Below are 122,500 nucleotides of genomic sequence, written 5' to 3'. Positions count from 1 at the left end.
TTGCTCCTGTAAGTCGCTCTGGATAAGAGCGTCTGCTAAATGACTAAAAATGTAAATGTAAATGTAGTTGGAGGTGTGTGTGTGTGTGTGTGTGTGTATTTACTCTGTTTAGTTGGAGGTGTGTGTGTGTGTGTGTGTGTATTTACTCTGTTTAGTTGGAGTGTGTGTGTGTGTGTGTGTGTGTGTATTTTCTCTGTTTAGTTGGAGGTGTGTGTGTGTGTGTGTGTGTGTGTATTTACTCTGTTTAGTTGGAGGTGTGTGTGTGTGTATTTACTCTGTTTAGTTGGAGTGTGTGTGTGTGTGTGTGTGTGTGTGTGTGTGTTTACTCTGTTTAGTTGGAGGTGTGTGTGTGTGTATTTACTCTGTTTAGTTGGAGGTGTGTGTGTGTGTGTGTGTGTGTGTGTGTATTTACTCTGTTTAGTTGGAGGTGTGTGTGTGTGTGTGTGTGTGTATTTACTCTGTTTAGTTGGTGTGTGTGTGTGTGTTTACTCTGTTTAGTTGGAGTGTGTGTGTGTGTGTGTGTTTAGTTGGGTGTGTGTGTTTACTCTGTTTAGTTGGAGGTGTGTGTGTGTGTGTGTGTTTACTCTGTTTAGTTGGGTGTGTGTGTGTGTGTATTTACTCTGTTTAGTTGGAGGTGTGTGTGTGTGTGTGTGTGTTTAGTTGGGTGTGTGTGTGTATTTACTCTGTTTAGTTGGAGGTGTGTGTGTGTATTTACTCTGTTTAGTTGGCAGGTAGCTTAGTGGGTAAGAGCGTTGTGCCAGTAACCGAAAGGTCGCTGGTTCTAATCCCGAGCCGACTAGGTGAAAAATCTGTCGCTGTGCCCTTAAGCAAGGCACTTAACCCTAATTGCTCCTGTAAGTCGCTCTGGATAAGAGCGTCTGCTAAATGACTAAAATGTAAATGTAAATGTAGTTGGAGGTGTGTGTGTGTGTGTGTGTGTGTATTTACTCTGTTTAGTTGGAGGTGTGTGTGTGTGTGTGTATTTACTCTGTTTAGTTGGAGGTGTGTGTGTGTGTGTGTGTGTGTGTGTGTGTGTGTGTGTGTGTGTGTGTGTGTATTTACTCTGTTTAGTTGGAGGTGTGTGTGTGTGTGTGTGTGTGTATTTACTCTGTTTAGTTGGAGGTGTGTGTGTGTGTGTGTGTGTGTGTGTGTATTTACTCTGTTTAGTTGGAGGTGTGTGTGTGTGTATTTACTCTGTTTAGTTGGAGGTGTGTGTGTGTGTGTATTTACTCTGTTTAGTTGGAGGTGTGTGTGTGTGTGTGTGTGTGTGTATTTACTCTGTTTAGTTGGAGGTGTGTGTGTGTGTGTGTGTGTGTTTACTCTGTTTAGTTGGAGGTGTGTTTGTGTGTGTGTGTGTGTGTTTACTCTGTTTAGTTGGAGGTGTGTGTGTGTGTGTGTGTGTGTGTGTGTGTGTGTATTTACTCTGTTTAGTTGGAGGTGTGTGTGTGTGTGTGTATTTACTCTGTTTAGTTGGAGGTGTGTGTGTGTGTGTATTTACTCTGTTTAGTTGGAGGTGTGTGTGTGTATTTACTCTGTTTAGTTGGAGGTGTGTGTGTGTGTGTGTGTGTGTGTATTTACTCTGTTTAGTTGGAGGTGTGTGTGTGTGTGTGTGTTTACTCTGTTTAGTTGGATGTGTGTGTGTGTGTGTGTATTTACTCTGTTTAGTTGGAGGTGTGTGTGTGTGTGTGTGTGTGTGTGTGTATTTACTCTGTTTAGTTGGAGGTGTGTGTGTGTGTGTGTGTGTGTATTTACTCTGTTTAGTTGGAGGTGTGTGTGTGTGTATTTACTCTGTTTAGTTGGAGGTGTGTGTGTGTGTGTGTATTTACTCTGTTTAGTTGGAGGTGTGTATGTGTGTATTTACTCTGTTTAGTTGGAGGTGTGTGTGTGTGTGTGTGTGTGTGTGTATTTACTCTGTTTAGTTGGAGGTGTGTGTGTGTGTGTGTGTGTGTGTGTGTGTGTGTATTTACTCTGTTTAGTTGGAGGTGTGTGTGTGTATTTACTCTGTTTAGTTGGGTGTGTGTGTGTGTGTATTTACTCTGTTTAGTTGGAGGTGTGTGTGTGTGTGTGTGTATTTACTCTGTTTAGTTGGAGGTGTGTGTGTGTGTGTGTGTGTGTGTATTTACTCTGTTTAGTTGGAGGTGTGTGTGTGTATTTACTCTGTTTAGTTGGAGGTGTGTGTGTGTGTGTGTGTGTGTGTGTATTTACTCTGTTTAGTTGGAGTGTGTGTGTGTGTGTGTGTGTGTGTGTATTTACTCTGTTTAGTTGGAGGTGTGTGTGTGTGTGTGTGTGTGTGTGTGTGTGTGTGTGTATTTACTCTGTTTAGTTGGAGGTGTTCCTGCCAGTAGTTGATAGGAGACGTTCAGTGGCAGGTACCCTCCCTTGTCTACCCACAATGCACTGCTGGAGACAGTCCGGCCCTGCCACACCTGCTCCCCCTGAAACACACACACACACGAGAGTTTCTGAGTTAAATGTGAAAGAGACATAATGCACGGAGCAGCCAGAATAGCAAGACAATTCCTTTCTGTAGTGGGTGTTAGCTAAGACCATGTGTGACAGGGCAGTCAGGTTCAGCAGCATTCAGCCTGGTTTCCCTGTAGGTCTTGGCTTTGAGCCATCACTAAGTCAACTCAGCTTGCCCTGCCATAAACTAGTTGTATTATTATATATACAGAACCTTGAGTTAAGGTCTCTGTATTAACTGTGCTATACAAATACTATTATCCCCCAGCCTTAGTCTGAACACAGACACAAACACGCCCAGCAGCAGACACTGATTCAACCCATTTCAACCTGACCCTCAATGTTTACAGTGTCTTTGCAAATGACTGCCACTGCAAACATGTGAGTGTGAGAGTGTGTGAGAGTGTGTGTGTGTTAGGTGTGTGTGTGTGTGTTAGGTGTGTGTGTGTGAGAGTGTGTGTGTGAGAGAGTGTGTGAGAGGTGTGTGTGTGTGTGTTAGGTGTGTGTGTGTGTGTTAGGTGTGTGTGTGTGTGTGTGTGTTAGGTGTGTGTGTGTACTCACGGTGCTCCTGAACTCCAGCGGGAGCATGAGGTAAAGGATGGTGAGGAGGAGGAACACTGCTGCCATGGTGACACTCCGCTTACAGGACCACCGCATCGCCCCTACCACACAGGCTCCTTTGTTACTCAGTCAGCACATCAGTCAATTATTCAGTAGGTGTTTACAGACAGGTAGGAGAGAGACAGGTAGGCGAGAGAAAGACTGGCAGTCGACAGAAAGGCAGTAAGGAGACAGGCAGTAAAGAGACAGGGAGTAAAGAGACAGGGAGTAAAGAGACAGGCAGTAAGAACACAGGCAGTAAAGAGACAGGCAGTAAGGAGACAGGCAGTAAGGAGACAGGCAGTAAGGAGACAGGCAGTAAGGAGACAGGCAGTAAGGAGACAGGCAGTAAGAACACAGGCAGTAAAGAGACAGGCAGTAGACAGAAAGGCAGTAAGGTGACAGGCAGTAAAGAGACAGGCAGTAGACAGAAAGGCAGTAAGGAGACAGGCAGTAAGAGACAGGCAGTAAAGAGACAGGCAGTACACAGAAAGGCAGTAAGAGACAGGCAGTAAAGAGACAGGCAGTAGACAGAAAGGCAGTAAGGAGACAGGCAGTAAAGAGACAGGCAGTAGACAGAAAGGCAGGCAGTAAGGTGACAGGCAGTAAAGAGACAGGCAGTAAAGAGACAGGCAGTAAAGAGACAGGCAGTAAAGAGACAGGCAGTAGACAGAAAGGCAGGCAGTAAAGAGACAGGCAGTAAAGAGACAGGCAGTAAAGAGGCAGGCAGTAGACAGAAAGGCAGGCAGTAAAGAGACAGGCAGTAAAGAGACAGGCAGTAGACAAAGGCAGGCAGTAAAGAGACAGGCAGTAAAGAGACAGGCAGTAGACAGAAAGGCAGTAAAGAGACAGACAGGCAGTAAAGAGACAGGCAGTTGACAGAAAGGCAGTAAGGAGACAGGCAGTAAGGAGACAGGCAGTAAAGAGACAGGCAGTAGACAGAAAGGCAGGCAGTAAAGAGACAGGCAGTAAAGAGACAGGCAGTAGACAGACAGGCAGTAAAGAGACAGGCAGTAGACAGAAAGGCAGTAAGGAGACAGGCAGTAAGGAGACAGGCAGTAAAGAGACAGGCAGTAGACAGAAAGGCAGGCAGTAAAGAGACAGGCAGTAAAGAGACAGGCAGTAGACAAAGGCAGGCAGTAAAGAGACAGGCAGTAAAGAGACAGGCAGTAGACAGAAAGGCAGTAAAGAGACAGACAGGCAGTAAAGAGACAGGCAGTTGACAGAAAGGCAGTAAGGAGACAGGCAGTAAGGAGACAGGCAGTAAAGAGACAGGCAGTAGACAGAAAGGCAGGCAGTAAAGAGACAGGCAGTAAAGAGACAGGCAGTAGACAGAAAGGCAGGCAGTAAAGAGACAGGCAGTAAAGAGACAGGCAGTAGACAGAAAGGCAGTAAAGAGACAGGCAGTAAAGAGACAGGCAGTAGACAGACAGGCAGTAAAGAGACAGGCAGTAGACAGAAAGGCAGTAAGGAGACAGGCAGTAAGGAGACAGGCAGTAAAGAGACAGGCAGTAGACAGAAAGGCAGGCAGTAAAGAGACAGGCAGTAACGAGACAGGCATTAGACAGAAAGGCATTAAGGAGACAGGCAGTAAAGAGACAGGCAGTAGACAGAAAGGCAGTAGACAGAAAGGCAGTAAAGAGACAGGCAGTAAAGAGACAGGCAGTAAAGAGACAGGCAGTAAAGAGACAGGCAGGCAGTAAGGAGACAGGCAGTAAGGAGACAGGCAGTAAAGAGACAGGCAGTAGACAGAAAGGCAGTAAGGAGACAGGCAGTAAAGAGACAGGCAGTAGACAGAAAGGCAGGCAGTAAGGTGACAGGCAGTAAGGTGACAGGCAGTAAAGAGACAGGCAGTAAAGAGACAGGCAGTAAAGAGACGGGCAGTAGACAGAAAGGCAGGCAGTAAAGAGACAGGCAGTAGACAGAAAGGCAGTAGACAGAAAGGCAGTAAAGAGACAGGCAGTAAAGAGACAGGCAGTAGACAGACAGGCAGTAAAGAGACAGGCAGTTGACAGAAAGGCAGTAAGGAGACAGGCAGTAAGGAGACAGGCAGTAAAGAGACAGGCAGTAGACAGAAAGGCAGGCAGTAAAGAGACAGGCAGTAAAGAGACAGGCAGTAGACAGAAAGGCAGGCAGTAAAGAGACAGGCAGTAAAGAGACAGGCAGTAGACAGAAAGGCAGTAAAGAGACAGGCAGTAAAGAGACAGGCAGTAAAGAGACAGGCAGTAGACAGAAAGGCAGTAACGAGACAGGCATTAGACAGAAAGGCATTAAGGAGACAGGCAGTAAAGAGACAGGCAGTAGACAGAAAGGCAGTAAAGAGTCAGGCAGTAAAGAGTCAGGCAGTAAAGAGTCAGGCAGTAGACAGACAGGCAGTAGACAGAAAGGCAGTAGACAGAAAGGCAGTAAAGAGACAGGCAGTAGACAGAAAGGCAGTAAGGAGACAGGCAGTAAGGAGACAGGCAGTAGACAGAAAGGCAGGCAGTAAAGAGACAGGCAGTAACGAGACAGGCATTAGACAGAAAGGCATTAAGGAGACAGGCAGTAAAGAGACAGGCAGTAGACAGACAGGCAGTAGACAGAAAGGCAGTAAGGAGACAGGCAGTAAGGAGACAGGCAGTAAAGAGACAGGCAGTAGACAGAAAGGCAGGCAGTAAAGAGACAGGCAGTAACGAGACAGGCATTAGACAGAAAGGCATTAAGGAGACAGGCAGTAAAGAGACAGGCAGTAGACAGAAAGGCAGTAGACAGAAAGGCAGTAAAGAGACAGGCAGTAGACAGAAAGGCAGGCAGTAAAGAGACAGGCAGTAAAGAGACAGGCAGTAACGAGACAGGCATTAGACAGAAAGGCAGTAAGGAGACAGGCAGTAAATAGACAGGCAGTAACGAGACAGGCATTAGACAGAAAGGCAGTAAGGAGACAGGCAGTAAAGAGACAGGCAGTAGACAGAAAGGCAGGCAGTAAAGAGAAAGGCAGTAGACAGACAGGCAGTAGACAGACAGGCAGTAAAGAGACAGGCAGTAAAGAGACAGGCAGTAAGGAGACAGGCAGTAAGGAGACAGGCAGTAAAGAGACAGGCAGTAAGGAGACAGGCAGTAAGGAGACAGGCAGTAAGGAGACAGGCAGTAAAGAGACAGGCAGTAAGGAGACAGGCAGTAAAGAGACAGGCAGTAGACAGAAAAGAGACAGGCAGTAGACAGAAAGGCAGTAAGGAGACAGGCAGTAAGGAGCCAGGCAGTAGACCGAAAGGCAGTAAGGAAACAGGCAGTAAGGAAACAGGCAGTAAGGAAACAGGCAGTAAAGAGACAGGCAGTAGACAGAAAGGCAGTAAGGAGACAGGCAGTAAAGAGACAGGCAGTAAGGAGACAGGCAGTAAAGAGACAGGCAGTAAAGAGACAGGCAGTAGACAGAAAGGCAGGCAGTAAAGAGACAGGCAGTAAAGAGACAGGCAGTAAAGAGACAGGCAGTAGACAGAAAGGCAGTAAGGAGACAGGCAGTAAAGAGACAGGCAGTACAGAGACAGGCAGTAAAGAGACAGGCAGTAGACAGAAAGGCAGGCAGTAAAGAGACAGGCAGTAAAGAGACAGGCAGTAAAGAGACAGGCAGTAAAGAGACAGGCAGTAGACAGAAAGGCAGTAAAGAGACAGGCAGTAAAGAGACATGCAGTAAAGAGAAAGGCAGTAGACATAAAAGCAGTAAAGAGACAGGCAGTAAAGAAACAGGCAGTAGACAGAAAGGCAGTAAGGAGACAGGCAGTAAAGAAACAGGCAGTAAAGAGACAGGCAGTAAGGAGACAGGCAGTAAAGAGACAGGCCGTAGACAGAAAGGCAGTAGAGAGACAGGCAGTAAAGAGACAGGCAGTGCTTTGTTTGTGGAAGAATGTGAGATAGCTATATTGTCAACATTGAGTTGTGCTGGTTAATGGTCCGTCCATACAGCTGACATTAACGTTACAGCCTTGTTTGCTTGTAGCTAGCTAATGTTACTGGCTAACATTAGCTAACTGGCAATAGCAGCCAATGAATTACGCTATCTTATTTGTTCTGATTACACACAAGTGTCACATGTCAAGGCCAACAGTTTACAAAGATGACTTCAGCCATGTGAAAAACGTACCATAGCAAACTATAGCTAGCTTCCTTTGCTTGTAGCTTACCTCTCATCTGACTGGTGTTAGCTAGCTACTAGCGCTGTTGCTGTGCAACCCAAGTGCTTTGGTCCGGTTTTAGAACTCTGAGATTCGGCTGAAAAGTTGTTAACCATTATCACAGCTACTACAAAAAAGGTAGCACATCGTTGGTTCTTAAAATGGACAGAAATTAGCACTTGAGAGCGATAGATTATCCATTTTATAAAGACTGTTGCCCCTACAAACGTATTCAGTCTGAAAGGTGGAAAGTCTAATGGTTACTTTTTGGACGCTGTAGCCTCGTTTTAATCAAACGCCTAGAATTTGAGCTAAGTTTGGGGGGGGGGGGAATTGTCCTGCGACCCTAATGCTAACAACCCTGTCAAAATCCGGTATAGTGGTTCTCGGTAACGGCCAGACGGATCATGACGAGAGGTGGGAGTGTGTTGTGTACCTCCAATCAAGTTGATGTGCACATTTCCATCGACATTGGTGTCACATTGGCTTAGATATGATCATAGGGAGATTTAACATTGGGCTTCAATTAATGCATATACTATTGTGGGGAAGATATAGCCTAGCCTAGCGACATGCATGATTACAAACAGGCCTAAAACATATAGCCTAGCCTAGCGACATGCATGATCACAAACAGGCCTATAAGCCTAAAACATATAGCCTAGCCTAGCGACATGCATATAGCCTAGCCCAGAGACATGTATTATTGCCTATAAAATATACCGCAGAAACATGTATTTATTTATTAATTCTTGTCCATTTATTTAAACTCGACCGATAACCCCGTCGCCTGAATACCTACACTGTCAAGCCCTGGCCTTGAGAGCCCGGTTTTCTCTAGTTGGTTTGGTGAGGGTGTGAATATCTATGGATAGATTCTATGTGTAGATCTAGAATGAGTAGATCTATGTTGGCCTGGTGTGGTTCCCAATCAGAGGCAGCGGTCGATCGTTGTCTCTGATTGGGGATCATCCTTAGGCAGCCATTTTGCCTACCTATGTTGTGGGATCTTGTTTCTGTGTGTTTGGCTTGTTTGATGTTTAGCCTTTAGAACTTCACGTTACTTTGTCGGTGTTTATATAATAAACAAACATGTACGCATACCACGCTGCACTTTGGTCCAATCCTGTACTCAACGAACGTGACATACAGTGCCTTCTGAAAGTATTCACACCCCTTGACCTTTTCCACATTTTGTAGTTACAAAGTGGGATTAAAATGGATTTAATTGTCAATGTTGTTGATCCATCCTCAGTTTTCTCCTATCACAGCCATTAAACTCTGTAGTGTTGGTGAAATCCCTGAGCCTTCCTCTCTGGAAACTGAGTTAGGAAGGGTGCCAGTATATGTACAGTGGGGAGAACAAGTATTTGATAACCTGCAAAATCGGCAGTGTTTCCTACTTACAAAGCATGTAGAGGTCTGTAATTTTATCATAGGTACACTTCAACTGTGATAGACGGAATCTAAAACAAAAATCCAGAAAATCACATTGTATGATTTTTAAGTAATTAATTTGCATTTTATTGCATGACATAAGTATTTGATCACCTACCAACTAGTAAGAATTCCGGCTCTCACAGACCTGTTAGTTTTTCTTTAAGAAGCCCTCCTGTTCTCCACTCATTACCTGTATTAACTGCACTTGTTTGAACTTGTTACCTGTATAAAAGACACCTGTCCACACACTCAATTAAACAGACTCCAACCTCTCCACAATGGCCAAGACCAGAGAGCTGTGTAAGGACATCAGGGATACAATTGTAGACCTGCACAAGGCTGGGATGGGCTACAGGACAATAGGCAAGCAGCTTGGTGAGAAGGCAACAACGGTTGGCGCAATTATTAGAAAATGGAAGAAGTTAAAGATGATGGTCAATCACCCTCGGTCTGGGGCTCCATGCAAGATCTCACCTCGTGGGGCATCAATGATCATGAGGAAGGTGTGGGATCAGCCCAGAACTACACAGCAGGACCTGGTCAATGACCTGAAGAGATCTGGGACCACAGTCTCAAAGAAAACCATTAGTAACACACTACGCCGTCATGGATTAAAATCCTGCAGCGCACGCAAGGTCCCCCTGCTCAAGCCAGTGCATGTCCAGGCCCGTCTGAAGTTTGCCAATGACCATCTGGATGATCCAGAGGAGGAATGGGAGAAGGTCATGTGGTCTGATGAGACAAAAATATAGCTTTTTGGTCTAAACTCCACTCGCCGTGTTTGGAGGAAGAAGAAGGATGAGTACAACCCCAAGAACACCATCCCAACCGTGAAGCATGGAGGTGGAAACATGGGGCCATGTATCGCGAAATCTTGGCCAACAACCTCCTCCCTCAGTAAGAGCATTGAAGATGGGTTGTGGCTGGGTCTTCCAGCATGACAACAACCCGAAACACACAGCCAGGGCAACTAAGGAGTGCCTCTGTAAGATGCATCTCAAGGTCCTGGAGTGGCCTAGCCAGTCTCCAGACCTGAGCCCAATAGAAAATCTTTGGAGGGAGCTGAAAGTCCGTATTGCCCAGCGACAGCCCTGAAACCTGAAGGATCTGGAGAAGGTCTGTATGGAGGAGTGGGCCAAAATCCCTGCTGCAGTGTGTGCAAACCTGGTCAAGACCTACAGGAAACGTATGATCTCTGTAATTGCAAACAAAGGTTTCTGTACCAAATATTAAGTTCTGCTTTTCTGATGTATCAAATACTTATGTCATGCAATAAAATGCAAATTAATTACTTAAAAATCATACAATGTGATTTTCTGGATTTTTGTTTTAGATTCCGTCTCTGACAGTTGAAGTGTACCTATGATAAACATTACAGACCTCTACATGCTTTGTAAGTAGGAAAACCTGCAAAATCGTCAGTGGATCAAATACTTGTTCTCCCCACTGTACAGTGACTGGGTGTATTGATACACCATCCAAACTGTAATTAATAACTTCACCATGCTCAAAGGGATATTCAATATCTGTTTTTTTATTTTTACCCATCTGACCGGTCGCTCCTACCAAGTGGCGTGGCGAGAAGCTGTCTCCGCACCACGTGCTCTCACCACTGGTGTCCCCCAGGGCTCAGTTCTAGGCCCTCTCCTATTCTCGCTATACACCAAGTCACTTGGCTCTGTCATATCCTCACATGGCCTCTCCTATCATTGCTACGCTTACGATACACAACTAATCTTCTCCTTTCCCCCTTCTGATAACCAGGTGGCGAATCGCATCTCTGCATGTCTGGCAGACATATCAGTATGTATGACATTACATTACATTACATTTTAGTCATTTAGCAGACGCTCTTATCCAGAGCGACTTACAGTTAGTGCATACATTATTATTTTTCATACCCCCTGTGGGATGACGGATCACCACCTCAAGCTGAACCTTGGCAAGACGGAGCTGCTCTTCCTCCCGGGGAAGGACTGCCCGTTCCATGATCTCGCCATCACGGTTGACAACTCCGTTGTGTCCTCCTCCCAGAGTGCGAAGAGCCTTGGCGTGACCCTGGACAACACCCTGTCGTTCTCCGCTAACATCAAGGCGGTGACCCGATCCTGCAGGTTCATGCTCTACAACATTCGGAGAGTACGACCCTGCCTTACACAGGAAGCGGCACAGGTCCTAATCCAGGCACTTGTCATCTCCCGTCTGGATTACTGCAACTCGCTGTTGGCTGGGCTCCCTGCCTGTGCCATTAAACCCCTACAACTCATCCAGAATGCCGCAGCCCGTCTGGTGTTCAACCTTCCCAAGTTCTCTCACGTCACCCCCGCTCCTCCGCACACTCCACTGGCTTCCAGTTGAAGCTCGCATCTGTTACAAGATCATGGTGCTTGCCTATGGAGCTGTGAGGGGATCGGCACCTCTGTACCTTCAGGCTCTGATCAGTCCCTACACCCAAACGAGGGCATTGCGTTCATCCACCTCTGGCCTGCTGGCTCCCCTTCCTCTGCGGAAGCATAGTTCCCGCTCAGCCCAGTCAAAACTGTTCGCTGCTCTGGCACCCCAATGGTGGAACAAGCTCCCTCACGACGCCAGGACAGCGGAGTCACTCACCACCTTCCGGAGACATTTGAAACCCCACCTCTTTAAGGAATACCTGGGATAGGATAAAAGTAATCCTTCTACCCTCCCCCTACCCCACCCCCACAAAAAATAATAATAAAAAAATATATATATATATATATATTGTAAAGTGGTTATCCCACTGGCTATAGGGTGAATGCACCTATTTGTAAGTCGCTCTGGATAAGAGCGTCTGCTAAATGACGTAAACGTAAATGTAAATGTACCAATATGTGCCCTTCTCTGCGAGGCATTGGAAAACCTCCCTGGTCTTTGTGGTTGAATCTGTGTTTGAAATTCACTGCTCGACTGAGGGACCTTACAGATAATTGTATGTGTGGGGTACAGAGATGGGGTAGTCATTCAAAAATCATGTTAAACACTATTATTGCACACAGAGTCCATGCAACTTATTATGTGACTTGTTAAGCACATTTTTACTCCTGAACTAACAGCATTTAGGCTTGCCATAACAAAGGGGTTGAACACTTATTGACTCAAGACATTTCAGCTTTTCATTTTGAATTAAATTTGTAAACATTTATAAAACATAATTCCACTTTTGACATGGGGTGTGTAAATCAGTGACACAAAATCTAAATTTAATCCATTGTAAAAATTAAGGTTGTAACACAACAAAATGTGGAAAAAGTAAATGGGTGAGAATACCTTCTGAAGGCAACCGAGGAGAAATTAGGAAACAGGTCTGGGGCCAGTGAGTGACACACCTGATTCCAACAGTCCAGACACACTCAGATCTTTACAAATACATGGAGAAATATTCAACATCTCTGGAAGCACCTTAACATGATATAAGGAATAACTGGGATAGGATAAAAGTAATCATTCTACCCTCCCCCTACCCCACCCCCACAAAAAATAATAATAAAAAAAATATATATATATATATATATATTGTAAAGTGGTTATCCCACTGGCTATCATAAGGTGAATGCACCAATTTGTAAGTCACTCTGGATAAGAGCGTCTGCTAAATGACATAAATATAACAACCCCCAACCCCATATCTGAGCATGGAATGTGTATCTGGGACACACACGTAAAACATCTACTGACTAGGCTAGATACGCTCAGCTTTTACTGCGTTCAGACCTGTGAATAAACAGTAGGCCTATAGGTTAGTAGTTTGGCAGTATTCTCCCCAGCCTGGTCCTTCTGGTGTTTTAATAGTCTAGCTAGCCTACACATAAACCGGAGCCTAGACTAGTGTGTAATGTGTGAGTATTATGGGTAAGCTAAGTGTGAGACAGGACGAACTACTTGACAGATGAATAAACTCTATTGATCGGATTGCAACTCACCTGTTGCCTGTGTGACTTGACGTCTTTACTGAACGGAGCTCTGCTGTCACTTCAGACGACCACACCCACACTCACCTGTTAATACACACAGTTGGGAATGGATTCTTTGGAGTTTTTTTAACGTTCGTTTCGTTTTTAATTTGCGTTTTATCACCTGCGTCAATCTGCTCTCTCGTCAGAAGGCGGTATGAGAGCGCGTGCTGCTGTTAGTCAGTCGGTCCCTTCGCCTTCGGTTCATATCTCCCGGTACTTCCTGGTGTTTGTGTGTGGGCGGTTAGTGCTATCTGGTATCCTTGGGACGTCCATACCCTAAACCCTACCCTTACTATTTGAAATATGTAACTTTTTTGGGCCACTCGACCAAATTCACATAGAAATGTGAGTTATAGATCTGTCATTCTCGTTGAACGCAAGTCTAAGAAGCGGTAGATCTGTTCTATGTGCCCTATTTCTGTTACCTGTCTTTCACTTTTGGTTTTGTACACCAGCTTCAAAGAGCTGAAAATACAAGCGGTTTAGGTACAATGATTTTCTACACTATAATTGTTTGTTTTGTCACTTAAACTGAAATTAGGAGGACTATTAGAATTTTAGCAACCAGGAAATGGCGGAGCATTTCTACATAGTGCATTTACCCAGTCCCATATTATTATTATTATTATTATTATTATTACATTTCAACTTCAATGGGGTAGAGACATCCCAACGATACCTGATAGCAAGAACAGTGTGTGTCTCCCAAGTCATTTCTTTTCAGGCAGACCAGTTTAGAGATAGAAGCCTGTATGGGTGAGTGGGTAGGGGACCAGTTTAGAGATAGAAGCCTGTATGGGTGAGTGGGTAGGGGACCAGTTTAGAGATAGAAGCCTGTATGGGTGAGTGGGTAGGGGGCCAGTTTAGAGATAGAAGCCTGTATGGGTGAGTGGGTAGGGGGCCAGTTTAGAGATAGAGGCCTGTATGGGTGAGTGGGTAGGGGGCCAGTTTAGAGATAGAAGCCTGTATGGGTGAGTGGGTAGGGGGCCAGTTTAGAGATAGAAGCCTGTATGGGTGAGTGGGTAGGGGGCCAGTTTAGAGATAGAAGCCTGTATGGGTGAGTGGGTAGGGGCCAGTTTAGAGATAGAAGCCTGTATGGGTGAGTGGGTAGGGGGCCAGTTTAGAGATAGAAGCCTGTATGGGTGAGTGGGTAGGGGGCCAGTTTAGAGATAGAAGCCTGTATGGGTGAGTGGGTAGGGGGCCAGTTTAGAGAGAGAAGCCTGTATGGGTGAGTGGGTAGGGGGCCAGTTTAGAGAGAGAAGCCTGTATGGGTGAGTGGGTAGGGGGCCAGTTTAGAGATAGAGGCCTGTATGGGTGAGTGGGTAGGGGACCAGTTTAGAGATAGAAGCCTGTATGGGTGAGTGGGTAGGGGGCCAGTTTAGAGATAGAGGCCTGTATGGGTGAGTGGGTAGGGGACCAGTTTAGAGATAGAGGCCTGTATGGGTGAGTGGGTAGGGGGCCAGTTTAGAGATAGAAGCCTGTATGGGTGAGTGGGTAGGGGGCCAGTTTAGAGATAGAAGCCTGTATGGGTGAGTGGGTAGGGGGCCAGTTTAGAGATAGAAGCCTGTATGGGTGAGTGGGTAGGGGGCCAGTTTAGAGATAGAGGCCTGTATGGGTGAGTGGGTAGGGGGCCAGTTTAGAGATAGAAGCCTGTATGGGTGAGTGGGTAGGGGGCCAGTTTAGAGATAGAAGCCTGTATGGGTGAGTGGGTAGGGGACCAGTTTAGAGATAGAAGCCTGTATGGGTGAGTGGGTAGGGGACCAGTTTAGAGATAGAAGCCTGTATGGGTGAGTGGGTAGGGGGCCAGTTTAGAGAGAGAAGCCTGTATGGGTGAGTGGGTAGGGGGCCAGTTTAGAGATAGAAGCCTGTATGGGTGAGTGGGTAGGGGGCCAGTTTAGAGATAGAAGCCTGTATGGGTGAGTGGGTAGGGGGCCAGTTTAGAGATAGAAGCCTGTATGGGTGAGTGGGTAGGGGACCAGTTTAGAGATAGAAGCCTGTATGGGTGAGTGGGTAGGGGCCAGTTTAGAGAGAGAAGCCTGTATGGGTGAGTGGGTAGGGGGCCAGTTTAGAGAGAGAAGCCTGTATGGGTGAGTGGGTAGGGGGCCAGTTTAGAGATAGAAGCCTGTATGGGTGAGTGGGTAGGGGGCCAGTTTAGAGATAGAAGCCTGTATGGGTGAGTGGGTAGAGGGCCAGTTTAGAGATAGAGGCCTGTATGGGTGAGTGCATGTGTGACACAGGAGGTTGGTGGCACCTCAATTGGGGAGAACCGGCTCGTGGTAATGACTGGAGCGGAATCAGTGGAATGGTATCAAATACATCAAACACATGGTTTCCAGGTGTTTGATGCCATTCCATTTGCTCCGTGCCAGACATTATTATGAGCCGTCCTCCCCTCAGCATCCTCCACTGATGTGTGCTAAGGTGCAGAGAATCAGAGCTGGTGGTCAATCCAGTTCACGTCTTCAGCAGTTTGCTGGAGCCTGTTGTTATCAGACCTCATGCTCCGATACCGTCTGCCTGGCGCTAAGGGAATGAACAGCTCGTGGCTAGAGTGTCTCCTGGATGGGTGGGAGCACGGTCCCAGTGATGTCCTGGATGGGTGGGAGCACGGTCCCAGTGATGTCCTGGATGGGTGGGAGCACGGTCCCAGTGATCTCCTGGATGGGTGGGAGCACGGTCCCAGTGATGTCCTGGATGGGTGGGAGCACGGTCCCAGTGATGTCCTGGATGGGTGGGAGCACGGTCCCAGTGATGTCCTGGATGGGTGGGAGCACGGTCCCAGTGATGTCCTGGATGGGTGGGAGCACGGTCCCAGTGATGTCCTGGATGGGTGAGAGCACGGTCCCAGTGATGTCCTGGATGGGTGAGAGCACGGTCCCAGTGATGTCCTGGATGGGTGAGAGCACGGTCCCAGTGATGTCCTGGATGGGTGGGAGCACGGTCCCAGTGATGTCCTGGATGGGTGAGAGCACGGTCCCAGTGATGTCCTGGATGGGTGGGAGCACGGTCCCAGTGATGTCCTGGATGGGTGGGAGCGCGGTCCCAGTGATGTCCTGGATGGGTGGGAGCACGGTCCCAGTGATGTCCTGGATGGGTGGGAGCACGGTCCCAGTGATGTACTGGGCCGTCTTCACCACCTACTGAAGGGCCTTGCGGTTGTGGATGGAGCAATTCCCGTACCAGGCCGTGATGCAACCAGTCAGGACGCTCTCGATGGTGCAGCGGTAGTATTTGGAGAGGACACGGGGTGGCATGCCACATTTCTTCAGCCGCCTTAGGAAGTATCTGAGGCCCGCACCCGACCCTAATCTGCTAATATACAGTAGAACATGTGCTGTAGGTCTAAGCTACTGTCAGAGACGGCTACAGTCAGATCCCCATTAGTTCCTGCCAAGGCAGCAGCGACTCTTCCTGGGGTTTATTATGGATCCCCATTAGTTCCTGCCAAGGCAGCAGCTACTCTTCCTGGGGTTTATTATGGATCCCCATTACTTCCTGCCAAAGCAGCAGCTACTCTTCCTGGGGTTTATTAAGAATCCCCATTAGTTCCTGCCAAGGCAGCAGCTACTCTTCCTGGGGTTTATTATGGATCCCCATTTAGTTCCTGCCAAGGCAGCAGCTACTCTTCCTGGGGTTTATTATGGATCCCCATTAGTTCCTGCCAAGGCAGCAGCTACTCTTCCTGGGGTTTATTATGGATCCCCATTAGTTCCTGCCAAGGCAGCAGCTACTCTTCCTGGGGTTTATTATGGATCCCCATTAGTTCCTGCCAAGGCAGCAGCTACTCTTCCTGGGGTTTATTATGGATCCCCATTAGTTCCTGCCAAGGCAGCAGCTACTCTTCCTGGGATCCAAACAAATTGAATCAAACTTTATTTGTCACATGCGCCGAATACAACAGGTGTAGACCTTACCGTAAAATGCTTACTTACAAGCCCTTAACCAACAATGCAGTTCAAGAAAGAGTTAAGAAAATATTTACTAAATAAACTAAAGTAAAAAATAATAAAAAGTAACACAATAAAATAACAATAACGAGGCTATATACAGGGGGTACCGGTACCGAGTCAATGGGCTGGGGTACAGGTTAGTCCAGGTTATAATGAGGCTATATACAGGGGGTACCGGTACCGAGTCAATGGGCTGGGGTACAGGTTAGTCAAGGTAATTTGTACATGTAGGTAGGGGTAAAGTGACTATACATAGATAATACAGTGGGGGGAAAAAGTATTTAGTCAGCCACCAATTGTGCAAGTTCTCCAACTTAAAAAGATGAGAGAGGCCTGTAATTTTCATCATAGGTACACGTCAACTATGACAGACAAAACGAGAAAAGAAAATCCAGAAAATCACATTGTAGGATTTATTATGAATTTATTTGCAAATTATGGTGGAAAATTAGTATTTGGTCAATAACAAAAGTTTCTCAATACTTTGTTATATACCCTTTGTTGCCAACGACACAGGTCAAACATTTTCTGTAAGTCTTCACAAGGTTTTCACACACTGTTGCTGGTATCTTGGCCCATTCCTCCATGCAGATCTCCTCTAGAGCAGTGATGTTTTGGGGCTGTCGCTGGGCAACACGGACTTTCAACTCCCTCCAAAGATGTTCTATGGGGTTGAGATCTGGAGACTGGCTAGGCCACTCCAGGACCTTGAAATGCTTCTTACGAAGCCACTACTTTGTTGCCCGGGCGGTGTGTTTGGGATCATTGTCATGCTGAAAGACCCAGCCACATTTCATCTTCAATGCCCTTGCTGATGGAGGGAGGTTTTCACTCAAAATCTCACGATACATGGCCCCATTCATTCTTTCCTTTACACGGATCAGTCGTCCTGGTCCCTTTGCAGAAAAACAGCCACAAAGCATGATGTTTCCACCCCCATGCTTCACAGTAGGTATGGTGTTCTTTGGATGCAACTCAGCATTCTTTGTCCTCCAAACACGACGAGTTGAGTTTTTACCAAAAAGTTCTATTTTGGTTTCATCTGACCATATGACATTCTCCCAATCCTTTTCTGGATCATCCAAATGCACTCTAGCAAACTTCAGACGGGCCTGGACATGTACTGGCTTAAGCAGGGGGACACGTCTGGCACTGCAGGATTTGAGTCCCTGGCGGCGTAGTGTGTTACTGATGGTAGGCTTTGTTACTTTGGTCCCAACTCTCTGCAGGTCATTCACTAGGTCCCCCCGTGTGGTTCTGGGATTTTTGCTCACCGTTCTTGTGATCATTTTGACCCCACGGGGTGAGATCTTGCGTGGAGCTCCAGATCGAGGGAGATTATCAGTGGTCTTGTATGTCTTCCATTTCCTAATAATTGCTCCCACAGTTGATTTCTTCATACCAAGCTGCTTACCTATTGCAGATTCAGTCTTCCCAGCCTGGTGCAGGTCTACAATTTTGTTTCTGGTGTCCTTTGACAGCTCTTTGGTCTTGGCCATAGTGGAGTTTGGAGTGTGACTGTTTGAGGTTGTGGACAGGTGTCTTTTATACTGATAACAAGTTCAAACAGGTGCCATTAATACAGGTAACGAGTGGAGGACAGAGGAGCCTCTTAAAGAAGAAGTTACAGGTCTGTGAGAGCCAGAAATCTTGCTTGTTTGTAGGTGACCAAATATTTATTTTCCACCGTAATTTGCAAATAAATTCATAAAAAATCCTACAATGTGATTTTCTGGAGAAAAAAATTCTCAATTTGTCTGTCATAGTTGACGTGTACCTATGATGAAAATTACAGGCCTCTCTCATCTTTTTAAGTGGGAGAACTTGCACAATTGGTGGCTGACTAAATACTTTTTCCCCCCACTGTATGTAGCTTAAGAAACAAGGTTCATGAAATTAATAACTTGCTAGTAACAGATGACATTGATATTCTGACTCTCTCTGAAACTCACTTAGATAATACCTTTGATGATACAGTGGTAGCCATACAAGGTTATAACATTTACAGAAAAGACAGACATGACAGTGGTGGAGGTGTTGCTGTTTATATTCAGAACCACATTCCTGTAAAGCTTAGAGAGGATCTCCTGTTAAATACTGTTGAAGTAATATGGCTACAGGTTCATCTGCCTCACCTAAAGCCCATTCTGGTGGGAAGCTGCTATAGACCACCAAGTGCTAACAGTCAGTATCTGGATAACATGGGTGAAATGCTTGATAATGTATGTGATATCAACAGAGAGGTATATTTTCTGGGTGATTGAAATATTGACTGGCTTTCATCAAGCTGCCCACTCAAGAAAAAGCTTCAAACTGTAACCAGTGCCTGCAACCTGGTTCAGGTTATCAGTCAACCTACCAGGGTAGTTACAAACAGCACAGGAATAAAATCATCAACATGTATTGATCACATCTTTACTAATGCTGCAGAAACGTGCTTGAAAGCAGTATCCAAATCCATTGGATGTAGTGATCACAATATAGTAGCCATATCTAGGAAAACCAAAGTTCCAAAGGCTGGGCCTAATATAGTGTATAAGAGGTCATACAATACGTTCTGTAGTGATTCCTATGTTGTTGATGTAAAGAATATTTGTTGGTCCGTGGTGTGTAATGAGGAGCAAACAGACGTTGCACTTGACACATTTATGAAATTGCTTATCCCAGTTACTAATAAGCATGCACCCATTAAGAAAATGACTGTAAAAACTGTTAAATCCCCGTGGATTGATGAGGAATTGAAAAATTGTATGGTTGAGAGGGATGAGGCAAAAGAGATGGCAAATAGGTCTGGCTGATTGGTCAACTGGCAATCGTCACGTCTACTCCTGCTCCTCCCCTCCGGCGTGCGATGGAATACTAACCACCGGTCCTGGGATTCATCATTACGCGCACCTGCAGATCATTATAATTCACACCTGGACTCCATTACCTTCCTCATTACCTCCCCTTTATACAGTGAGGGAAAAGAGTATTTGATCCCCTGCTGATTTTTGTACGTTTGCCCACTGACAAAGTAATGATCAGTCTATAATTTTAATGGTAGGTTTATTTGAACAGTGAGAGACAGAATAACAACAAAAAAATCCAGAAAAATGCATGTCAAAAATGTTATAAATTGATTTGCATTTTAATGAGTGAATGTCCCTCCTTGGTCCTCAGTTGTTTCTGTGTTCATGCTACTCCTTTCATGTTTGTTGTTTTAATAAACGTTGCACCTGCTTCTCGACTCACAGCGTCATTGTTACAGAATACCGACTCAAACCCATGGAAGCAGCAGGAAATGTGAATATCTCTCAGACGGTCCATGACGGACCACCTCTGGCGCCGGAGAAGATGGCTGCCGTTTTACAGCCCTCTAACCAATTGTACTATTATGTGTGTTTTTCCCGCGTTATTTGTAATTTATTCTCTATATAATGTTTCTGCCATCGTCTCTTATAACCAAAAAGAGCTTCTGGATATCAGGACAGCGATTGGACAAATATTTTTTCTTCAACGAGGTGGCCGCGAAGGATATCCTACAGACACCCGACAAGGCCCAAATCCCCGTCATTCGCATGAGGAAGAGACGGAGATATCGTGGACGTAGGTCGGGGTGCCTTGTAAGGATCCGACGGCGAGCGAGTAAACTGCCTCTTCCATCAATCCTATTAGCCAATCTTCAATCATTGGAGAATAAATTGGATCACCTAAGATTACGGTTATCCTACCAACGGGACATTAGAAACTGTAATATCTTATGTTTCACCGAGTCGTGGCTGAACGACTGTTAGATTAATTTGTATTTTAAGAATAATGACTAAAGGATTTCACCCCAAATACAGTATAAATGTTAGAATTATCATGTAGTGTCAACCCACTAACAGAGGGGGCGGTACTAAACATTCAAGGGTGAAGGGGAAGGCGGAAACTGTTTAGAAAAGTCACCTAAAGGTGGGAGGAGTCAAGTTCAGGAGGTATAAAACGGAGTGTGTGTGTTTTTGGCGTGAGAGCTCTCCATGAATAAATATACAGATAATACTTGTGGGTTGTGGACCTTGAATAATTGATGATTAAAACCAGAGCCTTACAACCTCTGGTAATGATTCAAGCTTAGGTTGAATTAGAGATTGGTCCTTCGAGCCGGATCTTAAATACGTCTTTATCGTTCTAAGGACACCGAATCCGTGCACGGCCGGGTGATTGCATCCGTGGAGAATAGTCCTGGCCTTCGACGTTAAGGTTATAAACAGGCCGGTGATTACTCTTTATGAACGATAAAGACGTTAACAAGTTTGAAAAAGCATTTAAATCCAAACTGCAAGGAAAAGGTCAGTAATTTTTATTCATGGATTTTGGTGAAATGATTTGAACTTGTATGAGAATAGTAATTCTTGTGGAGGGCAGAGAATAGTTACCAAAATCTCAAAGGAAGTAATAATTATTACGAAACGGGGAGGGTCCGCAATTGACCCTAGGTAAATAGCTATTACCAGAATAATCTAGTCCGAAATGACAAGGGGTGAAAGGCCATCACCAATGTAAACTAGTTTTTATTGAGACTGTACTGGGTGCAGTGTAACAGTATAAACAGGGAGATAATTATCATCGTGTGAGATGGATGAGTCGGGAGTAGCGTATACGACTGGGGATTTGCTAGAACTTTGCAAATAAGTTTAGCAAATGATTGTATAAGGTCGTATATGTGTGAGACTTAATCCATCGGAATACGTGATAATTGTTTCAAGGAAGGAGCTAAAAATAAGTCGCGTGAGAAAAAATGGTTAACTGACTCTTTTCATGAAACCGGAGTTTTAAATAAAAACTCTGGGTTAGGGGTTAAATAATTTTAAATGGTTAATTACAAAAGCAGATCATACATTGGCTCAAGAGACGCACTAAAATATTAGCTCCTACTAAAATAATTCGGGATTGAATTATTTAAAAAAAGGGGGGGGATTTCTTATTTTTACACCATGGGAAATAAATCTTCTAAAGAGGTCCGAGAATTAACGGGGGATGAAAGATATATGTTAGGAAGAGATCGAAGAAATATGTTTTATGGATCCATTTGGGAGAAGAGGTATAAATTTATTGGGCATCTCGAAGTAAAAAAGTTAGAAGTTATATGATTAGGCAGATGCATGTAAAACAGATTTGAAAAAACAGCGAAAGGAGGGGCTACAGACAGCGAAAGGAGGGGCTACTTTCACGCTTTTTTTTAAGCGTGAAAGTGCTTTAACGGTAACAAAGGAATATTTAACCATCGTGACTGCAGGGGTAAAGAAAAGGAATAGGACAGTCAATTTTTTGGTTCAACGGGTAAAATGTTTGAAAAAATGATTAGTGTCAATTTAGAATTGGCTAAAAACACCACGAAGCGATTATTTGAGAGGTACCTATACAATTCCAACGATGCATATGTATGAACTTTCTCACTCAAACGTAGACGTACGTCATGAGTGAGAAAGTAGAGAATATTTACATTTGCATTTTTGGTCATTTGGCAGACGCTCTGGTCCGGAGCGACTTGCAGAACCAATAGAGGGTTGCATTGAACTATTATGTTGTGTTGGGCATTTGAATGGCATAAGGTGAAATATGTGTGTATGAGGGAATTCAACGGCGGGTATGAATGATAACCGGATACTACTTAGTATTTGGTTGGTTAAATGCTGAATAAAAGATTTGAGGCGTGGTTATGGGGTAACTAGGAAGACGCACTTATTCAATAGGGAATGGGTGGAGAGAGAGAGAGTTTTTACGTGTATTAAAAGTTGCATAAGATAGCTTTAGTAGTATTCTAGATAGGGCTATGAAAATATGTTACAAGTACGAATGACATTATGGAATATCATCCTTAAATGTATGCTTATCAACGATATCAAGTGTTTGTTTTATTGATCAGGGCCGAATCAGAGAGAACAGTTGAAGAAATTGGATGGCGAACTGAAGTAGCGATAGAGCTGTGAGGGTTGAGTTGAGGACAAGGAGAATGATTTGTGGCTCTGGTTGGCGGGAAAAAGTGGAGGTCGGGAGACTTTACTGAGAGGAAGTGCTTTGATGAATTCAAATGGTTATTACTTTATTGTATAGGTTGAGTAACACCAGTGGTGGATGAAAATAAATGGAGAGAAGGCAACTGTTTAGGGTTGAAAAACAAGCAGGAGAAGATGAGACAACGAGCAGTTTTACAGAAGGAAATTACAGAACTCAGGGAGAGTAGAGAGGAAATACACAGTTTAAGGGGATGACCAGTACCCTTTGATAGCCTTGGCTAACCCAAGGGCTGGGGAGGAGCATGCACCAGAGACACTGGATGTATATAGGGCGTGGACACAGCGAGATGTAGTGGGAGCTATAGAGGGTGTAGTGCACCCTAAGACAGGAACAGAGGGGTTCAGGAGGGATTTGGAGAGTCTAGCGGCAAGCTTTAAGCTAAACACAGGGGAAATTGAGAGGGCAGTCAGAACCCTAGTTGGGAAAGATTGGGCAGCTGTTCGGGGGCAGTGGGTTTCAGGGGATGCCAATGGAGCAGTCCTACCATGGGCAAATAATGGGCAATATGTTGGGAAAATAACTGAGTTGTGTAATAATTTAAGGGAACATTACCATCGACATGCTGACTTCTCCAAAGTACATGAATGTAAACAGGAAGACAGTGAGACCATCAGCCAAGTGGCATACCTGAGCCTCCCCAGGGACAGGGAAATGATACTCCGTACCATCAGCAGCTAAAAAATAGCATTCCTTAGTGGAATGAGACCAGAAATAAGCAGGAATATTAAGAGGACTTTAGTGGGATGGGGAACTACTTCGTTAGCCGAGGTCAAGAGATATGCAATCCATCATGAGCGGAATAGTAGACAGGATAGAGTAAGAAAAAATAACATACGGGAGCTGAGTATTTAATGGCCACTAGGGGAAATAGCTGGTAGAGGTAGAACTCCAGAATAGAAGGGGAGAGAGATTTTCTTAGGGGGTGGATCAAATAATTGATAATGGATCATTTGAAATGAGATCACATGTAGCAGATTAAGAGTAATCAATTAAATAATCATTGTATACTCGAGGAATTTTGAGTGATTTTATGGATTAGTTATGAGGAATTAGATTGATACAAACATTATTCATGGTTTAGGACTGGGGATATCTGTATCATGTTTTGTGTGTACTACCATCTTTAGATTACTGATGGTAATTGAAGGTTAACAAAATGTATAACCAGGAGAAAGAGATTAGCTTATCTCATTGGAATGTTGCTAAGGGGAAGCAGTAGTGGAGTTAGGTCATAAAAGGGAGCTACCAAATTAAGTTGAGCCTATGAGGCGATCTTTGATTGGTGTTTTTCAACTGGGTTTTTCAAATAAAAAAACAACACACCCAGCATATTGTTTATAAAGGGTTGTTATGTTGAATTTAGGGGATTTTCAGCAGTTCATGGGTGGTGTTTACTATGCTGTAGGATGGAACGGTTTGTTGGGGGATATTTGAACCTAAATTAATGGAATAAGCTGCAGTAATCAGAGGAATGTACAATCTAAGGCGAGACAACTATTGCCTTGATCATTGATTTAGCAATAGGATCAGGTAGATAGGGACTAGAAAAAAAATATTTAAAAAATTATAATTAGATGAAGAATGATGAGCTTTTTGGTAAGGATAGACTGCTGTAAAGCTTGGGTACTCCATTATGTACTGCATACGGGTAAATTAAGTGATCTTATCTATGGGAAGGCAATGGCGGCCCATGGTAGAATCATTTGGAACTCTAGGGAGGCATACATATATCAGGGATGTTACCCAAATGGTAGAGAGTAAAGAGGGATATGACATTGGTCGTGATTTAAAGATGATGGGTTTTTTTGGTGGGCTATTAGAGATAACTGGGTTAATCACGAACATAGAGGTTTTTATTCTTTGTTGCTAGGCAGAAGACTTAGGTGACCTAAATATGGACTTGTCATGTCCAACAATCAGTCTTCAGGTCAAGCCCAGGAGAGCCGGGGTAGAACAGAAGTTGAACTAAACATAAGTGTTTTTACAAGATAAGAGATTGATTGATTGGATTACTAATTGATTCTGAACTGAATGAAAGTCGAATTTAGCCGCCATAAAAGACAAAGGAAGTGGGAGGAGCAATAAAGAAGCAAAAGACAATCTCAAAAATGAAAGGCATGGCAATTGGTTGATAAATTACCTAAGGGAATGTTAGGTAGGTGGTAAATATTGACACATGAGCAGAACTATGTGTCAAGAGGGGGGAAGAGGCTAATTGTAGGATTAAATAATATACGAAGGAGAGGACAAAATATTTTTTTAGATACAGTCTAAAAAGAGAATGCAGTCAGAAATTGTTAGATTAATCTGAACATGTGTGAAGATAGTTTTATTAACCACACCCGTATGTCAGAGGTTTTGTGCCCCACAGGTGAACTAAAGGAGAAGGCGACCCACTATCTAACCAGGTGACTGGTGAGCATCCAGTCACTAGAAGGAAAACTGGAAGCAGGCCTGTTGGGAAGGGCCCTATCCGGTTATGTTGGTCACCGCCTTGGCCATTAGAATAGCAGAGAGAGGAACCTGGGTCCATGTTACCCACTGCAAGAAGGTAAGACCACATACAAGCACCACTTAGCACACGCAGAGTTGGCGAGCAGAACTGGGCCACAGGGTCCGGGGGTCACCTCTGTCAACGAAGATCTCCTACCCAGACCTATCATCACTGTAGTGTGTTCCTAGGGTGTGAGTATGGGGTGGTACCGAGCAGAAGGACTCAAGACAGGAGAGGGTTGGCGGTTTTTGGGAATATGGGTGACCCTGAGCTGCATCATAGTCTCGGCAATAGTCTTGGTATGTCAAGATCCACCACCACCTCGCACCAATTACGCTATGGCCTTACCATTATTAAGAAATAAAAGGGAAGCAACCCGACATACTGACCGTCAAGGATGAGTGATCTACAAAATAGGGGTCAGAGATGGGTGGGGAGTAAGATTCAAAATTAGGATCAATCAATCAATCAATTTTATTTTATATAGCCCTTCGTACATCAGCTAATATCTCGAAGTGCTGTACAGAAACCCAGCCTAAAACCCCAAACAGCTAGTAATGCAGGTGTAGAAGCACGGTGGCTAGGAAAAACTCCCTAGAAAGGCCAAAACCTAGGAAGAAACCTAGAGAGGAACCAGGCTATGAGGGGTGGCCAGTCCTCTTCTGGCTGTGCCGGGTGGAGATTATAACAGAACCATGCCAAGATGTTCAAAAATGTTCATAAGTGACAAGCATGGTCAAATAATAATCAGGAATAAATCTCAGTTGGCTTTTCATAGCCGATCATTAAGAGTTGAAAACAGCAGGTCTGGGACAGGTAGGGGTTCCATAACCGCAGGCAGAACAGTTGAAACTGGAATAGCAGCAAGGCCAGGCGGACTGGGGACAGCAAGGAGTCACCACGGCCGGTAGTCCCGACGTATGGTCCTAGGGCTCAGGTCTCTCAGTTGGCTTTTCATAGCCGATCATTAAGAGTTGAAAACAGCAGGTCTGGGACAGGTAGGGGTTTCGTAACCGCAGGCAGAACAGTTGAAACTGGAATAGCAGCAAGGCCAGGCGGACTGGGGACAGCAAGGTGTCAGCATGCCCGGTAGTCCTGACGTATGGTCCTAGGGCTCAGGTTCTCAGAGAGAAAGAGAGAACGAGAGAATTAGAGAGAGCATACTTAAATTCACACAGGACACTGGATAAGACAGGAGAAGTACTCCAGGTATAACCAACTAACCCCAGCCCCCCGACACATAAACTACTGCAGCATAAATACTGGAGGCTGAGACAGGAGCGGTCCGGAGACACTGTGGCCCCATCCGAAGAAACCCCGGACAGGGCCAAACAGGAAGGATATAACCCCACCCACTCTGCCAAAGCACAGCCCCCGCACCACTAGAGGGATATCCTCAACCACCAACTTACAATCCTGAGACAAGGCCGAGTATAGCCCACAGAGGTCTCCACCACAGCACAAACCAAGGGGGGGGCGCCAACCCAGACAGGAAGATCACGTCAGTAACTCAACCCACTCAAGTGACGCACCCCTCCTAGGGACGGCATGAAAGAGCACCAGCAAGCCAGTGACTCAGCCCCTGTAACAGGGTTAGAGGCAGAGAACCCCAGTGGAGAGAGGGGAACCGGCCTGGCAGAGACAGGGATCTTATCAGGGCAGATAAGCAAGCAACGTGGGATTATAAAATCCCATTGTATTTATGTTCAGCTCCCTCGGCGGATTGTTCCTGGGCTCAGGTATTTAGACATACTGGGGGACGGAGATATGAGACGGGGGGGGCTGGACGTCCAGATGGAGGATAAGAAGGTATAACGACATCCCCACGGAGATGGTAGTAACGATAGTAAAGGTCACTAAAGAGGACATGAAAAGAACTTACTGGGCTTGCGCGGACAAATACGGATGGGATACTTGTCTAAGATTACATTTGATGGAGTCAAAAGATATGGAAAGCACAGGTACTGTCATTAATCCACTAACAGCAATAGACCGAGTAAATCAGTCAAGGGATGACGGAGTCAATTCGACTAACCCGTCCACTATGAAAGATTTTCTCCTCCAAGAATGGAACCAAGGGGAAGTGGAGGGGGTCCCTGATGAGAATCTGGTTAAAGTGGATGAAGTACACCGCTAGGGCCTTGGGAGAGACCAATTGTTATGCATGCTCCATTGGGCGACCGACAATGTTGACCGCCCCAATGCCAAAAGCAATGTTTCCCTGTGTATTAGACCTGGGGTCCAATCAAAAAGAGCCAAATTGCACAGGGATTGGGCTGGCAAAATTGACATACTCGGCCAGCCCACCTAGATTCACTTTATCTCCTGGCGAATACCAGTGTTACAGACATAGAAATGGCACCCGTAACTTGGGTGATTTTGATGGCTGTAAGGAGATAATTAATGTGACTGATTTAGATAAGGAAGGGAGGGAAAAAATTAGGAGCCTAACCATCCCTCTGACTGATGTGTGGTGGGAATGCACTAACAAAGGGAGCATTCGGCAGACATTACCAGAGGGATGGGTGGGTACATGTGCACCAGTATTGTTGGTCCAACCTGTAAGAATTGGTCATCAAAGACCAGTGACAGGAAGAATAATTAGGAGAAAAAGAAATATAAGTCAGGAAGGAAATAGCCCAATTTGGATAGATGGTATAGGCATCCCCAGGGGTGTTCCAGACGAATACAAAGCTATGAATCAAATATGGGAGAGTTTTACTACAAAATTTTTCTGGTGGGTGACAATAAACAAAAATATGGATTGGATAAATTATATCTATTACAACCAACAACAATTTATTGACCAGACTAGATTATCCGCCATCCCGCTCATAACTTAGTAGAGGTTGGTTCTAGATCAGGCAGAAAGGGCTGGTGTCTATAGAAAGATAAGCCATTGTTGCACATTTATCCCTAACAACACCACACTGGATGGGACAGTCACCAGAGCTCTTACAGAATTAACTGCACTAAGTGAAGGATGAACTGAACTCAGAAGTTAGTACATTGTGGATAGGGTGGTTTGATGAAATATTTGGTAAATGGAAAACCCTAGCAGCCACCATCTTAGGAGCGGTCAGTGTTTGTATGGGTATTCTTGTATTATGTGGTTGTTGTCTTGTTCCCTGTGTCCGAGGATTGGTGAGTCAGACGTTGGTGAAATGCAGTATCTAAACAATGATGAGAGATGGACTGACTCCGGACTCTGACCAGGGGAATGTGAAAAACGATCCTCCAGGCTTGGTGGATGACGAGGATTTGGACCCTGAAAGACCGCAATTGGATGAAATGTTTATTAGTTCTGATGTGATCTCTGAGATTAATCATGCTTGTAAAATACATTTATCCTGAATGTGGGAATATTTAGTCAAAGGGGTGGATTGTTAGATTAATTTGTATTTTAAGAATAATGACTAAAGGATTTCACCCCAAATACAGTATAAATGTTAGAATTATCATGTAGTGTCAACCCACTAACAGAGGGGGCGGTACTAAACATTCAAGGGTGAAGGGGAAGGCGGAAACTGTTTAGAAAAGCCACCTAAAGGTGGGAGGAGTCAAGTTCAGGAGGTATAAAACCGTATGTATGTGTTTTTGGCGTGAGAGCTCTCCATTAATAAAGATACAGATAATACTTGTGGGTTGTGGACCTTGAATCATTGATGATTAAAACCAGAGCCTTACAACCTCTGGTAATGATTCAAGCTTAGGTTGAATTAGAGATAGAAATTCACATGACAACGACGACATGGATTACATGGATAACATACAGCTAGCGGGCTATACGCTACATCGGCAGGATAGAACGGCTGACTCTGGTAAGACAAGTGGTGGCGGTCTGTGTATATTTGTAAACAACAGCTGGTGCACAAAATCAAATACTAAGGAAGTCTCGAGGTTTTGCTCGCCTGAGGTAGAGTATCTTATGATAAGCTGTAGACCACACTATTCACCAAGAGAGTTTTCATCTATATTTTTCATAGCTGTCTATTTACCACCACAAACCAATGCTGGCATTAAGATTGCACTGAATGAGTTGTATAAGGCCATAAATCAACAGGAAAACGCTCATCCAGAGGCAGCGCTCCTAGTGGCCGGGGACTTTAATGCAGGGAAACTTAAATCCGTTCTACCTAATTTCTACCAGCATGTTAAATGTGCAACCAGAGGAAAAAAAACTCTAGACCACCTTTACTCCACACACAGAGACGCATACAAAGCTCTCCCTCGCCCTCCATTTGGCAAATCTGACCATAACTCTATCCTCCTGATTCCTGCTTATAAGCAAAAACTAAAGCAGGAAGCACCATTGACTCGGTTAATAAAAAAGTGGTCAGATGACGCAGATGCTAAGCTACAGGACTGTTTTGCTAGCACAGACTGGAACATGTTCCGGGATTCTTCAGATAGCATTGGGGAGTACACCACATCAGTCACTGGCTTCATCAATAAGTGCATCGATGATGTCGTCCCCACAGTGACCGAACGTACATACCCCAACCAGAAGCCATGGATTACAGGAAACATCCGCACTGAGCTAAAGGGTAGAGCTGCCGCTTTCAAGGAGCGGGACTCTAACCCGGACGCTTATATGAAATCCCGCTACGCCCTCCGACGAACCATCAAACAGGCAAAGAGTCAATACAGGACTAAGATTGAATCGTACTACACCGGCTCTGATGCTCGTTGGATGTGGCAGGGCTTGAAAACTATTACAGACTACAAAGGGAAGCACAGCCGCGAGCTGCCCAGTGACACAAGACGTCCAGACGAGCTAAACCACTTCTATGCTCGCTTCGAGGCAAGCAACACTGAAGCATGCATGAGAGCACAAGCTGTTCCGGATGACTATGTGATCACGCTCTCCGTAGCCGATGTGAGTAAGACTTTTAAGCAGGTCAACATTCACAAGGCCGCAGGGCCAGACGAATTACCAGGATGTGTACTCCGAGCATCTGCTGACCAACTGGCAAGTGTCTTCACTGACATTTTCAACATGTCCCTGACTGAGTCTGTAATACCAATATGTTTCAAGCAGACCACCATAGTCCCCGTGCCCAAGGACTCTAAGATAACCTGGCTAAATGACTACCGACCCGTAGCACTGATGTCTGTAGCCATGAAGTGCTTTGAAAGGCTGGTCATGGCTCACGTCAACACCATTATCCCAGAAACCCTAGACCCACTCCAATTTGCATACAGCCCCAACAGATCCACAGATGATGCAATCTCTATTGCACTCCACACTGCCCTTTCCCACCTGGACAAGATGAACACCTACGTGAGAATGCTATTCATTGACTACAGCTCAGCATTCAACACCATAGTGCCCTCAAAGCTCATCACTAAGCTAAGGATCCTGGGACTAAACACCTCCCTCTGCAACTGGATCCTGGACTTCCTGACGGGCCGCCCCCAGGTGGTAAGGGTAGGTAACAACACATCTGCCACACTGATCCTCAACACGGGGCCCCTCAGGGGTGCGTGCTCAGTCCCCTCCTGTACTCCCTGTTCACCCATGACTGCATGGCCAGGCACGACTCCAACACCATCATTAAGTTTGCCGACGACACAACACTGGTAGGCCTGATCACCGACAACGATGAGACAGCCTATAGGGAGGAGGTCAGAGACCTGGCCGTGTGGTGCCAGGATAACAACCTCTCCCTCAACGTGACCAAGACAAAGGAGATGATTGTGGACTACAGGAAAAAAAAGAGGACTGAGCACGCCCCCATTCTCATCGACGGGGCTGTAGTGGAACAGGTTGAGAGCTTCAAGTTCCTTGGTGTCCACATCACCAACGAACTATCATGGTCCAAACACACCAAGACAGTCGTGAAGAGGGCACGACAAAGCCTATTCCCCCTCAGAAGACTGAAAAGATTTGGCATGGGTCCTCAGATCCTCAAAAAATTCTACAGCTGCACCATCGAGAGCATCCTGACTGGTTGCATCACCGCCTGGTATGGAAACTGCTTGGCCTCCGACCGCAAGGCACTACAGAGGGTAGTGCGTACGGCCCAGTACATCACTGGGGCCAAGCTTCCTGCCATCCAGGACCTCTATACCAGGCGCTATCAGAGGAAGGCCCTCAAAATTGTCAAAGACTCCAGCACGGCAAGCGGTACCGGAGTGCCAAGACTAGGTCCAAAAGACTTCTCAACAGCTTCTACCCCCAAGCCATAAGACTCCTGAACAGCTAATCATGGCTACCCAGACTATTTGCACTGCCCCCCCACCCCATCTTTTTACGCTGCTGCTACTCTGTTAATGATTTATGCATAGTCACTTTAACTCTACCCACATGTACATATTACTTCAACTACCTCAACTAGCCGGTGCCCCCGCACATTGACTCTGCACCGGTACCCTGTATATATAGCCTCCCTACTATTATTTTATTTTACTTCTGCTCTTTTCTTCTCAACACTTTTTTGTTGTGTTTTATTTTACTTTTTTATTAAAAATAAATGCACTGTTGGTTAAGGGCTGTAAGTAAGCATTTCACTGTAATGTCTGCACCTGTTGTATTCGGCGCATGTGGCCAATAAAATTTGATTTGATTTGAACGGGGTTATCTTCTACGTCAACACCATGACCAGCTGGCACAACTGGGATCGGCTATGGAGGAGGTTCTTCACAGTGTGCAACGTCTCGAACACACCCGGGAGGCATTGTCTTCATACTCTACAACCAGTTGAGCCAATGAGCCAGCACATCAGCCCATTCAAAAATCTGCTCAGGTCAGCGATGCCCATTTATCCCTCCCGGGTAAATATGACGGTACACCATCCAAATGCCGTGGCTTCCTACTTCAGTGCTCCCTCTATTTTTCGCATCAGAGGGGAGCTCCCACCACCGAGAGGTCCAAGGTTGCCACAGTGATTTCTCTGCTGACTGAGCGGGCGTTGGAATGGGCTACGGCCGTCTGGGAGAGTGGAGAGGAGGAGCTTGATTCTTATGAGGGGTTCATGGCTCTGTTTAAATGTACCTTTGATCATCCCCCGGAGGGCAGAGAGGGAGGTGAGCGGCTACTGCAATTATGGCAGGGGAACCAGACGGCTGCTGAGTACGCACTCACCTTTCGGACAGTAGAAGCATCCAGTGAATGGAATGAGCCGGCGCTTCGTACGGTATTTAGAAGAGGTTTGTGTGAAGAGATCCAGACGGAACTGGCCTGTCGAGACGACAACCTCACCGTGGACGCACTCATTGCGATTGCCATCCATCTGGATAACCTACTTCAGGAGCGCCGGGACTCTCATCGCTTCTCTCCCTCCCTCAGTGAACACTTGGAATCAGAGTCTGAACCCATGGAGGTAGGGGTCACTCGTCTCCCTGCGGCAGAGTGCAGCAGATGGATACAGCTGGGGCTCTGTCTGTACTGTGGACAAGGAGGGCACAAGCTCCAGAGGTGTCTGGCATGTCCGAATCCAGGATCCACAAGAGCAGAGGGACGGTCACGTGATCTTCCACTCCCTTCATCACTGTCTACTAGGCTCTTTTTGGTGTCCATTACACTATCTGACTGTCCCTCATGTAGTGTGTCTACAGCGTTAGTGGATTCTGGTGCCCTGGGGGTACTTTATTGACCAGACTCTTGCCTCATTTATTAACATCAACTCATACCGTCTCTCCTCTCCTTTTCCGGTTCAAGCCCTGGATAGTCGGCCTTTAGGATCCGGAACAGTCACCCACATCACTCAACCACTCACCCTCACCGTGGAGTCCATTCATCAGGAGAACATTCCCTTCTTCATTACCACAAGATCATCCTCTTCCTCCCTTGGCTTCAACACCACAACCCTACCATCTCATGGTCGAGAATGAGAATTACAGACTCTCACCCGAATGCCGGAGGACCTGCTTCCCTGTCCCCTGTCGTTCCACGTTGGTTGAGAGTCCTGTGGTTGCCCAACATCCCGGAGGTATACCAGGACCTGCAGGAGGTATTCTCCAAGACCCGCGCCACCTGTCTTCCTCCTCATCGCCCCTGGGACTGTGCCATCGACCTGCCTCCGCGCGGACGCATCTACCCTCTGTCGGTGGCTGGGACCCAGGCCCTGGAGGATTCCAACAAGGCTTCATCCGCACGTCCACCTCCCCGGCGTCGGCTGGTTTCTTCTTCGTGGCCAAGAAGGATGGAGGGTTACGTCCCTGCGTTGACTATAGAGGACTCAACGAAATCACCACAAAGTATCGGTACCCTCTCCCATTGGTGCCGTCAGCCATCGAGCAGCTCCACGGGGCCCGGTTCTTTACCAAACTGGACGTGCGGAGTGCATACAATCTCATCCGCATCCGGGAGGGGGATGAGTGGAAGACGGCATTTAGCACAGTGTCTGGTCACTATGAGTACTTGGCTTAGCCAATGCTCCGTCAGTGTTCCAGGCATTCGTTAACGAGGTGTTCAGGGACATGCTCGGCCGTCAGGTGGTCGTGTATATCGATGACATCCTTATCTACTCGGCTACCTTGGACGATCACATCATTCACGTTCGAGCAGTCTTGGAATGCCTCCTCACCAACCACCTGTTCGTCAAGGCTGAGAAGTGCCAATTCCACCAGAGGACTGTCTCCTTCTTAGGCTACCAAATCAGCCCGCAGGGGGTGAGGATGGACGACAAGAAGGTAGATGCAGTCAGTTCATGGCCAGTTCCAACCACCATAAAGGGGTTACAACGGTTTTTAGGGTTTGCCAACTTCTACAGCCGCTTCATCAGGAAATTCAGCTCTGTCGCCTCTCCTCTCACCTCTCTCCTTAAAGGAGGGCCCCGTAGGATGGTGTGGAGCCCAGCAGCCGATGAGGCCTTCTGTCTACTCAAAGGATGTTTCACCTCCGCCCCAGATCCCACAACATCCTTTGTGGTGGAGGTGGACGCGTCAGAGGTAGGTGTGGGGGCAGTTCTGTCTCAACGACAGGGTAACCCACAGAAGTTGTACCTGTCATGTGAATTTCTATCTCTAATTCAACCTAAGCTTGAATCATTACCAGAGGTTGTAAGGCTCTGGTTTTAATCATTAATGATTCAAGGTCCACAACCCACAAGTATTATCTGTATATTTATTCATGGAGAGCTCTGACGCCAAAAACACAAACATACGATTTTATACCTCCTGAACTTGACTCCTCCCACCTTTAGGTGGCTTTTCTAAACAGTTTCCGCCTTCCCCTTCACCCTTGAATGTTTAGTACCGCCCCCTCTGTTAGTGGGTTGACACTACATGATAATTCTAACATTTATACTGTATTTGGGGTGAAATCCTTTAGTCATTATTCTTAAAATCCAAATTAATCTAACAGTACCCATGTGCATTTTACTCTAAGAAAGTGTCCCCTGCAGAGAGTAATTACGACGTCGGTGATCGTGAGCTCCTGGCGGTGAAGTTGTCATTAGAGGAGTGGAGACACTGGCTGGAGGGCGCCAAGGAACCGTTCGTCATTCTCACCGACCATCGGAAACCTGGAGTACATACGGACAGCGAGGAGGCTGAATCCGCACCATGCAAGGTGGGCCCTTTTCTTCACAAGGTTTGACTTCACGCTGACCTATCACCCAGTTTCTAAGAACACCAAGGCTGATGCTCTGTCCCGTCTTTACGGTCACTGTCAGGACCGGCAGGGTGAGTGGGCACGATTCCTTCCATGGGCAGAGTATACCCAGAACTCGCTAAGTCACTCCTCCACTGGGTTGACACCCTTCCAGTGTGTTCTGGGTTCTGGGTTTTCAGCCGGCCCTGGCTCCGTGGACCAAAGCTCCTGCGGTCGATGAGTGGTTCCGGTACGCAGAAGAAGTGTGGAGCAACGCTCACGTGAGACTCCAGCGCGTTGTCCATCGTCAAAAAGCTTTGGAGCGCCTTCAGTTAAGTTTTGGGAAAAAAGCCAAACTCAGCTCCATCATTTATTGAATCAGATGGCTCATTCATTACAAAACCGACTGATATTGCCAACTACTTTAATGATATTTTTTCATTGGCAAAATTACCAAACTTAGACATGACATGCCAGCAACAAACACTGACACTACACATCCAAGTATATCTGACCAAATTATGGAAGACAAGAATTGTAATTCTGAATTCCGTAAAGTGAGTGTGGAAGAGCTGAAAAAATTGTTGTCTATCAACAATGACAAGCCAACGGGGTCTGACAACTTGGATAGAAAATGACTGAGGGTAATAGTGGACGATATTGCCACTCCTATTTGCCATATCTTCAACTTAAGCGTACTAGAAAGTGTGTGCCCTCAGGCCTGAAGGGAAGCAAAAGTCACTCCGCTACTGTGATGAGATAATTTTGAAGGAGTCAGGCGCAGGAGGGTAAATCACAGAATAACAGGATTTATTCTGAACCACAGAGTTACGCAGTAATGCGTAAAAACACTCCAGTGCGCCTGTTTTGCAAGGCACACAGGGAAATATTCCCGGCGATACAAAATACATGGAGCTCCACCGAACTTCTCTCTCCTCCACAATAAACAATCACACACAAAGACAAGGGGGCAGAGGGAACACTTATACAGGTCCTGATGAGGCTGCCCGAACAAGGAGAGGAGGCAGCCTCGGAGGAAGTCGTGACAGTACCCCCCCTTGACCCACAGCTCCAGCAGCGCACAGACACCGGCCTCGGGGACGACCAGGAGACGACCAGGAGGACGCGGAGCAGGGCGAGCCGGATGCTGACGGTGGAAATCCCGCAACAGGGAGGGATCGAGGATATCCTTCACCGGGACCCAGCACCGCTCCTCCGGACCGTACCCCTCCCACTCCACGAGGTACTGAAGGCCCCCCACCCGATGTCTCGATCCAGGATGGAACGGACGGAGTACGCCGGAGCCCCCTCGATGTCCAGAGGGGACGGAGGGACCTCCTGCACCTCAGACTCCTGGAGCGGACCAAATGGCGTTAGGTTAGTGGAGGAGTGACGGAGAGAGTTCTGGGCATATTCGGCTCATGGCAAGAACACCGACTACGGTTTGCAACTGCACGTGGGGACAAAGATCGTACTTTTTGGAGAAATGTCCTCTGGTCTGATGAAACAAAAATAGAACTGTTTGGCCATAATGACCATCGTTTCCTTTTAAGAGGAAAAAGGGGGGAGCTTGCAAGCCGAAGAACACCATCCCAACCGTGAAGCACAGGGGTGGCAGCATCATGCTGTGCGGGTGCTTTGCTACAGGAGGGACTGGTGCACTTCACAAAATAGATGGTATCATGAGGAAGGAAAATTATGTGGATATATTGAAGCAACATCTCAAGACATTAGTCAGGAAGTTAAAGCTTGGTCGCAAATGGGTCTTCCAAATGGACAATGACCCCAAGCATACTTCCAAAGTTGTGGCAAAACGGCTTAAGGACAACAAAGTCAAGGTATTGGAGTGGCCATCACAAAGCCCTGACCTCAATCCTATAATTTGTGAGCAGAACTGAAAAAGCGTGTGCGAGCAAGGAGGCCTACAAACCTAACTCAGTTACACCAGCTCTGTCAGGAGGAATGGGCCAAAATTCACCCAACTTATTGTGGGAAGCTTGTGAAAGGCTACCCGAAACGTTTCACCCAAGTTAAACAATTTAAAGTCAATGCTACCAAATACTAATTTGTGTATGTAAACTTCTGACCCACTGGGAATGTGATGAAAGAAATAAAAGCTGAAATAAATCATTCTCTCTACAATTATTCTGACATTTCACATTCTTAAAATAAAGTGGTGATCCTAGCTGACCTAAGACAGGGAATTTTTACTAGGATTAAATGTCAGGAATTGTGAAAAACTGAGTTTAAATGTATTTGGCTAAGGTGTATGTAAACTTCCGACTTCAACTGTATATTGTCATAGTATATACAGTGAGGGAAAATCATTAAAATGCAAATCAATTTATAACATTTTTGACATCCGTTTTTCTGGATTTTTTGTTGTTATTCTGTCTCTCACTGTTCAAATAAACCTACCATTAAAATTATAGACTGATCATTTCTTTGTCAGTGGGCAAACGTACAAAATCAGCAGGAGATCAAATACTTTTTTCCCTCACTGTAGTTATTTTATATAGTATATAGTTATAGTATATAAATATAGTTACAGTATATAGTTATGGTATATAGTATATAGTATATAGTTATAGTTATCTTTAGTCTGTCATTATGAATCACACACAATGAATCATTAGATGTTTCTCAGTCTTGTAGACATGGTATAGCCCTGTTTGTTTCTGTTTGCCTCTCACAAGGTAAATATCTTAGACTTTCACTGGGTACTGTGTGATTGTAGTGTAATTATTATTCGTTTTTTAAAATTGTAAGTGGTCTTTATGCTTAGTTGTCCCTCTCTCTCTGCTGTCTTTAGGTCATGAAGCCATAGTTCAGTTCCTGGATGAAAATAACCAGTCATATGCAGTAGTTCCACAAGTATGGATCAAAGATGACATCTGTTATTGGCCACCACTCAGCCTCAAGAAAAAGAACAAAATAAACCATGTATCCATGGAGTGTACTACACCAGACAACACCTGGGAAATAAGCTGCTTCATGTTCATGAAGGGAGCAGGTCATCTATGTATCTGATATACTCTCATTTGAACTGTTAGTGTAATTAACTTGCCTGATGTTATGTTAAGGAATACCTGGAATAGTATAAAGTAATCCTTCTACCCCCCCTCCCCCACACCCCCCATAAAATAAATAAAGTGGTTGTCCCACTGGCTATCAGAAGTTGAATGCACCAATTTGTAAGTCGCTCTGGATAAGAGCGTCTGCTAAATGACGAAAATGTAAATGATGTGAATGTTTTGTGGGATAATTCATGCCTATACCTTATTATTCACTGGTCAATTGGGAGACGGTACAGATGTAACGTGCAAACATTGAGGTGCCAGTGGACGGTAGAGTTGTTGTGTTAAAAGCTTCTCTTCCAGACGCACCGCCAGTCCCACCGTATCAGGAGCTTCTGTCGAACCGTGAAAACATTACAGCAGACTTTAGAGCTGGTATGTAAAATAGATTTTTTAAATGCTTGATTATATGCAAAGTTCCATTTCTGAACCATAATCAGCTTTCATGGTCAATTCTCAAACATACATTCACTGAGCCCAGATGAGACTGCGCTTATCTGTCCTGTTTTGCACAGTATGTAATTGTATTAAACAGTAATGTGTAATTTTCCACGAGGGTAACTTTTAATGTCCAGTGCGAGAGATGAAGGTTTAGGTTTCCAGGGTTAGAGTAGTGCAGAAGTTGTCATTTGCTGAGGCAGTGAAGAAAGTAGAAGGAGAGGAGTTGTGGGAGTAGTAGATATGTACCAGTACAGAGGGATAGGACAACAAGTGATATATGTTTTAGTAAGATTGCATTTTTTGGCATTTATAGCAATGGTTATCAACTGTACTGCAGGGATGGAATGTAAATCGCAGAAAATAGATGTTGTGGTGGCAGCTGCAGAGAGGTATTTGGGTGTGCGAGACTTGACGTCAGAAGAGTTACAGGGTGTGTTAAGTGGCGGTGTCCCATCCTGTTGGCCTGAAGTAGGACTAAATAGATTTAAATAGTGGAGTATGGTATTTTAATTTTGTAAAAAAAAAAAAAATGAGTAGTGTTAGACGGCAGGGTCTTTTTTTTTTTTTTTTTTAAAGCAAAGTATAAGGGAGTTATACTCCAGTCTTGTAGGAGGCGGTAATGCAACATTTATTGGACGCCAACCGCCATTAAACCTCATCGAAGAAGATGTCATCTATCTCTCTCTCAGTGCGGAAGTAGGAAGGGGGAATTCCTGGCGCAAACTAGCTCAGTCAGTGTCGCTTTGACAGCAGAAAGATACTTTAGCATAATGTCAAGGGACCTTATCGCTGGAGATTATTTTACAAGATTTGAATAGAAACACAACGTAAGAGTTGGTGTCAGTTACGGAAATACGCTTGGTCTGCGACAATCAAACCAGAGCTAGCTAGGTTAATTAACTGGCTAACTACGTCGAGAGCTATAGAGAAAAGGTAAGCTTTTCTTGACATCAAGTTAGCTAAACATGTCATTGGCTGGCCACTTGTTGTGCTAACTAGCTGACGTGATGGTCATGGCTAGCCCGAATTAGCCATGTTAGCTAGCTAGCTAGTCACAGTCTAGCTAACCTAACCAAATGAACGGTGTTGTTGACGGCTTTCTAGTTATAGGCTTTATATGACTGGTTGACTTGCAAATGGTTGGCAAGCGAGCTGACCGTGTTGAGAATGTCATTAGCTACACGGTCTGTAGTTAGCGGGTAACTTGCTAAGTAAAGATAGGTTAGCTAACTAGATATATAGGGCTCCCGAGTGGCGCAACATCTCAGTGATAGAGGCGTCAAACAGACCCGGGTTCGGTTCCAGGCTGGATCACAATCCGGCCGTGATTGGGAGTCCCATAGGGTGGCGTCCGGGGTAGGCCGTCATTGTAAATAATAATTTGTTCTTAACTGACTTGCCTAGTTAGGTTAAATAAATACAAATAATCACAAACCACCATGATGGAACTAGAAGCGAAAGTGAAAGTAACCTAGCTAGCTCCGAGCGGACTCCGAGCTATGTTTTCCATTAACTATTTTAATTGTTGTCGTCGACATTTATTAAGTTCTTATAGAAAATAGATGCGACAGTTGGCTGCTAGGGCGCGTTTCCATTTAACCAAATGTTGTGTTGATAAAAACCAACTGGACGTAATGACGACACACAACAACGTTTTACCTGCAGTACAGTGTTGAATAAAAATGGAGTGGTTGAAGTGTTTCCATTACACATTTAGACAAATTGACCATAAATACATTGGCGAAAGCCTGTATGCCCTCCTAACTCATGTCTCATGTAGCCAGAAAAAGCCAGCATGGATAGCATTAATTGACTAATATTTGTAGGCTGGACAAATGACATTTTTAACGGTTTTTTTCTGATAACTAGTTAATTCCATTCGAAATGGAGCCCAGTTAAAAAAATATTACTATATGTCCCAGCTGCTTGCAGTAGTTTTGAAGTAATCGCGAAAAAACAGGTCATATTTTAGGGCATTTTTCACCCTGCCAGCTCCTATTAGTTCTATTGAGCACCGTGGAACCAACTCGCCTTCCAAACGCTCTATTCCCAGCCCATTGTCACAATGCCTGCGTTGCTATTACTGGCAATGAGACCTGCCCACGTTAACCCTCTAGGTTTACCTCATGTAACTTATTATTAACAAGGTTACAGCTACTTCGTGAGCAAGCTCACTGTTTGCCTGTTGTGGTGATCCACAGTGCTAGTGATGGCTGGCGCATAGCTATCAAAGTTAAACTTTTTATTTGCATGATTAACTTTTTTTTTTTTTTTTTGAAAGGTGTAAAACCTAAACAAAACGCATGTCCCTGTCCTCTTTTTCAAGATGTGGCCGATTTAAACAGCCAGAAGACATTTTTAAATAAATAAATAACCTTTTCATTCTATTGTCCAGCCTAATATTTGCCAAAATCAAATAATTCTCATGTGTCAATGTATCGCCATGGTGAAACTTGCAATCATGTAGATCTGAAATAATTGGATGGTGAAACTTGCCAGCCAACCAGAAAAGCAAGGCGAAGCAATTCTGGCATTCTTGGAAGTCAGGACAATAATTTTTTTAACTATAAAAATAATGATTTTGCAAGAATTAGGCATTTAGAATTAAATGTGGAGTGGAACTTATAGTTACGTGATGACATCGCGTACCATCAAAAGTATTCGGCAATCATCAGTTATTGTCGCAATAAAGAAAGTTGAGACAAAATAAAAATATCACCCGTCAAACGTATAGAAATGGTGTCTGTCTTTTAGAACATTTCTCCAAATGCCGTTTCCATTAGACATGTTGCAATGATTTTTGTTGTTGCATCATTGCTTTTGTCGACTAAACCATGGGTCAATGGGATAATAAGGATGCATAATGTTCAGCAGCATGGTGCAGCCCCAGGCAGACGTAGCCCTGCAGTGGGAGATGGCGGGGGACGAGGGGGGCGTGGCTCTTCAGGTTCCTGCTGAGCTGGCAGCCAATGAGGTGGTGACTAGACTACTGGGAGACAACCAGCAGCTCCGAGGTAGGACACACAGACACATATTTTATTTGTATCCACAATGATGCACAGATTGTATGTGTGTGTGGTTGTTTTATTAATGCTATTTCTGTGTGTGTGTGTGTAGAGGCGTTGCGGCGCAGCAACCAGGCCCTGCGTGAGCGCTGTGAGGAGATGGAGGGATGGCAGCGGAGGTCTAGAGAAGAGAGGGAGTTCCTCAGCTGTCGTTTCCAGGAGGCCCGGGCTCTAGTGGAGAGACTGGCCAGGGAGAACCACAGCCTCACCAGCCTGGCCAGCCCCTCCAACCCTGGAGCTGACCAAGGCCTGCTGGTCAACGGCCCCAGCCAGGCCTCCAGCTCCAGCTCTAACGGAATTCTTGCTGGGGAGAGGAGGGGAGGGGACCAGGAGAAGAAGAGCTCGGATGAGAGGAGGGGAGGGGACCAGGAGAAGAAGAGCTCGGAGACCAACGGACCGATGGCATCCTCTCTGGTCAGTACAGATAGATTGAGGGATGGATATAGATACAGTTGAAGTCGGAAGTTTACATACACCTTAGCCAAATACATTTAAACTCAGTTTTTCACAATTCCTGACATTTAATCCTAGTAAAAATTCCCTGTCTTAGGTCAGTTAGGATCACCACTTTATTTTAAGAATGTGAAATGTCAGAATAATAGTAGAGAGAATGATTTATTTCAGCTTTTATTTCTTTCATCACATTCCCAGTGGGTCAGAAGTTTACATACACAAATTAGTATTTGGTAACATTGACTTTAAATTGTTTAACTTGGGTGAAACGTTTCGGGTAGCCTTTCACAAGCTTCCCACAATAAGTTGGGTGAATTTTGGCCCATTCCTCCTGACAGAGCTGGTGTAACTGAGTCAGGTTTGTAGGCCTCCTTGCTCACACATGCTTTTTCAGTTCTGCCCACACATTTTCTATAGGATTGAGGTCAGGGCTTTGTGATGGCCACTCCAATACCTTGACTTTGTTGTCCTTAAGCCATTTTGCCACAACTTTGGAAGTATGCTTGGGGTCATTGTCCATTTGGAAGACCCATTTGCGACCAAGCTTTAACTTCCTGACTGATGTCTTGAGATGTTGCTTCAATATATCCACCTAATTTTCCTTCCTCATAATGCCATCTATTTTGTGAAGTGCACCATTCCCTCCTGCAGCAAAGCACCCCCACAGCATGATGCTGCCACCCCCGTGCTTCACGGTTGGGATGGTGTTCTTCGGCTTGCAAGCAACCCCCTTTTTCCTCCAAACATAACGATGGTCATTATGGCCAAACAGTTCTATTTTTGTTTCATCAGACCAGAGGACATTTCTCCAAAAAGTACGATCTTTGTCCCCATGTCCAGTTGCAAACCGTAGTCTGGCTTTTTTATGGCGGTTTTGGAGCAGTGGCTTCTTCCTTGCTGAGCGGCCTTTCAGGTTATGTCGATATAGGACTTGTTTTACTGTGGATATAGATACTTTTGTACCTGTTTCCTCCAGCATCTTCACAAGGTCCTTTGCTGTTGTTCTGGGATTGATTTGCACTTTACGCACCAAAGTACGTTCATCTGTAGGAGACAGAACGCGTCTCCTTCCTGAGCGGTGTGACGGCTGCGTGGTCCCATGGTGTTTATACTTGCGTACTATTGTTTGTACAGATGAACGTGGTACATTCAGGTGTTTGGAAATTGCTCCCAAGGATGAACCAGACTTGTGGAGGTCTGCAATTTATTTTCTGAGGTCTTGGCTGATTTATTTTTCTTTTCCCATGATGTCAAGCAAAGAGGCACTGAGTTTGAAGGTAGGCCTTGAAATACATCCACAGGTACACCTCCAATTGACTCAAATGATGTCAATTAGCCTATCTAAAGCCATGACATCATTTTCTGGAATTTTCCAAGCTGTTTAAAGGCACAGTCAACTTAGTGTATGTAAACTTCTGACCCACTGGAATTGTGATACAGTGAATTATAAGTGAAATAATCTGTCTGTAAACAATTGTTGGAAAAATTACTTGTGTCATGCACAAAGTAGTTGTCCTAACCGACTTGCCAAAACTATAGTTTGTTAACAAGAAATTTGTGGAGTGGTTGAAAAACATGTTTTAATGACTCCAACCTAAATGTATGTAAACTTCCGACTTCAACTGTAGATTAATTTGTTTTTTCCCCTCATCAATCTACACACAATACCCCATAATGACAAAGCAAAAACAGATTTTTAGAAATGTATTGACCTGTTTTGACTTTGTCATTATGGGCTATTGTGTGTAGACTGATGAGGAAAAATATGAATTTAATCAATTTTAGAATAAGTCTGTAACTTAACTAAATGTGGAAAAAGGGAAGGGGTCTGAATACTTTCCTAATGAACTGTATGTTACATGTTGAAATACGTATTTTAATTACTTCTGAGTATTTTGTATGTTGTATTACACTGGGCTGAACTACCCTCCAATGTATTTTGTAACAAGATACTTTAGAAAGCTGTAATTTCTAGTTTAAAAATACAAAAATAAATGTCTATACCATTCCTTCATAGCGGTTCACAAAATGATAAAGGATCTGAATACTTATGTAAATAAGGTATTTTTGTTTTAAAATTGTAATACATTTGCAAAAATTTCTACAAAGCTTTTTTTTCGCTTTGTCATTGAGGTATTGTGTGTAGATTGATGAGGAAAAAAAGTTATTTAATATTTTTTAGAATAAGGCTGTAACGTAACAAAATGTGGAAAAGGTCAAGGGGTCTGAATACTTTCCGAATGCAGTGTATGTATGTGGACACCCCTTCAAATTAGTATACGTTTCCACTTCACAATAACAGCACTTGCATTCGACAGCTCTAGCACTTTACTTGTTGGAAAGGTGGCATCCTATGACGGTGCCACGTTGAAAGTCACTGAGCTCTTCAGTAAGGCCAATCTACTGCCAATGTTTGTCTATAGAGATTGTATGGCTGTGTGCTCGATTTCATACACCTGTCAGCAACGGGTGTGGCTGAAATAATAGCAGAATACACTAATTTCAAGGGGTGTCCACATACTTTTGTAAGAGAGGGAGATATTCCGTGAGTATGCTCGCTTGTTTTTACGTTCTGTGTGTGTGTAAAGGGGAGTGTGTTTGGTCGTTCTGTGTGTGTGTAAAGGGGAGTGTGTTTGGTCGTTCTGTGTGTGTGTAAAGGGGAGTGTGTTTGGTCGTTCTGTGTGTGTGTAAAGGGGAGTGTGTTTGGTCGTTCTGTGTGTGTGTAAAGGGGAGTGTGTTTGGTCGTTCTGTGTGTGTGTAAAGGGGAGTGTGTTTGGTCGTTCTGTGTGTGTGTAAAGGGGAGTGTGTTTGGTCGTTCTGTGTGTGTGTAAAGGGGAGTGTGTTTGGTCGTTCTGTGTGTGTGTAAAGGGGAGTGTGTTTGGTCGTTCTGTGTGTGTGTAAAGGGGAGTGTGTTTGGTCGTTCTGTGTGTGTGTAAAGGGGAGTGTGTTTGGTCGTTCTGTGTGTGTGTAAAGGGGAGTGTGTTTGGTCGTTCTGTGTGTGTGTAAAGTATACTGTAAACGAACAGTATCAGTTTCAGTTAGTTGAGCGTACTAGCGCTTCGCCTGTCTACCGGAAGTTGATGCTGTTGCTATGCAACCTCTTGCTAGCATAACAAATGACTAGCTAGACTTTTTACGATTTCGGGTGGGTTTGTTCAATCTGGAGTGCCAGTGTGCGCTCTGGGCGTTCGTAAATCCAGAGCGTTGTCAGATTGTCAGTTAGTAAATTCTGAGCGTTTCGCTCTCGGAGCGTCAGGGTTGATCCGAGCGTTCAACGACAGTCAAGCACCCAAGCTAACTGGCTAACGTTGGCTTGCTACTTCTAGACACAAATGAGAGAACCTCACTCTGACCATTTTACTCGCCCTAGCAGAGCTGGTTAGGCTGTTTTCATGCTATCCAGAGCGTTGGTGACTAACTGTGCTGCTGGCAATCATTTAATGACGCTTTTTCTTGCCGACGTTCGTAAATTCCTCAGTTATTCTGCTCTCTGGCACACTCAGACGAGAGTGCTCTGAAATCGGAGTAGATAGCCAGAATTAACTATGTCCATTGAAACGCACAATGACTGTACCACTTGGCTAAGAATGATGTGAATAATCAAGTCAATAAACGTTGGATAGTTAGATAGCAGATAGTTAATATGCTGCCCGGCAAGTTCGATGTATTAGTAACCAACTAACGTTAGGTAACTACTAACATAGCGGTACATACTGCTGTAATGCTATGTGGTTCGTAAGGATAGCGTCGCTAACAAATTGTCAGCCAACGTAACGTAACTTATTTGAAAAGTCATTACTATATTACATTGCTCAACATTTTCTTAACATTTGTCATAATTAGTTAAAGCAATGAATTTGTATCCGCTCTCGTCGGACTTCGGCTGCATGTTTTCCGCCATTTTCTTCAAATCTGAAAACGTTGCATTACGGGCCCTAAAAGAATGGAAATAGTGTCCACTGTTTGGATACGTCGTATTTTGGTGAATTTAGTAAGACATCCAGGAACATTTTGGCATACTAACTATATCCATACTATGACCAATAAGCATACTATATACTCAATTCATGTCACAGATAGTACGGTTAGTGCAGTCAGTATGGGTATTCGAACACAGCTAAGGAAAAAGGCTATTTTAGGGGGTTAGGTAAAATAGGATTTTTTTATTGGAATACATTTTTGGTATCCACAAGGATAGTAAAACAAATGTGTGTGCGTGCAGGGTGAAGAGTCCCCTCCATCTCTCCCCTCCATCTCTCTCTGTGTCCCCTCCATCTCTCCCCTCCATCTCTCTCTGTGTCCCCTCCATCTCTCCCCTCCATCTCTCTCTGTGTGTAACAAATGGTTAACCTGAAGCGATATGCTTTACAACCCATCCTTTGTTTTTCCTTCTTTTGCTCCCTCCTTCCTTCTTTCAGTTTAATACGAGCTTGTATTCAGAGAAGCTGTTGCTTCTATAGCAACGTGGGGATATACTATTTCTCTTTCAACCTCCGGTCTCTTTCTCTAGCCCACAGGAGGAGGGAACGACTTTCTCCAGCTGCTGAAGACCCACAAAGAGAAGTTGGAAGAAGGGATGAGAGATCTGAGGAGGAGGAATGAAGAGCTGGAGGGAGAGAGGGAGGAGGGAGAGAGGGAGAGAGACTACCTTCGTCGCTCGGTTGAGCAACTCAGAACCAAACTGGTGTGTGTGTGGTGTGTTAGGGTCTTTCTATGCAAAAATTGAAGAAATTATAGCTTAAAAATGGAAGTTGTATTGAAGGATACAATTGTGTTCCTTAGAGTTGTGGTGTTACCGAGGAAACTGTTCAGCGTTCCGATGCCCCGCCCTCCTCTGACAGGTATGACATAATTTCCTCACAGTCATCATCACTTCCTGCAGTGTGCTGATGTTTCTGCCTCCTGTCTCCTCAGCTCCCACCTGGCCAAACTCACCGAGCAACTACAAGCCACGCAGGGCAGGTCAGTGTGTGTGTGTGTGTGTACACGTGTCTCACTATTTTGCCTTGTAGCTGTTATGAACTGTGATCCTAAATATGTTCCTGTGTGTGTGTGTGTGTGTGTGTACACGTGTCTCACTATTTTGCCTTGTAGCTGTTATGAACTGTGATCCTAAATATGTTCCTGTGTGTGTGTTGTTCCTGTGTGTGTGTGTGTGTGTGTGTGTGTGTGTGTGTAGGTACAGAGAGCTGCAGGAGAAATTAGATTCCCTCCAGAAGAGTTCAGCTCAGAGAGACAGAACTGAAGTGCTGCTTAAACAGAAGGACAAGGACTGTACCCAGGTACACACAAACACTCTGCACTCACTACACAAACACTCTGCACTCACTACACACACACACTGCACTCACTACACACACACACTGCACTCACTACACACACACACTGCACTCACTACACACACACTGCACTCACTACACACACACTGCACTCACTACACACACACTGCACTCACTACACTCACTCACACACTGCACTCACTACACACACACACACACACACACACACACACACACACACACACACTGCACTCATTACACAAGTAACACTGAGTCCTACTGCATGGCCCTTTCAGTACTATCTGTGTGTGTGTAGCTGGCTAAGGATGGCGAGGCGCTGAAGGCCCAGGTGACATCTCTCCTGGGAGAACTGAGAGAGAGACAGAGCTGTTTGGACCGGAGCCAGCAGGACCGCAACATACTGGACGACAAGTACGTCAACGTGTGTTATGGCTGGGCGGTTTACCGTATTTTACTACATACCGGTACTGATGCACGGACCGGGTTGGGTTTTTACTTTACCTTGTGTAACGGTATTTCAGTTCGGTTTGTTAAATGTGATACGCCACTCCGCTGCATGTAATAATGTCAGTTTTTATAGTTCGCTCCGTTTGCTACTTGAGTTCTCTCTCCCTCTTCCTCCCTCTCTCTTTCCACAAACACCAAGCCCCTGGCACTCTCTGTCTCTCTCTCTGTCTCTCTCCCTCTCCCCCTCTCTCTCTCTCTCTCGCTCTCTCTGTCTCTCTCTCTCCCTCTCTCTCTCCCCCTCTCTCTGTCTCTCTCTCTCTCTCTCTCGCTCTCTCTCCCTCTCTCTCTGTCTCTCTCTCTCTCTCTCGCTCTCTCTCTCTCTGTCTCTCTCTGTCCCTCTCCCCCCTCTCTCTCTCTCCCTCTCTCTCTCTCTCTCTCTCTCTCTCTCTCTCTCTCTCTCTCTCTCTCTCTCTCTCTCTCTCTCTCTCTCTCTCTCTCTCTCTCTCTCTCTCTCTCTCTCTCTGTCCCTCTGTCCCTCTGTCCCTCTGTCCCTCTGTCCCTCTGTCCCTCTGTCCCTCTGTCCCTCTGTCCCTCTGTCCCTCTGTCCCTCTGTCCCTCTGTCCCTCTATCTCTCTCTCTCTCTCTCTCTCTCTCTCTCTCTCTCTCTCTCTCTCTCTCCCCCTCCCCCTCTCTCTCTCTCTCTCTCTCTCTCTCTCTCTCTCTCTTTCTCTCTCTCTCTCTCTCTCTCTCTCTCTCTCTCTCCCCCTCTCTCTCTCTCTCTCTCTCTCTCTCTCTGTCTCTGTCTCTGTCTCTCTCCCTCTCCCCCTCTCTCTCCCCCTCTCTCTCTCTCTCTCTCTCTCTCTCTCTCCCTCCCTCTCTCTTTCCACCAAGCCCCTGGCACTAAAGAAGGGCAGTGTTTGAGTCACAACAACCACTCAGTGACAGTCTGCATGGTCAGTGCTGCATGGTCAGTCTGCCTGGTCAGTCTGCCTGGTCAGTGCTGCATGGTCAGTCTGCCTGGTCAGTGCTGTATGGTCAGTGCTGCATGGTCAGTCTGTATGGTCAGTCTGCCTGGTCAGTCTGCATGGTCAGTCTGCCTGGTCAGTGCTGCCTGGTCAGTGCTGCAGATACAGTGCTGTGGTCCTCTGTAGCTCAGCTGGTAGAGCACGGCGCTTGTAACGCCAAGGTAGTGGGTTCAATACCCGGGACCACCCATACACACTTTTGGATAAAAGCGTCTGCTAAATGGCTTATTATTATTATTATTATTATTATTATTATTATGCTACAGATGTTGGTGACAACGATGCGTCTTAATAGAAATCCACAAGTGTTCTATAATTCCACTATTAGTTTGTGTATCTTACCGTCTGCAAACAGCTAGTTGGTATTTTCTCAGCAAGTTGTGGCTAAAATAAATAGTTTTAGCTGCTAATGCTAATCTCTAACTAGCTTGCTAAATGTACTGAGTCAGAGCAAACGTAGCTAGCTAGCTAATACAGCCTGGTGCCAGTGACGGTCTAGGTCAGCCTGTTTGTGTATATCACAGAGGAATCGGCGAAGCATGAATATTTTAGCTACATCCAAAGCTATAGTGAGAGAGAACATTTAATGTAACATGAATTAGGGTCCACTGGGAAACACTGACCAACACTTTGGTTCCTACCCTGTCACAATAACCCCTCCTTGGCTTTTTCATTCGTTGTCATGTCAAACAACACTGTATTCCAAGGGCCCAGTATATTCCAACTTTTGGTTGAGGTTTGATTGAACAGTATAAAACAATCAGTATGGGGGAAGAGCCATTTTTGAAATCATTTAGAATGTATGTGTTGCCACACTAGGGCCACACACTACTCATAAAGCACATTTACAACTTTTATTATTCAAAAACATCAAATACTGTCTCATACTGTAAAAAATTAACAAATACTGTGCTATGATATGTTGGCCATATCACCCAGCCCTAGTATGTGTTAACCAATAGCTTTAGCTATCTCAGTGAGCTCACACAGCACGGGCATGCAGACAACCCGGGTCCCAAACCCATGTTATGTTTGTTTAGAATGTGTACATGTGGTAGGGATGTGACGAATGGAAAGACTTTCTTAACGTTTAAACTGCCATTTTGTCCATTTTTAAAACCAATAAGAAAATTAATAAAATTCCACGTGAATTCACAGTGCAGCTGCTAGCAACAGTTTGGGACTCAATGTACGTCCCCTTTCAGGTGGTCAATGTACGTCCCCTTTTCAGGTGGTCAATGTGCGTCCCCCTTTCAGGTGGTCAATGTGCGTCCCCTTTCAGGTGGTCAATGTGCGTCTCCTTTTCAGGTGGTCAATGTGCGTCCCCTTTCAGGTGGTCAATGTACGTCCCCTTTTCAGGTGGTCAATGTGCGTCTCCTTTCAGGTGGTCAATGTGCGTCCCCTTTCAGGTGGTCAATGTGCGTCTCCTTTTCAGGTGGTCAATGTGCGTCCCCTTTCAGGTGGTCAATGTACGTCCCCTTTTCAGGTGGTCAATGTACGTCCCCTTTCAGGTGGTCAATGTGCGTCTCCTTTCAGGTGGTCAATGTGCGTCCCCTTTTCAGGTGGTCAATGTGCGTCCCCTTTTCAGGTGGTCAATGTGCGTCCCCCTTTCAGGTGGTCAATGTGCGTCTCCTTTCAGGTGGTCAATGTACGTCCCCTTTCAGGTGGTCAATGTGCGTCTCCTTTCAGGTGGTCAATGTACGTCCCCTTTCAGGTGGTCAATGTGCGTCCCCTTTCAGGTGGTCAATGTGCGTCCCCTTTCAGGTGGTCAATGTGCGTCCCCTTTCAGGTGGTCAATGTACGTCCCTTTTCAGGTGGTCAATATACGTCCCCTTTCAGGTGGTCAATGTGCGTCCCCTTTCAGGTGGTCAATGTGCGTCCCCTTTCAGGTGGTCAATGTACGTCCCCTTTTCAGGTGGTCAATGTACGTCCCCTTTCAGGTGGTCAATGTACGTCCCCTTTCAGGTGGTCAATGTGCGTCCCTTTTCAGGTGGTCAATGTGCGTCCCCTTTCAGGTGGTCAATGTACGTCCCCTTTCAGGTGGTCAATGTGCGTCCCCCTTTCAGGTGGTCAATGTGCGTCCCCTTTCAGGTGGTCAACGTGCGTCCCCCTTTTCAGGTGGTCAATGTACGTCCCCTTTTCAGGTGGTCAATGTACGTCCCCTTTCAGGTGGTCAATGTACGTCCCCTTTCAGGTGGTCAATGTGCGTCCCTTTTCAGGTGGTCAATGTGCGTCCCCTTTCAGGTGGTCAATGTATGTCCCCTTTCAGGTGGTCAATGTGCGTCCCTTTTCAGGTGGTCAACGTGCGTCCCCTTTCAGGTGGTCAATGTGCGTCCCCTTTCAGGTGGTCAATGTACGTCCCCTTTTCAGGTGGTCAATGTACGTCCCCTTTCAGGTGGTCAATGTACGTCCCCTTTCAGGTGGTCAATGTGCGTCCCCTTTCAGGTGGTCAACGTGCGTCCCCTTTCAGGTGGTCAATGTGCGTCCCTTTTCAGGTGGTCAACGTGCGTCCCCCTTTTCAGGTGGTCAATGTACGTCCCCTTTTCAGGTGGTCAATGTACGTCCCCTTTCAGGTGGTCAATGTACGTCCCCTTTCAGGTGGTCAATGTGCGTCCCTTTTCAGGTGGTCAACGTGCGTCCCCCTTTTCAGGTGGTCAATGTACGTCCCCTTTTCAGGTGGTCAATGTACGTCCCCTTTCAGGTGGTCAATGTACGTCCCCTTTCAGGTGGTCAATGTACGTCCCCTTTCAGGTGGTCAATGTGCGTCCCCTTTTCAGGTGGTCAATGTGCGTCCCCTTTTCAGGTGGTCAATGTGCGTCCCCTTTCAGGTGGTCAATGTACGTCCCCCTTTCAGGTGGTCAATGTGCGTCCCCTTTTCAGGTGGTCAATGTGCGTCTCCTTTCAGGTGGTCAATGTGCGTCTCCTTTCAGGTGGTCAATGTGCGTCTCCTTTCAGGTGGTCAACGTGCGTCCCCTTTCAGGTGGTCAATGTGCGTCCCTTTTCAGGTGGTCAACGTGCGTCCCCCTTTCAGGTGGTCAATGTGCGTCCCCTTTTCAGGTGGTCAATGTGCGTCCCTTTCAGGTGGTCAATGTGCGTCCCCCTTTCAGGTGGTCAATGTACGTCCCCTTTCAGGTGGTCAATGTACGTCCCCTTTTCAGGTGGTTCATCATTGCACCTGTATTACCAATACTGCACCTCAATTCCACCTCGCAAAGTTTGCATGTCCTTCTCACTTTACAGGACTTTGCTGCTGTCACTGGCCTTTATCTGCCATTTCTCCGAACTTAACCACAACTTAGTAGTGGTGGAGACTCTTCTTGTTGTGATAACTGGGATTTTGATTTTGTCGAGGCAAAACACACAGGCTTTTCGGTCAGTCAGGGATTTCCTCAACTTTGTTTAAACGTTCACACCCCTAGTGTGTGTGTGTGTGTGTGTGTGTGTGTGTGTGTGTGTGCGCGCAGGCTGAGCAGTGCTCTGGAGGCGTTGGCAGCATCAGAGAGAGAGATGGAACAACAGCGGAAGCAGCACTCTGTGACGGTAGACAAGCTACTGCTGCAGACACAGAACCTAGAGACCGCCCTGAAGACTGACCGACTGGTTATTACTGAAGAGAGGTACACACACACACAGAACCTAGAGACCGCCCTGAAGACTGACCAACTGGTTATTACTGAAGAGAGGTACACACACACACAACCTAGAGACCGCCCTGAAGACTGACCGACTGGTTATTACTGAAGAGAGGTACACACACACAGAACCTAGAGACCGCCCTGAAGACTGACCAACTGGTTATTACTGAAGAGAGGTACACACACACACAACCTAGAGACCGCCCTGAAGACTGACCGACTGGTTATTACTGAAGAGAGGTACACACACACAGAACCTAGAGACCGCCCTGAAGACTGACCGACTGGTTATTACTGAAGAGAGGTACACACACACAGAACCTAGAGACCGCCCTGAAGACTGACCAATAATCCACATGTATTGTTCTTCTAATAACACTTGTCCTTCTTACCTCTCTGTCTTCCAGGAGGAAACTGGCTCAGCTGCAGCATGCCTACACCTGTCTGTTTAAGGACTACGACTCCAAACTCAAGACTGAGGTGTGTGTGGCAAGGGGGGTGCAGATGGGGGGAGGGGGTGGCAGAGGGGGAGGGGGCAGAGGCGGGGGGCAGAGGCGGGTGCAGATGGGGGAGGGGGTGCAGATGGGGGGAGGGGTGGCAGAGGGAGGGGGGCAGAGCGGCAGAGGCGGGCAGAGGCGGGTGGCAGAGGCGGGGTGGCAGATGGGGGGGGCTAGCTATGCTTCATACCTTTGAGCTACACACCAATACAAGACATGATGTAACTGCTGTAATGTGTGTCTGTATGACAGGAAGAGACAACAGTAACTAATAACACCATATGTAATGTGTGTCTGTAGGGGGGAGACATGTGTGGTCGTCTGGAGGAGGCAGAGAGAGCGTTGGCTCTGAAGCAGGACTTGATTGACAAGCTGAAGGAAGAAGTGGAAAAACACAGAGGATCTCTAGAGACCGTTCCTGTTCTCACGGCCCAGGTACACACACACACACACACACACACACACACACACACACACACACACATTTTATCCCTCTCCAGATACACACAATGAGTGTAAACTAATGGTTGTAACATTGGTCATTGTCAGCCATGTACACAGGCTAAGACTAAAGCAAAGCAGCTAGATAATGTTTGGAGGAGAAGGTACTGCTCTGTTTCAGCTGTTATGGTTAGTCTAGCTGTATGGAGAAGGTACTGCTCTGTTTCAGCTGTTATGGTTAGTCTAGCTGTATGGAGGAGAAGGTACTGCTCTGTTTCAGCTGTTATGGTCAGTCTAGCTGTATGGAGAAGGTACTGCTCTGTTTCAGCTGTTATGGTCAGTCTAGCTGTATGGAGAAGGTACTGCTCTGTTTCAGCTGTTATGGTCAGTCTAGCTGTATGGAGGAGAAGGTGCTGCTCTGTTTCAGCTGTTATGGTCAGTCTAGCTGTATGGAGAAGGTACTGCTCTGTTTCAGCTGTTATGGTCAGTCTAGCTGTATGGTGGAGAAGGTACTGCTCTGTTTCAGCTGTTATGGTCAGTCTAGCTGTATGGAGGAGAAGGTACTGCTCTGTTTCAGCTGTTATGGTCAGCCTAGCTGTATGGAGAAGGTACTGCTCTGTTTCAGCTGTTATGGTCAGTCTAGCTGTATGGAGGAGAAGGTACTGCTCTGTTTCAGCTGTTATGGTCAGTCTAGCTGTATGGAGGAGAAGGTACTGCTCTGTTTCAGCTGTTATGGTCAGTCTAGCTGTATGGAGGAGAAGGTGCTGCTCTGTTTCAGCTGTTATGGTCAGTCTAGCTGTATGGAGAAGGTACTGCTCTGTTTCAGCTGTTATGGTCAGTCTAGCTGTATGGAGGAGAAGGTACTGCTCTATTTCAGCTGTTATGGTCAGTCTAGCTGTATGGAGGAGAAGGTACTGCTCTGTTTCAGCTGTTATGGTCAGTCTAGCTGTATGGAGGAGAAGGTACTGCTCTGTTTCAGCTGTTATGGTCAGCCTAGCTGTATGGAGAAGGTACTGCTCTGTTTCAGCTGTTATGGTCAGTCTAGCTGTATGGAGGAGAAGGTACTGCTCTGTTTCAGCTGTTATGGTCAGTCTAGCTGTATGGAGGAGAAGGTACTGCTCTGTTTCAGCTGTTATGGTCAGCCTAGCTGTATGGAGAAGGTACTGCTCTGTTTCAGCTGTTATGGTCAGTCTAGCTGTATGGAGGAGAAGGTACTGCTCTGTTTCAGCTGTTATGGTCAGTCTAGCTGTATGGAGGAGAAGGTACTGCTCTGTTTCAGCTGTTATGGTCAGTCTAGCTGTATGGAGGAGAAGGTGCTGCTCTGTTTCAGCTGTTATGGTCAGTCTAGCTGTATGGAGAAGGTACTGCTCTGTTTCAGCTGTTATGGTCAGTCTAGCTGTATGGAGGAGAAGGTACTGCTCTTTCAGCTGTTATGGTCAGTCTAGCTGTATGGAGGAGAAGGTACTGCTCTGTTTCAGCTGTTATGGTCAGTCTAGCTGTATGGAGGAGAAGGTACTGCTCTGTTTCAGCTGTTATGGTCAGCCTAGCTGTATGGAGAAGGTACTGCTCTGTTTCAGCTGTTATGGTCAGTCTAGCTGTATGGAGGAAGGTACTGCTCTGTTTCAGCTGTTATGGTCAGTCTAGCTGTATGGAGGAGAAGGTACTGCTCTGTTTCAGCTGTTATGGTCAGTCTAGCTGTATGGAGGAGAAGGTACTGCTCTGTTTCAGCTGTTATGGTCAGTCTAGCTGTATGGAGAAGGTACTGCTCTGTTTCAGCTGTTATGGTCAGTCTAGCTGTATGGAGAAGGTACTGCTCTGTTTCAGCTGTTATGGTCAGTCTAGCTGTATGGAGGAGAAGGTACTGCTCTGTTTCAGCTGTTATGGTCAGTCTAGCTGTATGGAGGAGAAGGTACTGCTCTGTTTCAGCTGTTATGGTCAGTCTAGCTGTATGGAGGAGAAGGTACTGCTCTGTTTCAGCTGTTATGGTCAGTCTAGCTGTATGGAGAAGGTACTGCTCTGTTTCAGCTGTTATGGTCAGTCTAGCTGTATGGAGGAGAAGGTACTGCTCTATTTCAGCTGTTATGGTCCAGTCTAGCTGTATGGAGGAGAAGGTACTGCTCTGTTTCAGCTGTTATGGTCAGTCTAGCTGTATGGAGAAGAAGGTACTGCTCTGTTTCAGCTGTTATGGTCAGTCTAGCTGTATGGAGGAGAAGGTACTGCTCTGTTTCAGCTGTTATGGTCAGTCTAGCTGTATGGAGGAGAAGGTACTGCTCTGTTTCAGCTGTTATGGTCAGTCTAGCTGTATGGAGGAGAAGGTACTGCTCTGTTTCAGCTGTTATGGTCAGTCTAGCTGTATGGTGGAGAAGGTACTGCTCTGTTTCAGCTGTTATGGTCAGTCTAGCTGTATGGAGAAGGTACTGCTCTGTTTCAGCTGTTATGGTCAGTCTAGCTGTATGGAGAAGGTACTGCTCTGTTTCAGCTGTTATGGTCAGTCTAGCTGTATGGAGGAGAAGGTGCTGCTCTGTTTCAGCTGTTATGGTCAGTCTAGCTGTATGGAGAAGGTACTGCTCTGTTTCAGCTGTTATGGTCAGTCTAGCTGTATGGAGGAGAAGGTACTGCTCTATTTCAGCTGTTATGGTCAGTCTAGCTGTATGGAGGAGAAGGTACTGCTCTGTTTCAGCTGTTATGGTCAGTCTAGCTGTATGGAGAAGAAGGTACTGCTCTGTTTCAGCTGTTATGGTCAGTCTAGCTGTATGGAGGAAGGTACTGCTCTGTTTCAGCTGTTATGGTCAGTCTAGCTGTATGGAGGAGAAGGTACTGCTCTGTTTCAGCTGTTATGGTCAGTCTAGCTGTATGGAGGAGAAGGTACTGCTCTGTTTCAGCTGTTATGGTCAGTCTAGCTGTATGGTGGAGAAGGTACTGCTCTGTTTCAGCTGTTATGGTCAGTCTAGCTGTATGGAGAAGGTACTGCTCTGTTTCAGCTGTTATGGTCAGTCTAGCTGTATGGAGAAGGTACTGCTCTGTTTCAGCTGTTATGGTCAGTCTAGCTGTATGGAGGAGAAGGTACTGCTCTGTTTCAGCTGTTATGGTCAGTCTAGCTGTATGGAGAAGGTACTGCTCTGTTTCAGATGTTATGGGTAGTCTAGCTGTATGGAGAAGGTACTGCTCTGTTTCAGCTGTTATGGTCAGTCTAGCTGTATGGAGAAGGTACTGCTCTGTTTCAGCTGTTATGGTCAGTCTAGCTGTATGGAGAAGGTACTGCTCTGTTTCAGCTGTTATGGTCAGTCTAGCTGTATGGAGGAGAAGGTACTGCTCTGTTTCAGATGTTATGGTCAGTCTAGCTGTATGGAGGAGAAGGTGCTGCTCTGTTTCAGCTGTTATGGTCAGTCTAGCTGTATGGAGAAGGTACTGCTCTGTTTCAGCTGTTATGGTCAGTCTAGCTGTATGGAGGAGAAGGTACTGCTCTATTTCAGCTGTTATGGTCAGTCTAGCTGTATGGAGGAGAAGGTACTGCTCTGTTTCAGCTGTTATGGTCAGTCTAGCTGTATGGAGGAGAAGGTACTGCTCTGTTTCAGCTGTTATGGTCAGCCTAGCTGTATGGAGAAGGTACTGCTCTGTTTCAGCTGTTATGGTCAGTCTAGCTGTATGGAGGAGAAGGTACTGCTCTGTTTCAGATGTTATGGCCAGTCTAGCTGTATGGAGGAGAAGGTACTGCTCTGTTTCAGCTGTTATGGTCAGTCTAGCTGTATGGAGGAGAAGGTGCTGCTCTGTTTCAGCTGTTATGGTCAGTCTAGCTGTATGGAGAAGAAGGTACTGCTCTGTTTCAGCTGTTATGGTCAGTCTAGCTGTATGGAGGAGAAGGTACTGCTCTGTTTCAGCTGTTATGGTCAGTCTAGCTGTATGGAGGAGAAGGTACTGCTCTGTTTCAGCTGTTATGGTCAGTCTAGCTGTATGGAGAAGGTACTGCTCTGTTTCAGCTGTTATGGTCAGTCTAGCTGTATGGTGGAGAAGGTACTGCTCTGTTTCAGCTGTTATGGTCAGTCTAGCTGTATGGAGAAGGTACTGCTCTGTTTCAGCTGTTATGGTCAGTCTAGCTGCATGGAGAAGGTACTGCTCTGTTTCAGCTGTTATGGTCAGTCTAGCTGTATGGAGGAGAAGGTACTGCTCTGTTTCAGCTGTTATGGTCAGTCTAGCTGTATGGAGAAGGTACTGCTCTGTTTCAGCTGTTATGGTCAGTCTAGCTGTATGGAGGAGAAGGTACTGCTCTGTTTCAGCTGTTATGGTCAGTCTAGCTGTATGGAGGAGAAGGTACTGCTCTGTTTCAGCTGTTATGGTCAGTCTAGCTGTATGGAGGAGAAGGTGCTGCTCTGTTTCAGCTGTTATGGTCAGTCTAGCTGTATGGAGAAGAAGGTACTGCTCTGTTTCAGCTGTTATGGTCAGTCTAGCTGTATGGAGGAGAAGGTACTGCTCTGTTTCAGCTGTTATGGTCAGTCTAGCTGTATGGAGGAGAAGGTACTGCTCTGTTTCAGCTGTTATGGTCAGTCTAGCTGTATGGAGAAGGTACTGCTCTGTTTCAGCTGTTATGGTCAGTCTAGCTGTATGGAGAAGGTACTGCTCTGTTTCAGCTGTTATGGTCAGTCTAGCTATATGGAGAAGGTACTGCTCTGTTTCAGCTGTTATGGTCAGTCTAGCTGTATGGAGGAGAAGGTACTGCTCTGTTTCAGCTGTTATGGTTAGTCTAGCTGTATGGAGAAGGTACTGCTCTGTTTCAGCTGTTATGGTCAGTCTAGCTGTATGGAGGAGAAGGTACTGCTCTGTTTCAGCTGTTATGGTCAGTCTAGCTGTATGGAGGAGAAGGTACTGCTCTCTTTCAGCTGTTATGGTCAGTCTAGCTGTATGGAGGAGAAGGTACTGCTCTATTTCAGCTGTTATGGTCAGTCTATCTGTATGGAGGAGAATGTACTGCTCTGTTTCAGCTGTTATGGGCAGTCTAGCTGTATGGAGAAGGTACTGCTCTGTTTCAGATGTTATGGGTAGTCTAGCTGTATGGAGAAGGTACTGCTCTGTTTCAGCTGTTATGGTCAGTCTAGCTGTATGGAGAAGGTACTGCTCTGTTTCAGCTGTTATGGTCAGTCTAGCTGTATGGAGGAGAAGGTACTGCTCTGTTTCAGCTGTTATGGTTAGTCTAGCTGTATGGAGGAGAAGGTACTGCTCTGTTTCAGCTGTTATGGTCAGTCTAGCTGTATGGAGGAGAAGGTACTGCTCTGTTTCAGATGTTATGGTCAGTCTAGCTGTATGGAGAAGGTACTGCTCTGTTTCAGCTGTTATGGTCAGTCTAGCTGTATGGAGGAGAAGGTGCTGCTCTGTTTCAGCTGTTATGGTCAGTCTAGCTGTATGGAGAAGGTACTGCTCTGTTTCAGCTGTTATGGTCAGTCTAGCTGTATGGAGGAGAAGGTACTGCTCTGTTTCAGCTGTTATGGTCAGTCTAGCTGTATGGAGGAGAAGGTACTGCTCTACTTCAGCTGTTATGGTCAGTCTAGCTGTATGGAGAAGGTACTGCTCTGTTTCAGCTGTTATGGTCAGTCTAGCTGTATGGAGGAGAATGTACTGCTCTGTTTCAGCTGTTATGGGCAGTCTAGCTGTATGGAGAAGGTACTGCTCTGTTTCAGATGTTATGGGCAGTCTAGCTGTATGGAGAAGGTACTGCTCTGTTTCAGCTGTTATGGTCAGTCTAGCTGTATGGAGGAGAAGGTACTGCTCTGTTTCAGCTGTTATGGTTAGTCTAGCTGTATGGAGAAGGTACTGCTCTGTTTCAGCTGTTATGGTCAGTCTAGCTGTATGGAGGAGAAGGTACTGCTCTGTTTCAGCTGTTATGGTCAGTCTAGCTGTATGGAGGAGAAGGTACTGCTCTGTTTCAGCTGTTATGGTCAGTCTAGCTGTATGGAGGAGAAGGTGCTGCTCTGTTTCAGCTGTTATGGTCAGTCTAGCTGTATGGAGGAGAAGGTACTGCTCTCTTTCAGCTGTTATGGTCAGTCTAGCTGTATGGAGGAGAAGGTACTGCTCTATTTCAGCTGTTATGGTCAGTCTAGCTGTATGGAGGAGAATGTACTGCTCTGTTTCAGCTGTTATGGGCAGTCTAGCTGTATGGAGAAGGTACTGCTCTGTTTCAGCTGTTATGGGCAGTCTAGCTGTATGGAGAAGGTACTGCTCTGTTTCAGCTGTTATGGTCAGTCTAGCTGTATGGAGAAGGTACTGCTCTGTTTCAGCTGTTATGGTCAGTCTAGCTGTATGGAGGAGAAGGTACTGCTCTGTTTCAGCTGTTATGGTTAGTCTAGCTGTATGGAGGAGAAGGTACTGCTCTGTTTCAGCTGTTATGGTCAGTCTAGCTGTATGGAGGAGAAGGTACTGCTCTGTTTCAGCTGTTATGGCCAGTCTAGCTGTATGGAGAAGGTACTGCTCTGTTTCAGCTGTTATGGTCAGTCTAGCTGTATGGAGGAGAAGGTACTGCTCTGTTTCAGCTGTTATGGTCAGTCTAGCTGTATGGAGAAGGTACTGCTCTGTTTCAGCTGTTATGGTCAGTCTAGCTGTATGGAGGAGAAGGTGCTGCTCTGTTTCAGCTGTTATGGTCAGTCTAGCTGTATGGAGGAGAAGGTACTGCTCTCTTTCAGCTGTTATGGTCAGTCTAGCTGTATGGAGGAGAAGGTACTGCTCTATTTCAGCTGTTATGGTTAGTCTAGCTGTATGGAGGAGAATGTACTGCTCTGTTTCAGCTGTTATGGTTAGTCTAGCTGTATGGAGGAGAAGGTACTGCTCTGTTTCAGCTGTTATGGTCAGTCTAGCTGTATGGTGGAGAAGGTACTGCTCTGTTTCAGCTGTTATGGTCAGTCTAGCTGTATGGAGAAGGTACTGCTCTGTTTCAGCTGTTATGGTCAGTCTAGCTGTATGGAGGAGAAGGTACTGCTCTGTTTCAGCTGTTATGGTCAGTCTAGCTGTATGGAGGAGAAGGTACTGCTCTGTTTCAGCTGTTATGGTCAGTCTAGCTGTATGGAGGAGAAGGTACTGCTCTGTTTCAGCTGTTATGGTCAGTCTAGCTGTATGGAGGAGAAGGTACTGCTCTGTTTCAGATGTTATGGTCAGTCTAGCTGTATGGAGGAGAAGGTACTGCTCTGTTTCAGCTGTTATGGTCAGTCTAGCTGTATGGAGGAGAAGGTACTGCTCTGTTTCAGCTGTTATGGTTAGTCTAGCTGTATGGAGAAGGTACTGCTCTGTTTCAGCTGTTATGGTTAGTCTAGCTGTATGGAGGAGAAGGTACTGCTCTGTTTCAGCTGTTATGGTCAGTCTAGCTGTATGGTGGAGAAGGTACTGCTCTTTTTCAGCTGTTATGGTCAGTCTAGCTGTATGGTGGAGAAGGTACTGCTCTGTTTCAGCTGTTATGGTCAGTCTAGCTGTATGGAGAAGGTACTGCTCTGTTTCAGCTGTTATGGTCAGTCTAGCTGTATGGAGGAGAAGGTACTGCTCTGTTTCAGCTGTTATGGTCAGTCTAGCTGTATGGAGGAGAAGGTACTGCTCTGTTTCAGCTGTTATGGTCAGTCTAGCTGTATGGAGGAGAAGGTACTGCTCTGTTTCAGCTGTTATGGTCACTCTAGCTGTATTGAGGAGAAGGTACTGCTCTGTTTCAGCTGTTATGGTCAGTCTAGCTGTATGGAGGAGAAGGTACTGCTCTGTTTCAGCTGTTATGGTCAGTCTAGCTGTATGGAGAAGGTACTGCTCTGTTTCAGCTGTTATGGTCAGTCTAGCTGTATGGAGGAGAAGGTACTGCTCTGTTTCAGCTGTTATGGTCAGTCTAGCTGTATGGAGAAGGTACTGCTCTGTTTCAGCTGTTATGGTCAGTCTAGCTGTATGGAGGAGAAGGTACTGGTCTGTTTCAGCTGTTATGGTCAGTCTAGCTGTATGGAGAAGGTACTGCTTTGTTTCAGCTGTTATGGTCAGTCTAGCTGTATGGAGGAGAAGGTACTGCTCTGTTTCAGCTGTTATGGTCAGTCTAGCTGTATGGAGGAGAAGGTACTGCTCTGTTTCAGCTGTTATGGTCCAGTCTAGCTGTATGGAGGAGAAGGTACTGCTCTGTTTCAGCTGTTATGGTCAGTCTAGCTGTATGGAGGAGAAGGTACTGCTCTGTTTCAGCTGTTATGGTCAGTCTAGCTGTATGGAGAAGGTACTGCTCTGTTTCAGATGTTATGGTCAGTCTAGCTGTATGGAGGAGAAGGTACTGCTCTGTTTCAGCTGTTATGGTCAGTCTAGCTGTATGGAGGAGAACGTACTGCTCTGTTTCAGCTGTTATGGTCAGTCTAGCTGTATGGAGGAGAAGGTACTGCTCTGTTTCAGCTGTTATGGTCAGTCTAGCTGTATGGAGGAGAAGGTGCTGCTCTGTTTCAGCTGTTATGGTCAGTCTAGCTGTATGGAGAAGTTACTGCTCTGTTTCAGCTGTTATGGTCAGTCTAGCTGTATGGAGGAGAAGGTACTGCTCTATTTCAGCTGTTATGGTCAGGTCTAGCTGTATGGAGGAGAAGGTACTGCTCTGTTTCAGCTGTTATGGTCAGTCTAGCTGTATGGAGGAGAAGGTACTGCTCTGTTTCAGCTGTTATGGTCAGTCTAGCTGTATGGAGAAGGTACTGCTCTGTTTCAGCTGTTATGGTCAGTCTAGCTGTATGGAGGAGAAGGTACTGCTCTGTTTCAGCTGTTATGGTCAGTCTAGCTGTATGGAGGAGAAGGTGCTGCTCTGTTTCAGCTGTTATGGTCAGTCTAGCTGTATGGAGAAGGTACTGCTCTGTTTCAGCTGTTATGGTCAGTCTAGCTGTATGGAGGAGAAGGTACTGCTCTATTTCAGCTGTTATGGTCAGTCTAGCTGTATGGAGGAGAAGGTACTGCTCTGTTTCAGCTGTTATGGTCAGTCTAGCTGTATGGAGGAGAAGGTACTGCTCTGTTTCAGCTGTTATGGTCAGCCTAGCTGTATGGAGAAGGTACTGCTCTGTTTTAGCTGTTATGGTCAGTCTAGCTGTATGGAGGAGAAGGTACTGCTCTGTTTCAGCTGTTATGGTCAGTCTAGCTGTATGGAGGAGAAGGTACTGCGCTGTTTCAGCTGTTATGGTCAGTCTAGCTGTATGGAGGAGAAGGTGCTGCTCTGTTTCAGCTGTTATGGTCAGTCTAGCTGTATGGAGAAGGTACTGCTCTGTTTCAGCTGTTATGGTCAGTCTAGCTGTATGGAGGAGAAGGTACTGCTCTATTTCAGCTGTTATGGTCAGTCTAGCTGTATGGAGGAGAAGGTACTGCTCTGTTTCAGCTGTTATGGTCAGTCTAGCTGTATGGAGGAGAAGGTACTGCTCTGTTTCAGCTGTTATGGTCAGCCTAGCTGTATGGAGAAGGTACTGCTCTGTTTCAGCTGTTATGGTCAGTCTAGCTGTATGGAGGAGAAGGTACTGCTCTGTTTCAGCTGTTATGGTCAGTCTAGCTGTATGGAGGAGAAGGTACTGCTCTGTTTCAGCTGTTATGGTCAGTCTAGCTGTATGGAGAAGGTACTGCTCTGTTTCAGCTGTTATGGTCAGTCTAGCTGTATGGAGAAGGTACTGCTCTGTTTCAGCTGTTATGGTCAGTCTAGCTGTATGGAGGGAGAAGGTACTGCTCTGTTTCAGCTGTTATGGTCAGTCTAGCTGTATGGAGGAGAAGGTACTGCTCTGTTTCAGCTGTTATGGTCAGTCTAGCTGTATGGAGGAGAAGGTGCTGCTCTGTTTCAGCTGTTATGGTCAGTCTAGCTGTATGGAGAAGGTACTGCTCTGTTTCAGCTGTTATGGTCAGTCTAGCTGTATGGAGGAGAAGGTACTGCTCTGTTTCAGCTGTTATGGTCAGTCTAGCTGTATGGAGGAGAAGGTACTGCTCTGTTTCAGCTGTTATGGTCAGTCTAGCTGTATGGAGGAGAAGGTACTGCTCTGTTTCAGCTGTTATGGTCAGCCTAGCTGTATGGAGAAGGTACTGCTCTGTTTCAGCTGTTATGGTCAGTCTAGCTGTATGGAGGAGAAGGTACTGCTCTGTTTCAGCTGTTATGGTCAGTCTAGCTGTATGGAGGAGAAGGTGCTGCTCTGTTTCAGCTGTTATGGTCAGTCTAGCTGTATGGAGGAGAAGGTACTGCTCTGTTTCAGCTGTTATGGTCAGTCTAGCTGTATGGAGGAGAAGGTACTGCTCTGTTTCAGCTGTTATGGTCAGTCTAGCTGTATGGAGGAGAAGGTACTGCTCTGTTTCAGCTGTTATGGTCAGTCTAGCTGTATGGAGGAGAAGGTACTGCTCTGTTTCAGCTGTTATGGTCAGTCTAGCTGTATGGAGGAGAAGGTACTGCTCTGTTTCAGATGTTATGGTCAGTCTAGCTGTATGGAGGGAGAAGGTACTGCTCTGTTTCAGCTGTTATGGTCAGTCTAGCTGTATGGAGGAGAAGGTACTGCTCTGTTTCAGCTGTTATGGTTAGTCTAGCTGTATGGAGAAGGTACTGCTCTGTTTCAGCTGTTATGGTCAGTCTAGCTGTATGGAGGAGAAGGTACTGCTCTGTTTCAGCTGTTATGGTCAGTCTAGCTGTATGGTGGAGAAGGTACTGCTCTTTTTCAGCTGTTATGGTCAGTCTAGCTGTATGGTGGAGAAGGTACTGCTCTGTTTCAGCTGTTATGGTCAGTCTAGCTGTATGGAGAAGGTACTGCTCTGTTTCAGCTGTTATGGTCAGTCTAGCTGTATGGAGGAGAAGGTACTGCTCTGTTTCAGCTGTTATGGTCAGTCTAGCTGTATGGAGGAGAAGGTACTGCTCTGTTTCAGCTGTTATGGTCAGTCTAGCTGTATGGAGGAGAAGGTACTGCTCTGTTTCAGCTGTTATGGTCAGTCTAGCTGTATTGAGGAGAAGGTACTGCTCTGTTTCAGCTGTTATGGTCAGTCTAGCTGTATGGAGGAGAAGGTACTGCTCTGTTTCAGCTGTTATGGTCAGTCTAGCTGTATGGAGAAGGTACTGCTCTGTTTCAGCTGTTATGGTTCAGTCTAGCTGTATGGAGGAGAAGGTACTGCTCTGTTTCAGCTGTTATGGTCAGTCTAGCTGTATGGAGAAGGTACTGCTCTGTGTCAGCTGTTATGGTCAGTCTAGCTGTATGGGAGGAGAAGGTACTGCTCTGTTTCAGCTGTTATGGTCAGTCTAGCTGTATGGAGGAAGGTACTGCTCTGTTTCAGCTGTTATGGTCAGTCTAGCTGTATGGAGGAGAAGGTACTGCTCTGTTTCAGCTGTTATGGTCAGTCTAGCTGTATGGAGGAGAAGGTACTGCTCTGTTTCAGCTGTTATGGTCAGTCTAGCTGTATGGAGGAGAAGGTACTGCTCTGTTTCAGCTGTTATGGTCAGTCTAGCTGTATGGAGGAGAAGGTACTGCTCTGTTTCAGCTGTTATGGTCAGTCTAGCTGTATGGAGAAGGTACTGCTCTGTTTCAGCTGTTATGGTCAGTCTAGCTGTATGGAGGAGAAGGTACTGCTCTGTTTCAGCTGTTATGGTCAGTCTAGCTGTATGGAGGAGAAGGTACTGCTCTGTTTCAGCTGTTATGGTCAGTCTAGCTGTATGGAGTAGAAGGTACTGCTCTGTTTCAGCTGTTATGGTCAGTCTAGCTGTATGGAGGAGAAGGTGCTGCTCTGTTTCAGCTGTTATGGTCAGTCTAGCTGTATGGAGGAGAAGTTACTGCTCTGTTTCAGCTGTTATGGTCAGTCTAGCTGTATGGAGGAGAAGGTACTGCTCTGTTTCAGCTGTTATGGTCAGTCTAGCTGTATGGAGGAGAAGGTACTGCTCTGTTTCAGCTGTTATGGTCAGTCTAGCTGTATGGAGGAGAAGGTACTGCTCTGTTTCAGCTGTTATGGTCAGTCTAGCTGTATGGAGAAGGTACTGCTCTGTTTCAGCTGTTATGGTCAGTCTAGCTGTATGGAGGAGAAGGTACTGCTCTGTTTCAGCTGTTATGGTCAGTCTAGCTGTATGGAGGAGAAGGTGCTGCTCTGTTTCAGCTGTTATGGTCAGTCTAGCTGTATGGAGAAGGTACTGCTCTGTTTCAGCTGTTATGGTCAGTCTAGCTGTAATGAGGAGAAGGTACTGCTCTGTTTCAGCTGTTATGGTCAGTCTAGCTGTATGGAGGAGAAGGTACTGCTCTGTTTCAGCTGTTATGGTCAGTCTAGCTGTATGGAGGAGAAGGTACTGCTCTGTTTCAGCTGTTATGGTCAGTCTAGCTGTATGGAGGAGAAGGTACTGCTCTGTTTTAGCTGTTATGGTCAGTCTAGCTGTATGGAGGAGAAGGTACTGCTCTGTTTCAGCTGTTATGGTCAGTCTAGCTGTATGGAGGAGAAGGTACTGCTCTGTTTCAGCTGTTATGGTCAGTCTAGCTGTATGGAGGAGAAGGTGCTGCTCTGTTTCAGCTGTTATGGTCAGTCTAGCTGTATGGAGAAGGTACTGCTCTGTTTCAGCTGTTATGGTCAGTCTAGCTGTATGGAGGAGAAGGTACTGCTCTGTTTCAGCTGTTATGGTCAGTCTAGCTGTATGGAGGAGAAGGTACTGCTCTGTTTCAGCTGTTATGGTCAGTCTAGCTGTATGGAGGAGAAGGTACTGCTCTGTTTCAGCTGTTATGGTCAGCCTAGCTGTATGGAGAAGGTACTGCTCTGTTTCAGCTGTTATGGTCAGTCTAGCTGTATGGAGGAGAAGGTACTGCTCTGTTTCAGCTGTTATGGTCAGTCTAGCTGTATGGAGAGAAGGTACTGCTCTGTTTCAGCTGTTATGGTCAGTCTAGCTGTATGGAGAAGGTACTGCTCTGTTTCAGCTGTTATGGTCAGTCTAGCTGTATGGAGAAGGTACTGCTCTGTTTCAGCTGTTATGGTCAGTCTAGCTGTATGGAGGAGAAGGTACTGCTCTGTTTCAGCTGTTATGGTCAGTCTAGCTGTATGGAGGAGAAGGTACTGCTCTGTTTCAGCTGTTATGGTCAGTCTAGCTGTATGGAGGAGAAGGTGCTGCTCTGTTTCAGCTGTTATGGTCAGTCTAGCTGTATGGAGAAGGTACTGCTCTGTTTCAGCTGTTATGGTCAGTCTAGCTGTATGGAGGAGAAGGTACTGCTCTGTTTCAGCTGTTATGGTCAGTCTAGCTGTATGGAGAGAAGGTACTGCTCTGTTTCAGCTGTTATGGTCAGTCTAGCTGTATGGAGGAGAAGGTACTGCTCTGTTTCAGCTGTTATGGTCAGTCTAGCTGTATGGAGAAGGTACTGCTCTGTTTCAGCTGTTATGGTCAGTCTAGCTGTATGGAGGAGAAGGTACTGCTCTGTTTCAGCTGTTATGGTCAGTCTAGCTGTATGGAGTGAGAAGGTGCTGCTCTGTTTCAGCTGTTATGGTCAGTCTAGCTGTATGGAGAAGAAGGTACTGCTCTGTTTCAGCTGTTATGGTCAGTCTAGCTGTATGGAGGAGAAGGTACTGCTCTGTTTCAGCTGTTATGGTCAGTCTAGCTGTATGGAGGAGAAGGTACTGCTCTGTTTCAGCTGTTATGGTCAGTCTAGCTGTATGGAGGAGAAGGTACTGCTCTGTTTCAGCTGTTATGGTCAGTCTAGCTGTATGGTGGAGAAGGTACTGCTCTGTTTCAGCTGTTATGGTCAGTCTAGCTGTATGGAGAAGGTACTGCTCTGTTTCAGCTGTTATGGTCAGTCTAGCTGTATGGAGGAGAAGGTACTGCTCTGTTTCAGCTGTTATGGTCAGTCTAGCTGTATGGAGAAGGTACTGCTCTGTTTCAGATGTTATGGGTAGTCTAGCTGTATGGAGAAGGTACTGCTCTGTTTCAGCTGTTATGGTCAGTCTAGCTGTATGGAGAAGGTACTGCTCTGTTTCAGCTGTTATGGTCAGTCTAGCTGTATGGAGGAGAAGGTACTGCTCTGTTTCAGCTGTTATGGTCAGTCTAGCTGTATGGAGGAGAAGGTGCTGCTCTGTTTCAGCTGTTATGGTCAGTCTAGCTGTATGGAGAAGGTACTGCTCTGTTTCAGCTGTTATGGTCAGTCTAGCTGTATGGAGGAGAAGGTACTGCTCTATTTCAGCTGTTATGGTCAGTCTAGCTGTATGGAGGAGAAGGTACTGCTCTGTTTCAGCTGTTATGGTCAGTCTAGCTGTATGGAGAAGGTACTGCTCTGTTTCAGCTGTTATGGTCAGTCTAGCTGTATGGAGGAGAAGGTACTGCTCTGTTTCAGCTGTTATGGTCAGTCTAGCTGTATGGAGGAGAAGGTACTGCTCTGTTTCAGCTGTTATGGTCAGTCTAGCTGTATGGAGAAGGTACTGCTCTGTTTCAGCTGTTATGGTCAGTCTAGCTGTATGGAGGAGAAGGTACTGCTCTGTTTCAGCTGTTATGGCCAGTCTAGCTGTATGGAGGAGAAGGTACTGCTCTGTTTCAGCTGTTATGGTCAGTCTAGCTGTATGGAGGAGAAGGTGCTGCTCTGTTTCAGCTGTTATGGTCAGTCTAGCTGTACGGAGAAGAAGGTACTGCTCTGTTTCAGCTGTTATGGTCAGTCTAGCTGTATGGAGGAGAAGGTACTGCTCTGTTTCAGCTGTTATGGTCAGTCTAGCTGTATGGAGGAGAAGGTACTGCTCTGTTTCAGCTGTTATGGTCAGTCTAGCTGTATGGAGGAGAAGGTACTGCTCTGTTTCAGCTGTTATGGTCAGTCTAGCTGTATGGTGGAGAAGGTACTGCTCTGTTTCAGCTGTTATGGTCAGTCTAGCTGTATGGAGGAGAAGGTACTGCTCTGTTTCAGCTGTTATGGTCAGTCTAGCTGTATGGAGGAGAAGGTACTGCTCTGTTTCAGCTGTTATGGTCAGTCTAGCTGTATGGAGAAGGTACTGCTCTGTTTCAGCTGTTATGGTCAGTCTAGCTGTATGGAGGAGAAGGTACTGCTCTGTTTCAGCTGTTATGGTCAGTCTAGCTGTATGGAGGAGAAGGTACTGCTCTGTTTCAGCTGTTATGGTCAGTCTAGCTGTATGGAGAAGGTACTGCTCTGTTTCAGCTGTTATGGTCAGTCTAGCTGTATGGAGAAGGTACTGCTCTGTTTCAGCTGTTATGGTCAGTCTAGCTGTATGGAGGAGAAGGTACTGCTCTGTTTCAGCTGTTATGGTCAGTCTAGCTGTATGGAGGAGAAGGTACTGCTCTGTTTCAGCTGTTATGGTCAGTCTAGCTGTATGGAGGGAGAAGGTGCTGCTCTGTTTCAGCTGTTATGGTCAGTCTAGCTGTATGGAGAAGGTACTGCTCTGTTTCAGCTGTTATGGTCAGTCTAGCTGTATGGAGGAGAAGGTACTGCTCTGTTTCAGCTGTTATGGTCAGTCTAGCTGTATGGAGGAGAAGGTACTGCTCTGTTTCAGCTGTTATGGTCAGTCTAGCTGTATGGAGGAGAAGGTACTGCTCTGTTTCAGCTGTTATGGTCAGTCTAGCTGTATGGAGAAGGTACTGCTCTGTTTCAGCTGTTATGGTCAGTCTAGCTGTATGGAGGAGAAGGTACTGCTCTGTTTCAGCTGTTATGGTCAGTCTAGCTGTATGGAGGAGAAGGTGCTGCTCTGTTTCAGCTGTTATGGTCAGTCTAGCTGTATGGAGAAGAAGGTACTGCTCTGTTTCAGCTGTTATGGTCAGTCTAGCTGTATGGAGGAGAAGGTACTGCTCTGTTTCAGCTGTTATGGTCAGTCTAGCTGTATGGAGGAGAAGGTACTGCTCTGTTTCAGCTGTTATGGTCAGTCTAGCTGTATGGAGGAGAAGGTACTGCTCTGTTTCAGCTGTTATGGTCAGTCTAGCTGTATGGAGGAGAAGGTACTGCTCTGTTTCAGCTGTTATGGTCAGTCTAGCTGTATGGAGAAGGTACTGCTCTGTTTCAGCTGTTATGGTCAGTCTAGCTGTATGGAGGAGAAGGTACTGCTCTGTTTCAGCTGTTATGGTCAGTCTAGCTGTATGGAGAAGGTACTGCTCTGTTTCAGCTGTTATGGTCAGTCTAGCTGTATGGAGAAGGTACTGCTCTGTTTCAGCTGTTATGGTCAGTCTAGCTGTATGGAGAAGGTACTGCTCTGTTTCAGCTGTTATGGTCAGTCTAGCTGTATGGAGGAGAAGGTACTGCTCTGTTTCAGCTGTTATGGTCAGTCTAGCTGTATGGAGGAGAAGGTGCTGCTCTGTTTCAGCTGTTATGGTCAGTCTAGCTGTATGGAGAAGGTACTGCTCTGTTTCAGCTGTTATGGTCAGTCTAGCTGTATGGAGGAGAAGGTACTGCTCTATTTCAGCTGTTATGGTCAGTCTAGCTGTATGGAGGAGAAGGTACTGCTCTGTTTCAGCTGTTATGGTCAGCCTAGCTGTATGGAGAAGGTACTGCTCTGTTTCAGCTGTTATGGTCAGTCTAGCTGTATGGAGGAGAAGGTACTGCTCTGTTTCAGCTGTTATGGTCAGTCTAGCTGTATGGAGGAGAAGGTACTGCTCTGTTTCAGCTGTTATGGTCAGCCTAGCTGTATGGAGAAGGTACTGCTCTGTTTCAGCTGTTATGGTCAGTCTAGCTGTATGGAGGAGAAGGTACTGCTCTGTTTCAGCTGTTATGGCCAGTCTAGCTGTATGGAGGAGAAGGTACTGCTCTGTTTCAGCTGTTATGGTCAGTCTAGCTGTATGGAGGAGAAGGTGCTGCTCTGTTTCAGCTGTTATGGTCAGTCTAGCTGTATGGAGAAGAAGGTACTGCTCTGTTTCAGCTGTTATGGTCAGTCTAGCTGTATGGAGGAGAAGGTACTGCTCTGTTTCAGCTGTTATGGTCAGTCTAGCTGTATGGAGGAGAAGGTACTGCTCTGTTTCAGCTGTTATGGTCAGTCTAGCTGTATGGAGGAGAAGGTACTGCTCTGTTTCAGCTGTTATGGTCAGTCTAGCTGTATGGTGGAGAAGGTACTGCTCTGTTTCAGCTGTTATGGTCAGTCTAGCTGTATGGAGAAGGTACTGCTCTGTTTCAGCTGTTATGGTCAGTCTAGCTGTATGGAGAGAAGGTACTGCTCTGTTTCAGCTGTTATGGTCAGTCTAGCTGTATGGAGGAGAAGGTACTGCTCTGTTTCAGCTGTTATGGTCAGTCTAGCTGTATGGAGAAGGTACTGCTCTGTTTCAGCTGTTATGGTCAGTCTAGCTGTATGGAGGAGAAGGTACTGCTCTGTTTCAGCTGTTATGGTCAGTCTAGCTGTATGGAGGAGAAGGTACTGCTCTGTTTCAGCTGTTATGGTCAGTCTAGCTGTATGGAGGAGAAGGTACTGCTCTGTTTCAGCTGTTATGGTCAGTCTAGCTGTATGGAGAAGAAGTACTGCTCTGTTTCAGCTGTTATGGTCAGTCTAGCTGTATGGAGGAGAAGGTACTGCTCTGTTTCAGCTGTTATGGTCAGTCTAGCTGTATGGAGGAGAAGGTACTGCTCTGTTTCAGCTGTTATGGTCAGTCTAGCTGTATGGAGAAGGTACTGCTCTGTTTCAGCTGTTATGGTCAGTCTAGCTGTATGGAGAAGGTACTGCTCTGTTTCAGCTGTTATGGTCAGTCTAGCTGTATGGAGAAGGTACTGCTCTGTTTCAGCTGTTATGGTCAGTCTAGCTGTATGGAGGAGAAGGTACTGCTCTGTTTCAGCTGTTATGGTTAGTCTAGCTGTATGGAGAAGGTACTGCTCTGTTTCAGCTGTTATGGTCAGTCTAGCTGTATGGAGGAGAAGGTACTGCTCTGTTTCAGCTGTTATGGTCAGTCTAGCTGTATGGAGGAGAAGGTACTGCTCTGTTTCAGCTGTTATGGTCAGTCTAGCTGTATGGAGGAGAAGGTACTGCTCTATTTCAGCTGTTATGGTCAGTCTAGCTGTATGGAGGAGAATGTACTGCTCTGTTTCAGCTGTTATGGTTAGTCTAGCTGTATGGAGAAAGGTACTGCTCTGTTTCAGCTGTTATGGGCAGTCTAGCTGTATGGAGAAAGGTACTGCTCTGTTTCAGATGTTATGGGCAGTCTAGCTGTATGGAGAAGGGTACTGCTCTGTTTCAGCTGTTATGGTCAGTCTAGCTGTATGGAGAAGGTACTGCTCTGTTTCAGCTGTTATGGTCAGTCTAGCTGTATGGAGGAGAAGGTACTGCTCTGTTTCAGCTGTTATGGTCAGTCTAGCTGTATGGAGGAGAAGGTACTGCTCTGTTTCAGCTGTTATGGTCAGTCTAGCTGTATGGAGGAGAAGGTACTGCTCTGTTTCAGCTGTTATGGCCAGTCTAGCTGTATGGAGAAGGTACTGCTCTGTTTCAGCTGTTATGGTCCAGTCTAGCTGTATGGAGGAGAAGGTACTGCTCTGTTTCAGCTGTTATGGTCAGTCTAGCTGTATGGAGAAGGTACTGCTCTGTTTCAGCTGTTATGGTCAGTCTAGCTGTATGGAGGAGAAGGTGCTGCTCTGTTTCAGCTGTTATGGTCAGTCTAGCTGTATGGAGAAGGTACTGCTCTGTTTCAGCTGTTATGGTCAGTCTAGCTGTATGGAGGAGAAGGTACTGCTCTGTTTCAGCTGTTATGGTCAGTCTAGCTGTATGGAGGAGAAGGTACTGCTCTGTTTCAGCTGTTATGGTCAGTCTAGCTGTATGGGAGAAGGTACTGCTCTGTTTCAGCTGTTATGGTCAGTCTAGCTGTATGGAGGAGAAGGTACTGCTCTGTTTCAGCTGTTATGGCCAGTCTAGCTGTATGGAGGAGAAGGTACTGCTCTGTTTCAGCTGTTATGGTCAGTCTAGCTGTATGGAGGAGAAAGTGCTGCTCTGTTTCAGCTGTTATGGTCAGTCTAGCTGTATGGAGAAGAAGGTACTGCTCTGTTTCAGCTGTTATGGTCAGTCTAGCTGTATGGAGGAGAAGGTACTGCTCTGTTTCAGCTGTTATGGTCAGTCTAGCTGTATGGAGGAGAAGGTACTGCTCTGTTTCAGCTGTTATGGTCAGTCTAGCTGTATGGAGGAGAAGGTACTGCTCTGTTTCAGCTGTTATGGTCAGTCTAGCTGTATGGTGGAGAAGGTACTGCTCTGTTTCAGCTGTTATGGTCAGTCTAGCTGTATGGAGAAGGTACTGCTCTGTTTCAGCTGTTATGGTCAGTCTAGCTGTATGGTGAGAAGGTACTGCTCTGTTTCAGCTGTTATGGTCAGTCTAGCTGTATGGAGGAGAAGGTACTGCTCTGTTTCAGCTGTTATGGTCAGTCTAGCTGTATGGAGAAGGTACTGCTCTGTTTCAGCTGTTATGGTCAGTCTAGCTGTATGGAGGAGAAGGTACTGCTCTGTTTCAGCTGTTATGGTCAGTCTAGCTGTATGGAGGAGAAGGTACTGCTCTGTTTCAGCTGTTATGGTCAGTCTAGCTGTATGGAGGAGAAGGTGCTGCTCTGTTTCAGCTGTTATGGTCAGTCTAGCTGTATGGAGAAGAAGGTACTGCTCTGTTTCAGCTGTTATGGTCAGTCTAGCTGTATGGAGGAGAAGGTACTGCTCTGTTTCAGCTGTTATGGTCAGTCTAGCTGTATGGAGGAGAAGGTACTGCTCTGTTTCAGCTGTTATGGTCAGTCTAGCTGTATGGAGGAGAAGGTACTGCTCTGTTTCAGCTGTTATGGTCAGTCTAGCTGTATGGAGAGAGGTACTGCTCTGTTTCAGCTGTTATGGTCAGTCTAGCTATATGGAGGAGAAGGTACTGCTCTGTTTCAGCTGTTATGGTCAGTCTAGCTGTATGGAGGAGAAGGTACTGCTCTGTTTCAGCTGTTATGGTCAGTCTAGCTGTATGGAGAAGGTACTGCTCTGTTTCAGCTGTTATGGTCAGTCTAGCTGTATGGAGGAGAAGGTACTGCTCTGTTTCAGCTGTTATGGTCAGTCTAGCTGTATGGAGGAGAAGGTACTGCTCTGTTTCAGCTGTTATGGTCAGTCTAGCTGTATGGAGGAGAAGGTACTGCTCTGTTTCAGCTGTTATGGTCAGTCTAGCTGTATGGAGGAGAATGTACTGCTCTGTTTCAGCTGTTATGGTCAGTCTAGCTGTATGGAGAAGGTACTGCTCTGTTTCAGCTGTTATGGGCAGTCTAGCTGTATGGAGAAGGTACTGCTCTGTTTCAGCTGTTATGGGTCAGTCTAGCTGTATGGAGGAGAAGGTACTGCTCTGTTTCAGCTGTTATGGTCAGTCTAGCTGTATGGAGAAGGTACTGCTCTGTTTCAGCTGTTATGGTCAGTCTAGCTGTATGGAGAGAAGGTACTGCTCTGTTTCAGCTGTTATGGTTAGTCTAGCTGTATGGAGGAAGGTACTGCTCTGTTTCAGCTATTATGGTCAGTCTAGCTGTATGGAGAGAAGGTACTGCTCTGTTTCAGCTGTTATGGCCAGTCTAGCTGTATGGAGAGAGGTACTGCTCTGTTTCAGCTGTTATGGTCAGTCTAGCTGTATGGAGGAGAAGGTACTGCTCTGTTTCAGCTGTTATGGTCAGTCTAGCTGTATGGAGGAGAAGGTACTGCTCTGTTTCAGCTGTTATGGTCAGTCTAGCTGTATGGAGGAGAAGGTACTGCTCTGTTTCAGCTGTTATGGTCAGTCTAGCTGTATGGAGGAGAAGGTACTGCTCTGTTTCAGCTGTTATGGTCAGTCTAGCTGTATGGAGGAGAAGGTACTGCTCTGTTTCAGCTGTTATGGTCAGTCTAGCTGTATGGAGGAGAAGGTACTGCTCTGTTTCAGCTGTTATGGTCAGTCTAGCTGTATGGAGAAGGTACTGCTCTGTTTCAGCTGTTATGGTCAGTCTAGCTGTATGGAGGAGAAGGTACTGCTCTGTTTCAGCTGTTATGGCCAGTCTAGCTGTATGGAGGAGAAGGTACTGCTCTGTTTCAGCTGTTATGGTCAGTCTAGCTGTATGGAGGAGAAGGTGCTGCTCTGTTTCAGCTGTTATGGTCAGTCTAGCTGTATGGAGAAGAAGGTACTGCTCTGTTTCAGCTGTTATGGTCAGTCTAGCTGTATGGAGGAGAAGGTACTGCTCTGTTTCAGCTGTTATGGTCAGTCTAGCTGTATGGAGGAGAAGGTACTGCTCTGTTTCAGCTGTTATGGTCAGTCTAGCTGTATGGAGGAGAAGGTACTGCTCTGTTTCAGCTGTTATGGTCAGTCTAGCTGTATGGTGGAGAAGGTACTGCTCTGTTTCAGCTGTTATGGTCAGTCTAGCTGTATGGAGAAGGTACTGCTCTGTTTCAGCTGTTATGGTCAGTCTAGCTGTATGGAGAAGGTACTGCTCTGTTTCAGCTGTTATGGTCAGTCTAGCTGTATGGAGGAGAAGGTACTGCTCTGTTTCAGCTGTTATGGTCAGTCTAGCTGTATGGAGAAGGTACTGCTCTGTTTCAGCTGTTATGGTCAGTCTAGCTGTATGGAGGAGAAGGTACTGCTCTGTTTCAGCTGTTATGGTCAGTCTAGCTGTATGGAGGAGAAGGTACTGCTCTGTTTCAGCTGTTATGGTCAGTCTAGCTGTATGGAGGAGAAGGTGCTGCTCTGTTTCAGCTGTTATGGTCAGTCTAGCTGTATGGAGAAGAAGGTACTGCTCTGTTTCAGCTGTTATGGTCAGTCTAGCTGTATGGAGGAGAAGGTACTGCTCTGTTTCAGCTGTTATGGTCAGTCTAGCTGTATGGAGGAGAAGGTACTGCTCTGTTTCAGCTGTTATGGTCAGTCTAGCTGTATGGAGAAGGTACTGCTCTGTTTCAGCTGTTATGGTCAGTCTAGCTGTATGGAGAAGGTACTGCTCTGTTTCAGCTGTTATGGTCAGTCTAGCTATATGGAGAAGGTACTGCTCTGTTTCAGCTGTTATGGTCAGTCTAGCTGTATGGAGGAGAAGGTACTGCTCTGTTTCAGCTGTTATGGTCAGTCTAGCTGTATGGAGAAGGTACTGCTCTGTTTCAGCTGTTATGGTCAGTCTAGCTGTATGGAGGAGAAGGTACTGCTCTCTTTCAGCTGTTATGGTCAGTCTAGCTGTATGGAGGAGAAGGTACTGCTCTATTTCAGCTGTTATGGTCAGTCTATCTGTATGGAGGAGAATGTACTGCTCTGTTTCAGCTGTTATGGGCAGTCTAGCTGTATGGAGAAGGTACTGCTCTGTTTCAGCTGTTATGGTCAGTCTAGCTGTATGGAGAAGGTACTGCTCTGTTTCAGATGTTATGGGTAGTCTAGCTGTATGGAGGAGAAGGTACTGCTCTGTTTCAGCTGTTATGGTCAGTCTAGCTGTATGGAGGAGAAGGTACTGCTCTGTTTCAGCTGTTATGGTCAGTCTAGCTGTATGGAGGAGAAGGTACTGCTCTGTTTCAGCTGTTATGGCCAGTCTAGCTGTATGGAGAGAAGGTACTGCTCTGTTTCAGCTGTTATGGTCAGTCTAGCTGTATGGAGGAGAAGGTACTGCTCTGTTTCAGCTGTTATGGTCAGTCTAGCTGTATGGAGGAGAAGGTACTGCTCTGTTTCAGCTGTTATGGTCAGTCTAGCTGTATGGAGAAGGTACTGCTCTGTTTCAGCTGTTATGGTCAGTCTAGCTGTATGGGAGAAGGTACTGCTCTGTTTCAGCTGTTATGGTCAGTCTAGCTGTATGGAGGAGAAGGTACTGCTCTGTTTCAGCTGTTATGGTCAGTCTAGCTGTATGGAGGAGAAGGTACTGCTCTGTTTCAGCTGTTATGGTCAGTCTAGCTGTATGGAGAAGGTACTGCTCTGTTTCAGCTGTTATGGTCAGTCTAGCTGTATGGAGGAGAATGTACTGCTCTGTTTCAGCTGTTATGGCAGTCTAGCTGTTTGGAGGAGAAGGTACTGCTCTGTTTCAGCTGTTATGGGCAGTCTAGCTGTATGGAGAAGGAACTGCTCTGTTTCAGCTGTTATGGTTAGTCTAGCTGTATGGAGAAGGTACTGCTCTGTTTCAGCTGTTATGGTCAGTCTAGCTGTATGGAGGAGAAGGTACTGCTCTGTTTCAGATGTTATGGGCAGTCTAGCTGTATGGAGAAGGAACTGCTCTGTTTCAGCTGTTATGGTCAGTCTAGCTGTATGGAGGAGAAGGTACTGCTCTGTTTCAGATGTTATGGTTAGTCTAGCTGTATGGAGAAGGTACTGCTCTGTTTCAGCTGTTATGGTCAGTCTAGCTGTATGGAGGAGAAGGTACTGCTCTGTTTCAGCTGTTATGGTCAGTCTAGCTGTATGGAGGAGAAGGTACTGCTCTGTTTCAGCTGTTATGGTCAGTCTAGCTGTATGGAGGAGAAGGTGCTGCTCTGTTTCAGCTGTTATGGTCAGTCTAGCTGTATGGAGGAGAAGGTACTGCTCTGTTTCAGCTGTTATGGCCAGTCTAGCTGTATGGAGAAGGTACTGCTCTGTTTCAGCTGTTATGGTCAGTCTAGCTGTATGGAGGAGAAGGTACTGCTCTGTTTCAGCTGTTATGGTCAGTCTAGCTGTATGGAGAGAAGGTACTGCTCTGTTTCAGCTGTTATGGTCAGTCTAGCTGTATGGAGGAGAAGGTACTGCTCTGTTTCAGCTGTTATGGTCAGTCTAGCTGTATGGAGGAGAAGGTACTGCTCTGTTTCAGCTGTTATGGTCAGTCTAGCTGTATGGAGGAGAAGGTACTGCTCTGTTTCAGCTGTTATGGTCAGTCTAGCTGTATGGAGGAGAAGGTACTGCTCTGTTTCAGCTGTTATGGTCAGTCTAGCTGTATGGAGAAGGTACTGCTCTGTTTCAGCTGTTATGGTCAGCCTAGCTGTATGGAGGAGAAGGTACTGCTCTGTTTCAGCTGTTATGGTCAGTCTAGCTGTATGGAGAAGGTACTGCTCTGTTTCAGATGTTATGGTCAGTCTAGCTGTATGGAGGAGAAGGTACTGCTCTGTTTCAGCTGTTATGGTCAGTCTAGCTGTATGGAGAAGGTACTGCTCTGTGTCAGCTGTTATGGTCAGTCTAGCTGTATGGAGGAGAAGGTACTGCTCTGTTTCAGCTGTTATGGTCAGTCTAGCTGTATGGAGAAGGTACTGCTCTGTTTCAGCTGTTATGGTCAGTCTAGCTGTATGGAGGAGAAGGTGCTGCTCTGTTTCAGCTGTTATGGTCAGTCTAGCTGTATGGAGGAGAAGGTACTGCTCTGTTTCAGCTGTTATGGTCAGTCTAGCTGTATGGAGGAGAAGGTACTGCTCTGTTTCAGCTGTTATGGTCAGTCTAGCTGTATGGAGGAGAAGGTACTGCTCTGTTTCAGCTGTTATGGTCAGTCTAGCTGTATGGAGGAGAAGGTACTGCTCTGTTTCAGCTGTTATGGTCAGTCTAGCTGTATGGAGGAGAAGGTACTGCTCTGTTTCAGCTGTTATGGTCAGTCTAGCTGTATGGAGGAGAAGGTACTGCTCTGTTTCAGCTGTTATGGTCAGTCTAGCTGTATGGAGAAGGTACTGCTCTGTTTCAGCTGTTATGGTCAGTCTAGCTGTATGGAGGAGAAGGTACTGCTCTGTTTCAGCTGTTATGGTCAGTCTAGCTGTATGGAGGAGAAGGTACTGCTCTGTTTCAGCTGTTATGGTCAGTCTAGCTGTATGGAGAAGAAGGTACTGCTCTGTTTCAGCTGTTATGGTCGGTCTAGCTGTATGGAGGAGAAGGTACTGCTCTGTTTCAGCTGTTATGGTCAGTCTAGCTGTATGGAGGAGAAGGTACTGCTCTGTTTCAGCTGTTATGGTCAGTCTAGCTGTATGGAGGAGAAGGTACTGCTCTGTTTCAGCTGTTATGGTCAGTCTAGCTGTATGGAGGAGAAGGTACTGCTCTGTTTCAGCTGTTATGGTCAGTCTAGCTGTATGGAGAAGGTACTGCTCTGTTTCAGATGTTATGGTCAGTCTAGCTGTATGGTGGAGAAGGTACTGCTCTTTTTCAGCTGTTATGGTCAGTCTAGCTGTATGGTGGAGAAGGTACTGCTCTGTTTCAGCTGTTATGGTCAGTCTAGCTGTATGGAGGAGAAGGTACTGCTCTGTTTCAGCTGTTATGGTCAGTCTAGCTGTATGGAGGAGAAGGTACTGCTCTGTTTCAGCTGTTATGGTCAGTCTAGCTGTATGGAGGAGAAGGTACTGCTCTGTTTCAGCTGTTATGGTCAGTCTAGCTGTATGGAGGAGAAGGTACTGCTCTGTTTCAGCTGTTATGGTCAGTCTAGCTGTATGGAGTAGAAGGTACTGCTCTGTTTCAGCTGTTATGGTCAGTCTAGCTGTATGGAGGAGAAGGTGCTGCTCTGTTTCAGCTGTTATGGTCAATCTAGCTGTATGCAGAAGGTACTGCTCTGTTTCAGCTGTTATGGTCAGTCTAGCTGTATGGAGAAGGTACTGCTCTGTTTCAGCTGTTATGGTCAGTCTAGCTGTATGGAGGAGAAGGTACTGCTCTGTTTCAGCTGTTATGGTCAGTCTAGCTGTATGGAGAAGGTGCTGCTCTGTTTCAGCTGTTATGGTCAGTCTAGCTGTATGGAGGAGAAGGTACTGCTCTGTTTCAGCTGTTATGGTCAGTCTAGCTGTATGGAGAAGGTACTGCTCTGTTTCAGCTGTTATGGTCAGTCTAGCTGTATGGAGGAGAAGGTACTGCTCTGTTTCAGCTGTTATGGTCAGTCTAGCTGTATGGAGGAGAAGGTACTGCTCTGTTTCAGCTGTTATGGTCAGTCTAGCTGTATGGAGGAGAAGGTACTGCTCTGTTTCAGCTGTTATGGTCAGTCTAGCTGTATGGAGGAGAAGGTACTGCTCTGTTTCAGCTGTTATGGTCAGTCTAGCTGTATGGAGGAGAAGGTACTGCTCTGTTTCAGCTGTTATGGTCAGTCTAGCTGTATGGAGGAGAAGGTACTGCTCTGTTTCAGCTGTTATGGTCAGTCTAGCTGTATGGAGGAGAAGGTACTGCTCTGTTTCAGCTGTTATGGTCAGTCTAGCTGTATGGAGAGAAGGTACTGCTCTCTTTCAGCTGTTATGGTCAGTCTAGCTGTATGGAGGAGAAGGTACTGCTCTGTTTCAGCTGTTATGGTCAGTCTAGCTGTATGGAGGAGAAGGTACTGCTCTGTTTCAGCTGTTATGGTCAGTCTAGCTGTATGGAGGAGAAGGTGCTGCTCTGTTTCAGCTGTTATGGTCAGTCTAGCTGTATGGAGGAGAAGGTGCTGCTCTGTTTCAGCTGTTATGGTCAGTCTAGCTGTATGGAGAAGGTACTGCTCTGTTTCAGCTGTTATGGTCAGTCTAGCTGTATGGAGGAGAAGGTGCTGCTCTGTTTCAGCTGTTATGGTCAGTCTAGCTGTATGGAGAAGGTACTGCTCTGTTTCAGCTGTTATGGTCAGTCTAGCTGTATGGAGGAGAAGGTACTGCTCTGTTTCAGCTGTTATGGTCAGTCTAGCTGTATGGAGGAGAAGGTACTGCTCTGTTTCAGCTGTTATGGTCAGTCTAGCTGTATGGAGGAGAAGGTACTGCTCTGTTTCAGCTGTTATGGTCAGTCTAGCTGTATGGAGAAGGTACTGCTCTGTTTCAGCTGTTATGGTCAGTCTAGCTGTATGGAGGAGAAGGTACTGCTCTGTTTCAGCTGTTATGGTCAGTCTAGCTGTATGGAGAAGGTACTGCTCTGTTTCAGCTGTTATGGTCAGTCTAGCTGTATGGAGAAGGTACTGCTCTGTTTCAGCTGTTATGGTCAGTCTAGCTGTATGGAGGAGAAGGTACTGCTCTGTTTCAGCTGTTATGGTCAGTCTAGCTGTATGGAGAAAGGTGCTGCTCTGTTTCAGCTGTTATGGTCAGTCTAGCTGTATGGAGGAGAAGGTACTGCTCTGTTTCAGCTGTTATGGTCAGTCTAGCTGTATGGAGAAGGTACTGCTCTGTTTCAGCTGTTATGGTCAGTCTAGCTGTATGGAGAAGGTACTGCTCTGTTTCAGCTGTTATGGTCAGTCTAGCTGTATGGAGGAGAAGGTACTGCTCTGTTTCAGCTGTTATGGTCAGTCTAGCTGTATGGAGGAGAAGGTACTGCTCTGTTTCAGCTGTTATGGTCAGTCTAGCTGTATGGAGGAGAAGGTACTGCTCTGTTTCAGCTGTTATGGTCAGTCTAGCTGTATGGAGGAGAAGGTACTGCTCTGTTTCAGCTGTTATGGTCAGTCTAGCTGTATGGAGAGAAGGTACTGCTCTGTTTCAGCTGTTATGGTCAGTCTAGCTGTATGGAGGAGAAGGTACTGCTCTGTTTCAGCTGTTATGGTCAGTCTAGCTGTATGGAGAAGGTACTGCTCTCTTTCAGCTGTTATGGTCAGTCTAGCTGTATGGAGAAGGTACTGCTCTGTTTCAGCTGTTATGGTCAGTCTAGCTGTATGGAGAAGGTACTGCTCTGTTTCAGCTGTTATGGTCAGTCTAGCTGTATGGAGGAGAAGGTGCTGCTCTGTTTCAGCTGTTATGGTCAGTCTAGCTGTATGGAGGAGAAGGTGCTGCTCTGTTTCAGCTGTTATGGTCAGTCTAGCTGTATGGAGAAGGTACTGCTCTGTTTCAGCTGTTATGGTCAGTCTAGCTGTATGGAGGAGAAGGTACTGCTCTGTTTCAGCTGTTATGGTCAGTCTAGCTGTATGGAGAAGGTACTGCTCTGTTTCAGCTGTTATGGTCAGTCTAGCTGTATGGAGGAGAAGGTACTGCTCTGTTTCAGCTGTTATGGTCAGTCTAGCTGTATGGAGGAGAAGGTACTGCTCTGTTTCAGCTGTTATGGTCAGTCTAGCTGTATGGAGGAGAAGGTACTGCTCTGTTTCAGCTGTTATGGTCAGTCTAGCTGTATGGAGAAGGTACTGCTCTGTTTCAGCTGTTATGGTCAGTCTAGCTGTATGGAGGAGAAGGTACTGCTCTGTTTCAGCTGTTATGGTCAGTCTAGCTGTATGGAGAAGGTACTGCTCTGTTTCAGCTGTTATGGTCAGTCTAGCTGTATGGAGGAGAAGGTGCTGCTCTGTTTCAGCTGTTATGGTCAGTCTAGCTGTATGGAGGAGAAGGTACTGCTCTGTTTCAGCTGTTATGGTCAGTCTAGCTGTATGGAGAAGGTACTGCTCTGTTTCAGCTGTTATGGTCAGTCTAGCTGTATGGAGGAGAAGGTACTGCTCTGTTTCAGCTGTTATGGTCAGTCTAGCTGTATGGAGGAGAAGGTACTGCTCTGTTTCAGCTGTTATGGTCAGTCTAGCTGTATGGAGAAGGTACTGCTCTGTTTCAGCTGTTATGGTCAGTCTAGCTGTATGGAGGAGAAGGTACTGCTCTGTTTCAGCTGTTATGGTCAGTCTAGCTGTATGGAGGAGAAGGTACTGCTCTGTTTCAGCTGTTATGGTCAGTCTAGCTGTATGGAGGAGAAGGTGCTGCTCTGTTTCAGCTGTTATGGTCAGTCTAGCTGTATGGAGAAGGTACTGCTCTGTTTCAGCTGTTATGGTCAGTCTAGCTGTATGGAGAAGGTGCTTTTTTTCTATAATAATAATAATAATAATAATATGCCATTTAGCAGACGCTTTTATCCAGATTCATGCGTGAATACAACCCACTACCCTGGCATTATAACCACCATTCTCTACCAACTGAGCGTCCATGTATCTGTGACCTTTTAAAATTTGAATCCCTTTTGATTCTAATGGGATGTGTGTTAGGCTGAGATCTACAAGGCAGACTTCCTAGCGGAGCGGGAGGCCAGAGAGAAGTTGAACCAGAAGAAGGAGGAGCTTCAGGACCAGCTGAACAGAGCACTGGCTGAGATGGAGCGTCTGAAGCAGGAGGGGACCTCACGGTAACACACACACACACACACACACACACACACACACACACACACACACACACTGGAATGGGATTTGTGGATTCAAATAACGTTTTTAAAGTGTGTGTGTGTGTGTGTTTCAGGGCTCGGATGGAGGAAATGCAGCAGAGACACCTGGAGGTCTTCAGACCACCACAACCAGGTATACACCCCCCCCCACAACCAGGGACACACACATCCCCCCCCACAACCAGGGACACACACACACACCCCACAACCAGGGACACACACACACTCCCCACAACCAGGGACACACACCCCCCCACAACCAGGGACACACCCCCCACAACCAGACACCCCCCCCCCGCAACCAGGTCAGAGCGTGTGAGCACAGCACTCTAAATAGTCTACATGTCATATTAAACAGGATATAAACACTCTAAATAGTCTACGTCATATTAAACAAGATATAAACACTCTAAATAGTCTACATGTCATATTAAACAGGATATAAACACTCTAAATAGTCTACATGTCATATTAAACAGGATATAAACACTCTAAATAGTCTACATATTAAACAGGATATAAACACTAAATAGTCTACATGTCATATTAAACAGGATATAAACACTCTAAATAGTCTACGTCATATTAAACAAGATATAAACACTCTAAATAGTCTACATGTCATATTAAACAGGATATAAACACTCTAAATAGTCTACATGTCATATTAAACAGCATATAAACACTCTAAATAGTCTACATGTCATATTAAACAGGATATAAACACTAAATAGTCTACATGTCTTATTAAACAGCATATAAACACTCTAAATAGTATACATGTCATATTAAACAGGATATAAACACTCTAAATAGTCTACATATTAAACAGGATATAAACACTCTAAATAGTCTACATGTCATATTAAACAGGATATAAACACTCTAAATAGTCTACATGTCTTATTAAACAGGATATAAACTCTCTAAATAGTCTACATGTCTTATTAAACAGGATATAAACTCTCTAAATAGGCTACATGTCATATTAAACAGGATATAAACACTCTAAATAGTCTACATGTCTTATTAAACAGCATATAAACACTCTAAATAGTCTACATGTCTTATTAAACAGCATATAAACACTCTAAATAGTCTACATGTCTTATTAAACAGCATATAAACACTCTAAATAGTCTACATGTCTTATTAAACAGCATATAAACACTCTAAATAGTATACATGTCATATTAAACAGGATATAAACACTCTAAATAGTCTACATATTAAACAGGATATAAACACTCTAAATAGTCTACATGTCATATTAAACAGGATATAAACACTCTAAATAGTCTACATGTCTTATTAAACAGGATATAAACTCTCTAAATAGTCTACATGTCATATTAAACAGGATATAAACACTCTAAATAGTCTACATGTCATATTAAACAGGATATAAACACTCTAAATAGTCTACATGTCATATTAAACAGGATATAAACTCTCTAAATAGTATACATGTCTTATTAAACAGGATATAAACTCTCTAAATAGGCTACATGTCATATTAAACAGGATATAAACACTCTAAATAGTCTACATGTCATATTAAACAGCATATAAACACTCTAAATAGTATACATGTCATATTAAACAACATATAAACACTCTAAATAGTCTACATGTCTTATTAACAGTAACTAATAGTCTACATGTCTTATTAAACAGCATATAAACACTCTAAATAGTCTACATGTCATATTAAACAGTATATAAACACTCTAAATAGTCTACATGTCATATTAAACAGCATATAAACACTCTAAATAGGTCAGGAGACAGACAGGGAGCCTAAGAAGGAACGAAAATGAATTATTTAGGATATATTGTTTAAATAATTTCAAGGCTATAACCTACAAAGAAATACATTGTGAAGCATTTGCTAGTGCAACACACTAGGCTGGTAGGGACAGAAAGCGCTCAGCATTTAAACAACATTTAGTTGGATTAAATCATTATAGTCTATAAAATTGAACAAAACGTTTGAGATCAGATTTTTAGTTTTTGCTACAATGACACATTTAGTTATCTACCCACCTCGTTCCTTTCTGTTAGCATGTGCACGTGGTAAGGACTCCATCATGCTTTCAGGATACGTGTCTTTTCAGATTCCACCATGATTCTTTAGTTGTGGACACTACATCACCACACTCCCTCTCCTGCTCTTGGTCCTCATCTTTATAAGTCATCTTGATTTAGCACCTGTGTGTTCTATCAGTTTCTTCATGAATATATTTAGTGAACTCCATGACAGTAGCTAGTGAGTGGTGCTGAAGCACGGTGGACCAGAAGGCCTTTTTTACGCTGCTGCTACTCTGTTAATATATTTAGTGAACTCCATGACAGTAGCTAGTGAGTGGTGCTGAAGCACGGTGGACCAGAAGGCCTTTTTTACGCTGCTGCTACTCTGTTAATATATTTAGTGAACTCCATGACAGTAGCTAGTGAGTGGTGCTGAAGCACGGTGGACCAGAAGGCCGACGCTCCAGCGTTTGAGAGTCTCGCTCTATTTAAGGGCTTTATTGGCAAAGCAAGTGAAATAAACAATACATATTAACAGTAAACATTACACTCAGAAGTTCCAAAAATAATAAAGACATTTCAAATGTCATATTATGTCTTGTGATGTCACGAGAGGCTGTGTCCTGGAGGGACGTTACATCCCCCTGAGGTGGCTGCAAACCCAGACAGCTATGGCTCCATCTGCTGGTATGGTCGGGAACTCCACCCCTCTATGGCCATAATCTTCCCACGCAGCTGAAACAAATGAGGAGCTGATGAGCTGAAGGTTTGGGAAGGGAAGAGACACAGTCTCCAACCTGGGCTCTCTGGAGGACAAGAGTGCTGCACGTCCACTTCCATGAGGAATATAAGGATTTGGAGATACTTACCTTTGGGGAAATACTCACCTTTGGATATATGCACCTGTGGAAATACGTGAGAGACATTTGGAAGGACTTTTTGCTGGGTTGGCCACTAGCTGCAACGTGGACTACAGTAAGGCTGGGGAAAAGTTATCTGAGCGAGTGAGAATTATGATTTTGGATGTGGAAGAGACATCCCTGAACTGTTAACCCTTAAAGAGCCACAAGAGAACAGAATTTTTGTTATATTTTCGTTAATTTCCCAAGACCCATAATAAAATCCTTGTTTTGTTTGAACCTTGTCTCCTTGCACTACTTGAGCAATCCCCGCTGAAAGCTGTGTAGCCTCTCGTGGCGTCACAGATGGTGGAGAATACAGGCACGCTCAAGCGTTAATAGTGCATGTCAGAGGAGGATACCGAAGGTTTGATCACCCAGTTTTCCAAGTTGGCCGTAGGCTCCCCGCCCGACTGAAATGGAGGACATATTGAAAGCCCTTGTTGCTGGCCAGCAAGCCCAGATGCAAGCAAACGTGGCTCTCTTGGAGGAGCAAAAGAAAGCCAACCTTCTGAAGGCAGAGGAATTGCAGTTGCAGAGACAGAGGGTGGTCCAAAATACCCGCCCAATAAAGGCAAGTGACTTTATATCTAAGATGGGAGCTACCGATGACATTGAGGCATACCTGCATGCATTTGAGGCCACGGCCACTAGGGAAGCCTGGCCCAAGCAACAGTGGGTTGGTCTGTTAGCCCCCTTTCTAACCGGGAATCGCTGAATGCTGTCCGGGACCTGGGCCCTGACCAGGTTACTGACTATGATGCCCTGAAGTCTGAGATCCTCAGCAGATATGGACTCACAAAGTTTGGTATGGCCCAGCGCTTTCACAGTTGGACCTTCCAACCAGACCAACCTCCTCGGGCGCAGATGCATGAACTTGTCCGAATCGCAGGAAATGGCTGGATCCGCAGAGGAATACAGCAGCGGCGGTGGTGGAGGCCGTTGTGGTGGATCGTTACCTACGCGCCCTGCCTTATGAGGCAAAACGGTTCATCAGTCAACAGGCCTTGACCACGGCTGATCTGACCGTGGAAGCTGTGGAAAAGTACCAGGCCACAGCGGAGATGCTGAATGCTTCCGAAAAAGACCCCAGGAGGGCGGCCCCACCACAAATGGGAAGAACCCGTCCAAAGGACCCCAAGGTCTCGAACCCAGCCACGTCAGGACTTATCCCGGCTCCAGGGGGAGCCAGAAACCAGGCGGGTCCAAGAAGAGTACACCAGGAGGGGAAACTCGACAGTGTTACCGGTGTGGGGAGATGGGACATATCTCCTGGCAGTGTGGGAAACCAGCCGATGAACCTATGCCCACTGCGGAGTCCTCCAGCTCAGCACCCACACACCGTGTTGCCTCGCTCTTGGGAGTCGTAGATGGCGGCCCAGATCGACCCCCCCACCTGCCCGGTAACTGTGAATCACCATGATGTGGAGGCCTTACTGGATTCTGGTAGCCGGGCCACCCTGGTGCGTAAGGATTTGGTGGGCCCAACGTGTCTGACCCCGGGGAAAGTCCTCCCAGTTTCCTGTGTCCATGGGGACACCAGAGAATACCCCATTACTGAACTTACAATGACCAGCACACGGGGAACCATACACACGACGGGCGGGGGTGGTTGATTCCCTCCCCGTCCCTGTCCTAATTGGACGAGACTGCCCAGCCTTTTACCCACTCTGGAGAGAGTCTCAGGAGAGGATAACCCGAGTACCTCGGAAACGGAGAGGCAAGACTCATCCTGGGAAGGCTCCGGTGCAATCCTCCGAATTACTCACTCCCGCCCGGGCTCTGATAGGGATGGCAGGTGCCCAGACCGACACAGAGACGGAGCTACAGAATCTGGACAAAGAACTGTCTGGTCTGAAGGGGACCGCTGAGAGGTATCGTTTGTTAAAGCAACAGTTAGACATGAAGACAGAAGAGTTAGATATCCTCCAGGCTAAACTCCAACAGAGTTCCTTCCATAAGCAACAGGAGGAGCTGGAGAGGCTGCGCAGGACCATCGAGGAGTGTGAGGAGACCCTGCGCAGTAGTAAGGAGGTCCAGAAGAAGGCAGAGGAGAAGTACAAGGTGTTGGAGAACAAGATGAAGAATGCGGAGGCAGAGAGAGAGAGAAGGAACTGAAAGCTGCTCAACAGAAGCAACTCTGCTAAAACCAAGGCTGATGCGTTCAGTAAGAAACTCAAGGAGAGACAACAGGAGGCTGAGTCCCTGGTCCTAGAGGTGGAGGAGTTGAAGAGAGAGCAGGCTGGCAAGCACCACGGCAATGCGGACGCCCTCTCCCGGCGTGATGCCTTCTTCGCTGCCTTTACCCGACGAGGACGTCGGTCCCGAGGAGGGGGATGTGTGATGTCACGAGAGGCTGTGTCCTGGAGGGACGTTACATCCCCTGAGGTGGCTGCAAACCCAGACAGCTATGGCTCCATCTGCTGGTATGGTCGGGAACTCCACCCCTCTATGGCCAATCTTCCCACGCAGCTGAAACAAATGAGGAGCTGATGAGCTGAAGGTTTGGGAAGGGAAGAGACACAGTCTCCAACCTGGGCTCTCTGGAGGACAAGAGTGCTGCACGTCCACTTCCATGAGGAATATAAGGATTTGGAGATACTTACCTTTGGGAAATACTCACCTTTGGATATATGCACCTGTGGAAATACGTGAGAGACATTTGGAAGGACTTTTTGCTGGGTTGGCCACTAGCTGCAACGTGGACTACAGTAAGGCTGGGGAAAAGTTATCTGAGCGAGTGAGAATTATGATTTTGGATGTGGAAGAGACATCCCTGAACTGTTAACCCTTAAAGAGCCACAAGAGAACAGAATTTTGTTATATTTTCGTTAATTTCCCAAGACCCATAATAAAATCCTTGTTTTGTTTGAACCTTGTCTCCTTGCACTACTTGAGCAATCCCGCTGGAAAGCTGTGTAGCCTCTCGTGACGTCACAGTCTATATACAGTGTTCTAACAATGTGCAAATAGTTAAAGTACAAATGGGAAAAGAAATCAACATAAATATGGGTTGTATTTACAATGGTGTTTGTTCTTCACTGATTGTCCTTTTCTTGTGGCAACAGGTCACAAATCTTGCTGCTGTGATGGCACACTGTGGTATTTCACCCAGTAGATAAGGGAGTTTATCAAAATTGGGTTTGGTATGTGTAATCTGAGGGAAATAAGTGTTTCTAATATGGTCATACATTTGGCAGGAGGTTAGGAAGTGCAGCTCAGTTTCCACCACATAGCCTGTCTTCTCTTGAGAGCCAGGTCTGCCTACGGCCTTTCTCAATAGCAAGGCTATGATCACTGAGTCTGTACATAGTCAAAGCTTTCCATAAGTTTGGGTCAGTCACAGTGGTCAGGTGTTCTGCCACTGTGTACTTTATGTTTAGGGCCAAATAGTTGTCTCTCTGTCTCTCTCTGTCTCTCTGTCTCTCTCTCTCTCTGTCTCACTCTCTCTCTGTCTCTCTCTGTCTCTCTCTGTCTCTCTCTGTCTCTCTCTGTCTCTCTCTGTCTCTCTGTCTCTCTGTCTCACTCTGACTCTCTCACTCAAATTCAAGCTGCTTTATTGGCATGAAAAACATTGTCAATATTGCCAAAGCAACAATGTATACATTGTAATAAAATAATGAAAAATAATAATATAAAATGGTAGTAAATAATACAACTAAAGAATAATAACAATAAAATGGTAACAGTTAATAGTAGAAATATTACCATCACCCCTACTACCATCATCATTACTACTACTACTACCACCACCATCATTAAACTGATATCATTACCATCACCCCTACTACCATCATCATTACTACTACTACTACTACTACTACCACCACCATCATTAAACTGATATCATTACCATCACCCCTACTACCATCATCATTACTACTACTACTACCACCACCATCATTAAACTGATATCATTACCATCACCCCTACTACCATCATCATTACTACTACTACTACCATCACCATCATTAAACTGCTATCATTACCATCACCCCCTACTACCATCATCATTACTACTACTACTACCACCACCATCATTAAACTGATATCATTACCATCACCCCTACTACCATCATCATTACTACTACTACTACTACCACCACCATCATTAAACTGATATCATTACCATCACCCCTACTACCATCATCATTACTACTACTACTACCACCACCATCATTAAACTGATATCATTACCATCACCCCTACTACCATCATCATTACTACTACTACCACCACCATCATTAAACTGATATCATTACCATCACCCCTACAACCATCATCATTACTGCTACTACTACCACCATCATTAAACTGATATCATTACCATCACCCCTACTACCATCATCATTACTACTACTACCACCACCACCATCATTAAACTGATATCATTACCATCACCCCTACTACCATCATCATTACTACTACTGCCACCACCATCATTAAACTGCTATCATTACCATCACCCTACTACCATCATCATTACTACCATCACATCATTAAACTGCTATCATTACCATCACCCCTACTACCATCATCATTACTACTACTACTACCACCACCATCATTAAACTGATATCATTACCATCACCCCTACTACCATCATCATTACTACTACTACTACCACCACCATCATTAAACTGCTATCATTACCATCACCCCTACTACCATCATCATTACTACTACTACTACCACCACCATCATTAAACTGCTATCATTACCATCACCCCCTACTACCATCATCATTACTACTACTACTACCACCACCATCGTTAAACTGCTATCATTACCATCACCCTACTACCATCATCATTACTACTACTACTACCACCACCATCATTAAACTGATATCATTACCATCACCCCTACAACCATCATCATTACTACTACTACTACCACCACCATCATTAAACTGATATCATTACCATCACCCCTACAACCATCATCATTACTACTACTACTACCACCACCATCATTAAAGCTGCTATCATTACCATCACCCCTACTACCATCATCAATTACTACTACTACCACCCATCATTAAACTGCTATCATTACCATCACCCCTACTACCATCATCATTACTACTACTACTACCACCACCATCATTAAACTGCTATCATTACCATCACCCCTACTACCATCATCATTACTACTACTACTACCACCACCATCATTAAACTGATATCATTACCATCACCCCTACAACCTGTACCACTACTATTTGGAACAATAATAATAATAATAATAAATATGTTACTATTTACTATGCAGATGTTATTATCCAGTGTCCCTCAGGCTATGGCAGGCAAATACATATTTGGCTGCAAGAGGAGCCATTGCTCCTTCGCCCATGAGTATTTTTAGTTTTTCTTCTGGGTTTGAAGTTAAAATTTGGAATAAATGTATTAACTTCTGTGAACACTGAATATCTTGGTGAGGAATATTATCACAGTAAAGGAGGATTTTCTCTCTCTCTCATTCCCAGGGGCCTTTAACACGACCCCTTCCTCCTTCCGCAGCGTGGGATTGTCTGCAGGGGGAGTGGCTGGAGGCGGGGCTGAGGAGCTCCCTGACTACCGCTGTCCAAAGTGCCAGTACCAAGCCCCGGACATGGACACACTGCAGATACATGTCATGGACTGTATCCAGTAACACACACACACACACACACACACCTTTAAACTCTCTCTCCCTCCCCCTCTCTACCATATACAGTCCCCTTTTAAAGTATTCTCCCCCCACACTCACACCATCCCTCTCCCTCCCTCCATATCCCTCTCCCTCCCTCCATATCTCTGCTCTCTCTCCCTCCCTCCATATCCCTCTCTCTCTCTCCCTCCATATCCCTCTCTCTCTCTCTCCCTCCATATCTCTCTCCCTCCCTCCATATCCCTCTCCCTCCCTCCATATCTCTCTCTCTCCCTCCATATCTCTCTCTCTCCCTCCCTCCATATCCCTCTCTCTCTCCCTCCCTCCATATCCCTCTCCCTCCCTCCATATCTCTCTCTCTCCCTCCATATCCCTCTCTCTCCCTCCCTCCATATCCCTCTCTCTCTCCCTCCCTCCATATCCCTCTCTCTCTCTCTCCCTCCATATCCCTCTCTCTCTCTCCCTCCCTCCATATCCTCTCTCTCTCTCCCTCCCTCCATATCCCTCTCTCTCTCTCCCTCCCTCCATATCCCTCTCTCTCTCTCCCTCCCTCCATATCCCTCTCTCTCTCTCCCTCCTCCATATCCCTCTCTCTCCCTCCCTCCATATCCCTCTCCCTCCCTCCCTCCATATCCCTCTCTCTCTCTCCCTCCTCCATATCTCTCTCTCTCCCTCCTCCATATCCCTCTCCCTCCATTCCCTCTCTCTCTCTCTCCCTCCATATCCCTCTCCCTCCCTCCATATCCCTCTCTCTCTCTCCCTCCATATCCCTCTCTCTCTCTCCCTCCATATCCCTCTCTCTCTCCCTCCCTCCATATCCCTCTCTCTCTCTCCCTCCATATCCCTCTCTCTCTCTCCCTCCATATCCCTCTCTCTCTCCCTCCCTCCATATCCTCTCTCTCCCTCCCTCCATTATCTCTCTCCCTCCATATGCCTCTCCCTCCCTCCATATCCCTCTCCCTCCTCCATATCTCTCTCCCTCCATATGCCTCTCCCTCCCTCCATATCCCTCTCTCTCCCTCCCTCCATATCTCTCTCCCTCCATATGCCTCTCCCTCCCTCCATATCCCTCTCCCTCCCTCCATATCTCTCTCCCTCCATTCCCTCTCCCTCCCTCCATATCTCTCTCTCTCTCATGCCTCTCCCTCCTCCATATCCCTCTCTCTCCCTCCCTCCATATCTCTCTCCCTCCATATGCCTCTCCTCCCTCCATCTCCCTCTCCCTCCCTCCATATCTCTCTCCCTCCATATGCCTCTCCCTCCCTCCATATCTCTCTCCCTCCCTCCATATGCCTCTCCCTCCCTCCATATCCCTCTCCCTCCTCCATATCTCTCTCTCTCCCTCCATATCCCTCTCCCTCCCTCCATATGCCCTCTCCCTCTCCCTCCCTCCATATGCCTCTCCCCCTCCTCCATATGCCTCTCCCTCCCTCCATATCCCTCTCTCTCTCTCCCTCCATATCCCTCTCCCTCCTCCATATCCCTCTCCCTCTCCCTCCCTCCATATCCCTCTCCCTCCCTCCATATGCCTCTCCCTCCCTCCATATCTCTCTCTCCCCTCCATATCCCCTCTCTCTCTCTCTCCTCCATATCCCTCTCCCTCCCTCCATATCCCCCTCTCTCTCTCTCCCTCCATATCCCTCTCCCTCCCTCCATATCCCTCTCTCTCTCTCTCTCTCTCTCCCTCCATATCTCTCTCCCTCCCTCCATATCTCTCTCTCTCCCTCCATATCCCTCTCTCTCTCCCTCCCTCCATATGCCTCTCCCTCCCTCCATATTCCTCTCCCTCCCTCCATATGCCTCTCCCTCCCTCCATATGCCTCTCCCTCCCTCCATATGCCTCTCCCTCCCTCCATATCCCTCTCCCTCCCTCCATATCTCTGCTCTCTCCTCCCTCCCTCCATATCCTCTCTCCCTCCCTCCCTCCATATCCTCTCTCCCTCCCTCCATATCCCTCTCCCTCCCTCCATATCCCTCTCCCTCCCTCCATATCCCTCTCCCTCCCTCCATATCCCTCTCCCTCCCTCCATATCCCTCTCCCTCCCTCCATATCCCTCTCTCCCTCCCTCCATATGCCTCTCCCTCCCTCCATATCCCTCTCCCTCCCCTCCATATCTCTCTCTCTCCCTCCATATCCTCTCTCTCTCCCTCCATATCCCTCTCTCTCTCTCTCTCTCTCCCTCCATATCCCTCTCTCTCTCTCCCTCCATATCCCTCTCTCTCTCTCTCCCTCCATATCTCTCTCTCTCTCTCCCCTCCATATGCCTCTCCCTCCCTCCATATCCCTCTCCCTCCCCTCCATATCCCTCTCTCTCTCTCTCCCTCCATATCTCTCTCTCTCTCTCTCCTCCATATCCCTCTCTCTCTCTCTCCTCCATATCTCTCTCTCTCTCTCCCTCCATATGCCTCTCCCTCCCTCCATATCCCTCTCCCTCCTCCATATCTCTCTCTCTCCCTCCATATCCCTCTCTCTCTCTCTCTCTCTCCCTCCATATCTCTCTCTCTCTCTCCCTCCATATCTCTGCTCTCTCTCTCTCCCTCCATATCTCTCTCTCTCTCTCTCCCTCCATATGCCTCTCCTCCCTCCATATCCCTCTCCCTCCCTCCATATCTCTCTCTCTCCCTCCCCATCCTCTCTCTCTCTCTCTCTCTCCCTCCATATCCCTCTCTCTCTCTCCCTCCATATCTCTCTCTCTCTCTCTCCCTCCATATGCCTCTCCCTCCCTCCATATCCCTCTCCCTCCCTCCATATCCCTCTCTCTCTCTCCCTCTCTCCCTCCATATCCCTCTCTCTCTCTCCCTCCATATCTCTCTCTCTCTCCCCCTCCCTCCATATGCCTCTCCCTCCCTCCATATCCCTCTCCCTCCCTCCATATCCCTCTCTCTCCCTCCCTCCATATCCCTCTCTCTCTCCCTCCATATCTCTCCCTCCCTCCATATCCTCTCTCTCTCTCTCCCTCCATATCCTCTCTCTCTCTCCCTCCATATCCCTCTCCCTCCCTCCCTTTCCCTCTCCCTCCCTCCATATCCCTCTCTCTCCCTTCCCCCCAATCCTCTCTCCCTCCCTCCATATCTCTCTCCCTCCCTCCATATCCCTCTCTCTCTCTCCTCCATATCCCTCTCTCTCCCTCCATATCTCTCTCCCTCCTCCATATCCCTCTCTCTCTCTCCTCCATATCCCTCTCTCTCCCTCCCTCCATATCCCTCTCCCTCCCTCCATATGCCTCTCCCTCCCTCCATATCCCTCTCTCTCTCTCCCTCCATATCCCTCTCTCTCTCTCTCCCTCCATATCTCTCTCTCTCTCTCTCCCTCCATATGCCTCTCCTCCCTCCATATGCCTCTCCCTCCTCCATATCCCTCTCTCTCTCTCTCCTCCATATCTCTCTCTCTCTCTCCTCCATATCCCTCTCTCTCTCTCTCCCTCCATATCTCTCTCTCTCTCTCTCCTCCATATCCCTCTCTCTCTCTCTCCCTCCATATCTCTCTCTCTCTCTCTCCCTCCATATCCCTCTCTCTCTCTCCCTCCATATGCCCTCTCCCTCCCTCCATATGCCTCTCCCTCCTCCATATCTCTCTCTCTCTCTCTCTCTCCCTCCATATGCCTCTCCCTCTCTCCATATCCCTCTCTCTTCTCCCTCCATATCCCTCTCTCTCCCTCCTCCATATCTCTCTCTCTCTCCCTCTCCCTCCATATCCCTCTCTCTCTCCCTCCCTCCATATCCCTCTCCCTCCATATCCCTCTCTCTCTCTCTCCCTCTCTCCCTCCATATCCTCTCTCTCTCTCTCCCTCCATATCCCTCTCTCTCTCTCTCCCTCCATATCTCTCTCTCTCTCTCTCCCTCCATATCCCTCTCTCTCTCCCTCCATTCCCTCTCTCTCTCTCCCTATTTCTCTCTCTCTCTCTCTCCTCCATATCCCTCTCTCTCTCTCTCCCTCCATATCCCTCTCTCTCTCTCTCCCTCCATATCCCTCTCTCTCTCCCTCCATCTCCCTCTCTCTCTCTCTCCCTCCATATCCTCTCTCTCTCCCTCCCTCCATATCCCTCTCTCTCTCTCTCTCCCTCCATATCCCTCTCCCTCCATATCCCTCTCTCTCTCCCTCCATATCCCTCTCTCTCTCTCTCCTCCATATCCCTCTCTCTCTCCTCCCTCCATATCCCTCTCTCTCTCTCCCTCCCTCCATTCCCTCTCCCTCCATATCCCTCTCTCTCTCTCCCTCCATATCCCTCTCCCTCCATATCTCTCTCTCTCTCTCCCTCCCTCCATATCTCTGCTCTCTCTCTCTCCCTCCATATCTCTGCTCTCTCTCTCTCCCTCCATATCTCTGCTCTCTCTCCCTCCCTCCATATCTCTCTCTCTCTCTCCCCTCCATATCCCTCTCCCTCCATATCCCTCTCTCTCTCTCTCCCTCCATATCCCTCTCTCTCTCTCTCCCTCCATATCCCTCTCTCTCTCTCCCTCCATATCCCTCTCTCTCTCTCTCCCTCCATATCCCTCTCTCTCTCTCCCTCCATATCCCTCTCCCTCCATATCCCTCTCTCTCCCTCCCTCCATATCTCTCTCTCTCTCCCTCCCTCCATATCCCTCTCTCTCTCTCCCTCCATATCCCTCTCCTCCATATCCCTCTCTCTCCCTCCCTCCATATCTCTGCTCTCTCTCTCTCCCTCCATATCCCTGCTCTCTCTCTCCCTCCATATCCCTCTCTCTCCCTCCCTCCATATCTCTCTCTCTCTCTTCCCTCCATATCCCTCTCTCTCTCTCCCTCCATATCTCTGCTCTCTCTCTCCCTCCATATCTCTGCTCTCTCCCTCCCTCCATATCTCTCTCTCTCTCTCTCCCTCCATATCTCCTCTCTCTCTCCCTCCCTCCATATCTCTCTCTCTCTCTCCTCCCTCCATATCCCTCTCCCTCCATATCCCTCTCTCTCTCTCCATTCCCTCTCCCTCCATATCCCTCTCTCTCTCCTCCCTCCATATCTCTCTCTCTCTCTCTCCTCCATATCCCCTCTCTCTCTCTCCCTCCATATCTCTGCTCTCTCTCCCTCCCTCCATATCTCTCTCTCTCTCTCTCCCTCCATATCCCTCTCCCTCCATATCCCTCTCTCTCTCTCCTCCATATCCTCTCTCTCTCTCCTCATATCCCTCTCCCTCCATATCCCTCTCTCTCTCTCCCTCCATATCCCTCTCCCTCCATATCCCTCTCTCTCTCCCCCCCTCCATATCTCTGCTCTCTCTCTCTCCCTCCATATCTCTGCTCTCTCTCTCTCCCTCCATATCTCTGCTCTCCCTCCCTCCCTCCATATCTCTGCTCTCTCTCTCCCTCCATATCTCTGCTCTCTCTCCCTCCCTCCATATCTCTCTCTCTCTCTCTCCCTCCATATCTCTGCTCTCTCTCTCTCCCTCCATATCTCTGCTCTCTCTCCCTCCCTCCATATCTCTGCTCTCTCTCCCTCCCTCCATATCTCTGCTCTCTCTCCCTCCCTCCATATCTCTGCTCTCTCTCTCTCCCTCCATATCTCTGCTCTCTCTCCCTCCCTCCATATCTCTGCTCTCTCTCCCTCCCTCCATATCCCTCTCCCTCCCTCCATATCCCTCTCCCTCTCCCTCCCTCCATATCTCTCTCTCTCTCCCTCCCTCCATATCCCTCTCTCTCCCTCCCTCCATATCCCTCTCTCTCCCCCCTCCATATCTCTCTCTCTCTCTCCCTCCATATCCCTCTCTCTCCCTCCCTCCATATCTCTCTCTCTCCCTCCCTCCATATCTCTGCTCTCTCTCTCTCCCTCCATATCCTCTCTCTCTCTCTCCCTCCATATCCCTCTCTCTCTCTCTCTCCCTCCATATCCCTCTCTCTCTCTCCCTCCCTCCATATCCCTCTCTCTCTCTCCCTCCCTCCATATCTCTCTCCCTCCCTCCATCCCGCTATCCCACTCAGATGGTAGACTGAAAGTGCATGTGTGAATGAGTCTCCTGACCTCCGACCCCTGAGCCTGTGTACCAGGGGTGTATTCATTACCAAAACCGTTTAGCGGGCGCAAAACAAGGGTTTCTATTGGGCAAATTCAGTTAGGTCCCTCTCCGTTTTGTACTGTTTGCTTCTGGTTAGGAAACGTTTAGCAACAAAATGAATACCTCCCTGTGGTGTCTGTCAGTCTATCAGAATGTAAGCACATGATAATTCACAATGCCCATTTCTGTGAATATTGTCTGTAATTCTAGGTCTTTCAAGTAGAGACAGTGTTTTAAATTGTTGTATTGGAGACGTAATAAATATATAAATATCGACATATCACAAAGCTTCGGAAGGTTTTAATGAATATAATGTTTTGGCTCCCAGATAGTGTTCCAGTTCTCTGCTTTACCTGAGCTGAGGGCATGACGGAGCACTGGGAGGAGACAACTCTGACTCACAGATCCTCATTTCAGTTGATAGAAACATTTTATACGAGATTATAATCATATAACAATGTTTTGCTGTATTTAGTTATGTGGTTTAATCCGAAATTAATATATAAATAAAATATAGACGAAAAACTGTGAGGAGGTTGATAAAATAATGTAAAAGGATGTTCCTGATGCTATTGATGGAAAACCCAGGCTTCCTAAATCCTTCGGGGGTTTCACCAACCGAAGAGGGGGTTCATTACTGCGAGCTTTGAACACTGTGTACATTAGTGACATCTGCTGGTCAGGATGAAATATTAGCACGTTTGTTTATATAGACTTGTATTCCCATTGCATCCATCAAAACGTTGTGGCAGAATGGATAGGTGTGAGCGTTGGTCATCTAAATGTAGTTAGAATGTGGGGTTCGCATCCTGTTACCCTTCTTGGCTCCCTGCTCACTATTCTGTGGTCTTATTTAGGATGCTGAAGACAAATAAATTATTATTTATTATTATAAATAAACAAAATAAAGTTAATTATTTGAACAACGATGGGAAAATGGTGCTGTTTCACAGAAAATTATTTTTCAACCATTGCCAGGATTCGATCTGGTCCTAAATCCCTGACCCGACCGAATGAGCTACAGCTCAGGTGCTATAGGCTAAAAAAATCAAACTAAATTCATAAATTAGGTGTCCAGGAGAGGTCGGTGTTTTGAAAGCTACTTTGCATCAACGAAAACACCGGCACCGCGGCGAAATCAGTAGGATCACGCATTTTGCAACAAACTGTAAAAAAAAAAAAAAAAAGCATGTGATCAAAAGAAGCTTCGGACGTCATTGATCATGTGGTAATGTTACTTTGAAACGATCTGTCTATGCTTTGAAACGAGTAAAAAAAAATATGACCTAACCCTAACCCAGCATTATATAGTATCCCGTCCTCATGGTTACAGACCCAACAACATTATATAGTATCCCATCCTCATGGTTACAGACCCAACAGCATTATATAGTATCCCTCCTCATGGTTACAGACCCAACAGCATTATATAGTATCCCCCTCCTCATGGTTACAGACCCAACAGCATTATATAGTATCCCTACTCATGGTTACAGACCCAACAACATTATATAGTATCCCCTCCTCATGGTTCCAGACCCAACAGCATTATATAGTATCCCTCCTCATGGTTACAGACCCAACAGCATTATATAGTATCCCTCCTCATGGTTACAGACCCAACAGCATTATATAGTATCCCCTCCTCATGGTTACAGACCCAACAGCATTATATAGTATCCCATCCTCATGGTTACAGACCCAACAGCATTATATAGTATCCCCTCCTCATGGTTACAGACCCAACAGCATTATATAGTATCCCCTCCTCATGGTTACAGACCCAACAGCATTATATAGTATCCCCTCCTCATGGTTACAGACCCAACAGCATTATATAGTATCCCCTCCTCATGGTTCCAGACCCAACAGCATTATATAGTATCCCTCCTCATGGTTACAGACCCAACAGCATTATATAGTATCCCTCCTCATGGTTACAGACCCAACATCATTATATAGTATCCCTCCTCATAGCTACAGACCCAACAGCATTATATAGTATCCCATCCTCATAGCTACAGACCCAACAGCATTATATAGTATCCCCTCCTCATGGTTACAGACCCAACAACATTATATAGTATCCCATCCTCATGGTTACAGACCCAACAGCATTATATAGTATCCCCTCCTCATGGTTACAGACCCAACATCATTATATAGTATCCCCCTCCTCATGGCTACAGACCCAACAGCATTATATAGTATCCTCCTCATGGCTACAGACCCAACATCATTATATAGTATCCCTCCTCATAGCTACAGACCCAACAGCATTATATAGTATCCCCTCCTCATAGCTACAGACCCAACAGCATTATATAGTATCCCCTCCTCATGGTTACAGACCCAACAACATTATATAGTATCCCCCTCCTCATGGTTACAGACCCAACAGCATTATATAGTATCCCCTCATGGTTACAGACCCAACAGCATTATATAGTATCCCATCCTCATGGTTACAGACCCAACAGCATTATATAGTATCCCCTCCTCATGGTTACAGACCCAACAGCATTATATAGTATCCCCTCCTCATGGTTACAGACCCAACAGCATTATATAGTATCCCTCCTCATGGTTACAGACCCAACAACATTATATAGTATCCCCTCCTCATGGTTACAGACCCAACAGCATTATATAGTATCCCCTCCTCATGGTTACAGACCCAACAACATTATATAGTATGCCCTCCTCATGGTTACAGACCCAACAACATTATATAGTATCCCCTCCTCATGGTTACAGACCCAACAACATTATATAGTATCCCTCCTCATGGTTACAGACCCAACAACATTATATAGTATCCCTCCTCATGGTTACAGACCCAACAGCATTATATAGTATCCCCTCCTCATGGTTACAGACCCAACAGCATTATATAGTATCCCTCCTCATGGTTACAGACCCAACAACATTATATAGTATCCCCCTCCTCATGGTTACAGACCCAACAGCATTATATAGTATCCCCTCATGGTTACAGACCCAACAGCATTATATAGTATCCCATCCTCATGGTTACAGACCCAACAGCATTATATAGTATCCCCTCCTCATGGTTACAGACCCAACAGCATTATATAGTATCCCCTCCTCATGGTTACAGACCCAACAGCATTATATAGTATCCCCTCCTCATGGTTACAGACCCAACAACATTATATAGTATCCCCTCCTCATGGCTACAGACCCAACAGCATTATATAGTATCCCCTCCTCATGGTTACAGACCCAACAGCATTATATAGTATCCCCTCCTCATGGTTACAGACCCAACAACATTATATAGTATCCCCTCCTCATGGTTACAGACCCAACAACATTATATAGTATCCCTCCTCATGGTTACAGACCCAACAGCATTATATAGTATCCCCTCCTCATGGTTACAGACCCAACAACATTATATAGTATCCCCTCCTCATGGTTACAGACCCAACAGCATTATATAGTATCCCCTCCTCATGGTTACAGACCCAACAGCATTATATAGTATCCTGTCCTCATGGTTACAGACCCAACAGCATTATATAGTATCCCCTCCTGATGGTTACAGACCCAACAGCATTATATAGTATCCCCTCCTCATGGTTACAGACCCAACAGCATTATATAGTATCCTGTCCTCATGGTTACAGACCCAACAGCATTATATAGTATCCCCTCCTCGTGGTTACAGACCCAACAACATTATATAGTATCCCTCCTCATGGTTACAGACCCAACAACATTATATAGTATCCCCTCCTCATGGTTACAGACCCAACAGCATTATATAGTATCCCCTCCTCATGGTTACAGACCCAACAACATTATATAGTATCCCCTCCTCATGGTTACAGACCCAACAGCATTATATAGTATCCCCTCCTCATGGTTACAGACCCAACAACATTATATAGTATCCCCTCCTCGTGGTTACAGACCCAACAGCATTATATAGTATCCCCTCCTCATGGTTACAGACCCAACAACATTATATAGTATCCCCTCCTCGTGGTTACAGACCCAACAGCATTATATAGTATCCCCTCCTCATGGTTACAGACCCAACAACATTATATAGTATCCCCTCCTCGTGGTTACAGACCCATCAGCATTATATAGTATCCCCTCCTCATAGCTACAGACCCAACAGCATTATATAGTATCCCCTCCTCATGGTTACAGACCCAACAGCATTATATAGTATCCCCTCCTCATGGTTACAGACCCAACAGCATTATATAGTATCCCGTCCTCATGGTTACAGACCCAACAGCATTATATAGTATCCCCTCCTCATGGTTACAGACCCAACAACATTATATAGTATCCCCTCCTCGTGGTTACAGACCCAACAGCATTATATAGTATCCCCTCCTCATAAGCTACAGACCCAACAGCATTATATAGTATCCCCTCCTCATAGCTACAGACCCAACAGCATTATATAGTATCCCCTCCTCATAGCTACAGACCCAACAACATTATATAGTATCCCCTCCTCATGGTTACAGACCCAACAACATTATATAGTATCCCCTCCTCATGGTTACAGACCCAACAACATTATATAGTATCCCTCCTCAAGGTTACAGACCCAACAACATTATATAGTATCCCCTCCTCATGGTTACAGACCCAACAACATTATATAGTATCCCCTCCTCGTGGTTACAGACCCAACAACATTATATAGTATCCCCTCCTCGTGGTTACAGACCCAACAGCATTATATAGTATCCCCCTCCTCATAGCTACAGACCCAACAGCATTATATAGTATCCCCTCCTCATGGCTACAGACCCAACAGCATTATATAGTATCCCCTCCTCATAGCTACAGACCCAACAACATTATATAGTATCCCCTCCTCGTGGTTACAGACCCAACAACATTATATAGTATCCCCTCCTCATGGTTACAGACCCAACAGCATTATATAGTATCCCCTCCTCATGGTTACAGACCCAACAGCATTATATAGTATCCCCTCCTCATGGTTACAGACCCAACAACATTATATAGTATCCCCTCCTCATGGTTACAGACCCAACAACATTATATAGTATCCCCTCCTCATGGTTACAGACCCAACAACATTATATAGTATCCCTCCTCATGGTTCCAGACCCAACAACATTATATAGTATCCCCCTCCTCATAGCTACAGACCCAACAGCATTATATAGTATCCCCTCCTCATGGTTACAGACCCAACAGCATTATATAGTATCCCTCCTCATGGTTACAGACCCAACAACATTATATAGTATCCCTCCTCATGGTTCCAGACCCAACAACATTATATAGTATCCCCTCCTCATAGCTACAGACCCAACAACATTATATAGTATCCCCTCCTCATGGTTACAGACCCAACAACATTATATAGTATCCCCTCCTCATAGCTACAGACCCAACAGCATTGTATAGTATCCCTCCTCATGGTTACAGACCCAACAACATTATATAGTATCCCCTCCTCATAGCTACAGACCCAACAGCATTATATAGTATCCCCTCCTCATGGTTACAGACCCAACAGCATTATATAGTATCCCTCCTCATGGTTACAGACCCAACAACATTATATAGTATCCCCTCCTCATGGTTACAGACCCAACAACATTATATAGTATCCCCTCCTCATAGCTACAGACCCAACAGCATTATATAGTATCCCCCTCCTCATGGTTACAGACCCAACAGCATTATATAGTATCCCCTCCTCATGGTTACAGACCCAACAGCATTATATAGTATCCCCTCCTCATGGTTCCAGACCCAACAGCATTATATAGTATCCCCTCCTCATGGTTACAGACCCAACAGCATTATATAGTATCCCTCCTCATGGTTACAGACCCAACAACATTATATAGTATCCCCTCCTCATGGTTACAGACCCAACAACATTATATAGTATCCCCTCCTCATGGTTACAGACCCAACAGCATTATATAGTATCCCCTCCTCATGGTTCCAGACCCAACAGCATTATATAGTATCCCTCCTCATGGTTACAGACCCAACAGCATTATATAGTATCCCCTCCTCATGGTTACAGACCCAACAACATTATATAGTATCCCCTCCTCATAGCTACAGACCCAACAGCATTATATAGTATCCCCTCCTCATGGCTACAGACCCAACAGCATTATATAGTATCCCTCCTCATGGTTACAGACCCAACAGCATTATATAGTATCCCCTCATGGTTACAGACCCAACAGCATTATATAGTATCCCATCCTCATGGTTACAGACCCAACAGCATTATATAGTATCCCCTCCTCATGGTTACAGACCCAACAACATTATATAGTATCCCCTCCTCATAGCTACAGACCCAACAACATTATATAGTATCCCCTCCTCATAGCTACAGACCCAACAGCATTATATAGTATCCCATCCTCATGGTTACAGACCCAACAGCATTATATAGTATCCCTCCTCATGGTTACAGACCCAACAACATTATATAGTATCCCCTCCTCATGGTTACAGACCCAACAACATTATATAGTATCCCTCCTCATGGTTACAGACCCAACAGCATTATATAGTATCCCCTCCTCATGGTTACAGACCCAACAGCATTATATAGTATCCTGTCCTCATGGTTACAGACCCAACAGCATTATATAGTATCCCCTCCTCATGGTTACAGACCCAACAACATTATATAGTATCCTCCTCATGGTTACAGACCCAACAGCATTATATAGTATCCTGTCCTCATGGTTACAGACCCAACAGCATTATATAGTATCCCCTCCTGATGGTTACAGACCCAACAGCATTATATAGTATCCCCTCCTCATGGTTACAGACCCAACAGCATTATATAGTATCCCCTCCTCATGGTTACAGACCCAACAGCATTATATAGTATCCTGTCCTCATGGTTACAGACCCAACAGCATTATATAGTATCCCCTCCTCATGGTTACAGACCCAACAGCATTATATAGTATCCCCTCCTCATGGTTACAGACCCAACAGCATTATATAGTATCCCATCCTCATGGTTACAGACCCAACAGCATTATATAGTATCCCATCCTCGTGGTTACAGACCCAACAGCATTATATAGTATCCCCTCCTCATGGTTACAGACCCAACAGCATTTTATAGTATCCCCTCCTCATGGTTACAGACCCAACAGCATTATATAGTATCCCCTCCTCATGGTTACAGACCCAACAGCTTATATAGTATCCCCTCCTCATGGTTACAGACCCAACAGCATTATATAGTATCCCCTCCTCATGGTTACAGACCCAACAACATTATATAGTATCCCTCCTCATGGTTACAGACCCAACAACATTATATAGTAACCCCTCCTCGTGGTTACAGACCCAACAGCATTATATAGTATCCCCTCCTCATGGTTACAGACCCAACAGCATTATATAGTATCCCCTCCTCATGGTTACAGACCCAACAACATTATCTAGTATCCCCTCCTCATGGTTACAGACCCAACAACATTATATAGTATCCCCTCCTGATGGTTACAGACCCAACAGCATTATATAGTATCCCCTCCTCATAGCTACAGACCCAACAGCATTATATAGTATCCCCTCCTCATGGTTACAGACCCAACAACATTATATAGTATCCCCCTCCTCATGGTTACAGACCCAACAGCATTATATAGTATCCCTCATGGTTACAGACCCAACAGCATTATATAGTATCCCATCCTCATGGTTACAGACCCAACAGCATTATATAGTATCCCCTCCTCATGGTTACAGACCCAACAGCATTATATAGTATCCCCTCCTCATGGTTACAGACCCAACAGCATTATATAGTATCCCTCCTCATGGTTACAGACCCAACAACATTATATAGTATCCCCTCCTCATGGTTACAGACCCAACAGCATTATATAGTATCCCCTCCTCATGGTTACAGACCCAACAACATTATATAGTATGCCCTCCTCATGGTTACAGACCCAACAACATTATATAGTATCCCCTCCTCATGGTTACAGACCCAACAACATTATATAGTATCCCTCCTCATGGTTACAGACCCAACAACATTATATAGTATCCCCTCCTCATGGTTACAGACCCAACAGCATTATATAGTATCCCCTCCTCATGGTTACAGACCCAACAGCATTATATAGTATCCCCTCCTCATGGTTACAGACCCAACAACATTATATAGTATCCCCCTCCTCATGGTTACAGACCCAACAGCATTATATAGTATCCCCTCATGGTTACAGACCCAACAGCATTATATAGTATCCCCTCCTCATGGTTACAGACCCAACAGCATTATATAGTATCCCCTCCTCATGGTTACAGACCCAACAGCATTATATAGTATCCCCTCCTCATGGTTACAGACCCAACAACATTATATAGTATCCCCTCCTCATGGCTACAGACCCAACAGCATTATATAGTATCCCCTCCTCATGGTTACAGACCCAACAGCATTATATAGTATCCCCTCCTCATGGTTACAGACCCAACAACATTATATAGTATCCCCTCCTCATGGTTACAGACCCAACAACATTATATAGTATCCCTCCTCATGGTTACAGACCCAACAGCATTATATAGTAACCCCTCCTCATGGTTACAGACCCAACAGCATTATATAGTATCCTGTCCTCATGGTTACAGACCCAACAGCATTATATAGTATCCCCTCCTCATGGTTACAGACCCAACAACATTATATAGTATCCCTCCTCATGGTTACAGACCCAACAGCATTATATAGTATCCTGTCCTCATGGTTACAGACCCAACAGCATTATATAGTATCCCCTCCTGATCGTTACAGACCCAACAGCATTATATAGTATCCCCTCCTCATGGTTACAGACCCAACAGCATTATATAGTATCCCCTCCTCATGGTTACAGACCCAACAGCATTATATAGTATCCTGTCCTCATGGTTACAGACCCAACAGCATTATATAGTATCCCCTCCTCATGGTTACAGACCCAACAGCATTATATAGTATCCCCTCCTCATGGTTACAGACCCAACAGCATTATATAGTATCCCATCCTCGTGGTTACAGACCCAACAGCATTATATAGTATCCCATCCTCATGGTTACAGACCCAACAGCATTATATAGTATCCCTCCTCATGGTTACAGACCCAACAGCATTTTATAGTATCCCCTCCTCATGGTTACAGACCCAACAGCATTATATAGTATCCCCTCCTCATGGTTACAGACCCAACAGCATTATATAGTATCCCCTCCTCATGGTTACAGACCCAACAGCATTATATAGTATCCCCTCCTCATGGTTACAGACCCAACAACATTATATAGTATCCCTCCTCATGGTTACAGACCCAACAACATTATATAGTAACCCCTCCTCGTGGTTACAGACCCAACAGCATTATATAGTATCCCTCCTCATGGTTACAGACCCAACAGCATTATATAGTATCCCATCCTCATGGTTACAGACCCAACAGCATTATATAGTATCCCCTCCTCATGGTTACAGACCCAACAACATTATATAGTATCCCCTCCTGATGGTTACAGACCCAACAGCATTATATAGTATCCCCTCCTCATAGCTACAGACCCAACAACATTATATAGTATCCCCTCCTCATAGCTACAGACCCAACAACATTATATAGTATCCCCCTCCTCATGGTTACAGACCCAACAGCATTATATAGTATCCCCTCATGGTTACAGACCCAACAGCATTATATAGTATCCCATCCTCATGGTTACAGACCCAACAGCATTATAAAGTATCCCTCCTCGTGGTTACAGACCCAACAGCATTATATAGTATCCCCTCCTCATGGTTACAGACCCAACAGCATTATATAGTATCCCTCCTCATGGTTACAGACCCAACAACATTATATAGTATCCCCTCCTCATGGTTACAGACCCAACAGCATTATATAGTATCCCCTCCTCATGGTTACAGACCCAACAACATTATATAGTATGCCCTCCTCATGGTTACAGACCCAACAACATTATATAGTATCCCCTCCTCATGGTTACAGACCCAACAACATTATATAGTATCCCTCCTCATGGTTACAGACCCAACAACATTATATAGTATCCCCTCCTCATGGTTACAGACCCAACAGCATTATATAGTATCCCCTCCTCATGGTTACAGACCCAACAGCATTATATAGTATCCCCTCCTCATGGTTACAGACCCAACAACATTATATAGTATCCCCCTCCTCATGGTTACAGACCCAACAGCATTATATAGTATCCCCTCATGGTTACAGACCCAACAGCATTATATAGTATCCCATCCTCATGGTTACAGACCCAACAGCATGATATAGTATCCCCTCCTCATGGTTACAGACCCAACAGCATTATATAGTATCCCCTCCTCATGGTTACAGACCCAACAGCATTATATAGTATCCCCTCCTCATGGTTACAGACCCAACAACATTATATAGTATCCCCTCCTCATAGCTACAGACCCAACAGCATTATATAGTATCCCCTCCTCATGGTTACAGACCCAACAGCATTATATAGTATCCCCTCCTCATGGTTACAGACCCAACAACATTATATAGTATCCCCCTCCTCATGGTTACAGACCCAACAACATTATATAGTATCCCTCCTCATGGTTACAGACCCAACAGCATTATATAGTATCCCCTCCTCATGGTTACAGACCCAACAACATTATATAGTATCCCCTCCTCATGGTTACAGACCCAACAGCATTATATAGTATCCCCTCCTCATGGTTACAGACCCAACAGCATTATATAGTATCCTGTCCTCATGGTTACAGACCCAACAGCATTATATAGTATCCCCTCCTGATGGTTACAGACCCAACAGCATTATATAGTATCCCCTCCTCATGGTTACAGACCCAACAGCATTATATAGTATCCTGTCCTCATGGTTACAGACCCAACAGCATTATATAGTATCCCCTCCTCGTGGTTACAGACCCAACAGCATTATATAGTATCCCCTCCTCATGGTTACAGACCCAACAGCATTATATAGTATCCCATCCTCATGGTTACAGACCCAACAGCATTATATAGTATCCCATCCTCATGGTTACAGACCCAACAGCATGATATAGTATCCCTCCTCATGGTTACAGACCCAACAGCATGATATAGTATCCCCCTCCTCATAGCTACAGACCCAACAGCATTATATAGTATCCCCTCCTCATGGTTACAGACCCAACAACATTATATAGTATCCCCTCCTCATGGTTACAGACCCAACAGCATTATATAGTATCCCCTCCTCATGGTTACAGACCCAACAACATTATATAGTATCCCTCCTCATGGTTACAGACCCAACAACATTATATAGTATCCCCTCCTCATGGTTACAGACCCAACAGCATTATATAGTATCCCCCTCCTCATGGTTACAGACCCAACAACATTATATAGTATCCCATCCTCATGGTTACAGACCCAACAGCATTATATAGTATCCCCTCCTCATGGTTACAGACCCAACAGCATTATAAAGTATCCCTCCTCGTGGTTACAGACCCAACAGCATTATATAGTATCCCCTCCTCATGGTTACAGACCCAACAACATTATATAGTATCCCTCCTCGTGGTTACAGACCCAACAGCATTATATAGTATCCCCTCCTCATGGTTACAGACCCAACAACATTATATAGTATCCCCTCCTCGTGGTTACAGACCCATCAGCATTATATAGTATCCCTCCTCATAGCTACAGACCCAACAGCATTATATAGTATCCCCTCCTCATGGTTACAGACCCAACAACATTATATAGTATCCCTCCTCGTGGTTTACAGACCCAACAGCATTATATAGTATCCCCTCCTCATAGCTACAGACCCAACAACATTATATAGTATCCCCTCCTCATAGCTACAGACCCAACAGCATTATATAGTATCCCCTCCTCATAGCTACAGACCCAACAACATTATATAGTATCCCCTCCTCATGGTTACAGACCCAACAACATTATATAGTATCCCCTCCTCATGGTTACAGACCCAACAACATTATATAGTATCCCTCCTCATGGTTACAGACCCAACAACATTATATAGTATCCCCTCCTCATGGTTACAGACCCAACAACATTATATAGTATCCCCTCCTCATGGTTACAGACCCAACAACATTATATAGTATCCCCTCCTCGTGGTTACAGACCCAACAGCATTATATAGTATCCCCTCCTCATAGCTACAGACCCAACAGCATTATATAGTATCCCCTCCTCATAGCTACAGACCCAACAGCATTATATAGTATCCCCTCCTCATAGCTACAGACCCAACAACATTATATAGTATCCCCTCCTCATGGTTACAGACCCAACAACATTATATAGTATCCCCTCCTCATGGTTACAGACCCAACAGCATTATATAGTATCCCCTCCTCATGGTTACAGACCCAACAACATTATATAGTATCCCCTCCTCATGGTTACAGACCCAACAACATTATATAGTATCCCCTCCTCATGGTTACAGACCCAACAACATTATATAGTATCCCTCCTCATGGTTCCAGACCCAACAACATTATATAGTATCCCCTCCTCATAGCTACAGACCCAACAGCATTATATAGTATCCCCTCCTCATGGTTACAGACCCAACAGCATTATATAGTATCCCTCCTCATGGTTACAGACCCAACAACATTATATAGTATCCCTCCTCATGGTTCCAGACCCAACAACATTATATAGTATCCCCTCCTCATAGCTACAGACCCAACAACATTATATAGTATCCCCTCCTCATGGTTACAGACCCAACAACATTATATAGTATCCCCTCCTCATAGCTACAGACCCAACAGCATTGTATAGTATCCCCTCCTCATGGTTACAGACCCAACAACATTATATAGTATCCCCTCCTCATAGCTACAGACCCAACAGCATTATATAGTATCCCCTCCTCATGGTTACAGACCCAACAGCATTATATAGTATCCCTCCTCATGGTTCCAGACCCAACAGCATTATATAGTATCCCTCCTCATGGTTACAGACCCAACAGCATTATATAGTATCCCCTCCTCGTGGTTACAGACCCAACATCATTATATAGTATCCCCTCCTCATAGCTACAGACCCAACAGCATTATATAGTATCCCCTCCTCATAGCTACAGACCCAACAGCATTATATAGTATCCCCTCCTCATGGTTACAGACCCAACAGCATTATATAGTATCCCTCCTCATGGTTACAGACCCAACAGCATTATATAGTATCCCCTCCTCATGGTTACAGACCCAACATCATTATATAGTATCCCCTCCTCATAGCTACAGACCCAACAGCATTATATAGTATCCCCTCCTCATAGCTACAGACCCAACAGCATTATATAGTATCCCCTCCTCATGGTTACAGACCCAACAACATTATCTAGTATCCCCTCCTCATGGTTACAGACCCAACAACATTATATAGTATCCCCTCCTGATGGTTACAGACCCAACAGCATTATATAGTATCCCCTCCTCATAGCTACAGACCCAACAGCATTATATAGTATCCCCTCCTCGTGGTTACAGACCCAACAGCATTATATAGTATCCCTCTCCTCATGGTTACAGACCCAACAGCATTATATAGTATCCCTCCTCATGGTTACAGACCCAACAGCATTATATAGTATCCCCTCATGGTTACAGACCCAACAGCATTATATAGTATCCCATCCTCATGGTTACAGACCCAACAGCATTATATAGTATCCCCTCCTCATGGTTACAGACCCAACAACATTATATAGTATCCCCTCCTCATGGTTACAGACCCAACAGCATTATATAGTATCCCCTCCTCATGGTTACAGACCCAACAACATTATATAGTATCCCCTCCTCGTGGTTACAGACCCAACAGCATTATATAGTATCCTGTCCTCATGGTTACAGACCCAACAGCATTATATAGTGTGACGTCACGAGAGGCTACACAGCTTTCAGCGGGATTGCTCAAGTAGTGCAAGGAGACAAGGTTCAAACAAAACAAGGATTTTATTATAGGTCTTGGGAAATTAACGAAAATATAACAAAATTCTGTTCTCTTGTGGCTCTTTAAGGGTTAACAGTTCAGGGATGTCTCTTCCACATCCAAAATCATAATTCTCACTCGCTCAGATAACTTTTCCCCAGCCTTACTGTAGTCCACGTTGCAGCTAGTGGCCAACCCAGCAAAAAGTCCTTCCAAATGTCTCTCACGTATTTCCACAGGTGCATATATCCAAAGGTGAGTATTTCCCAAAGGTAAGTATCTCCAAATCCTTATATTCCTCATGGAAGTGGACGTGCAGCACTCTTGTCCTCCAGAGAGCCCAGGTCGGAGACTGTGTCTCTCCCCTTCCCAAACCTTCAGCTCATCAGCTCCTCATTTGTTTCAGCTGCGTGGGAAGATTGGCCATAGAGGGGTGGAGTTCCCGACCATACCAGCAGATGGAGCCATAGCTGTCTGGGTTTGCAGCCACCTCAGGGGATGTAACGTCCCTCCAGGACACAGCCTCTCGTGACATCACACATCCCCCTCCTCGGGACCGACGTCCTCGTCGGGTAAAGGCAGCGAAGAAGGCATCACGCCGGGAGAGGGCGTCCGCATTGCCGTGGTGCTTGCCAGCCCTGTGGACAACAGAAAAGTTAAACGGTTGCAAAGCTCAAAAACCATCTGGTTACTCTACTGTTTGATTCCTTGTTCTTGGCCATCCACTGCAGAGGGGCGTGATCAGATACCACCATGAAACGTCGGCCCAGGAGATAGCCGAAGGGACTCCAGGGCCCAGACTACAGCCAGACATTCTTTCTCCACCGTTGAATAGTTCTTCTCTCTTGGAAGTAACTTTCTGCTTAGGTAGAGAATGGGATGTTCTTCACCGTCATGTGCCTGGGTGAGGACAGCACCCAGACCCACCTCCGAAGCATCCGCTTGGACAATGAATTCCTTCTTGAAGTCTGGTGCCACCAGGATCGGACTGGAGCAGAGTGCTCGCTTCAGGTTGAGGAAAGCTGCCTCCGCCGCAGGGTTCCACTTCACCATTCGTGAGTGGCGTTTGGTCGTCAGCTCCGTCAACGGTGCAGCTATGGTAGCAAAATCTGCAATAAAGCGTCTATAGTAGCCAGCGAGGCCCAAAAATGACCTTACTTGCTTCTTGGTGATGGGCTGCGGCCAGTCCTGTATGGCCCGCAGTTTGGCTTCCTGTGGTTTGACCAACCCCCGCCCAATGGTGTACCCCAGGTAGTTTGTCTCACTGAAGGCCAGCTTGCACTTCTTCGGGTTTGCCGTGAGCCCTGCTTCCCTGAGCGAATCCAGCACCGCTTGTACCCGGGGTATGTGGCTGGCCCAATCCGGACTTTGTATAACAACATCATCCAAATAAGCCGCTGCGTGCCTCTTGTGGGGCGCAAGGACTCGATCCATCAGGCGTTGGAACGTGGCAGGTGCCCCGTGGAGACCAAACGGAAGTCGGGTATACTGGTAGAGCCCCTCCGGGGGTGGCAAAGGCTGTCTTCTCCTTAGACGCCGGGGTCAGGGGCACCTGCCAGTAGCCTTTTGTGAGATCAAGAGTGGTTAGGAAAGCAGGCATGCCCCAAGGAGTCTATTAAATCATCGACACGAGGCATTGGGTATGCATCAAATTCAGACACTTCATTCAACTTTCGATAGTCATTACAAAATCGTACTGAACCGTCTGGCTTGGGAACTAGTACGATGGGACTTGCCCAGGCACTGTGGGACTCTTCGATTACTCCCAACTCCCGCATCTTCCTTACCTCCTTCTGTATAACCACTTTACGAGCCTCTGGCACGCGTGCACGGGCGCTGGTTTTACCGTTCGGCCAGGCATGGTGCGGATCTCATGTTGGACCACCTCTGTGTGACCGGGAAGGGAGGAGAAGACATCCTGGTTCTGCTCCACGAGTTCCAGGGCCATCTGTCGTTGATGTGGGGACAGATTTGGACCCAGCTGAACCTCTTCTCGCGCCGGTTCCTTGGTCTCTGTGGGGGTAGACAGCTGAACAGCGCCTCTCTGGCGTGCCACTTCTTTAAAAGGTTAACATGATAAATCTGCTCAGTTTTTCTTTTTATCTGGTTGCCTCACCTTGTAGTTTACTTCTCCCATGCTTCAATGACCTCATATGGTCCTTGCCAGGTTGCCAGGAATTTACACTCAACGGTTGGCACCAGGACCAGCACTCTGTCCCCCGGCTTAAACTCCCTGGGTTGAGCAGATCTGTTGTAGGAGGCTTGCTGTTGCCGCTGACTGGCCTCCAGGTGTTCCCGCATCATGGGATAGATGGCCTTCATTCTCTCCCTCATAGCCCCGGCATGGTCGATCAGTGTCCGCTGTTGGCATGGCTGCTCCTCCCAGGCCTCCTTGGCGTGTCGAGCAGTCCTCTGGGTCTATAGGAAAGCAAGAGCTCAAAGGGTGAAAAACCAGTAGAAGACTGAGGTACCTCTCACCGCAAATAATATGTAGGGTAACAGCTGATCCCAGTTGCGCCATCTTCCCCCTACCGCTTTCCGCAGCATGGATTTTAGTGTTTTGTTAAAACGTTCGACTAGGCCATCTGTCTGGGGGTGGTAGACCGAGGTTCTCAGCTGTTTGATTTTCAGTAAAGCACAGAGTTCTTTCATCACCCTGGACATGAATGGAGTCCCTTGGTCCGTCAATATCTCTTTTGGGATTCCCAGACTAGTTGAGAGACGGAACAGCTCCTTGGCGATTTGTCTGGATGTAGCCTTCCTCAGCGGAATGGCCTCCGGGTACCGGGGATGCATAGTCCAGAATGACCAGAATGTATTGATGTCCCCTGGAACTTTTCGGTGAGGGCCCGACTATGTCTAATCCAATCCTCTCAAAAGGAGTTTCGATAATGGGCAAGGGAATGAGCGGGTTTCTATATGTGGGCTTTGGCGCAACCTGCTGACACTCAGGGCAACTACGGCAGTAGTTCTCCTATCTCTTTGTGTACTCCTGGCCAAAAGAAACGTTGCATGATTCTTTCCTTAGTCTTCTCTACCCCAAGTGGGCCCCTAGCGGGTGTGTGTGTGCTAGGTTGAGTACTGTGGCCCGATAGGGCTGTGGCACGAGGAGCTGTTCATGCACTTCATCATTTTTCTTGACTATCTGATATACTAACCCCGGTTTACTGCGAAATGGGGGTAAGTAGGGTTTGTCTTATCACCTAACACTACACCTTCTAATACCTGCACATTTCTTAAGGCATTTGCAAGAGTAGGATCTTGTAATTGAGCCGTACCATACTGGCCTGTGAGAGGGGGAAGCTCTTGGGTGCCTGGGACGTCTTCTTCACTGGAGAACGGAGCACTTTCCTGGGCTGCGTTCTCTTCTCCCGTATCCGGACCAGTCTCGGTGTCGGTCTGGGCACCTGCCATCCCTATCAGAGCCCGGGCGGGAGTGAGTAACTCGGAGGATTGCACCGGAGCCTTCCCAGGATGAGTCTTGCCTCTCCGTTTCCGAGGTACTCGGGTTATCCTCTCCTGAGACTCTCTCCAGAGTGGGTAAAAGGCTGGGCAGTCTCGTCCAATTAGGACAGGGACGGGGAGGGAATCAACCACCCCCGCCTGTCGTGTGTATGGTTCCCCGGTGCTGGTCATTGTAAGTTCAGTAATGGGGTATTCTCTGGTGTCCCCATGGACACAGGAAACTGGGAGGACTTTCCCCGGGGGTCAGACACGTTGGGCCCACCAAATCCTTACGCACCAGGGTGGCCCGGCTACCAGAATCCAGTAAGGCCTCCACATCATGGTGATTCACAGTTACCGGGCAGGTGGGGGTCGATCTGGGCCGCCATCTACGACTCCCAAGAGCGAGGCAAACGGTGTGTGGGTGCTGAGCTGGAGGACTCCGCAGTGGGCATAGGTTCATCGGCTGGTTTCCCACACTGCCAGGAGATATGTCCCATCTCCCCACACCGGTAACACTGTCGAAGTTTCCCCCCTGGTGTACTCTTCTTGGACCCGCCTGGTTTCTGGCTCCCCCTGGAGCCGGGATAAGTCCTGACGTGGCTGGGTTCGAGACCTTGGGGGTCCTTTGGACGGGTTCTTCCCCATTTGTGGTGGGGGCCGCACTCCTGGGGTCTTTTCGGGAAGCATTCAGCATCTCCGCTGTGGCCTGGTACTTTTCCACAGCTTCCACGGTCAGATCAGCCGTGGTCAAGGCCTGTTGACTGATGAACCGTTTTGCCTCATAAGGCAGGGGCGCGTGAGGTAACGATCCACCACAACGGCCTCCCACCACCGCCGCTGCTGTATTCCTCTGCGGATCCAGCCATTTCCTTGCGATTCGGACAAGTTCATGCATCTGCGCTTCGAGGAGGTTGGTCTGGTTGGAAGGTCCAACTGTGAAAGCGCTGGGCCATACCAAACTTTGTGAGTCCATATCTGCTGAGGATCTCAGACTTCAGGGCATCATAGTCAGTAACCTGGTCAGGGCCCAGGTCCCGGACAGCATTCAGCGCTTCCCCCGGTTAGAAAGGGGCTAACAGACCAACCCACTGTTGCTTGGGCCAGGCTTCCCTAGTGGCCGTGGCCTCAAATGCATGCAGGTATGCCTCAATGTCATCGGTAGCTCCCATCTTAGATATAAAGTCACTTGCCTTTATTGGGCGGGTATTTTGGACCACCTCTGTCTCTGCAACTGCAATTCCTCTGCCTTCAGAAGGTTGGCTTTCTTTTGCTCCTCCAAGAGAGCCACGTTTGCTTGCATCTGGGCTTGCTGGCCAGCAACAAGGGCTTTCAATATGTCCTCCATTTCAGTCGGCGGGAGCCTACGGCCAACTTGGAAAACTGGGTGATCAAACCTTCGGTATCCTCCTCTGACATGCACTATTAACGCTTGAGCGTGCCCGTATTCTCCACCATCTGTGACGTCACGAGAGGCTACACAGCTTTCAGCGGGATTGCTCAAGTAGTGCAAGGAGACAAGGTTCAAACAAAACAAGGATTTTATTATAGGTCTTGGGAAATTAACGAAAAATATAACAAAATTCTGTTCTCTTGTGGCTCTTTAAGGGTTAACAGTTCAGGGATGTCTCTTCCACATCCAAAATCATAATTCTCACTCGCTCAGATAACTTTTCCCCAGCCTTACTGTAGTCCACGTTGCAGCTAGTGGCCAACCCAGCAAAAAGTCCTTCCAAATGTCTCTCACGTATTTCCACAGGTGCATATATCCAAAGGTGAGTATTTCCCAAAGGTAAGTATCTCCAAATCCTTATATTCCTCATGGAAGTGGACGTGCAGCACTCTTGTCCTCCAGAGAGCCCAGGTTGGAGACTGTGTCTCTTCCCTTCCCAAACCTTCAGCTCATCAGCTCCTCATTTGTTTCAGCTGCGTGGGAAGATTGGCCATAGAGGGGTGGAGTTCCCGACCATACCAGCAGATGGAGCCATAGCTGTCTGGGTTTGCAGCCACCTCAGGGGATGTAACGTCCCTCCAGGACACAGCCTCTCGTGACATCACACTAGTATCCCCTCCTCATGGTTACAGACCCAACAGCATTATATAGTATCCCCTCCTCATGGTTACAGACCCAACAGCATTATATAGTATCCCATCCTCATGGTTACAGACCCAACAGCATTATATAGTATCCCATCCTCATGGTTACAGACCCAACAGCATTATATAGTATCCCCTCCTCATGGTTACAGACCCAACAGCATTATATAGTATCCCCTCCTCATGGTTACAGACCCAACAGCATTATATAGTATCCCCTCCTCATGGTTACAGACCCAACAGCATTATATAGTATCCCCTCCTCATGGTTACAGACCCAACAGCATTATATAGTATCCCCTCCTCATGGTTACAGACCCAACAACATTATATAGTATCCCTCCTCATGGTTACAGACCCAACAACATTATATAGTAACCCCTCCTCGTGGTTACAGACCCAACAGCATGATATAGTATCCCCTCCTCATAGCTACAGACCCAACAGCATTATATAGTATCCCCTCCTCATGGTTACAGACCCAACAACATTATATAGTATCCCCTCCTCATGGTTACAGACCCAACAGCATTATATAGTATCCCCTCCTCATAGCTACAGACCCAACAGCATTATATAGTATCCCCTCCTCATGGTTACAGACCCAACAGCATTATATAGTATCCCCTCCTCATGGTTACAGACCCAACAACATTATATAGTATCCCCTCCTCATGGTTACAGACCCAACAGCATTATATAGTATCCCCTCCTCATGGTTACAGACCCAACAACATTATATAGTATCCCCTCCTCGTGGTTACAGACCCAACAGCATTATATAGTATCCCTCCTCATGGTTACAGACCCAACAACATTATATAGTATCCCTCCTCGTGGTTACAGACCCAACAGCATTATATAGTATCCCCTCCTCGCGGTTACAGACCTAACAACATTATATAGTATCCCCTCCTCGTGGTTACAGACCCAACAGCATTATATAGTATCCCCTCCTCATAGCTACAGACCCAACAGCATTATATAGTATCCCCTCCTCATGGTTACAGACCCAACAGCATTATATAGTATCCCGTCCTCATGGTTACAGACCCAACAGCATTATATAGTATCCCCTCCTCATGGTTACAGACCCAACAGCATTATATAGTATCCCCTCCTGATGGTTACAGACCCAACAGCATTATATAGTATCCTGTCCTCATGGTTACAGACCCAACAACATTATATAGTATCCCCTCCTCATGGTTACAGACCCAACAACATTATATAGTATCCCCTCCTCATGGTTACAGACCCAACAGCATTATATAGTATCCCCTCCTCATGGTTACAGACCCAACAACATTATATAGTATCCCCTCCTCATGGTTACAGACCCAACAACATTATATAGTATCCCTCCTCATGGTTACAGACCCAACAGCATTATATAGTATCCCCTCCTCATGGTTACAGACCCAACAGCATTATATAGTATCCCCTCCTCATGGTTACAGACCCAACAGCATTATATAGTATCCCATCCTCATGGTTACAGACCCAACAGCATTATATAGTATCCCCTCCTCATGGTTACAGACCCAACAGCATTATATAGTATCCCGTCCTCATGGTTACAGACCCAACAGCATTATATAGTATCCCGTCCTCATGGTTACAGACCCAACAACATTATATAGTATCCCATCCTCATGGTTACAGACCCAACAGCATTATATAGTATCCCTCCTCATGGTTACAGACCCAACAGCATTATATAGTATCCCCTCCTCATGGTTACAGACCCAACAACATTATATAGTATCCCCTCCTCATGGTTACAGACCCAACAACATTATATAGTATCCCCTCCTCATGGTTACAGACCCAACAGCATTATATAGTATCCCTCCTCATGGTTACAGACCCAACAACATTATATAGTATCCCCTCCTCATGGTTACAGACCCAACAACATTATATAGTATCCTGTCCTCATGGTTACAGACCCAACAGCATTATATAGTATCCCTCCTCATGGTTACAGACCCAACAGCATTATATAGTATCCCCTCCTCATAGCTACAGACCCAACAGCATTATATAGTATCCCCTCCTCATGGTTACAGACCCAACAACATTATATAGTATCCCCTCCTCATGGTTACAGACCCAACAGCATTATATAGTATCCCCTCCTCATAGCTACAGACCCAACAGCATTATATAGTATCCCCTCCTCATGGTTACAGACCCAACAACATTATATAGTATCCCCTCCTCATGGTTACAGACCCAACAACATTATATAGTATCCCCTCCTCATGGTTACAGACCCAACAGCATTATATAGTATCCCCTCCTCAGCTACAGACCCAACAGCATTATATAGTATCCCATCCTCATGGTTACAGACCCAACAACATTATATAGTATCCCCCTCCTCATGGTTACAGACCCAACAACATTATATAGTATCCCTCCTCATGGTTACAGACCCAACAACATTATATAGTATCCCCTCCTCATGGTTACAGACCCAATAACATTATATAGTATCCCCTCCTCATGGTTACAGACCCAACAACATTATATAGTATCCCCTCCTCGCAGCTACAGACCCAACAGCATTATATAGTATCCCCCTCCTCATGGTTACAGACCCAACAGCATTATATAGTATCCCTCCTCATGGTTACAGACCCAACAACATTATATAGTATCCCATCCTCATGGTTACAGACCCAACAGCATTATATAGTATCCCCTCCTCATGGTTACAGACCCAACAACATTATATAGTATCCCCCTCCTCATGGTTACAGACCCAACAACATTATATAGTATCCCCTCCTCATGGTTACAGACCCAACAGCATTATATAGTATCCTCCTCATGGTTCCAGACCCAACAACATTATATAGTATCCCCTCCTCATGGTTACAGACCCAACAGCATTATATAGTATCCCCTCCTCATGGTTACAGACCCAACAACATTATATAGTATCCCCTCCTCATGGTTACAGACCCAACAGCATTATATAGTATCCCCTCATGGTTACAGACCCAACAACATTATATAGTATCCCCTCCTGATGGTTACAGACCCAACAGCATTATATAGTATCCCCTCCTCATAGCTACAGACCCAACAGCATTATATAGTATCCCCTCCTCATGGTTACAGACCCAACAACATTATATAGTATCCTCCTCATGGTTACAGACCCAACAACATTATATAGTATCCCCTCCTCGTGGTTACAGACCCAACAGCATTATATAGTATCCCTCCTCATGGTTACAGACCCAACAGCATTATATAGTATCCCCTCCTCATAGCTACAGACCCAACAGCATTATATAGTATCCCCTCCTCATAGCTACAGACCCAACAACATTATATAGTATCCCTCCTCATGGTTACAGACCCAACAGCATTATATAGTATCCCCTCCTCACGGTTACAGACCTAACAGCATTATATAGTATCCCCTCCTCATGGTTCCAGACCCAACAGCATTATATAGTATCCCCTCCTCATAGCTACAGACCCAACAACATTATATAGTATCCCTCCTCATGGTTACAGACCCAACAGCATTATATAGTATCCCCTCCTCATGGTTACAGACCCAACAGCATTATATAGTATCCCCTCCTCATGGTTACAGACCCAACAACATTATATAGTATCCCTTCCTCATGGTTACAGACCCAACAGCATTATATAGTATCCCTCCTCATGGTTACAGACCCAACAGCATTATATAGTATCCCCTCCTCATGGTTACAGACCCAACAGCATTATATAGTATCCCCTCCTCATGGTTACAGACCCAACAACATTATATAGTATCCCCTCCTCATGGTTACAGACCCAACAGCATTATATAGTATCCCCTCCTCATGGTTACAGACCCAACAGCATTATATAGTATCCCTCCTCATAGCTACAGACCCAACAGCATTATATAGTATCCCCTCCTCATAGCTACAGACCCAACAACATTATATAGTATCCCCTCCTCACGGTTACAGACCCAACAACATTATATAGTATCCCCTCTCATGGTTACAGACCCAACAACATTATATAGTATCCTCCTCATGGTTACAGACCCAACAACATTATATAGTATCCCCTCCTCATGGTTACAGACCCAACAACATTATATAGTATCCCTCCTCATGGTTACAGACCCAACAACATTATATAGCATCCCTCCTCGTGGTTACAGACCCAACAGCATTATATAGTATCCCCTCCTCATAGCTACAGACCCAACAGCATTATATAGTATCCCCTCCTCATAGCTACAGACCCAACAGCATTATATAGTATCCCTCCTCATAGCTACAGACCCAACAACATTATATAGTATCCCCCTCCTCATGGTTACAGACCCAACAACATTATATAGTATCCCTCCTCATGGTTACAGACCCAACAACATTATATAGTATCCCTCCTCATGGTTCCAGACCCAACAACATTATATAGTATCCCCTCCTCATGGTTACAGACCCAACAACATTATAAGTATCCCCTCCTCCTCATGGTTACAGACCCAACAACATTATATAGTATCCCCTCCTCATAGCTAACAGACCCAACAGCATTATATAGTATCCCCTCCTCATGGTTACAGACCCAACAACATTATATAGTATCCCTCCTCATAGCTACAGACCCAACAGCATTATATAGTATCCCCTCCTCATGGTTACAGACCCAACAGCATTATATAGTATCCCTCCTCATGGTTACAGACCCAACAACATTATATAGTATCCCCTCCTCATGGTTACAGACCCAACAACATTATAGTATCCTCCTCATAGCTACAGACCCAACAGCATTATATATTATCCCCTCCTCATGGTTACAGACCCAACAACATTATATAGTATCCCCTCCTCGTGGGTTACAGACCCAACAACATTATATAGTATCCCCTCCTCATGGTTACAGACCCAACAGCATTATATAGTATCCCCTCCTCTCTAGCTACAGACCCAACAGCATTATATAGTATCCCCTCCTCATGGTTACAGACCCAACAGCATTATATAGTATCCCGTCCTCATGGTTACAGACCCAACAGCATTATATAGTATCCCTCCTCATGGTTACAGACCCAACAGCATTATATAGTATCCCCTCCTCATAGCTACAGACCCAACAGCATTATATAGTATCCCCTCCTCATGGTTACAGACCCAACAGCATTATATAGTATCCCCTCCTCATGGTTACAGACCCAACAGCATTATATAGTATCCCCTCCTCATAGCTACAGACCCAACAGCATTATATAAGTATCCCCTCCTCATGGTTACAGACCCAACAGCATTATATAGTATCCCCCTCCTCATGGTTACAGACCCAACAGCATTATATAGTATCCCTCCTCATGGTTACAGACCCAACAGCATTATATAGTATCCCCCTCCTCATGGTTACAGACCCAACAACATTATATAGTATCCCATCCTCATGGTTACAGACCCAACAGCATTATATAGTATCCCCTCCTCATAGCTACAGACCCAACAGCATTATATAGTATCCCCTCCTCATGGTTACAGACCCAACAGCATTATATAGTATCCCATCCTCATGGTTACAGACCCAACAACATTATATAGTATCCCCTCCTCATGGTTACAGACCCAACAGCATTATCTAGTATCCCCTCCTCATGGTTACAGACCCAACAGCATTATATAGTATCCCCTCCTCATAGCTACAGACCCAACAGCATTATATAGTATCCCCTCCTCATGGTTACAGACCCAACAGCATTATATAGTATCCCATCCTCATGGTTACAGACCCAACAGCATTATATAGTATCCCCTCCTCATGGTTACAGACCCAACAGCATTATATAGTATCCCCCTCCTCATGGTTACAGACCCAACAGCATTATATAGTATCCCCTCCTCATGGCTACAGACCCAACAGCATTATATAGTATCCCCTCCACTCATAGTTACAGACCCAACAGCATTATATAGTATCCCATCCTCATGGTTTACAGACCCAACAGCATTATATAGTATCCCTCCTCATGGTTACAGACCCAACAGCATTATATAGTATCCCCTCCTCATGGTTACAGACCCAACAACATTATATAGTATCCCATCCTCATGGTTACAGACCCAACAGCATTATATAGTATCCCCTCCTCATAGCTACAGACCCAACAGCATTATATAGTATCCCCCTCCTCATGGTTACAGACCCAACAGCATTATATAGTATCCCCATCCTCATGGTTACAGACCCAACAACATTATAGTATCCCCTCCTCATGGTTACAGACCCAACAACATTATCTAGTATCCCCTCCTCACTTGGTTACAGACCCAACAACATTATATAGTATCCCCTCCTGATGGTTACAGACCCAACAGCATTATATAGTATCCCCTCCTCATGGTTACAGACCCAACAACATTATATAGTATCCCCTCTGATGGTTACAGACCCAACAGCATTATATAGTATCCCCTCCTCATGGTTACAGAC

The 122,500-nt window shown here is 46.0% G+C and overlaps 2 protein-coding genes across 3 annotated transcripts in view; one reads left to right on the top strand and one right to left on the bottom strand.

Moving 5' to 3' along the window:
* LOC121545306 (alpha-1,3-mannosyl-glycoprotein 4-beta-N-acetylglucosaminyltransferase C-like) overlaps positions 1-12,836 on the bottom strand; it is a 30,398-nt gene extending 17,562 nt beyond the window's left edge. The window contains exons 1-4 of the mRNA XM_045209342.1: positions 12,747-12,836; positions 12,593-12,667; positions 3,025-3,125; positions 2,315-2,435 (exon numbers count right to left, since the gene is read on the bottom strand). Coding sequence (XP_045065277.1) covers positions 2,315-2,435; positions 3,025-3,120 — 217 coding nt within the window. The 5' untranslated portion in view covers positions 3,121-3,125; positions 12,593-12,667; positions 12,747-12,836. The remainder of the gene's footprint in view (positions 1-2,314; positions 2,436-3,024; positions 3,126-12,592; positions 12,668-12,746) is intronic.
* Positions 12,837-38,817: 25,981 nt separating this feature from the next.
* LOC121555481 (NF-kappa-B essential modulator) lies at positions 38,818-90,563 on the top strand. Of its 2 annotated transcripts, none has more exons than XM_045209652.1 (14): positions 38,818-39,100; positions 41,042-41,181; positions 41,285-41,646; positions 46,196-46,369; positions 46,468-46,526; positions 46,600-46,647; positions 46,865-46,967; positions 47,281-47,396; positions 51,922-52,074; positions 52,500-52,572; positions 52,890-53,024; positions 81,653-81,789; positions 81,903-81,961; positions 90,247-90,563. In XM_045209652.1, the coding sequence occupies exons 2-14, from the start codon at positions 41,043-41,045 to the stop codon at positions 90,411-90,413; spliced, it is 1,725 nt and encodes a 574-aa protein (XP_045065587.1). In that variant the 5' UTR covers positions 38,818-39,100; position 41,042; the 3' UTR covers positions 90,414-90,563. The 2 variants fall into 2 exon arrangements, with proteins under 2 accessions (XP_045065587.1, XP_045065586.1); XM_045209651.1 differs by having other exon boundaries at positions 41,039-41,181.
* The last annotated feature ends 31,937 nt before the right edge of the window (positions 90,564-122,500 follow it).

This window comes from Coregonus clupeaformis, chromosome 30, assembly GCF_020615455.1.
Source record: "Coregonus clupeaformis isolate EN_2021a chromosome 30, ASM2061545v1, whole genome shotgun sequence".
In the NCBI taxonomy this organism is placed as follows: domain Eukaryota; kingdom Metazoa; phylum Chordata; class Actinopteri; order Salmoniformes; family Salmonidae; genus Coregonus; species Coregonus clupeaformis.
This window is presented reverse-complemented; position numbering and strand designations above follow the sequence as displayed.

Excerpts from the sequence above, each read along its gene's own strand:
- LOC121555481 (XM_045209652.1), top strand. The coding sequence starts at position 41,043 with ATGGTGCAGCCCCAGGCAGACGTAGCCCTGCAGTGGGAGATGGCGGGG. Across the intron at positions 46,370-46,467 it reads AGCAACTCAGAACCAAACTG|AGTTGTGGTGTTACCGAGGA; the intron begins GTGTGTGTGTGG and ends TGTGTTCCTTAG. Across the intron at positions 46,648-46,864 it reads CTACAAGCCACGCAGGGCAG|GTACAGAGAGCTGCAGGAGA; the intron begins GTCAGTGTGTGT and ends GTGTGTGTGTAG.